Source organism: Macrobrachium rosenbergii, chromosome 42 (assembly GCF_040412425.1).
Source record: "Macrobrachium rosenbergii isolate ZJJX-2024 chromosome 42, ASM4041242v1, whole genome shotgun sequence".
Taxonomy (NCBI): Eukaryota; Metazoa; Arthropoda; class Malacostraca; order Decapoda; family Palaemonidae; genus Macrobrachium; species Macrobrachium rosenbergii.
The window spans coordinates 25,117,896-25,262,074 of record NC_089782.1 but is presented as its reverse complement, the minus strand read 5'-3'; the positions used below and the strand labels follow the sequence as shown (position 1 = coordinate 25,262,074).

At 36.7% G+C, this 144,179-nt stretch overlaps 8 protein-coding genes and 1 pseudogene across 24 annotated transcripts in view; 5 read left to right on the top strand and 4 right to left on the bottom strand.

Moving 5' to 3' along the window:
- Positions 1 to 30,067, top strand: part of Slmap (Sarcolemma associated protein) — a 93,111-nt gene extending 63,044 nt beyond the window's left edge. For 7 of the 13 annotated variants that reach the window (XM_067085814.1, XM_067085813.1, XM_067085817.1 and 4 more), the window contains 8 exons: positions 3,811 to 3,989; positions 4,183 to 4,320; positions 5,488 to 5,578; positions 7,634 to 7,770; positions 8,826 to 9,003; positions 9,342 to 9,850; positions 12,476 to 12,610; positions 24,671 to 30,067. In XM_067085814.1, coding sequence (XP_066941915.1) covers positions 3,811 to 3,989; positions 4,183 to 4,320; positions 5,488 to 5,578; positions 7,634 to 7,770; positions 8,826 to 9,003; positions 9,342 to 9,850; positions 12,476 to 12,610; positions 24,671 to 24,784 — 1,481 coding nt within the window. In that variant the 3' untranslated portion in view covers positions 24,785 to 30,067. Of the gene's footprint in view, positions 1 to 3,810; positions 3,990 to 4,182; positions 4,321 to 5,487; positions 5,579 to 7,633; positions 7,771 to 8,825; positions 9,004 to 9,341; positions 9,851 to 12,475; positions 12,611 to 17,201; positions 17,827 to 24,670 lie in introns of all 13 variants that reach the window. The other 6 variants (XR_010849902.1, XR_010849901.1, XR_010849904.1 and 3 more) reach the window with 1 other exon arrangement.
- A 16,533-nt stretch (positions 30,068 to 46,600) lies between these two features.
- On the top strand, positions 46,601 to 59,860 carry LOC136828082 (DNA-dependent metalloprotease SPRTN-like). Its single transcript, XM_067085806.1, is given in 8 exon segments — positions 46,601 to 46,738; positions 48,565 to 48,727; positions 49,159 to 49,275; positions 49,278 to 49,350; positions 52,238 to 52,346; positions 54,768 to 54,887; positions 57,111 to 57,348; positions 58,682 to 59,860. Coding segments are annotated over 7 exon segments (1,836 nt in total). The 5' UTR covers positions 46,601 to 46,738; positions 48,565 to 48,591; the 3' UTR covers positions 59,725 to 59,860.
- A 7,991-nt stretch (positions 59,861 to 67,851) lies between these two features.
- Positions 67,852 to 99,298, bottom strand: Pex14 (peroxin 14). Of its 5 annotated transcripts, none has more exons than XM_067085811.1 (9): positions 95,175 to 95,266; positions 85,029 to 85,093; positions 83,475 to 83,618; positions 81,315 to 81,482; positions 80,492 to 80,647; positions 78,190 to 78,287; positions 70,699 to 70,816; positions 69,496 to 69,562; positions 67,852 to 68,631 (listed from the first exon to the last, which is right to left on the bottom strand). In XM_067085811.1, exons 2-9 carry the CDS (start codon positions 85,074 to 85,076, stop codon positions 68,480 to 68,482), a joined length of 951 nt encoding a protein of 316 aa, XP_066941912.1. In that variant the 5' UTR covers positions 85,077 to 85,093; positions 95,175 to 95,266; the 3' UTR covers positions 67,852 to 68,479. The 5 variants fall into 5 exon arrangements, with proteins under 5 accessions (XP_066941912.1, XP_066941908.1, XP_066941911.1 ...); XM_067085807.1 differs by having other exon boundaries at positions 69,496 to 69,565; positions 95,175 to 95,256; XM_067085810.1 differs by lacking the exon at positions 95,175 to 95,266 and adding an exon at positions 99,280 to 99,298 and having other exon boundaries at positions 68,322 to 68,631; positions 69,496 to 69,565.
- A 10,262-nt stretch (positions 99,299 to 109,560) lies between these two features.
- LOC136828081 (cuticle protein AMP1B-like) lies at positions 109,561 to 111,911 on the top strand. Its single transcript, XM_067085805.1, has 3 exons — positions 109,561 to 109,714; positions 110,512 to 110,708; positions 111,248 to 111,911. The coding sequence occupies exons 1-3, from the start codon at positions 109,610 to 109,612 to the stop codon at positions 111,372 to 111,374; spliced, it is 429 nt and encodes a 142-aa protein (XP_066941906.1). The 5' UTR covers positions 109,561 to 109,609; the 3' UTR covers positions 111,375 to 111,911.
- A 4,233-nt stretch (positions 111,912 to 116,144) lies between these two features.
- LOC136827632 (cuticle protein AMP1B-like) lies at positions 116,145 to 118,206 on the top strand. Its single transcript, XM_067085106.1, has 3 exons — positions 116,145 to 116,292; positions 117,153 to 117,349; positions 117,637 to 118,206. The coding sequence occupies exons 1-3, from the start codon at positions 116,284 to 116,286 to the stop codon at positions 117,803 to 117,805; spliced, it is 375 nt and encodes a 124-aa protein (XP_066941207.1). The 5' UTR covers positions 116,145 to 116,283; the 3' UTR covers positions 117,806 to 118,206.
- Positions 118,207 to 119,611: 1,405 nt separating this feature from the next.
- LOC136827631 (cuticle protein AMP1A-like) lies at positions 119,612 to 123,690 on the top strand. Its single transcript, XM_067085104.1, has 3 exons — positions 119,612 to 120,518; positions 122,341 to 122,558; positions 122,994 to 123,690. Exons 1-3 carry the CDS (start codon positions 120,420 to 120,422, stop codon positions 123,160 to 123,162), a joined length of 486 nt encoding a protein of 161 aa, XP_066941205.1. The 5' UTR covers positions 119,612 to 120,419; the 3' UTR covers positions 123,163 to 123,690.
- Positions 123,691 to 127,762: 4,072 nt separating this feature from the next.
- Positions 127,763 to 130,021, bottom strand: LOC136828080 (cuticle protein AM1199-like). The gene is made up of 3 exons (XM_067085804.1): positions 129,963 to 130,021; positions 128,857 to 129,062; positions 127,763 to 128,420 (listed from the first exon to the last, which is right to left on the bottom strand). Exons 1-3 carry the CDS (start codon positions 129,969 to 129,971, stop codon positions 128,252 to 128,254), a joined length of 384 nt encoding a protein of 127 aa, XP_066941905.1. The 5' UTR covers positions 129,972 to 130,021; the 3' UTR covers positions 127,763 to 128,251.
- Positions 130,022 to 135,592: 5,571 nt separating this feature from the next.
- On the bottom strand, positions 135,593 to 136,529 carry LOC136828079 (cuticle protein AM1159-like; annotated as a pseudogene).
- A 4,975-nt stretch (positions 136,530 to 141,504) lies between these two features.
- LOC136828077 (cuticle protein AMP4-like) overlaps positions 141,505 to 144,179 on the bottom strand; it is a 36,791-nt gene continuing 34,116 nt past the window's right edge. Inside the window, exon 3 of the mRNA XM_067085803.1 lies at positions 141,505 to 141,763. Coding sequence (XP_066941904.1) covers positions 141,595 to 141,763 — 169 coding nt within the window. The 3' untranslated portion in view covers positions 141,505 to 141,594. The remainder of the gene's footprint in view (positions 141,764 to 144,179) is intronic.

Sequence of the window (144,179 nt, the reverse complement as noted above, 5' to 3'; positions counted from 1 at the left end):
TTGGGCTTTAATTCTTGTTTGGTATCCGTTTTTAAAGTACATGATGCCTTTTGGTTTTTTCTGGTGCAATTTTTTATTTCCAATTATGATTTTTGAAGTTTTTTGTTTTTTTTGCATACTTTGTCAAATAACCGACATATTATCAACATTTTTTCTGTTTCTCATAGAAAAATTTAAGACTTTGATGGTTGAAAAGTATTTTAAATAAATTTTATTGGTCCCTAAACAGTATAGTGTATGTAAACAGTGATAAGAAAGTAAAAAAAACTGTAGTTTTGTGAGGGGGGTAAAATTTCCCAGAATTAGGCTTATCCTGCTACTATAAGAAAATGTCTGTGGAAAAGTTTAGAGAATATATTCTCTTTAATGGGGCCTAAGATGAGGAGAGTTGGTTGCAATTGTTGGTCTGAAGATACAACACATTGCAGCTCAGTTTGTATTTGTTGTTGCTCAGTATTGCAGCATTGTATTAATGCAGGACAAAATTCAGAAGTATTTGATGGTTTAAATTGTTTACTTTCATTTATTCCTACATATTTTCTCGTGATTAATAAAAGGTCTTCTGTCATTATTTATAGACATATATATTAATATGAATAGAGTAACACATATAGTATTTTTCTCATAACTTGTAACAGTATGTTTACACCTTGATGTTGATATAAACATTAACTCAAGGGTCTTAAGTAGGTGTTTCATAACTGATAATTATATAAGAGGTCTCCATTTTCTCATGAATTGTCCTCTTCCTGCTTGTTCCTCCATATTGGCACCTTTTATCTGTTATTAATTTTCCGCTTATTCAAGTTTTCTGTTTTCCCGTTTCTTAGCATGAATATCTGTATACTGTATACAGTAGATATGTGTTTTATTTACAGCAGTTATTCATGGAAGAGTGGTTTATTTCAATTCAGAATATTGTTTCTCTGGCTTGTTTAAGTATTTCTCGCTTTATTTTTATTGGATATATTGGCTTTCATGCGAATTTTCACTTAATTAATCTTAGGATTATGATGTGCATATTCATTGTATATATTGTGGTTTCTATGCTGTTTTATCTGATTTAGTACTCACTATTATTAATGTTTTTATAAAGTATTTAACCAGACCACAAACCTTATTGAGGTGTATTCATGCTATAAATAGAATGTGCATTGGTTTTTTGTGTGGAGGATATGTGCATTTGTATATCACAGTTACTACGCAATATTTCTTCTGTGGCAGGTTAAAAAGGGTAGTTTTTCCATAAAAATCTATAACTTTTTAATTTATCTGGCTAATAGATTTTAAAAGATACAATTTGTTATACTTTTTTTTTTATCACAACCCCATTAATGTATGCCCACATTTGTGATCTTAAATCTCCCCAGACTCGACAATCTTTTGTCAAACAGATAGAAGAAGAATGGTATTTTTATTTGTCTGGTTAAACAAATCATTTATAACTAGCTAACTGTTTGTTTGTTGAGGCTTACATACAATACACATTTTTTTTAGTTATTGGTGTCAGTTTCTCAATGTTCCATGCTTAATGTTTACTAGTTTGCAAGTGGTTAACTAGTTAGTTCTCAGAGGCAGGTCTTCAGTCAAGCAGAGACCACAAGATTCCTTGCCTTACACTAGCAGCAAGATTTATGAGCTCCAGCTCCCCACTGTAACCAAGGACAAGGACATCCTCGCCGGTGTAGTAGAACTTCAGAGGCTATGACTATCCAGTGGCTGCTGCTAACACTTTGTCTTCCAAAATTTAGACTTTGCAAGTTGTATTGTATTCAGGATTGCCCAGTGCAGGCTGGTGACTTGTCTTCTTTTAACCCCTTGGAAACGGCACACATCAATTGATGCACAGTAAATGCATTGGCAATCCTAGGACTTGCATCATATTACAATTACTGGTTCACGCTCTGATATTTGAACAAATTTTGCAGGAAAATGTTCAGAATTCATGAATAGGCCATAAATGACAATATGGGAACTTATGGCAACACTCAGTTCTTCACTGTAAGGGTGGGTAGAGCTCTCGGCTAGCACACTGTTGGCCCAGCGTTCGACCCTCGGACTGGCCAATGAAGAATTAGAGGACTTTATTTCTGGTGATAGAAATTAATTTCTCGCCATAATGTGGTTCGGATTCCACAATAAGCTGTAGGTCCCATTGCTAGGTAACCAGTTGGTTCTGTAGCCTCGTAAAATAAATCTAATCCTTCGGGCCAGCCCTAGGAGAGCTGTTAATCAGCTCAGTGGTCCGGTTAAACTAAGATATACTTAACTTATGGCAGCACTCAGACATCAGCTCAGCAACATGGGGAATAATAGTCACCCATAAGATTTCTTGAGGGAAGGTGTTACATATCCCAGTCCCAGTACCTCTTGTGTAATGTTTGTCCATAAATATACTTAGGGAATGCTGCTATTTTTAGTTATCTTTAATGATATAATATTAGTTGTGATTGTAATTTTGCAAAATCAGGTACAAAAAATATTAGAAAGAACATTTTTAATTTGATACAATAAGCTGGTATTTTTAACTGTCTCAGGAATGAGGCCCCATGCAGCGTTGGAAATATTCACTATCAACTTCTTGTGGTAGGTACTGAAAATTTTTGATAACTATGTTTCCGTCTCATGAGCATTTGCATATTTCATCAGCTGAAATTTTTCTTAAAAATTGACAAACCTTAAGGGTTGCCCAGTCAAAAGGTTTTGTTAATATATATTTAGGCTGGCCTGTGTTGGTTAATAGAGGATGTTGTCAGAAGGACTTCATTTTCATACACTCCATTACCAGTAATGATGTTGCCATGCAAAACTGATACTATGAAGCAGTTCGTGTGTGAATCACTGGCAAGAGTGATTCCTAGGGATCATCAGGTACCTTTTAACAGAGGAGGTCAACTCTTCAGCTGTGGCAACCAGGGCCAGGAGGATGATACACTCACTGGGCAGGTCAGTTAGAGCCAGTTATGTAAATGGCATGGTGAAAGGACCAGTAATCAAGCTGACTCCAAGGGATATAGGTCCACCCTCTTGTAGGCTTTTGAACGTCGTTTACCACATGTAGGCTCTTCAGTGGAGTCGAGGGGGCTTATCAAGCTCTTTAGGGAGAAGGTTCCTTGAGGGCTGCCTAAACTTGCTTGATTTTGATTTCTCCCTGGTCCTGGAGAGCCTTACCAAGCCTCCAAATGAATGGCTTCCAGAGGCTTGTGCCATGAAATCACCATTCTTCATTCTGGTAGACCAAAGACTAAAGTCTGGGAGCACTTTAGACCTTGAATGTGGGCAAATACTGTTTGTGACTGATGAGTTTGTATGGGAAAAACTATTTTTATGGTATTAGCACCTTGTTATTTTTAGAATAAGCCTTGAGTGATAATGTTGTAATAGTTGTGTTGTTTTGCTGGTCTGTGCTTGATAATAATTTTGATATGAATACTTAGCTATCAGTTCTCTTCTTTCTCTCTCTCTCTCTCTCTCTCTCTCTGGTGCTCTTTGGGAAGGCATGGATGGATGGTCTTTGCCACATTCATGCATTTCAAAAGTTTCCATTAATTTTTGTGGATAGTTTACAGCTGTTGATCCTTGTAGGGGCTAAACTTTTTTTTTCAGTCAGCAACCTTTTATGTTTTGGTATCTTCCTGCATAGCCATCCTACTTCTTTAACTGTGTCTTACTCCTTGCTCTAGTTTTGTTGTTATTCAAGAGCAACCCCCTTCTAGCAAGCCTATGAGAATCTTAAGAATGCAACTGGTCTCGTTAAACTTCATTGTAATAAAAAAAAATAATAGTAATCTATTGCTTTTTATTAAACAGAGGAACTGTCAGAAAATAAGGCAAGGACTGCAGTAAGTATGGCTTTGACTGAACACCTTCAAGATCAGATAGCAACACTAGAGAATCGCTTGCAAGAATACCAGATTATGTCTGAAACCCCCAAGATTTATGAAGACCTTGACGATGACAACACACCAACGTTAGTGAGAAGAAAAAAGGTGAGAATCAGCATATGTTTGTGAGAATTATATCGAATGCCTTATGGGTATGAATGATTGACTGAATTTGAGTCCCTTGAGGGAAGGATATTTTGCATAACTTTATTTTTTCCTTTTACATTCAAGGTATGTATTGGATATATTTTTAATTAAGTGCAATTACATGTAGTTTATCAGTTGAATTATATTGCAGGATGTAAAGAAAAATAAAGACAAACTAAATGAAGATGATGATGATGATGCAAAAGACAAAACTTCGAATGAATTATTGGACGAATCCATTGAAGCCGACACGACTCTTACTATCATTCCAACTAAGGGATCTTGCAAGGTCAGTGCAAGTAGAACGACATGACACTGATATTCATCATATCAAAGGGCTCGTGCATTATTTGGTTAGGAGAAGTCAGAATGATATATATGAATGCATTTTTGTTGTTAACTACAATGTAATGTTTATGACAATGGGCTTGACTACTTTCAAGTGGCACCTTTGAGATATATCATGATTTATGATGCATTGAGGTTGAATAACTACATTGTTAAATGTCACAGTATGGTACTTTTGGTAAAAATGATTCTGAAATTAAGGAACACCAGGTAAAAGTATTTATCTATAATTGTCTACAAAATACTGTAAAGTTTACATCTAATCTAGGGATGTTTGGATAGCAAGGTGCACCTATTCACCTGGCTGTAACTGTGAATGAACTAATTTGCCCCATCCATTTTTGACCAGCAAGGTCTAATGTAGTATATGGTTATGGAGGAGATGATCTGATTGTGGGGCTCCTCACTTTGCCTGCTTGACAGTTAAACAGTTCGAACAATAAGCGAAAAGTTATGCTTTACTTTCCACACCATCAAGACTTGGTACTTCTTTATTTTCAGTGGTTGAGTAATGAAAATGTGTCGTTGGAGGCAATGATTTTAAAGGTATTTTAATCTGGTTACACCTTGGAACCTGGAATTCCTTGACAGTATTAAGCTTGGTCTTGTGTACTTCTGAGACATGTTTTGGACCATGGATCTTATTTTGAAAGTGGCTCATTTTGTTTGGATAGTATGTTTGGTAATGTAAATAAAAGAAGCCTAATTTATGACTTTTGGATGCCCCTTTCTTAAATTGCGAGTTTTATTGGATGAAATAACCATGAAGAACCATATTATTAACTGATATGTATCCACTTTTGTATAAGTAGAGGGACCATCAGTTTGTAATTTTTGTGATGGAGTTCATAGAGTAAGATTCTAGAAATGGATAAAATTTGTGAGACTTAGTAGAGTTTCGGGGATCCGAAGTACTTTTAATCATTCAGTTTAGCTCATTTTTTTTAAATACTTGTTTCTTTACACCATGATTGATTTTTTTCATTTGAAGGATTCTGATGGAAGGTTTCACAGGTCAGTGCACTCTCAGTAAAGTTATGTCAACCATGCTGTATGTAATGATCATGTTTAAGCAGAGCTATGTGGTTATAGTCTTTATTTATTCCAGGACTCCAATGTAAATGGTAGTTTGGAAGATAAAGAAGACAAAGATCTTGAACAGGAGTCAACTTTACGGGCAGACATCCTTAGACTTCAAGGTAAGAGAATTATTAATAGGCATTTGTTCAAATATGTTGATGCATTAACAGTACTGTACTCATATGATCTGGATGGGGGGGTTTGATATGCAATTATTGGGGATCAAAAGAGCCCTTCCATCCATTAAGAGTTAATATTGTCCGGTAGATCGCTTCAAAGTTGTAGAATAAAAGGGAATGAACAGCTTCTCCTGTACTGGGAGGTGTGGCACCTCAGCAGAATGTGGATACTGAAGTGTTGTTATTCAGAGCAGATCATGGAGCAGGAGGATGGTGTGAAATCGCCTAGTTGACAAGCTTAGTTTTTGTAAAGTTTAGAAATAAGAAATTAATTTGTCCAGATAGTTGAAGTACCACTAATAGCAATTGGTTAAGGAATAACAGTGAAAAATTATTATTTTACATTTTTGTAGTGAATGGAATAGGAAAGTACCTGAATAACTTGAATGACTTGAAATATCATGGAAAATTGTTTGAAGTGTTACAGTTAAGTGCTTGGTATACTAATAACTTAAGATATGACCCCAAATGTGGGGCTTCCCTGGTAGGCCTAAAGATGACCAGCACTCGGTTAGCTTCTCAGCATACATGCCTGAAACATTACAAAGGGGATCTGCCTCCCTTTTTGGGGGGGGGGACGACCCTAAAGAACAGAGGCAGTTAAATCAAGCATAAGATCTCCCAAACCCCTCCTCGATTCATCTAAAGACGAAGCAATAGATGAATGAGTAGGAGTAAAATCTTCCTGAGAAGAAGATGCAACAAGAGGCAAATCTGGTAAAGGAGAGAAGGAACAAGAAGGAATGGCAGCATTGGCCGCCATTGGAGGCAAGAAGCCTTCCCATGATGGAACATCCGACTTCCTCTTGATTACTTCTTTTTACCAAAATGCTTCCATTGCTCTGGAGACCAATCACAATACTCAGAACAGGTTACTTCCATTGCAGTCGTTAGATCTGCATCTGCTACAAGTTGTATGAGGATCAGTATCAAAAGAGGCTAAATAACGAAAGCAAGGATTTTTACCTACCCCAGGGCATCTTCTCTGAGGCAAAGCTTTCCTAGATGAATCAAGCGTTCGCATCTCTAATGCAAAACACACAGATAAACATAAATATAACATAGAATCATAAAAAAAAAAAAAAAAAAACAGAATGCCAAGGTGTAGATAGGGCAGGAAATACATAATATACCAGCTTCTATGCGAGATAGGGCAGCGCACGTCTTGCCAGGAAGACAGTTAAACGATGACTGGTACTTCATGTCATGCAAGAGGGGGAAGAGAGGTCAGACCCCACCTACTCTTTCCCCATTGACTGTCACCCTACTGCCACCAAACCTTGTTCTATTTTTAACCGGATCCAGCTAGCTCTTAGAGATTTACCCCTACATAAAGACTTTAGGTTTGTAGTTATGAAAAATACAAATTGATTAAAAATTTGTCATTTTTTCACCATAAAATTTTGTATTCTGTGATTGGACCCACATTTTGCTAAATTTGGAAGTTTTTTGCCTTTGGCTATTTTTTCTTATTAAAGTTTCATGGTAGATAAGATACACTTTCAAGGTTTTAAGATATTTTGCATTTCTCATAGATATACAAATGTACTGTAGTTCTTATTACAGTGTAATTGTAATCAGAGCCTTTTCCTTAAGTGTATTTGTAATTTTTTTATTTATTTATTTTTTAATAATTAGGGTAGATCTCTCTCTGCTTTGTCTGCAACTTAAAGGTGCCATTTTAACACTTCTTAGTAGGAGACTATCTGTTGGAACTTATGTTAGGTTAAGTTTGTTTGGGATTGTTTAAAGTGTGGACCTTCACATAAGAAAGTGTCTCAGATATCAAAGTTTTCTTCATTCTGTTTCTAATATTGTTAGTATAAAGTGATAGGTCACTGAATAGAAGAAAAAAAGACTTGAGGTAGATATGAAGTACAGTTTTTATTACTGTCGTTATTTTGTCTTACAGTTATTTTCCCATTGTAAATACCTATTTTTACTTTATTAATGCAAGCGGTTAAGAACTCAAGCCAAAATGTGTTCATTTTGCAGAACTCTTGGAGACAAGTAGGAAAGCACAGGAATCGGCTGATAAAGAAGTGGCACGTATCAGAGAGGAGTTGGCTCAGGCATCAACTGCAGCTATCACAGCTTCCCATGAATCCTCAAATTTACGTCAGCAGCTAGCGGTATGTGCAGCATACAGTTTTCAAGTGTAGTCTTCTGAGTTTAAATAAATTTTAGCGTTACCTTGAATAAATTGCAAACAATTTGAAGTAATGTGATACCAGTGAATTGACTTGAATTAAACCGTAAATAAATGGTATACTATGTCATTATAAACAGCATATGTATAGTAAAATGCATTATCTGAATACCTCAGGACATATGGATGGTTCGATAATGGATAAAGCCTAGTAGCCTATTGAGAAAACTAAAATGCTTTATACCATGCTTTTTTCCATATATTTTTTTCCTTACGCTGTTTGTATTTTATTGTCAGCCTAAATCTTTCCAGTTATTTGATGAAGTGGTAAAGTTTACCCAACATGAAATTTCATAACTGGGCCAACCTAGGATATGATAGGCCAAGTTAACTTAAGTACATTCAACGAAACTGACAGTTTATGCTTTTCAGTGTAATGAACCCATTAAGATATTGTATACAGTACAGGGCAATTGAGGGGAAGGACAGTATATAAGATGTAGGGGCATACAGTAAAAGATGCATCACTATTTCAGCAAGGCATATCCAGGAGAAAAGTTGGTAGTACAATGGTTTACAATCTCTTACCTAAAATTCTATAAAACAAGGTTTTTTTTTTTGTGGAGGGTAGAGCATGTGCTGTCAGGTTTGGCCTACCAGCAACTGACTAACTCACCCCTAGTCACTTGGGTGTGACATGGCAAGACTTGTTGGGTAGGCTGCAAAAATGTTTGTGTCTGAACGGTTAGCCTCGGCTAGGCTGTTACACCAACAGTATCTATTTAGAGAGGTCAGATAGTACAGCTGTAATGACACTGTAAATAAAACTGTTTGCTTAATGTAATCCATTTATTTATGTATTGTAAAATATGTCCTGTGATTATGCACCATTTGTATTTTGGTAAAGAACTGAGTTTGTTCAATTTCATGACCTCAGATTTTGTTGCCCAGTGCTAATTACTGTTTTATTGTAAGGATTTGCATGTTTAATAGATTTTTGCATTTTATTTTCATTACACTTTTTTCCATTTTTCTTAGGCAAGTGAAGCATTGATGAGTGAGAAAGTCAAGATGGTTGGGTCTCTGCAGAGTCAAGTTAGTCGATTGGAAAGTTCTTCCCAGGAGGTTCACACACATCTTTCAGCACTCACTTCCAAACTAAAAGAGGAACAGCTCAAAGCTCAGAGGGCTGAGGAGGATGCTCTGCTATTACAAAGTGAGATTTATTTTCATTTTTGATTACAGAAATGTATCTTTTTTTTTTTTTTTATTGCGTGTGAGAAAGATGCAAATACATGTTTTTCTCATTCCAATTTTCCCGTTAACAGTTGACATACTTCATATTGTGGATGACTATATTCTAGTAATCCCCATGAATAATAATACCTAACTTACCCATTAATTAGTGTGAATCGCAATTTAGGAGGGAAGACAATGGCGAGGAGTCCCTTGAAGAGAAAGTAGGGTCCATATTTGTGGAATTTGTTTGTACTTGTAGTTTGAATTAATTTATTTTGCTGAGGTAGTAATTTCTTTTGTCTCTTCAATTTTCAGAAAAACTTCATGAAGCTGAGGAATTGGCTAAGCTTAGTGTTCAAGAGGCAGAATTGCTCAAGAGTCGGATAGCTAGCCTAGAAGAGAGACTACAGTTTGGGGAAGGTTCACAGAGTACTCCTCTCATTCTTCCACCTGCCCCTCCTCGATACCCTGTCCCCGGCAGTGAAGTCTCAAGAGAAGAGACACTGACTGACAATGAAAACCTCCAGTTAGCCCAGGAGGATACTTCCAGTTCTTCCGAAGCTATTGTAAATTCAAGCACAGTACCTACTAATTCTCAAGGTAGCTCTCCAGATGGTGCAGAATCTCTTCCTCTGAAAGAGGCAGAGTTAGGAGCTCTGAAGAGTCTACTCACAAAATTGAAAGATGAACTTGCTAAAACAAGGGTGGAATACAATGCTCTTAAGGAGAGAGAGCAGACCTTAGAAAAATTGTTGGACTTGGAGAGGAAAAAGATCATTTCAGGACAGGAATCATTAGATGGAGTCATACCTTCCATTTTGAGTGTAAGTTGTAGTCTAGCAAAAATATTAAACCTTTCTGTTTAGTTGCTTAGAATAGTATATCGTTTGATTTTCATGTACAAAATTCAAGTTAGGATATTGTGCAGTGGTTGTATAGTTTTTCAAACCTCTTTGTAAATATACATATTCAGAAATTATTTTTTGAATTAACTGCTGAAGAAATAGAATAAGGGAAAGAAAAATAAAAATTTCAGTAAATGGTCATTTGTCACTGCTGAGACCAGAAAGAGTGCCAGATTGAGAAAATGTATTGAGGTAATTTCATCAAAACAAATAGTAGAACATGTCTTAAGTGACTGTCTAAATTTCAGCCATCAACAAATGTCAGGTTTTGGAAACAAATCAGTTAAGGAAATTTTGTCCGAATCATCTTCACTTTTGTTACGTCCATTATTAAATTTATAAGATTAACTTTATCCAGTAAAATGAAGGAGTTGGATGTTAACCCTTAAACGCCGACTGGACGTATCGTGACGCCGACTAAAATTGTCTGTTGGCCGCAGTGGACGCACACACGTCGACTACAAATAATTTCAACCTTGGTCAACTTTGACTCGACCGAAATGGTCGAAAACGCAATTGTAAGCTAAAACTCTTTACATTCTAGTAATATTCAATCATTTACCTTCATTTTGCAACAAATTGGAAGTCTCTAGCACAATATTTCGATTTATGGTGAATTTTTGAAAAACTTTTTTCTTTCCGTCAACTCTGCTCTAACATCTCAGAAATTCTTTTTCACTTTGTGGTAATGTTTGCACCAGTTTATATTAGTCGTTACATAAAGTTTTATATATGGAAATGTGCGCAGTGTCATGTAGAATACAATAGAAAATAACTCATGGTTGTAGCTTTTATCAGTTTTGAAATATTTCCATATAAATCACGATAAGTGCCAAAATTTCAATCTTCGGTCAACTTTAACTTGGCCGAAATGGTCGAAAAACGCAATTGTAAGCTAAAACTCTTACATTCTAGTAATATTCAAACATGTACCTTCATTTTGCAACAAACTAGAAGTCTCTAGCACAATATTTCGATTTATGGTGAATTTTTGAAAAAAAAAAATTTTTTTTCCTTACGTGCGCGCGGTAACTCGGCTGAACATCTCGGAAATTCTTTCGTCACTTTGTCGTAATGTTTGCACCGTTTTATATTAGTCGTTACATAAAGTTTTATATATGAAAATGTGCGCAATTTCATGTAGAATACAACAGAAAATAACTCATAGTTGTATATTTTATCAGTTTTGAAATATTTTCATATAAATCATGATGTGCCAAAATTTCAACCTTCGGTCAACTTTAACTCTACCAAAATGATAGAAAAACGCAATTATAAGCTAAAACTCTTACATTTTAGTAATATTCAGTCATGTACCTTCATTTTGCAACAAATTTGAAGTCTCTAGCACAATATTTCGATTTATGGTGAATTTTTGAAAAAACTTTTTCCTTACGTCCGTGCGGTAACTCTGCAGAACATCTCAGAAATTCTTTCGTCACTTTGTCGTAATGTTTGCACCGTTTTATTTTAGTCGTTACATAAAGTTTTATATATTGAAATGTGCGCAATTTCATGTAGAATACAACAAAAAATAACTCAAGGTTGTAGCTTTTATCAGTTTTGAAATATTTTCATATAAATCACGATAAATAGAAAAAATTCTACTTTCAGTCAACTTTAACTAAACCGAAATGGTCGAAAACTGCAATTGTAAGCTAAAATTTTTACAGTCTAGTAATATTCAATCAATTACCTTTATTTTGCAACAAACGGGAAGTCTCTAGCACAATATTTCGATTTATGGTGAATTTTTTGAAAAAACTTTTTTATCCATAGCGTACATTAACTCATGCATCATTTTGTGATAATATTTTCTGTGATGCTTGGATCGTTTTACAATTTGTTATATACCAAAATCATTGCAATTTAGTGTACAATACAAAGAAAAAATAACCGTTAGCTTTAACCGCTTTGCTCACAGCGCATTTGTATACAATTATATATGACATTTTTTTTGCGCTGTCATATATTTCAATATTTATATATGATAATTATATTTTTTTTCATTTCTGATGGTTGCATACTAAACTTCGGCAATGACAAAAATGAGCCAAAAATGAATTTTAATCTTAAAAACTAAGCGTGCTGTGATTTTTTGAAAAACTTTTTTCCGCTTCGGGCGCTAATCCTCGAACGCCAGCATACGACAGACACTTTTGTAAATAGAGGCTCGGCGTTAGAGGGTTAATGTCATTGGTATGTAAATATAACTGTCAAGTAGAAACCTTTCTTTTTCAGTAAAATTAAGAGTTTTAACTGGCTTTGTTTGATCAAGTTAAAATATGTTTGTAATTAATTTTCTACATATTACTTTTTATGTGAGGAACATAAAGTAAAACTTCAATTTTATCAATATATTGCTCTGTATATTTATTTTCTTTTTTTTTTTTTTTAATTGTGCCATTCTTTGATACATAATTCATCCCACATTAGTTTACCAGTGCTGATGCAGATAATATGCCTATCTCATGTCATGTAATTTCAATTATTATTAAGATTCCTCTCATGAGGTAGTTTTTTGCTAATTAAATTTTTTTTCAGGATGGCATTGTGTCAGATAAATTAGATGATCTTCAAAAAGAACTGATCTCCCTGAGAGAAGAACGTGATGATTTAAAGAAAAAACTGCATGTTGTAGATGAAGAATACCAGCTTCTTGGAGTCCAAAACAAGATGGTAAGTGTTGCAGCATTTATATCAATTGTGGTAAATCTCTTTTTCACAGTTATCCTAGGTAGCCTAGCAGTGTTCAGAAGCTTCCATCGAGATTTAGTATATTTTATTTTTACACGTTTTTCATGTTAAAAAATTACATTTTAAACTTTAGAGTACCATTCTTTTTAATTTCAGCTGTTTAAAATATGCATTACTTAGCACTCTCTTAGCTCTTATGTGTTGTCCAATAGGGAAACTTATTGTTCACTATCTCGCATTTAGTTTTAAATATTTTACCTTTTAAATATAGAACTTTTGCATGTGTTTAAAGATTAGCTTTGCTCATAAGCTTTCATTCTTTGGATTTCTGCCATTATTTTTTTTTTTTAAATAATTTCCCTCTTGCCTGTAAAGAGAAATGAGATTGAGGGAATACTTTCATTTCTTTTATGTTTTCCCATTTGCCTCAGCCGAGTCGTATTGTCATTAGATGTTGCAATAACCCAAGCAGTAGGTTCTTTGGATTTATTTTCTACAAGAATGACTTATACAGTATATCCTTAGTAAGAGGTCATCCACACAGTCCAAGTTTTAAATTACAGAAATGCTATTTAATCTTAAGATGCAGTTTAGAGGATTACCTGGTTGTCTTGTATTTTTTGGATAACTTTTGCTTTGGTTTATTATCTTATTAGAAAAAATTTTGCTGATAAAATTAATATTTTATTCATGTTTATCAAGAACTAGCATATAAAGGGAGCTCCCACTTACATAAGTTAGGTGTATAGTTCCCTTTCTCATTCAGTATAAAAACCAATTGTTTTTACATAAGCCTTTGATTTTAGTAACTCAGGTCATCCAAAGTTCGGAGATGAGAAACAAATAGGGTACCTCGCAAGCAAAGATTACCTACAGGAAAGTACTGGCCTTTGAAGGTTGCATAGTAAATTTTATCCCACAAATATTATTATTGAGGGAGTTTAATCAAACACTTGAGTCCAAATACCTAGCTCATAGGCTGGTGCTCAAAAGGGTTGATGTTATAACTAGCTAAACTACAACCCTGGTTGAAAAAGCAAAATGATACAAGCACAATGACTCCAGTATGGAAAACAGCCTCATTATGATAGAGGAAATGGATATAAGAAACTGAATTTACTCGTGTAAACCTACTCAACAAACAAGCAGTAGCCTGCTCTGGAGGATACATCAAACCAAGGAGAAATGATTTTGTGGCTAGTGCCATCAAAGCAAATCTGGCCTCTGCTACTTTCATTACATTCTTGCAGGATTATATATTGAGTTTATAATAAACATTATGCAATAGTTTGAGTTTCACATAAAGACTTGAAGGGCTGGCTTAGAAGTATTTGTCCATAAATAACATGAAAATTTGAAGACATGTTTAAGAATTGGATAGTTACTTGAAAAGAGCCCTAAGACAACTGATGAATATTAAAAGGCAGAGAACGAAGCAACTGGAGCCTAAAGGGAAAACTGCTGAAACCTTTAGTACTGTTTACAGTACTATAGGAGCTGCTCATAGCATGCCATCTCAAGCATGTTAAGATGCACCATGGGAGAAGTTGGCATTACTGTATTACCCTTTACTATTAGCAGCCTTTTCATGGGAAATCCCAGGGGGAGTTCTTTTTTCATCTCGATAAATTCTGGGTGGTCTACCCCTCGAGTTGGTGAAGTGAAAGGCTAATGTAAAATCAGTTATTTGTAACTGAAGTATGGAATATTCTGAAGTTTTATTTTTTTAGCTTATTTTCAGAATTAAAATTTGTATAGGCTGTGATCACCAACGTGGCTCACTATGAATTATCCTTATGAGCATTTAGTTTTGAAAAGTTTCTGAAATGGTAGTACTGAAATATTTTCCCTGGGCTCAGCAGAATGTCAGCAATGTCTATTTTTTATTTGGAAGACTTGAATTAGACAAGTAAAGTTTCATTGATAATAAAAACATACAAAGCTTTTGTTTTCAAGAATCCTGAGTGTTGATCAGTTCTGTTTAAAGAAATACAAAATATTTATTATTATAAGAACTAGGAAATTGGTAAGATCTAAACTATGTTAATGCTTCATTGTATTCAGATAAATTTACAGAATTTCTTCTTTGGTTATGCAAACATCAATGACAGACGATCAGATGGGTCGATGAAAGACGTTTAACACCCACTATCCTTGACTGTCTTCCTTTCCTTACATTTCTTGTGTCAAAAATATCAAACTCAAACTGAGATTTGGAGGCACAATTATAGGTTAGCTTTTGGAGACGTTTCACCTAGCTTGGTTAAGTTTTAATTTTCTTTGATGTGCTCTGGCATGCTGCTTCTATATTTACAGTATTATCCTTTTAAGTAATATGTTTACATGCTGTGGAATGGCTGGTCTGTTTAGCTTAAGTGAAGGTGATTGTAATCGCTCAGTAAGTGACTGTTTGGAGAGGTAACATTTTCAGTTTGCTGAAATTTTAAGTTATGGATATTTATTTTTAATTACATATTAATGGAATTACTTAGTGGATATATATACTGTATTTGAGTTTTATAATTTAATTAATTTTATCCTAAAATTATTTTTGATTACCATGTATATATAGCATCCTTTTGCAGTTTTTGTACCTTTGTACCAAACATTTTTTAGATGTTGAAAAGTTTTTGTAGCAATTATAAACCTTATTTGTATCATCTTTTTCCGTTTTAAGTTTTTTATAAGAGTATTTCGTGTTGAAAGTTTTATGGTACAGTTTTTGAGTGATTACAGTTGCTTATAAAAGAATCCTAGTTCAACATACTCTCCTTTGAATATTCCAGTTAACTACCTGTTCCTTTGCAAGATTCACATTATAGTTACATTAAAACAAAGCCTTTATACTGAGATTAAGGAAGCTTTGAAGGTACAATGAAGCTAGCGCCTGACCAAAGAGACTTGGAAAAATGCCCATGCATTTACTATCATGTGATGTTGAAGCACCAGGGCAATGTAATTAAAAGTTACATGACTACAAACATGTTGATCATAAGTCTTGTGGAGTACTAGAACAAGTTTTTATCTCAGAAAGTAAAGGAAAGTTGTTATTTTATAACTTATATATGTTTCAATCCATCAAAGCACACAAGTGTGCATAAGTGTACACATCAGTAGTTAGTTTTTATTTACCGCTAATAACCGAATGATGGATATTTAGCTACCATTAACTTGGAGATCCTGATCTGGTTGTGGTTGCCAGTGTCTAGAAATCTTAATGGGCAGGACCATTTTATGATAGTCTCCTTTGCCTCTTAGTTGTTGTCTCGCACCAGCATTATTGTTAGTCAGTATATTATACAGTATTATCATTTTGGGGAGCTCTTAATGGTGATAGTTAAAAGAAGAAAATCTCCCAAAAGCATTTTTTCTGTTTATGAAGTCGTCAAGTTATAATAATAATAATAATAATAATAATTAAGAAGTGCCCATAGTAGCACGAGTCTTGAAATGGAGAAACAAATACACAGTTGTGTGTATGTATATATACAGATTTATCTGTAAATACGTGTACATATACATAACTGAATTTGTTTCTCCAATAATAATAATAATAATTATAATTACATTCAACTGAAGGATGAAAATTGGAGCAATTTAAAGTTTAGTAAGTTGAACAGCCAGGTAGAAAGAGACCAAAGGAAGTGAATGAAGAGTAAAGGGCAGACTTCAGTACTTCTGGGTGGCTGAAAAGACTCTGCAAAGAGTCTATATTGATGCTCTCCACCGACCCACCTGTCCACCCACAGGGACCTTAACATGTAAACCGTTAAAGTAAAAAAGTAAAAATCTTAAATGTATAAAGATGGAAGAAATACATGCAAAGGAAAATTATAGGAGCAAAATCCAAGGTCAGAGGAAGAAAAGAGAAAGAAATTAGTAAATGAATTAAATATGAAATGGTACAAATAAAGCAAGGGGTTTAAAATTACAGTACAGTACTAGTGAAAAGGATGAAACTGTCAAAAGCTGTTATGAATACATGCAGACGTAGGCTTGAAAATATGTTGAAAGAGGTTCCTCAGTATGGAGTGTAATTAGGAGAAATTAGCCATATTTGTAATTGTATTCACTAATTTTTAGGATACATTGACCGTGAAGGTTTAGTCACTACCGTGACATTTGCAGGCTTCGGATATGTAGTTATTTAAAACTTAGAATAGTAAGTTGTTATTTTTTAAATTCATATTTACAAAAAGATATATGTGTTTCACAAAATTACAAAAATTTGAGGTACTTGAAGCAAATGGTTCAGGTAGTTTTATGTAGGATGACAAAGTGGGAGTGTGTGAAGTATCTTTCAAACCTGAACTTAAATAATTCTGCTCTCTCTCTCTCTTTCTCTCTCTCAGTATTTTATCTTTCCTTACACAATGATATACCCATTCTAATTTTTCTCATGCAACCCCTCCCCTTAGTACATTAAAATCTTACCCTTCCAAATGTGTTCTTTTGCATCCCCCCTTCTCTCGTCCGTTTAGTCAAAGGTCTTTCACCGAAACTGAAGGTTGCACATGCTGGGGCAAAGTGGATCACTCTCTGATATTTTGTTTTTTTATTGATTCTTCCCCAGATGATCCCAACTTGGGTCATGGTAATCATGGTGATGGCTCTGGCTCTCGGATCTGAATTTCTCCCAAGCCTTATCTAGAGAAAAATGCTGTTTTATTTTACTTCACATTTTTTTTTTTTTATTTTTGCCTCCTGTTTTTATTTGTCTTTTGTAATTTTTTTTATATTTGCTTTTGTCTAATCACACTTGGCTTGTTGTTCCTAAAAAAAAAGAAAATATGTTATGGAATGAGCTGAGGCATGTTAATATTTTTTGAGTTATTCTGTTAGATACATGATTAAAGTGCCAATATATTATAGAAATGTATATAATGTCTTTGTATAGTAAGCTTAGAGTGTACAGATTCCTAGATGTTGATTTCAAGTAATTCTATAATAGTATAGGATTCTGCAGGTTATTGTACACACTTCCTTTTATGTATTGTATACTTGTCAGTGTAAATTATCTGTATATATAGTTGATATGTTCTGTAAGAAACGCAAGCCTCTTTAGAGTATATATAAAGTGAAATCCAAGAGCAACTGAGAAGTTTTAACTGAGCCTGGCGATATATAGCCATATTAAGCTGATTTGATGAGCCGCCGAAGCGGCTGCGGCATTAGCTCAACCACAAGCCAAATATCAGGTAATTGTTTTTGCTGGTTTTGTGTATGTTGCCAAAAGCTGACTTTTTTTTGTTTGAAGATGTGGCTATTTGGAAAAGTTATTAATGCACAATTTGTTTCTCAGTCTAGACAGAGCTGGTTAGGGGATTCTCTGACATGCTCAGTAAGTGGGAATGCACTGTAGATTCAGCTTTAGATAATGGACATTTCATTTTTTTAAAAAAGGTACCTTGGTTTATTTGTCATTGTTCAGAATGGCCTCTTTGTCATCTGTTTTGGAGTATTCTCCATTTATTTTATAGCAATATGAGAAGTAGGAAGTTGCTACAAACACTCCGTACATGTGAAATTAACCTTTTTACAGTTTTTCTTTTTACTTCATATGAGTACCAGTTTCTAATGTCAGTAGGTTCTTACGAATGTAGAAATAATTGGAAATTTATAAAGTTAATATGACTTTGTGGTTTTCGTAACTTTTTTTCTTAAGTTTGTGAAGTAATCCAGGTACATTCTTGCCTTTTGGGGGAACTGAGATTATAGGGGGAAATACTGCTAAAGTGGATGGACTGTTTGCAGTGTACAATACGAAAATTAATAATACAGTACCTGTTTAAACTATGTTTTGTGTTTGTATGTTTTATTGCAAATCATTAAAGCATTGTGATGGTGTTGACATTTGTCACAATTTTTTTTTTTTTGTCTAAATTGAGGTACTCCTTTTTTATATTCGTTTCTTCTTCTGATGGTATAATATTAGGGTGCTTTGATGTTACAGTACTGTACACTATTGTGAAACTCGGAGGATGATAGGGAATGGTATATAAGGGGATGAGTGTACTATTTTATGTACATTAATTTAGCTATTGTATGTAAGCTTCAAGAAGTAATTTCAGATAATCAGTGTGTGACCTATTTTGCAATGTTCATTTTCAAATTATGTTCTATAGATGAGAGACCTGGACAATGACAGTTTCATGTAGTATACTCCACACATTGACCTTGTCTTTTTCGTTGTGGTTGATCCTATAGTGCATTCAAACAACTGTTGTAATGTAAATTTAATATTCTGGTCACAGTAGTTATGTTTGTATAACATGTTTCAGGTAAGTGAACTTTTTCATATTAACACCATAATTAAGGTTTGATGGTATTAGCCTAATATCTTGCTTAACATTTTAAAAAGGAGAAATACTTACTGTTATAATTATTTAATATTGTGAGAATTTTAAGATATACTATTCCTAAAAACCAGCTTTGAATTTTCATTTTTATCTGAAGTGTATTATATAAGGACAGTTTTTCATGCTTAATTTAAGTTTTAAAGAACTCCAGTTGTGATTAAGTAAATGATAAGACATCAGCATCCTTAAATCACTTGACATCTCATTGTTGTAAATTATCTCCATACTTAAATATATCAGAGAAATTCAACACCTCTTTAAAAATTCAGAACCCATGGAAGTTTGCTGACATACAAACAGTCCTGTTCCTTATTTGTCTACTGTTTACATCAGCTTCATTAAATCTGGGAAGTGGTACCTTTAAAATATTTATGATTCTTAAGAAAATAGCATTGGTTAGAGAGAGTAGCAGTGATTTTCAGGAGTCAGGTATTAAGTTAAACCTAGGTAGTGTAGTAACTGATTTTCAATACAGTCTGTACAGTTAGGCTTTTAACATTATTATTTAAAAATCATCGTGCTTATATAATAGTTAACAGTTTTCAAGAATGTATATTAATAAAGTAGTAGGGTATTTGTTATGCCCATTGTCCTGTTTAGAGCTATGGTCATCACTCGTCTGATATTTTCTAGTTGTCAGAATATAAATAATACACTTAGGTTACTGATCATTGTGCTTCCTTCAACAACAGTAATTTTTAAACTCCTGTCCTATAAACATATTTAGAAAATATTTATACCCATATTTATTGCAAGTGAAAAGTTAAAAATTTTGATAATTGTGTCCAAGATTTTTCTTTTATGGTTCATTGGGGAAGAAACTATTAACGCATGAGTTTTTAATTTGTGTGAGATTTTCAGTTTTATGTTTCTTTATACTGTATTTTTTCCTATTCTTTAGCACTTTACTTGATGTCCCCATGATTATTTTTAAAGTGTTTGAAATGGGAACTGTCTTCCTTTTGCTTGTTGTTAAACAATTTTGTTAATCAATATATGCCTTTACTCCATGTGAACTGGATCTAGTTTCCCTGACTTGAAGGGTTGAAAGAAGAAAATGTACCACCATGCAAGCCCAGGTTATATTCCACTGGTTGTGAGCCAGTGCCTCCAATTACTCTATGTGGTGCTCCTTTGAAGCTAGAAGTGTGCTTTTTTTTTTTTTATAAAGTTCTCATGCTGTGTCATTCATTCCATTTTCATGTGCTCTTTCACATCCTGCAATATTATGAAATAATTAACATGAATTTTTTTACCTTCTTAAGTGTGTTCTAAGTATTTATGGAGTTCCTTTTCATGCTTTTTTGTGTTTGTTAGCAATCTCATGTTGGCAATGAGTTACTGTGAATATTTGCTATGTCTCTTTCACATTTCATAAGTTCTTTTCCTTGTCAATCAGTTTTTACTTTTTTACATAGATTGTATCTTTTTGCTGGTTTTTCATCTTTTTGCTGGTTTTTCATGACGAGTGTCATCATGTTTGCTCATAGATAGTCCATTTCCGAGATTTTCATTACTGAAAATACCAGTGGTGTTTGTGACCCTTTATAAAGGATATAGCAGTAGCTTCCCTTGTACATAAATTTATGTTTGTTTTGTACTGTAATATGATTACGGCATTTCATCACCGAATCAGGCAACGTGAGACAGTGCAGAGTTTTCTCTTCAGTGGAGTTGTTTCTTCCTAGTCCTGTTGCCTTTCTACATGGAGATCCTCTCCTTGTCCATTCAGCAAAGTTGATTCTTCTTTTTCTGAGTTTGTGTTCAGATTGGTTGCAAGCTTGTGTTTCACTGCTCCTTCATCACCCTGTTTCTTGCCGCCATTGGTGATCTTTGGTGATGTCTGCTGTGCTCTCTTATTTACAACATCTGCTTCTTCTCTGGCTTTGCAGGTCCCTTATACCCAACAGGCCCCACTGATTTTTCTGATTCTCAGCTCCTTGCTAGCATTTCCATCTCTGTTCTTGTCATTTTACGTACATGATTGATGCCATTTGTCAGGGTTTCCAGAGTACTTGTGCTTCTGTGTCCTCAGTTACGCCTGCTTCAGGTTCATTTGAAACCCCAGAATCCCTTTTCCTCTTGCATGATCAGAGTCACAGTATTTTTGGGTTTCACAGGCATTTTTGGTTACCTCATGTTCCCTGTGGCTTTGATGTTCTCCAGTGCATTGACATATTCTGGTGCCTTCTGGCCCGTGTCCTTGCCCAGACATTCTGGGAATTGCATCATAGGGCATTTTCACCATTCCAGTCTGGTCTGGCTCCTTTTGTGCCCAGTCCTTTGATTTTGTTGCATCTATGTTACCTCAAAATTATCTTCATACGATGAAGATCATCACAGGAACGAAGAGAGGGAAAGCGAGCTTTTGACACACACACACACACACACTCTCTCTCTTTCCCAAGATGGGGCAAGAAACTAGACAGGAACTCCCATTGGTCCTGAAGAGCAAGTCAGGACCAAATGCACTGTCAGCGATCCTGCAGCATCAACCTCCATGTTGAGGGAGAGGGGGGAAAACTTGCTAGGTTTAGGCAAGAAGTATCCTCGTACGACTGAATATGAAACCCTTGCCTGGAAACATGAAAAATCTGCCTTGCAATCTACACAACTTCTGAAAGACTAAAACATTACAACATTCCAAGAAATTGTGTAGTCGGAAGTAAAAAAAACATTGTTCATGAAAAAGCAGTTCAGAACAAAGAGAAAAATAACATCGAAGAGGGAAGTTCTTAAAAACGAGGTTGAGAAGTAGTCTAAAAATGGAACAGTTGTCAATCAAGAGTTGGATATCCCTCCAACTCTCCACAATTACGTGATAGTAAAAGAAAACAGAATACACAAAACAAACACCAAGGAGATATGTGTTGGGTTTGTGTAAATATGAAAAGGCAACAAAAAAGTAAGTAAAATGATATATAAAGAGAAAGGCTCCAAAACTTATACAGGCTAAAATGAGTCAGTAAGGCTGCGTAGCAAGAATAAGTGAATATATCAGTAGGGAGACAGAAGAACATGTTGAAATGTTTCAATATATCAATATATGCAAAGTATAAACAAAAAATATAAACAATATATCGGAAAAAAATTATATTCAAACAGAAGAGAAAAGTCGAATGGTAGGTCATAGAAAAGAAACGCACATCTAAATAAGACGGCGGCCAAAAGTAAACTGAGTAGAATTGAATGCGCACCAACTTAGTGGGCGGTGCTTCCGCCCCTACCATCAGTAGGTATTCCATAACCACCTTGCAAAAGTTTATTGGCCAGTTTTCCAGCTCACTGAAAGTTAATCCCGTAAGTAAAGTTTGGGGGTTTGTATGTTAGGAAAAATACAAATTACTTTATAAAATTTGTCATGTTAAGAACTTCCTTTTCATACCTTAAAGCTCTTGGTTTCAGTAGTAGTTTTGTTGACTACAGGTATTGCTTCCCTCTACCCACTCTTTGCTTGGATATGCTCTCATGGATTTGGAGCTGCGGAGCTGCTTTACAAGCTGGTCCTCTCACCTTAAGGTGTTGTTTGATTATCCTCTCCCTGACCCTTCATTTGATTGCTGGACTGCTGCAGGATTGGTTTTGTGCAACATTTTGCAGTGAGAATTTTCCATAGTGGAGCAGGTCTCTTTCTCTCTCTCTGAGCACATTCTTTAGTAGTTATGGCATAAGCAGTAAGATTTTTTCTTTCAGCTTTTTCAAGTCAGTGTGGCTGGGTTCATTTCATAATGAATAAAGACTAACTGGGATGAGTAAGTTGTATTATAAGTAATAATTTTTTTGTCTTACTAATGTCTTGCATAGTTTTCAAGTCCCAGTGTACTTGTATCTTTTTAGTTCATGTTTATTCAACACAACTCCATTGATTAGATATAGTCTGTAGCACAATATGAGTCACTGGTCTTTTTTCTGTCAGACAAGAAAAAGGTAGTCTCACTTCTCCCCCTGGCTCTAAGCTATGTAGCTTTCTATAATTACCTTAAAGAAGCTGAACTTAGTTCTACTGTATACAGAAAAGTTAGTCATACTGCAAATTTTGTCTTTTCACCCAAATCAACACAGTTTTCCCACTTCATAAAAATCATATCATTGCATTTTATCTGGAGCTCCATTGCAAAGCACTAAATAATAATTGGAAATAAAAACATTAAATTACCATAGACAAATGTTTGCGAGACTGTTGTGGAGTGCTGGCCAAGCCATGCAAAATTTTCCAAGTAGAGTATGAAATGTCTCTTGTGTCTCTTTTTCTTTTGTGTTATGTACTGGCATTTTATCTTGAATTTCGATAATTGTATTACCTCTTAATGAGCTGTCTTTATGTTGTACTTAAATAATTAACTTTTCATGAAAAGTTTCCCAATTTATTCATTTATAACACACCCAGTTTTGCTTTAGAGAAATTGTATTTCGTGATCATGTTACGTTATCATTTTATTGCAAATAGTGATAAAGGAAGTCCTTGTTAATTAAATGTCAAAAAAAAAAAGGTTTGTTACAGTGCCAAGCATTAATTTAAAGCAAAGTCACTTGAATAAAGAAATAATGAAAAGGATTGCAGTACTGTAATAACTGAAGAATGCTGCATAGCTTAGCAAGACTGATTGTATTAATGGTGGCTGATTGAGAGGCAGTGTACACAAGGCTAGGCTGTACAACTCATTGCTATTTGACTTTTTATTTATTTTCAGTTTTTGTGAAGAAATTTATCATTGCAAGGTTTGACACAAGAAAAATCAAAAGGTTAACATTCACAACTGTCTGTGGGTGGCCTTGCTAGAGGATTGGCCCAGGACCAGATACAGTTGCTATGCTCTCCCCTAGCCTTACGATTGTTGTACAGTACCTCCATTGGGTCTGGCCTGTTCACCTGTGCCCACTTTGCTGCTGGCTTATGGTTGGTCACACCCACTCAGCTTTCCCCACGTACCCACCATCTTTGTTAAATAATTTCTTGGAACTTCTTAATAAGATAGTTGACAAAGCAAATAGTTTGAGTGAAGATGCCAATTTTGAGTACCTCTTACTGCTGTAATTGGACTATTTTTTGCTCACAAAAGTGTCCCAATGGGCCATGTTCCTGTGGGAGGAGAGATGCAAGTTTTTATTCTTGTTTTCACCTATCATTCATGGCACTAGCAAGCAATGTGGTCTTTTTAGATTTTGACCACTATGTCTCATGTTGACAGTAAATGTTCTTTTCCAGTCATGAAAGACTTACCCAATACATTCCATAGGTTTTGGACTTTACTGGAATATTCTGTATCTTGCTGATGATTCTGGTTATATTTAATGATTGAAATCGTAGTAAAACAATGTTTTTATTAAGCAAAATTTTTTTATGTAGACCAATTAATCTTATAATAAATGCCTTCTTTCTCAGCATATCAAATCTTGCTGCTTTGCATGCAGTTCACACAGAAAGTTTAGTTAATAAATACATGCATTGAGGATACATTTTTCTGCTAGACAAAAGACCAGGAACATAAGTTACTGTGATGCAGGCTATATGTAATAAATGTCTTTTTTTATGAACTGTATTGTCATGAAAATATCATACTAATGATGTATAATTACCAATACAGTTGAGAAATATCCTCATTATTTGTAAGAGGGCCATTGTTATAACTCATATTTCTAACAGATTTGGTAACCCATTATATTTTCTTGTCTCTTCAAACAGGCTGTGGCACTGAGTGTATTGCCATTGTGCATCTTATTCTTGGGCTTCATCACTGCTTTTTACGACACAATATCAGCCATCACTGGAACTACCGAGTACCATCCACCATCATAGATGTTGCTTTGGTGTTTGGGATTTTGGTATGAGAGGAAGAGAGAAAGAGAATGAGAGAGTGACTAATACATTAGTGCAGTTTGGATGCCATAAGTCAGCTCATTTTGCTATCATCATGACCACCATTATCATTTTCATAATGTAAAGCTTCAGAAGTGTCACACTCATCCTTCATTTCACTAATAACTGCCATTTTATATATGTATCTGAGCAAAGAAGGTACATTCATCTCATGAAGTGGAATCACCTTTCATCACTGATGGTGTTGATGATGGCATAGCATTCAAGGATCTGCAACCCTCAGGGAATATACACACGAGAAATCTAAAGAGGTGTGCATTATGCTGCTTGCTATTTGCCAGGTCTTTTTCGTGCAGCAGTGTCAGGCCCTCATCTGTTGGCATTTTCTAGAATTTGTTTGAAAATTTACGAGGTACTGGATCTGTAACAGATAAGAAGAATGGAAATATTTGCATGCCGGTAATGTTAGTTATGATGTAATGTATCTTAGCATTTTGCTTTGGATGTAAGTCACTTGTGGCATTGTTATAGTACAAGTTCACTGAAATGTGATCACCACAGCCATTTGATTTAATTGGTGTCCCTACTTCTTTCCCCTTTTAGTCCTTGAATTGGATATTTCAAAAGTTGAAAGAATTTCTTGACAAAAATATACTTAGGATTGAGAAATGTATGGATATTCATCATTGTACTTCAAGTTTGTGTGGTCCAGGTTTTTCCTCCCATTTTCTATGCACACCATCTTTAGGAGGGACTTCTATGGAAGAGTAGAAAAGAAGGAATACCAAGAGTTTTTATTACTTTTATCAGAGCCTTAATATATAATGTTTGTCAGAGAAAATGGATTTATTTATTGCACAAATTAGTGTAAGATTTATAGTTTCTTTTATAATCAGTTTTATACTGTTTAGTTATTAAATAGTTATGTTGATACTTTAAGGCCATATGTTGCAGTACCACTGCAGCCTCATGAGGTTATGTTTAGGTATTGACTTAGCATGTTTAGCAGGATATTTTGTTTAAAGGTCTTGATGGTGACCATTTATTACAGTTAGCTGCTTTCTCTGAATGATGGCTGCTTGTTTTCCATGTTAATTGTTTGGTTATTTTACTGTAGTGCCGCTATAACAACACAATTTAAAGACGAATCAAAAGGACTCTGGAAAGTTATTCTTTTTTTTTTTTTTCATTACTTTTGGCCTAGGAAGTTTACATTACAGTAGATGCAGGTTCTTGGTATTTTATGAAGATTTTTGTATTTAATGTCACGCTTAGGCAGTCATGGTAGGTTCAGGAGATAAAGGTTTTTTTGCTCTTCATCCATCCTGGAGATGCTTCATGTACCATCTCTGGGGCTATGAATCACACCCTGTGGTAGTTTATGCATTCAAATTGGATCAACAAATTGTTTTCTTGAGGCTGCAGAGTGTTTGTTCTTTGATTTAATTTTTAAAATGTTCACGTCAAATATTTTGGTTACCTTTATCATGAGAAGTTTAAATCATCTTTTACATCTAAAGATGTGTACTGTATTACTTTCGATCTGTATCCCTTTGCTCTGTGTTCCAGAACCTGCCCATGATAGCATCAAAAGCTTATGCTCTTTATTGAATAGTGTCATAATGCTAGCGCTCAGATGTCTCTTTGGTATTACAGTAATTGATGTTATAGTAGTACAGTATTCATTGTTTTATTTCAAAGGTTATCATCTCTATAATTCCATGATTTTTGGTAGTTCTCAAAGAGATTGTGTGAAACTTTATTTCATAAATGAAGTACCATATATAGCAGCAAGAGTTGGGAGAAGTGGGTCATAACAAAATGGTCATAAGATAAAAATCAAAGCAAATATTATTTATGTACAGTAACATTAATTTGCCAGTCGGCATGCAAGGTGAATGTTAGTACAGTATCTTAAAAGTGATGTTTTCTTTTTTGTGAATGTAATATATTCAGCTTTTTCAGGCTTCCAGGACATTGTTCAGAGCTCCTTGTAGATCTTTTTATAACTGGGGTGATGCATGTAAGAAAATGCTAAACGCTTAATAAGGTTTAGACTTGAAGTCAGGAAATTTGTTGCAAGTCTGAGTAATTATCTAGATTTTGCTTTCAGCTTCTGGGTCACAGTGAATAATTATGCCCTACACATTGCTGTTCTACTTTCAGTTTATGCTTGGAAATTTTGAAATCAATAGTAAGAGAATTGTTACAGGAATAATTGACTAGGTCATTATCTGTATGTTATCAGTCATAAAATGGTATCTTTATAGGCTAGTTTCGGCACAGTACTACAATTTATTTGTAACTGTGATTGCCTTGAGTGATACATTATTGTTTTTGGATGATATCTTAATTCCTATTTTAATCTGTTGAATTTTAACTTTTCTTTTTTGTTTTGTTCATGTCAGCTTATTAAAGGCTGATTAAGCTTGCTTTCATAAAAATTGTGATTTCTTTTCACATACATCCTTTACAGAGCCACACTTACTTTGCATGGCAACTTTTTAGTGAAAAGAAAGTCACAACTGGTGAAAGTGTTACTGTATATTGGTAGTATTTAATAAAATTCTTAGCTTTTAAGACTAAAGGTTTAAATACAGTTTAAGGAATAGCATTATTTAGAAAGGGAAGGTAGAGAGAGAAAAAGCTAAAGTATTCACAACACCATTCTTTATAATCAAGTAGCCAAATTGTACTGCTTTGAGTAAGTTTTGCAAAGTGTTTGAAAATGCAAAAAACTGTGTACAGTGTTTCAGTGGATATGCAGTAACCATAGGCATTTCAAATTCATTTTTGGAAATTCGTATTATCACTGGAGTTAAAAAGTAATGATGCAGTGTAGTTATATAAGTCATATAGATACGTTTGTATCTTAGTTACAGAAAATTAACAAAAATTCTTTGAGAAAGTTTAGGTATTTGACAAGATGGAAGATGAATATCTTGAATTCTTCTCTTCATTTTCCAAAGTCTCCATGAAGTAGAGTAGTTATTTTAGTGTGAAATTTCAATAAATACAATTGTAGGAAAAAGGGGTTAAAAGATGTTATGCAAATACTAATATTTAGAATATCAAATGAAGGGATTTTGCGTATCATGTAGGGAGGAATTTTGTGTTGAACAGACTTCAAAGCAAAAATAGGAAGGAGTATGTGGGGTACACTTGTGCAATTTGTTCAGCACCACATTACAGGATCGTCCATAAGTGTCATAGTGCTATTTTAGAAGAAATGATTTAGTACTGAAATGTATACTCGAGGTGTTATGGTTAGAAAACTTGAAAACATTCTGCTCTTTTGGAAGATTTCTAAAGCATAACATTTCTTCTCTTCTTTCTCTAATATTGTGGGTGTTTTCACATGAAATCATGTCTTGGAAAGCATGAACAGTTTAACGCCATATGTAGAAATAAAGTCTCGGAATGAACATTTTATTACATTATGTAAGATGATAACTTTAACAGTAACTTCCATTTCATCGTACTGTATGTTTTAGTAAGATGTTGAGAATGAGTACTGAGCATGAAAGTTCTGACATAGTCCATAAAATAAATAAGGAAAAAATTTTTACAGGATGTAAGTCAAGAACTGCTTGCCAGGGAAGGCTAAATTGAACACTGGATGAAGTTTGACAAAGAATCTTAATTGTTTGACATTGATTCATGTGTGCAGAAAGCATCTTTTGAGTGAGATTAAACTGCTTCCATAGGTGTAGTGGAGATAGAGAGATGCAGTTACAAAGCTTAGTCTTCCACATCTGTAAAGGGGCTCATTTGTTAGAGTGAATAACATCTTTTATCCCGTGGAACTGCCTTGTAAGAACCAGTCATCTGGAACGTAGTTGTCTTGAGGATATGCTGATTTCAGATTTTAGATGTCATGACTTGTTTGGACATGCATGGACAATGTGAGCAGTTTAGATTTTTTATTGAGTAGTTGATTTTATTTAAAGCAATTGAAAGGCTTGTTGCAGTCAAACAAGCTCAACAGTGTTTTGAACAATGACATAACTTCTTGTGAAAGTTGTTGGAATTAAAATCATACCATGATAAATATATGTACCATATGTATAGGCAGCAAGTCCTATGTGCTGGTATGATGAGTATGCTTTGTATCAGCCCATATTACTTTGATTCACCTGTTTTGGCACTATGTGAAATGTTTATAGGTGTAGCCAATATGTTGCCGTACCTGGTTTTTTTATCTGTGATAATGAATGTTTATTAATGCTGTATCCTATTTGTGTTTCTTGTGCCTTTTTTTTTTTCATAATTCTTTTGTTCTTAATAGCATATTGGTTACACCATCTCAATTAATGAATTTTATAGATGAATACCAAGGTAGTCAGTTAACCGTTGAAATTATTTGGCAAAATGGAAGGCCTGTTGCTTTGGCCACTCGCTTCTGTTGTCACCTTTTTTCTTACGTGAAGTGTACAGTACCTGAATTTTGCCGTTTCAGGTTCAGAATGGTGTCTGAAAGGAAATGTGAATTGTATATACAAATATTTGTATATATGCAGTTGCCAAATACCTTTTATGACCCGCCTGAATTACACCTCACGTAGGATTTTAGGACCTAGTCACCTATCTGGTATTGCACTGTCAACATCCCCCTTACCCCCATTACGAATGAAAGTCATGTATAGAAATTATTGTCTTAGTTTTTGTTTTCTTGTACATAAAACAACAGATGGTCTGGTCTGTGTGGCCTGGAGTGTATAAAGACGGAGTTGTATACTGCCATATTTCTGTAGTATATATACATATATATATATAGGACCCTTGTTATTGAATTTTTTGTCATGTATAAACTTACTTGTATTTCTTGTTTACTCCATACGATATATTTTTCATCTTCACATGAAAAAAGTTTCTTTCATATTAAGCTTGGGAAAGGCTTTTTATGCATGACCCTGTTTCCTATGAGTTTGAACTGCCTTTATACATCAGTCTGAGAAGTCAGTTTTCTGTGGTATAGAACATGTCCGTTAACCTCATTATATAAGTCACAAGTACAGTATGTAATATTAGCACTTTTTGTAGGTTCATATAAAGTATGTTGTTCATTTTCAGTAAAGTCACTTGTACAAAGAAAGAAAAAAGCACACAGAGGCTACCATAACTGGCTGGTTTCACTAAGATGTTCAGTGAGTAGTAGTGTTCTGTGTTTGGTTATAAATGATAAGAACAACCCTCAAACCTATAGGTACTTTGTAAATGGATTGGTTATCTACTTCAATAATAAAATATTTTTGCTCCTGCTTTTGGCAAAATCTTTTCATTATCCCTTTGTTGTTGCTACTATTACAATCGTTGTTGTTATTTATTATCCCGAGTCCACGTGTATACTAGAACATTTCGAATAGGCTAAATCTCTGTTCATCTTCCAGTCATTTTATTACAGTTTGCAAGCAGACAAGATGGTAGTGCAAAAAGAACACCACATGGAAATACAGCATCTGTAATATTATAGTTTCTTAGAACTGGTCACACTCACGTGACCCATAGGTATTTGATGAATGACTCCCTTGACCCAATCCCTGACTAGAGAGTGCTGAACAACTGTAAGTCAAATTTATCTGTAATGTCCAATTTTCCACCAACAACATATACAATGATAAGTATCAGGAAGAAATCCTGAAGAGAAATTTTATGAGAATCCTTAACATTTTCAGTGTATCCAATTATTCAATTTTAAGGCTTACAGCTAATAAAATATGTAGCATATTCAGTTAAAACAAAGGCTTCAGGCCAACCACATGAACATTAAGAATGAACTGGGTTATCTGTTTCAACTGTTTATTAATAACAATCACAAATTTTTCTCTCAATATTGATGACCACCAAATTATTACTGTAGCTTCAGTCTGCTTTAATTTGTTATAAACTTGCATCAGTCCACGAATATGCTATTTCATAATATGTAATGGGCTTCAGGAATTTATGTATTTTACCCAGTCATAATGACTGCCAAATTGGGTCCTGTATCCACACAGCTTAAAGAGTGGTCCCATATAGATCAATGTTTATACTAGGTTTATATAATTCACATCGACTATAAGGTTTTGTAAATGTGTATTGTTAATTATCTTCAAGACCAGATAAGGTTACAGACAATTATTCAATGAGGACAGAGGTCATACCAGATAATGAGAATGTTTTTCTAACAAAGATGTTCAGGCAAATCCCTCACCAGTGAGAAATTTCAATTCCAGTGTATATATCCCTGTAGTCAACCTTTCCAGCATCGAGATCTGGAAACTCATAATGCACTAACATCTTCCACAGAAAACTTAATTGACAAAAATAACCATAATAAAAAAAGGAAAGTAATTGACAGAACTCCCCCTAAGGGTAAAAAACCTAACATTCCGTTCACAGATCGATCTAGCAAAACCCCAGTCTCGCCCATTAATCAGAAACAGATTAACTGCTTCACAAGTGGAAATCTATAGTGTTCCACAATCCAAGACAAATAAAAATAATGATTCCCCAAATATGGATAAATCAACTAACTCTTCTGTACTCTCATCACCAAAACACACAAACCTTCAATTAAACATCCCACTGAATAATCAGAAACCCATAAAATTCATCAAATCAACCCTCAACAAGACCAAAGAATAATAATAATAAACCTAAAAATTGAAATCACAATTTTATACCAGCACATCGGAGATCTAATATACCTATACCAGAAATTCCTAACAAAATACTTCAACATCCAGTAATGGAAACATAATTGGGACCCAGAGATCAGAACCATTCCTTCAACACTCAGAACATGATTTTATCTTGCAGATGTCAAGGAAGTGTTTTATCATAACGTACAATCGTTTACCTAACAGAAATGAAAATATAACCCAAAATTTCATAAATAACACTTACTAGAGTTCCAAAATGCCCTAACATTCCATCATGATGGTGAACTATGCCAATCCCTTAAAACCAAAGAAAAACACTATCAAAACTCAAATAGATTTTGCTAATCAGGAAATATGAAGAAGAACAATCAATGCATCAAATAGTCAGTAATCAAAACCTAGCTACAAAAGTAACTAAACTCCTTAAAATGTTGTGGGATATAGCTAAATCAATTAACTTACAAAATCTAACAAATCCACCAAACAATGGCCAATAAAATAATGCAATGGAACATGAATCGATTTTTTCTACTTGGCTTTGACTGGGTGAAATCCAGAAGGAATACTAAAGGAACATAAACCTGTTTGCATATGTCTACAGCATATTAGGTACAACCCCTAAGACTTTAGAAATATAAATTAACTTGCCACTCACCAATAGCGGATGTGAGCTAGGAACAACTAATATATGTTCATAACCTATGAGCCTTAAATATTACGTCATTGTCATTTCAAATAACTGCAATCAAATTGCATATGCCCAGACAATCAAATTATCTCTATACTAAATCTATATAATCAGCAAATTTTAACTCAAACTTTAGTGATTTACCACAAATACTAAATAATGTAAGTGGCACCCTACTAATAATGGTATTTGACTTTAATGCCTATAATCCATTGTGGGACAACACACATGCTAGTAACTTAGCCACTAACACTGAGAATTGCATAAAAATTTTTCAGAATTTACATTGCCTGGAATGAAAGTGATTCACCAGCGTACTTCTCAAAAACTCATTTTACCCTTCTCCTCAACAGATATCTCATATATACACTGGAATTAATTGAAAAACTGGAATGGAATGTCCTAGATGATTCATATACAAGTGATCACTTTCCAATTGTTTTGACTTATTTGAACAACAAAAAACAATCATTTCCCATAAAATATAACTTAATGAAGTTAAAGCTGAGTGGGATAAATAAAATTTACAAACTAGAGATATCCCTCCCTTCCCACTAAATCAAAACAATAATGTCACAAATTATTTCTTTTCCAGTTTTGTAATCAGTGCTGCAGATAAATGCATCCCCAAAACTTCTTCAACCCTTAATATATCTCCTGTTCCATGGTGGTCTAACAATTTATCTCTCCTAAATCAAACCAAGCTTACTCTAGCACATAATTTTGTGTAGACTAAGTCTAGATTAAACACCTTCATAAAGGCCGCTGTATACAGTATAAACAAACTAAACAAGATAACAGTTATAAAATATAACTACAATCCATAAAACCACTTTACAATAAATACAGGTAAATTTCGAAAAAACAATAATATTCGAAAAAGCTCAGTCGTGGAAAAATTATGTTTCAAGTTGTCACCAAATACTTCGAAGATTAAAGGGAAATATGGCACAAAATTCATAAAATCATTGGTAAACATATAAGACTACCTAGAAAGCCCAATACTATATAATGGCAAAACTAAATCATAACCTACAAAGATATTTCAAATATATTAGCCAAACATATAGAAGATATGTGGTGCTTATTCTAATTTAGATTAAAGACACTTCAAAGAGAATTAGAACACAAAAAATGAATTATACACTTAATTTTGAAACCGATGAGGACCTTGATTATATATAATCAAATTCAATATAATTAACAATTTTGCACTAAAATCATGTCGATCATCAGCTCGGGTCATGACATGATTTCTTTTGAAATGATCAGGGTAGCTACACTAGCTAAAATTCTTATTAAAATTATATAATAACATATGGCTAATGCATGTCTTCCCAAGTAGTGGAGACATGCAATAATCACCATCAGTAAAACCAGGAAAAGACCTAGCAACCCACTAATTATAGGCCAATATCTCTAACAAGTTGCTTGTGCAAACTGTTGGAAAAAAATGAATTGGTTGAGACTGACAAGTGTCATAACAAAATACTCAATTTTATCACCTACCCAATCGGGATCAATGGCTGGTAGATCTACACTAGACCCATTAACTCAATTAGAAGGTCATATTAAAAAAGGATTTGAAAAGAAAAAAAGCTGACAGAGGCTATTTTCTTTGATATAGAAAAAGCATATGATACCACATGGAGATACAATAATATGCACAAACTCTACAAATCTGATATCTGAGTCACCTTCAATATTTATCAACAATTTTTAACAAACCATACATTTCAAGTACACATAGAAAATATATTCAAATTGCTACATACAAAGGAAGGTATCCCCCAAGGCAGTGTTTTGAGCTGCATCTTAATGCCCTGACAGCAGATGCTATTACTATGAACCTGCCTGAGGGGTGTACAAAAATAGTTTGTATGTGGATGATTTTGTAATATATTAGTTCAAGTTATTCTCTGAGACATGGTCAAAGAATACTTAATATAGCAACAAATAATATAACCACTTGGACCAACTCCATAGGCTTCAAGTTGTTGGTAAATAAAACAAATGGCATTGTCTTCTACTAAGACAAAAAGATGGTTGAAACAACAAACCATTAAGACAAAAGATGGTTCACGAAGCGGTTCCGAAACAACAAACCATTCAAGTTATTTCCTTATAATGAAGAGATAAAGCGGCAGAATAATGCAATAGTCAGCTGTAATAATGTTGAATATTTACAATTTTTGACGATTTTCAACATTTTCCAAATTGGAAAGAAGAGATAAACATGTGCAATCAAATATGTCAACCAAAGGATCTAAAGCCCTTATATTATTAAAGAAAATCTCACACACCAAATGGGGTGCCAGGACGAGTTTACAATGTTAATGTTGTACAATGCAACAGTACTATCAATTATAAATTATAGCTGTCAATTTATTCAACTGGTGCAGAAAGCAACTCTAAAATCTCTAGATGTTTACATCTCATGAAGAATGCGTATATGTGCAAGGAGCCTTCTGCTCATCTCCAACATCTCTATCCTAACAAAAGCAGGCCAACTGCCTCTAAAATATTACAGATCTAATTACTTTAAGAAAGGCTTATCCCTTCAAGCAGGCACATCTGTACAAATAAATTTCTCAATCAAAATACAAATAATAATAACCCAAATCAAAACTCATTTACTAAAAAAAACTAATCATCTATTAATTTACATAACATGATACCCAAATTTACCAAGAAATAAATGGATCACACCATGGACACTAAAAGGGCAAAAAATATGCATATTTATCATATCTTTCAAGAAATATATGTTCAGCAACACAGAAATGTCCATCAACATGCCATGGAACACATAAGACAGATAATCCCTTCATAATCTATACAGATGGATCAAAAAATGAAGCTGGAGTGGGCTCATCAGCCTATTCAAGTGATGAAACTATCCAAATGGGCTTTCTTCTAATATCATCAGTATTTACAGCTGAATTAACAGCCATACAATTGGCTCTCCATATATATATATAAAAAAAAAAAAAGGAATTCCTTCAGCACTCATATTGAGTGACTCAAGAAGTGCAATTGAAGCAATAGGATCATTTAAATCAAATAATCACCTTGTCCAAAATATACAATGGAAATTCATCAGTTAATTACAAACGGCCTTCAAGTTCAAATTTGTTGGATCCCAGCCCATGTAGGTATTGAGGGTAATGAAAAGCAGATAAAGCTGCTAAATTGGCTTTTACAATTCCCCCAACTACACAAGCTCCCATATCAGACTGGCTAGCATCAGTTAAACCTTTAATTTATAGGGACTGGCAAAATGATTGGACAAATATACCCCCCTCAAAACAAACTAAAACATATTAGAACAAGAAGTTAAAAGTGGCATTCTTCTACACAAAAGCAAAGAAATAATGAAGAAATTTTAACAAGACTCAGAATAAGACATTCAGACACACATGGTCACCTGATGTCAACTCCACACACAAATCCAATAACATGGCAAGATGTAACAGCCCAATAACAATCAAACATGTCTTGATTGACTGTCCAGATGGCAACATGGAAAGAAATACTTATTTACAAAATAAATCAATAAAGGATATTCTAGCTGAAGGCAATAACCTTTCAATTAATAATATCATTCTCTTCTTAAACAAAATTAAATTGATAAATGAAATATAATCTCCCCCCTTTTTTCCCTCCCTTTTCTTTTTTTTTCTTTCCCTCTCGATTTTTATTTTATTTTGATTTTTTCCCCTTTTTTATTATTTATTTTTATACTTAATTTTTAATGTATTCTTCCCCCCTTCTTTTTCCAGCCCGAGAAGAACCCTAAAAGAGTTCAGAGGTCTGGTTAAACAGATCATTTATAACTAACTCCAGCATCTTATGCCTTGAAAATTATGTACTGTCAAGGTGCCTGTCAAAGAAATGTAATTTAGACAAGTAAGAGAAATCAAATGAATGGATAAAACCACAAGGAATTCCAAACAGGCATAGCCATATGAACACCTGCAAGGTTTATTTTTAACTTTAATCTCGAACTCTAACCTGAAAAACAAGCTCTTCATCCACATCAGCTGGTGGAAGGACTGAAGCAGACATAATAGGAATTAAATTCATTGTAAATCAAATAAATTTTACATTAACTCCCTGAGTTAATGAAGGAAGTGATGTCCTGATATCTAAAAGGGTTTAAGTAATCTGAATTTATCACAACAGTCAATGTAAAGAGCACAAGTGTTTCATGAAAATAAACTTCAGTTCATCACCATCTCACGTTAATAGCTACACCGTAGCGTCCATTTGCTCCCATCACAAATGGGAAATTTGCAACTGGAGTTTAATTTAATTTTAAAAAACAAGATGAAGAAACAATATGTATGTGGAAATGAATCTAGGCTTTGCCAACTAGCAAGAAAGCAGTTAAGAATTATCCCTACATTTTCAAGATGTACACTTCTTCAGAAATCCTTAAAGCAAATTAGAAATGACAGGGAGTTTTCAGGGGTAATGGCACATTATACAATTGCATCGTCTTGTTCCTCACACACTTATCTTATTCTTAATGTTGGTACCTGTAGGATTTGTAGCTACGCTGGCCAAAGACTAAGTATATCTTTTGGAAATACAAAGATGGTAAACTGACTGGGCAAGTGTTTAAATTTGCGCCTGATTTTTATTCACATTTCACTACAAAACCATTATGAAAACGCCAGTGAAGCATCTAAGATACCGTTAGATAGGCAACACTGTAACCTGAACCAAACATCCATAGCAGGCTATATTCATACTGGCGTCACATTGGTGATTCAAGACCGCGACAGTCATAATTTGCTTATGCAATGAGGTTACTTTTTAGTTCTGACCAAATCGGCATGATTCGTAACCATGTCACCGAGTTTGGCGACATCCGCCAAGTGATGGCATAAGTGCAAGGATGCACAGCACCTATGCGGTCAAGCCATGATGGCTGTCTAAAGTCGCCATGTTATGCGGATGATGCAACTGTGTCGTAATGTCACCATGACTGGCAGGACAGCGTTGGCATTTGGTTACGTCAGACGTAACTAGCAATGTCAACATCCGCCATCCAGTACGACGTACACCATGTACTTGGCAACCCCCACAGCCTGTGCAATGGGGATGCACAGCAGTGTATTTTGGCTCCTCCTTTGGTGGGGATGTGCACTTAGTGTATTTTGGCTCCCTTTTTTCCTTTTTGTTATTGTTCTCACAATAATAAAAAGAAAAAAGTTCTTCCTGGAACTGTTCTCTAATAATGCTACTGTAAATATACCGTTGTCGAAAGTGGCCATGAGGATAACAAACCTAAAACTATATGCGAAACAAATCGTGCACTAAATCGAATAACCAATATGTTAGATTTTAAATATGAAATTGTATTATGATACTGCTGACATGGAATATAATATAGATATAATTCTAATCCATCCTTTAGGTAATGATTTCCTTTTGTATTCTTGTCAGGCTCGTCTGTTTCTGCTAAATAAAAAAGAAAAAGTCTGCATTTTTATACATTATAACACGCTGTTTTTAAGGATTCTTGAGAAGTTTAGCACCAAAAGCATACTAAAATCTATTGCAAATTCACTGTTACAGTACTTTGGTATTTACCGATGAATACTGTCACCGATTCAGATTTCACTTTGTTTCAGCGTGCATGCGAATAAGGGACCCCATGGTTTTTTTTTTTTTTTTTTTTGTATTGTAAATGTCTTTTGTTAATTTCTTATGAAAATATGGGTATGTCTACTCTGAAACCCTATTGGTTCTTTTGCTATAAGTTTAACAAATCAAAAGTGGGATTTTTGAATTCAGGCGTCACTTCAAGGAAGTTGGAGCGAGCTGGATTACAGTATGTACTATATACCCTAGTTGGCAACGGGTCTCCTTTGTTGTGACTGTGTACTTCTCGTTCATTGGATTATTTCGGCTGTATTGCAAGGATTTACGCGAATTTTTGTTTGATGTCGGCTTTGAACGAATCTGACATTCATTAAGGAAGCAAATTACAAGTCTGTAAGCTAAAGAACCTACTTATATCTTACAATTATGGGAGTAGACACAGGAAGCTAGATGTTTTGGTTTGAGGAAATACAAAAGCAGTGAAACACAGCTGCTGTGTATTCTCAACATCCCCATCATACTTGTGCAAGTTTTGAGTCCGAGGTCAAGTTTATTGGATGTTTTTTTCAAAGTGACTTCATGCCCCATGAGAATAAGGACCTGTCACCCATTAGGCTAGGTTAGCCTTCGTTAAGGGGGTTGGAGGAACTTGGGGATCCCAGGTAGGCCAGTGGGTTAATGGTGCTGAAGAGGTGTCCACGTTTTCTTCCGCGGGTCGCGGCCAGTTTAAATGTGATTAAAATAAAATGTCATCTGGGATGAAACCTAAATACCCATGGGTAGTTTTACAGTGGGTCTAAGGCAACCAGCCCATTAGTGATGAACATAAGAACACACCCTAGCTAAAGACAGTAAATTTCTCTTAGCTAAATTTTCAAATTATCTGGAAATGTCTCAATTATGTCACCTGTACTGTATATTGTAGGCTATAATCCTACATGTATCCTGGTTTTATTGAAAAAAAAAATGTTATCAGCCTAATAGCCAAACAATATCTGGTAGATCTAAGTAGTAGCTCTGAGGCGGCGATTTCCTTCTAACTTGACTTTTTCTACAGTTTTTTGGTTACTAATTATCGATTTATCATCAGTTTTTGTCACATGAATGTAATTAACCTGTAATTAACCCCAGAAGTCCATCCAACAAGGGGTTTCCATATGCGATCTTCACAAGACAGAGCACGGGCACGTCTGTTTGGAACAGTTCATATCCTGTCCGGCAAGTGCAATAACTTGTTAACATACGGGTACTGACCCCCCCCGGCTAACACTAAACACAGCGAGGGGACAATCCATTTGGCTAAAAACAAACATACGCACCGCCAGTATCAGAAGCCCTAAAAGTGTAGAAAAAACCAGTTCCCAAGGTAAAAACAGGCGCGGAGCTAATACTTAGAATTACCCAATATCTCTATGCAGAGCTCTTCTACAGAATTACCCCCAATCGAATCATCCCATAGCTCCCTATCCTAGTGTGGTGTGTCCTGACCTAGAACAGCCCCCCTCCTCAATCTATCTAGGAAATGTCGCCAATGCTGGCAATATCAAACTGGCCATAGCCTAGCTATTCTCTTAGGTTATGAGGTATCATGTTCTACACCTCGTATCCATTTATTTGAACAGTTTCATGGCGTTTTAAACCTCTTAGTTACTGAGATTATCCTCGGCATAGGCCTAAGTAGCTTCAGGCTAGTCTAATTGCGTTAGGTTAAATTCAAGATTAACCTAAGGTGTCTAGTCTGTGGCTTGTAGATATGAGTCTTTTATTCCTAATTTAGGGTATCCTGCTGTTGGTAGTTCGTGAATTGTGAAGGAAGATCAGTGTTACTTTGGTTAAACTGAAGGCTGCTTTATACCCCTCTGGTTTGGTAACTACCAGTTTATGTGCAAAATGGGTGCTGTGTTTAATACCAGCTCCTTGGGGATGAATGTAATAACAAAAAAAATGGTAAATATAAACATAAACAAAAGGCCGAAAATATTACGGTCAGCGACTGGCAGGAGCAAGGTTACAGTAGTAGTCTTCAGTTTTACTGATACTTTTTCTGTGGGACTAGAGAGTCAAAATTTCTCCAAAGTGGAATCCTGTGTAATTTTGACTTGTATGTTTTGAAGGAACCTTACAACCTAAGAGTAATCAACACAATTTTACAGTTTCGAGTAACTTTTTACTTTAATGCCACAACCACTCTCATGACAGCTGTGTTTAGTGCCGGCCCAAGGGAATGATGTTAAAATATTAAAAAATAAATGCAAATATCTAGGTAACAGTAGATTAAATGGTAGATCTAACCCGGCTGTCCGGGGTGAGCTAGACTATGGCAGTTGACGTTTTTCTATAGAACTTTACCTGCTGAACAAGAATTTGAAGTAATATTTTGGCGGCCAAATGTAATTAAGCCGTAATTAACCTCAGAACTGTAGCTGACCGCAAAGGGGACCTGTTGGGAATCAGGGTTTTGGGTGGGGTGAAACACTTTCAAGAATAGCTAATGGTAAGGGGGACCCATTGGGAATTCGGGGTTTTTGATGGGGTTGATGGGGTAAATAACTTGGGAAAAGGTTTGGGTACCTTATTGTTGTATTTCCTGTTATATATGTCATTTGGAACACGAAAAACAAGTGTAAAAAGAAGGGCAAATAAATGGATAGTGGGAGCCGTTCCAAAGAGCACTTTTCTTTCATTACTAGTACTGCTGATTCTAAGCCTTAACACGCATGCTCTAGCTTTTCGGTTCACCAATCAGCAGCTGCGGTTTTCTGCTTTGCGAGCGAGAGCGGTCCCTGGTCGTTTAGGCCGTAGAAGTCACTTTAGGCCGTAACATCAAAAAACAATGTAAAATCACGTTATGTTTATGTTTGTGTTATGTTTATGGTATTTACCATTATTATTTCATGTTTTATGTATCCCAAAGGGCTGGTACTAAACCGGCGCCCGTTTTGCGTAAACATGCTTACGGCGAAACTGACCGAATGCAACAGCTGAGAGACTAGCAGTGAGGTTTCAAGTTATTTTACTTGCTGAACAAAGACTTTAAAGTAATTATCTCTTGCCAGAACATATGAGCTTACTTAAATCTTTAAAAATGCAGATAAGGCGTGCAGTGCCGTTCTGCCACGACGACCTATAGAGGCCACCCAGGTTGAAAGCGGAAATGGTGATGTTTTGTTTCCTGTTTACGAAAGCTTTGAATAATGTGCAGTGGAGCTAGACTATGGCAACTGACATTTTTCTACGTTATTTTACTTGCTTTACAAGAGTCTAAGATATTTTGCTGGCTGGCTGTTGCTAAACTGTAATTTACCCTTGAGGTGTGTGCGACCCACTGGTATAGACGTGCAGTTTTCAAGGGTCATTTATATTTTAGTTACAACCGACCGACAGAAAAAATATTGTTTATGTTCTTGTTCAGCAGGTAAAAATAACAAGAGAAAATGTCAGTATTGCCTGACTAAATGGTGTTAACAGGCTTAGAAGTACCCTAAAAACTTCAAATACCAGCCTTTTCCCTCTCTGTCTAGCCTGGCCTGGCTATACTTTTCATTAGGCCTATGATAAATTCAAACTAGGCCTGGCCTACAACTAATGCATATCAAAACTGGATACGACTTCACCAAATAATCTAACACTCACTTCTTATTCAGGCCAGTGAAATTTGGAGTCTGCTGTCCCAAAGTAATCGACACTGGACTTCTTGTCACAATTCAAGTGGACTACTTAGCCTAATCTCATTATAACACTTGAAATAATATTTTCGCTTTCATCTTGACACTTGAGTGAACGTACCCTGGAGGGTTATAATGAAGGTGAACTGTCAACATTGTTGATGTCAGGGGACTTTCCTCTAATCATGTCTGGGGACCTCTTATGAACAGCTGATAATCAAAACGTCGCCACATACACAATGCAATGTCTTGGACTGAATGAAACCAAGCATTACACATAGTCACGAAAATAATTAGATTTTACTGACAACTTACGAAATTCTTCTCGATGTGCTTTGTTGTAATTCTTTGGACAACCAGATGATCTTTAAAAGAAAAGCATAAAAATAAAATCATATCAATAATATGTCAAATTTCAGCTGTGTTATATTACAGGCTCACATTTAAAGCATGAATATATTAATTAGGCAAACTAATTAACTGCTTCATAACATTTTACTTATTTAATTTTAGACATTCTTTTGGGAACTCTATGCAATTTTCGCCGTTGATGACATCTATTGACAGTTAAAGTAACAATGTATGACCTAAAGACTTTAATAATAACTGACAACTGTATTTGTTTACATCGAAATTTAATCTTTGATTTTACGGAAGATATGGGTAATTTTAAGGATTAGTATTTTAAATCGATTATAGATAAATTATAATTTTCTTTTATGCTAATTATTACCCATTTTCATCGCATAAAGTTGTTAAAATAAATCTAATTTAAAACAATAAATAGCAACTATCCTTATTCCGACTTTTTTTAAAGTGTATAACTATTGTCTAAGCTTTAAAAATTTTGTATATAAAAATACTATTGTCAATAAAATTAACAAAATATTAATTAAAATTTTTAAAAATTCTATCATTCATAAGCATTATATGTAATAAATGTATATTACAACTAGAAATGAGAGGTCTTAAAGATAGTTTACTGTTAGAAAACTGGTAATACAGCCAGTCAGACGAACTTTATAAGTTGACGCAAGAGTAAAAGCAAAACACCATGTAAATAAACAGTGGTTAAATATGCAATTTATAGGCATTAATATAATAAAACACCTATTCATAAATATCATGCACTTAATAAACTTGATACTAAAGGAAAATTATACAACTCTGTGAGCTTTTGCTAAGTCGTCTTGTAAATATACAGTCATCATTCCAAGTGGAAACAGGACTAAAAAATAAATAGTAATAATAATAAAATCACCCCATATGTAATAGTTGATTCAAAGCTATCATTCATAGATAATTGTTAAATTATATCTAAAATCACACGAAAAAGGTCAGAATTGGATCATTTAAAAGCCTACTGAACAATAACGCTATATATCTTGCAAAAATATAAGATGCATTATATGATTCAAGGAATGCTGGTTGAAAATTTCCCTGCTCAATACACAATATTAATCATGAAATAAATAAATACTAATTAGCCAATAAGGTTGTTAGTAATGCCACGAAAATTAATAAATAATTATTATGCAAAATAATGACTGGTAACCTCAAGGAATGAGTAACTTGAACGCTTTTTATTTAAGAATATTAAAACTAAAAGCATTAGTTCTACGATAGATTAGAGCTCAAGTATGGCAAACTTGCGATATTACTGTAAAACACGGTTCAGTTAATTTTTTTAAAAAAACGATTTCACCGTTTTGTCAGGGCTTTTATTTTAGGCCTGTTTCCCCCCTAAAATATCGTCTACTTTGTCCCGACAGCAGGTCATATTCAATAAAATAGCTATTGTATTTTTATTTAAAATTCAATTAAACAAAATATAATTAAATTATATTTAATTTTAAAACTATTATTAGTATTTTTTTATAAATAATATTCTTTTTTATTGTAAAATAAGTAAGCTTTAAGGTTTCCTGCTTTAGGAGTTTTGGTATAACAAATCTAGCAGACGAAATACTGAAAAAAGGAAAACTCGAACGTTTAACTTTTTAGAATATACAAAATTCAGTAAGGAATGCATGAATTTAGAATGTGAAATTGAAGAATTAGCGTTTTAATTAATAAATAAATACATACATACCATTACATGAGATCAGCAACATCCAGCAAAATTGCGTCTGGTCAGCATCATAATATACTATAACATCTCTTGGGGGAGGGAAGGGGGATGTTGACGTTGGATTAACACTTTCACCCCCAGAACACTGATATAAGGTTGATACCTTCTGGACCCACTACCTCTAATGGAAAAAGGTGTAGCAATGAGAGTTACAAACTGGACATTGCTGCCTGTGCCTCAAAGTACCCCCAGTAACAAATGAACCTATCCTCATGAGGCAAATGACAGTCATTTTCCACGATTGTGTGGATCTAGAAATAGGAAAATGTGGCATTCTCACTGCTCTATGTGGTGTGAGAGTCACCAAATGTCTGGGGCGTGACATTTGCAGCCACATTTCTCATAATGAGAAAGAACAAAATCCCACGTCTTGGGGTTTGAATGCGCATGAATATAGTGCAACTCTGTTTATTAAGGAGAAACAGCTGGATGCTTTGAGACTTACAACAAATGACTTTGGAAACGAACACTAATCAGACATGTTTCTAAATGTCATAATCTCCAGGCTTTACCGTTTATCTGCGGTTTGCTTCTAGGACAGGCAGACAAGAAAAAGTAGTATCGCGATTCCAGAAAATTACTAAGGAATGATACAGTGGAGACAGATGTATCATTCTCTCTCTCTCTCTCTCTCTCTCTCTCTTCATACATACCATTAAGTATAAGTCTGAGTGATAACAAATTGAATAGTCTCATTGGCGCTTTGTGGTACACCTCTCTAAATCTTTGCAAATTTTTCATATAAAAAAAAAAAAAAATTATAAAACTCGGATCTCGGTAAACATTTCTCTGTCAACCTAGGTCCCTGTACATTAAAAAGAATCAAATTCCTTCTCTCTTCGTAATCGTGCACAACCAGATAACATTATTACAGTTAATTAGTATTCTAAATACTCTGTCCTGCCGTCTTCGTCTTTGCCAACCACGGGTCACGGAAGATCCGGCCGCTGCACACGCCAAAATCAGACTGAAAACTGTTACAAGAGTTCAGCGTGTCAGCAGTCGAGAGGGAGTAGGCTACCTGGCTGGCGAGTCGTAGTGAGTGGTGACATGTTTCATCTCAGTGGAGTGAATTTGACATCGATAAAGTTGTCCTTACTTCAGCTATAAAATGACTGTATACATTTGGATAGTAAAGTGTTGAATATATTAGTGGTCTAAATGCTGTGTGCTGTATACTTTGACCAATTTGGAACCGACGAGAACGACCCAGCAATCAGAGCTCTCGAAAACCCACCGAATTTCCTATGGTAGATGCAGGAAATAGTTTAGAGTCGACAATTCAGCCGTGATACCCAAGATCCAGGTGTTGGGCGGCAATCATGCTAGCCCTGTGTTACAGCAAATCTACAGCTGGGCAAAGACGAGACGCTCGTCGCCCAAGAGAGCAAGGCAAGCCTTAACTCGTGTGGATTTGATGTCCTCTGTTGTATACATGGCATCGAACACCTTTTGTAGAATAATAGTAGTAACAAGGTCAGCAGGACACTTCCAAAGGAAAACCTTTCAACTTCTCGTTTAGGAAGTGCGACAGAACTTGCCAAGCTTTTCAAGTGCTCTCAGGTTTGAAGCCAGTTATCTGTGAAAAAGCCCTCCAGTATCTAAAGTGCTTCCGTGCTTTTTAAGCTTTTCACAGTCAGCAGCTAAAAGGCAAGTTTTTATTGGCTTTCGTATTGGCTCTCACGAGTCTGTAGACAATTTTTTTCTAGAAAAAAGTCTCTGGCGAAGGTATATCAACATAAGCAACCTAATCTAAAAAATATATGAATAAATAAAAAAAAAATGAATGACAGGGAAAACAATTGGAAATGTACTGCAGTTACGTCCATTCTGTATGGTAGTAATGTAATATGACAGAATTACAAATTGAGCAGCTGCAAAGAATTGAAAAGGGGTATAATAGGAAAATACTAGGTGTAATAAAAAGTACAGCTATTCACTGTTATCTCTGTTTCTAAGTCACAAGCAAAGGGGGAGGAGCCTGTCACGGATGTACGTGCAAGATATGTAACACCGCAGTGCAAGATACCTTATGCAGCTAGCACGGGAAATTCTCTTACAATGAACGTGTTCAGTGCATATGTATTGTACAATATTGCAATGTATACGTATTGCAATGTTATCTCGTGTTTAGTATTGAATCTTATATGAACTACCTCACAGACTACGATTCTGTAAGCTCTACTTCATGTAGTAGGATATGATTCCTTATTGTATGCTTTACTTCGATGCTTATATATTTTGTAATGTACATATATACGCTCGTATATTTTATATCACTCATCGTGTCTCTCGGTACAATGTACTCCGCCCACTAAACAGCAGCAGAAGATTGCGTCTATATCATCCTAAATCCAGGATATTCGGTGACGAGAGTGGAATAGATCCTGACAACCAATCATCTTGCCCCCACAGGTAATAACAATAACAAATGGAAGGCAGTGACATATAGGCTAACTACCATAAACAGTCTCACTAAAGGGAGAGATAGAAGCATCTTCTAAAAAAAGACAAGGGTAGCAAATGGGGAGCTGCAGCTTATAAATAGTAGCCTACCCTAAATAAAAAAAAATAATGTATATGGAAGAGAATTACCTGAATTAAAGACAAAATATAAAGGGAATGAAAGAAATATAAATAAAATCCGAAACTAGACAGTGAGATAATGATAAGCGGAAATAAAGATAAAAAACGAGTCTAGAAATATACAAGAAATTGAAAGGAAATTAAAGAAGAGCAAAAATATACAAACATGTTCGCATCAGTAAATTTTTCTGGGCAAGCAGAAGCAGACATATATGTGAAGATGTTGATCTAATTAATTTTTTTTTTTATTTTGCCAGTAATACAGAAAAAAGTTGAGTATTTGAAGTACAACCACATAAACACAGATGAAATACTTGGCAAGTTTTCATTCAATAGACGTAGTAGTGAGAAGGAAAAATCTCATAGCATACTTGGAGAAAGCGACAAAAACAAAATACAAGAAACAAATATACAAAACTAGGAAAATACAAATGGCCAAATTGGGGTGCCGTTGCAGAGGTAAGGCTCAGCCCTGAAGCTGGGTCCCCTGAACCAGTCTTGAATAAGTTACGTCAGGGAATTGTTTACAAGTTAGTTAAGCCACAGTTTCGCTAACTGTGTAAGTTTCATGACATTAACTTGATCCGGTTTCATGTTTTTACCGTGGTGAGTGTATCGTAGAAATAAGCCAAATGGGGTCTACATCGGGCTAGGCAGGTGACAAATCCAGATAGCTAAGTCCGCTAGAGCAACCTTTGACACCAGTAATTTGTAACTGTTACTAGGCGACATTTTGCTATGTATCATACACGATTGGCACCAATGTGATGGTACATTGTATCGCGCAGTTCCGCCACGTCATCCTTTTAGAGGGTAGACCAAGGTGAGAATAAGACGAGACCAACTTGGCAAACTTTCTTCCAGAAAATTGTAAGTCTGCATGTAGTCTGGTGGAAGTGACGTCGATCATCCGTGCAGTGGCTGTTGTTTATGTAATTTAAAAAAAAAATAGGCGAGTTGAGCACATTAGGCTAGACTGATTACAGCCTGGAAAATACCCCACATTAGGCTAAATAGCCTAGGCTATGACCCAGTGACATGTAAACAAACTGAAGTCTTGATAATAATTCTGTAACCAGTCATTGTTGTGTAAAGTATATCAATTTATGCAAGTTATTCGGTCCACGGATGTCAAAATACCTTTATTGTATGGGGCACTGTCTGTGATGTGAGGTTAGGTTGGAATTTGGACCCTCGTAAGCAAAGTATATACTTTGCCCAGATTAACATTTCGACAATTCTGCTTCTTTACATGGATAACTAAGCTTAAAACATCATTTTTACTGACTACTTAGGCAATGTAGTGGTATTTTTGTTTTTGGTAAAACTAAGCGTTACCTCTGCGTCGGTTATTTCCTTTAAAATTGACTTTCTATGGTATTTTGGTTGCTTATCAAGAATTTACTGTTATCTTTTGTCAGTCGACTGTAATTAACCTCAGAACTAATTATTTTTTTTGTGTTGTGGCCATCCTGGAAACCTATTGTGCATGTGCATTGTTATAGGGGAACTTTGGGTAAAAAAGTGGTTTCATGTATTGGGAGTCCAGGGTCCTCTGCCCCCTGGCTAAGTAACACAGCCGGTTAGGTTAGGGTATGTTAGGTTAGTATGGTTCCTTTTATAATAGATTTCCTTAGCCGGTCCCTTCTTGAACATATGGCTTCCTAATGACTTTCATATTTGCTGAATCGTTCCATACAGCCCATGCGGAGCTATTTAGAAATACTATGATTTTTAACATCATTATTAAGGGAAGTGGTAGATTGAAGTAGCAGTTCCACTGTGGCTAATACTTAGAAATACCAGGGAAGCTTTATATAATAAAAAGTGTGTAGTTGTGTTGGTGAAGTAATGAAGAAACTTAGAGTTTATAGTGCCAGCGGTAGTGGAAGTAGGTTAGCATATTTTTAAAGAATGGAAGTTGAGAGAATGTTTGTTCCTTTAGAAATATAAACCATTGATTTTGCTTAGAAGTATTCTTCAACATATAGTGGAAACAGTTGTATAATTTGGTAATGAGGTACTTAATTGTTTCTAGGCGAGTGTGTGTCATGTAGTCCCTTGCTAACCTTCAGTGAAACCAGCAGTGTGTCTGTGTGCGCGTGCGCGCGCCTGATCTGGAGTTTGTGTTTTGTTGGTTATTATGATGAAAACGAAAAGTACGAACAATGAAAGGCAAAACTGTTTGTATGTACTACATTTGTTTTAATAAAAAAATGTTTGGTCTTAACTTGACTAGGCTTTCTTAACAGTTCCAGCATTCTGGCATGAGGAATATTTTATCAGCTTTATCCGATGTAGGTGGTTTTACAATTACAGTACGTGTAAAATTTTCTGTTTGGGGTGTCCTGACATTTCTGTATTAGAAATTAAGTGGATAAAGAAGTCTTAGCCCTGGCATTTTCCAGACTAATCCTTTCAACTTGTTTCAGTGAAGAAGATACTGAAAATAAGCAGGCATGATGGAAAACCTTGAGATAGATTTGTCTTTGGCGCTGCAGATGCAGGCACAGTTTGATGAGGAATTAAGGGTCAGTTTACTGAAGGAGCAGGAAGGACAAAGTCCAGTTCTGGTGCTCAGCCAGAAAAATCTAGGTGAGATGTAATTTGTTTTCATGACTGTCGTATAACTAATGATTTGCAATTTTCGTTTTATTATCGGTATATGATATGTAATTCTTGATGGACCCCCTGTATATTTGCATTTTTAGTTGAGTTATGAAGTGTGGTTCTGATTAATTCACACCAGCAGGCCAACTATAGTACTATTTCTAGGTATCTTTATGAACCATACATTTTCGTATGTTCTAGTGTCAGTATTATTGATAATGAAGTTTTCGTCAACAAATGTTGAAATTCATCTCTTCCCAGGAAGCTGGTTGATTGTGTAGTTGCCCGAGTGAGAGGTCTTTTTTAGATACTCCGCAAAAGTATTTGCTCACATAATTATATGACAGCTTTTTTATTATTATCAATACTAAAAAACTGTGCAATAACTAATCATAGATTTTATGTTTTGCCTTCAGGAAACAAGAAAAAATTCAATGGGGAACTAGAAGAACCACCTCAAGAAAAATTGTCTGTCTCTCTTGTAGATCCATCATGGGAGTTGATCGATCCTAATCCAGATATTCACACACTGTTTTAACCTTCAATAATCAGTTCTTTTGGGGTCGATTATCTGGTATTGAAGTGAGGTGGAGCCCCCGTATGACACTGTAAGTTTTGTTGAATTCCAAATTTTCGAGTATAATGGTGTCTGTCAGAGTTTGAACTTCTATCTTGAACTGTTATCTTTTTCACTATATGTATGAAAGCCAAACTGGAAAAGGGTCAGTTTTGTACCATATGAGTCTCTTCAAGTCTTGCAAGGCAGTCACAACAGTACCATGAGCTCTAAGACCTGCAAAATTGTTGTTTTGTACTCCTTGGTCACAACAGCTGATAAACTCTGCTGGTGATGTATGTACTGGAGGTAGCCAGAAATTACAGGAATACAGTACTGGGTTAGGATTGGAGCTCCATTCACTGCACAAAACACACACTAAGACAGAGCATGCAGGGATAATTGTGGAACTTCCTGCAGTGTGGCTTCTTGAGGAGGTTCTTCCTGGGTGGCAGTTCCCCTGTGCTGTCTGTGAGTGACTGGTGAAGACTCATTTACAACTCTTACCAAGGCCATGGAGGGGCAATTAACATCATCCTTGTACAGTTTGGTCAAGATTTGTCTCAAGAGGTGAAATGGTGGAAGGAATGAAGCATTCAAAATCAGTTTTGATTTTTGTCTCATAAGTAGTAACAGCTCTACTTGCACTGTCGTCAGTGCACCTCGCATAGTGCACTGAATGATGTTTGCAGCATCCTATGACCCCTAGTTGCACTTAGTTTTTTAATAATTTTCTTTAATTTCATTCCTACTTCATTTTTTCACTCTTGCAGTCCAATTTCGCCAACTATTATTTAGTGCAACTGTCGGGTGTTATCTTACATCCACCTTTAGATCCTTGTACCTCATCTCCTTTATTTTCTGGATGTCGTTATCTTGCTGTCCAACCACTCCAGTACCATTTTTTGTGCTAACCTGGCACTAAATGGCAAAATTCTTGGCTCGACAGCCTAACTTACACTAACTAATGAGCCTGCTGCCAATGACTATACCAAATGGCATTAGCAAAGCAGAATTTTGTATCTGAGACATGAAAATATTTCTAGAATAATTTAAATGTTCAGTTTATCGTAAAAACAAAAAACTGCAGCAACTTGCTGTTAGTTTCAAGATACTAAATGATTAAAATGGTAACGTCCTTGAGTGTATGCATATGATAAAGGTACAATCACTCAAAAAGTTTTGCAACATACTAAAACTTTCGGACAACAACTATAATATGCTTTGACATCTGGCGCTATTGGCAACTCAGTTGTAAGCATATGAAAGCGACTGACACTAGTGGTTGGTCCGAGAAATTCCTGCAGTTTCCTTAAACAGGGCTTTTTTCTGATACTGCTTACTGTTGTCATACTAATTAAAGGATGTTACTATAATACTTCAGGTCATCGCTGTTCTTATGTTTTAATATTTTCATCTCTTCTGTCACTATCGTTGTTTTATCTCCTTCTGTATGTGTGTGAACTTTGAGACATAGGCCTACGACTGTTTTAAGTTGAACTATTGGTCTTATTGTTAACATCTAGCAAATACGACTTTTGTAGATTTGCTTCACATTATTATTAATCAAATTTTGAATGACTAATCCCTATGTATATTGTGAAGACTTGTGCAACTTAATATAAAATATACTGAATTAGACTAACAGATTTCACGTCCTATTTTGTAATACATAGGAATATAATGCCTTGGCCTTGTACTTTTACACACACACACACACACACACACACACACACACACACACACACACACACACACACACACACATATATTAGTTATAAGTGTGTAATTTCTCATTTCTTTGTTGCTACTTAGGCCCTATCATTTTGATGCCTTTTATGAAAGTTAACTGAATATATATATATAACACCCTATTTTTGTATTTCTTATTATCTAAGTTTCTAAAGAATTAAAAATTAGAAAGATGTTCAACATTAATTTAGTTAATGCTAAATGCCAGCAGTGAAGAAGACTACCATGCTCATCAGTGGAGAATGTCTCCCCTCATCATGATGACTCTTGCAGAAATCATCGGCAACTGGATTCTATTATAACGCCAAACCCTACTAGCCTCTATTCTTTGTGTTTCGCTGATATGAAGTGTTTTTTGGCAGGAGTATGATGAAATAATATATTGGTCTCATGTAGCCTGTTACGGATGGTTTGAGCCGCAACTTGAAGGGAAAGCGTAATGTTCTCTCTTTATAGCAACACTGGTTGTCAGGGGAGTTAGGCAGAGCTCCTTCAGTGATCATCCTATGATGATCTTTAACAGTAGTGCAACAATGGGGCCGTCCTCCACTTTTTACAATGAATTTATCATATTTCCTCGTTCTCTCTGTTGTTTTATCCCTCTATACATGGTTGTTTTATTTACACTAAGCTGCCGAGCAATATCTACAATAGAGACATTAGTCTTATGCAAGCTAATGATTGTGGTGCAGTTGAGCCTGTTGCCCATCTTATCGGTGCAAGTGATGAGACAGTTTAGTTTAACTTTCCTGCCGGAATGTGGAGTCTGCGATAACATACAGCGTTATGAGATTTTTGTTTTTGTTTTTGACAACAACAGTGGTTGAATTCTTTCTTTCTTTATTTAAATATAATTTCGTTGATGATTATTCAACATTATTTTATTAGTCAATAAGCTTTTATCTGAATTCGAAATATAGTTTCCTCTTTGACTCTTTTGCCCAATCATCTGAAGTGAAATTTTTCAAAATGTTTCGTCATTTTTCGTAATATGAATTTTTCACTCGCCATTCTTTTTTATTCACTCGCCATTCTTTTTTATATTGTTAACTGTATGATTAATAACCAAAGTCGAATAAGAAAATTACATTTCCTCGTAAATATCAAAAGAACAAATTACTGTTAGGTGAACGAAAACTTCTGGAACATGTTGCAAAACATTTTTGAGTGACTGTACATTCTTACAGATGTGCAGGAGTGTGTTGTTACGAAGGTCGAGGAGGCCTTTGCTCAGTACGATTGTCCTTGCCCTTGCTGAAACTTCGTCCTCGAAAAGATTTAGTTGAAACTTTGTTGGTGAGTGTGATCAAAATCTGTTTGTCAAATTGTTAATTGTACCAGCTTACAAGATTATTTGTATTTTTTGACAAAATTTTTTTTATTTAAACCAATCAGTCATATAATCCACATTCATAGGCTTTGAAGGCCACTGACAATGCAGTGTTTTGCCTAACATACAAGAGGTTTGTAGCCATTTACATTGAGTCGTAGTTCCCTAACAGTCAGTTGCTTCACTTTTCATGTAGTGTGGACTGTAAGTGTCAAGAATCAGTGGGGTCGGGAGGAGGGCACTTGTTACATGAATGTTGGGTTAATACGAAAAACCCTTAAGCTCTTGAAAATATAATTTTTTACAAAAAATTAATTTGATAAATTTATGCCCAAAAACAGTATTCTTAAAAGTTTTGTTGCATATGCCTACAGTTCTCCAGATACTCCACTGAAGAAGGAGATGCAAATAAGGCTAAAGTAAAGTACCCTGTAATGGATTTTGATGATACATCTCAACTGCTAGGGAACAAAGGATTTCCTACCTTGAAATCCCCATTCCAATTCTCCAAGTAAGCCGCTGTCTTTGAGTTGTCACTGTGAACGGTAAGGCCTCTGGTGAAAGAGACCAGTGGTATCCCTACTACGAGGTGTCATGAATTCAGCCACTGTTGGAGATCTATATGGACATTATTTAAAACTACAATTGGGGGACTGTCCGCTGGCAGTCCACTGGCAGAAGAGAAGTTAATGGGAAGCACTGGTCTCATTTTCTCCTACCTCTATTGGCAGGTGACTTGGCCAGAAACATCCATCTTTACCTCGCTGAAAAAGGACTGGTGTCTCCTTGGTGTAGCAGTTGATCTAGTCAGTGGTTTCTTGTAGGAGGCTTCCTGTTGAAAAAGAAACCTCAAGAGAAGAGTTCTAGTAGGCTTCTTGTTGAAGAAGAAATCTCAAGGGAAGAGGGAGAAAAAGAACAAAGGTGGAAGATCTTTTTGCAAGAGCCCAAGACTTATTTGCCAATAAACTGTTGGCCAAAGGCCCACTAGCATGTCCAGGTGTATTGCTTGGCCCATTTGATTGGTCTGTGAAGAGTCCATAGATAAGTCACTGCCTTGCAACCCAGGCTTCTATATGCTCAGCTGGTTTGTCTGGTTGCTGCTGCTCCAGTCCTGTATCTGGGTATCTACATGGTCATGATCCTAAAATTCAGTGGTTAACTAGCCTGTTCAGTCTATGCTAATGTTGCTATCTGGGGTCAGGGCATCAGGAACTGATAGACCTAATTATGAGGTAAAGTAAAAGTATGGAAATATGCATCAAAAAGACAAAGCCACATTTGGTGCTAACTAGTTGTGGGACATACATTATCTATTAGCATTTTATTTTACTGGCAGTTGAAATGTGAGTGAAAAAGTTTTGTATTTATGGAATATAAAATGTATTTTGAAATCCGTTTTGACCTACAGTACCTGAGTGTTTTCATATGATGTACCACATAACATGACCCAATTACCATGCGTTCACTTACATTGTCTTTTTCGTATGATTAAGAACTGGATAGACCCTCTTGATTTAAATATTGCTTCTGTCTAGCCAGTCTATAACCATAAAGCAAGGAAGAACAATTATGAATGAATGCATCATTTTGCCCCTACTTTTATCCATCATTGTCCCTACTATTACTATAATCCACTTCTCAACCTCCACTCCCACCCCTTGATCGTAAGAAAATGACAATCTGTTTTAAACTTTTGGGGCAGCAAAGGTGAGCTTGCCAAAGGTCTTAAGCTGTTACTTGGTCGTAAGCCCTGGTACACATATACTCAAAGCACATTTTTCTGCCTCGTCCTTTTCCCTTTGTATCTGTACTCTACTAATCATAATTGTTCACGCTGTTCTGTTGCTCAGTTCTGCTCTACAGATCTCATCCTTATAATTCTGCTTTATAATTTGATTTGCCTTTCAGTATTCCTTGGTATTCATTAAAATATAATTATTCGCAGATCATAAATATAAAATTAAAGCAAAAACCAACTTGTGAGACACTACTTTTTCTTTTAGTAAATGGTAAATGTTTAGAAATAACAGTAATTCAAAACTAATTTTCCTAATTTGTAAGTGCTCCTAATTTGTAAGTGCACATTTTTATTAAAAGTAAAGGAAATAAATCTAGGTGAGTTAGAAAGAAACAAGAGATAAAAAATAACACAGTAATTGAATGCAATTGAGAAAACTTATTAAAAAACATAAAAATAGGGTAGTAACTCATGATTAAAAAAAAAATAAAAATATTGTAGTAACTCATGAATACAAGGCCTTAGGACCAGGTATTAGAAAATTGTGCATATTGTAAATTTTGTAGAGGAGTAATCATATTATTTGTATTTGTTCATAACAAATTTGTGTCAGAATTTGTTTCTGCTAATCAGAAATTTTTTGTTTCAGCACGAAATGATCCATGCATATTTGTTTGTCACTGCCAACAACAGAGATCGTGATGGTCATGGCCCTGAGTTTCACAAGCACATGTATAGAATAAATGGAGTAGCTGGAACTAAAATATCGGTTAGTAATGGAATTATTTCTTTTGTGCACTGACTTAATTTCCTTTAGATTGTAAGGTTAATATGTTCATGAATGTAACAATTACTGTATATTTCTCTAAAAGATGTATCACTGTTAGTTTAAGTTTAGAGACCAAGAGCTCATCATTCTAGTTAAAGAGAAAAGGGTAGGTAAGACTTTCTATGCAAAGCCCCTTGTCTCATCTCCTTTACTATGTCTTGCGAACAAATCCAAGTTTTTGCTAAATTCTTGTCATCTCTAATTTTACTTTTATTTTCATTTGTTACCAGTGTTGTAATTTGGTATTTCCGAAGGGAGAATGGAAAGGACAAATAAGGAAAGAGACAGTGAAACTCATTAAGAAAGGATGAAGATTGTAAAATAAAAAGAAAAATAATAGGGAAATAAAAATTGAGAGGACCTAGGACTGTCATCCTCATCAGTCACAGCATCATCATGCCCTCAGCCCTCAGGTTTTTGATGCACTGGAGGCATGTGTTTCTTGGTGTACTCACCTTCATGGTTGTGGTTGAGGTGTGTGCTACTTTAAGATGGTATCATTTATTTCAAATCCATTTCTTCAAAAGCTACCTTCACCAGAAGGATTGGTATTGCACCTTGCCAAATTCTTCCCTTCAGTGGTTTTTCATCAATGTCCTCCCTCCCAAATTGTGATGCACACTAATTGTAATGACTGGGTCTGTAAGCACAAATGATGTTACAATAAAACAGGTTTTTACGAACCCATAATCATATCAGACAGCCTTCCTTCCTTCCCAAATTCTTCAAGATGGAGTTCAGCATGGCAGAATGTTTACCAGCCTCCCAGGCCAGTCAAGTGAGAGGTGAGAAGCCCAGTAAGATTTTTCTTTTATGAACTATCAATAGGGGTGACTTAGAACTGTTTGCAAAGAGTGTGGTTAATTATGAATTGGCCAGTTGTTTCTGTCTTGAATTGCTAGAATTAAACTCTCTCATGACTTCTCTGTCATGGTGGTTTCCATGGTATCTGGGTGTCTCATAGTTAGAAGGTTTTTCAAGAGGCTGTCACCCAACTCAAGTTAGAGGTTTTTGAGCGGCTGACACCCAACTCAAGTTAGGAGGTTTTTCAAGAGGTGGTCACTCAACTCAAGTTGAGGATTTTCAAGAGGCAGTCACCCAGCTCAAGAGCATTGCCCTCAGTATTCAAGTGTCCACCACCTCTTCTCTGCTTTTTACCAAATTTGTTGACTTGAATACCAACTTTATGCCTCGAGTGCTTGGTGCATGTACCATCTGGGGAGTAAATCTCCTATTGCATCCATCCTTTACGTATAGAAGGTACTAGGTTTCTAAAATTGTTGGCTCCACTGTCTATGGGAATTGGATGTTTAGCAATTCAGGCTAATAATGATTAGATTACCTTTAATGGGTTTTTATGTAACCTTTTTCAAACAATACATTTTTATATCAACCTATCAAGTATAATCTTCAGTGGACTCCCCCTCCCCCCCATTCCCTTCAGATAAGGGTTAGCACAGAAGAATGAAAGTTGTTTCAGGTGGACAGTGGACTATGGGCTGGATATGGAAGGTGTCATGTCAACTCTTCAAGTCAGTATAACTAGGTCTATTTTACATGGAATTGGGTAATTATGACTAATGGGTTTGTTTAAAAACTAAGTCTGTTTTGTAAACAGTTTTGTACTATGAGGAGACTGTAATAAGTGCTGTGAATTAGGTATAAAAAGGTCAAGGAACTATTCTAATGATTGTGTACCCAAAAGATATATTCTTGAAAATTCAGTCCTGCAATGGAGATTCATTAGAAATGCTTGGCTTCTTATATGCTATCAAATGTCTAATGTAGCATATTCTGGTGATATGTTGGTTATTATTATTATTATTGTTCATAAATGAGAAATGGAAATGGATCAAGGTCTATTACAGGACTTGGATGGCCAAGTGTGAAGATGCCAGAGATTTTGAAATAAAAGTAAAATTCAGAAATCAATGAAGCTTTGGTTGAAGGACTTGGCAGAACCTTTACCACTGTCTACAGTGTGCTGCACAAGAATCAGACATATAAAATTACTTTAGTTAATTTGCAAGAATGCCAAAAACTCTTATAAATGTCTCAGGTTCTTTACTTTTAAATCTGTGAAAACAGCTACATTGGCAATTTAGGTCATGATAGTCATTTTTAACATTTTGGATATTTAAATGCAATGCATTATTGCTCCAGGTTTATCACTCATTCCACGATGAAGTGGATGTGTATCGCCAGCACATTTGGCAGTGTAATGGACCATGTCGACAAAGAAGACCATACTTTGGGCTGGTGAAACGGGCTATGAACCGACCTCCAGGACCTAGAGATCCATGGTGGCAGCAGCATCAACAGTCGTGTGGTGGAACATATACCAAGATTCAAGAGCCTGAGGGATATGGAATTAAGAAAAAAAGGAATGGGGTAATTGCTGGTAAGTACATTACTCTTGTGTAGTTTACATTTTAGCAGAAGTGAATATTCCTTTGGCAGTTTCTGAAAGATTTAAACTTTCCGTGTTGAATTGCAAATAAAACGAGTTAAACGCTATTACATTACCCTTTAATGGTGAAGGTTTAGAGGCTGGTTTTAGATTTCTAGTTTCTTATTTGAAATCTGCATTTTGCCACCCCAATGAAGGAGCGAAATAGCAAATAGCTCTCATGCCAAGAAATTTACAGGCCTTTGTAATTGTTACTACATAGTGCAGTTGTAATTCCTCTGCTTTGTGGCCTTTTTTTGTCTTTATATTACCTTGTTCATTTATTGTGATCATTGCCATTTATTTCAGTAAAACAATTCAGTTCTCATTGCCTAATAATCCCCTTTTTTTATTGCAAAACTGTCAAGGATGTGGTAAAAAAAGTAATATAAAATTTGCTGCAAAAATTTTTTAATTTTCAGTGATTTTAGAATTCCTCCAAGCCCTAAAGATACAGCGTCCAGAAAAGTTTCTTGTACGTTTCGTAAGTTATACGAATGAAGGCCTCCATCAAGCATTACTAGTTGTTTGCCTGCAGTATTGGGGGATAACAGCACAAGTGCAACAGCCATTATAATTATTTCCCAGATAACTCATTATTATTCTTAAGTTAAAACACTAATTTCATAGGGCTGGCCCTAAGACCAAAGTTTTTGGGCAAGCCTTAGGAATTTCAATAGCAATTACCTTTGTGGATTATGCTATGTATGAAGGTTAGTATTCAAGCCTTGATTTGTATAGGCAGAAGTAGACAAAGGGCAGACATGTCCATGACGAATTATTTTAGACATAGTACTTTAGGTACTGTAAAGATAAACTGGTGCTAAATGCCAGCATAAGGATCCATGTTGAGTAGTTTGGCTAATTAAATTTTATTATGTCCAACATAAGCAGTTAAAAATTTTATAACATCTGTTTCAGCTTTGACCTGTGAGTAGAAGTGTATCAGTATGTTTTGGTGAATGACAGAGGGTTTCATTTCTTCAGTAATGACATCCCCACTAATTTATTTACATTTGGATTAAAGGTTTTATTTACTGTCTTGGCAAGCAATGTCACTCATTGTCCTAGATGCAAGTCAGTTTATCCCTAGCCTTGCTAATTAAAAAAATTTTTTCATTCCATTTATTAACTTTACACAATAATTTAAAATCTAGCATTTTGTAATTTCTCATCTATTTTCACATATGTTTCTCAGATATATGTAGAATTTAAACATGGTATCATTTGTAAATGTAATTCATTTTTTATGTAAATGCAGCATGTTTTTTTTTACATCTTGCAGATAAAGAAACAGCTAATAATAGCGACATCCGAAAGTACTTTGGAAGCTTTCAAGGAAATGGAAAGTCTTTAACAGATGGCTTAGGCTCTTCCACAATAAATAAAAGGTCGACAGATGAATTTAGCCCTCCAATGAAGGAAAATATTCCAGGTTATAGTGGAAAGCCATCAAATCTAGGTAATTTGGCAGTTAATAAGACTGGAGGAAATGCTGGGACCGATAAAATGAGCAATGTACATGGCTATGGAAGAACTGGTACAGGAGCTGTAAAACAAGTCAATGTAAATAATGCCAGCCACTCCAGGGTTCACGGATTTAGTGGTAAAAATTCTCCAATGAAGAAGAAACCTCGTGTTGGTTCTGGGGTGTCCAATAACAGCACAGGAAGTGGTAGTAATGTAAACAGGGGTTCATCTCACCCAGGGTCAGGTTTGGCTGTACGGACTGGTGGAGGTTCTAAAACTGTTACAGTGAAAGGAAAAACAGTAAGTAAAACACAGAGTGAGACAGAAAATGCAAACCCACCCACACAGACAACAGTTTTTCAAGGGCAAGGCTATGCCTTGGGAGGAGGAAGCGGAGTGTCTCGCCTGCTCTCACTATCCAGTTCATCATCAGCGTCTGGTAGTAGAAAAGACAATGCAACTATTTCAAAAAAATCAAACGACAGTCTTAGATCACAAGTTAAAAACCCAATTGGAAAATGTCCAGTCTGCAGTAAAGAAATTCCAGAAGCTGTACTTGATAAACACATAAGTGATTGTATTGGAGATTTTGACGATGATGACGACATTGATGAGTGGAATACAAGTTGTCCTAAGGGAAATGTTGCTAATGATGACAGCAGAAGGGAATTAGATACGATATCAGTTTCAAGTGATGACAGTGGTGATCTCTTTACTAGTAGTAAGAATGACCAAGCAGCCTCATCTGCAACAGTGCAAATTCAGAGTAATGGGGGAGAAGAAACTTTCCCTTGCCCCGTGTGTGGCAATCCTTTTACACAAGCGCAAATCAATGAACATTTAGATTCGCATTTTTAACTAATGGCTTTTAGTAAACGACGACAAATTATAAAAATTTTGGTTTAATGACTGATGTTAGGATGAACATGCAAGATCTGGGTATGTTACGTATCTATTAAGTTTTTTTATATTGTAAAAATAAAGTTGAATACTATTTAAACATTTTTTGACCTAAGTACAAGACATCTGTCTTCAATTTCTCATCACTACAGTACATATGAACAGCGAAGAATTCACCAAAAAGGTCTTGTTCTACTTGGCAAGTTGCATCTCCTTAGGTTAGGGATGTATCCCAATACTCCATCTCCCTCTTTAGTCAGTATAGTACAGTCTGGTTACCATATGCAACTGATCACCCACTCAAAGAATTAGGGTTCAAGGTTTCTTTGAATGATTCATCTTGCCCTTCTATATGACAACCTCATGAGTCGTGTTCAGTGGATATTTGCATTATATGACAACCTGGGAATTCACATCAACAGAGGAATAATTTCCTCATTCTTAGCATATGCCGTAATTGTTTGCCTTGTCCAAAGGAGGATAAACAAGATCAGATCCATGTCAATTAAATTTCTGTCGGTTAAGAAATTGTAGGCCACAAGGCAACCTATGTCCTCTCTAGAAACTAGTCACTCAAGTTTGGTACCAAATGCTGTCTCTCCTTGTCTACTTTAATAGATGCTGGTTTCAAAATACCCAGCAGATATTTGGCCCCTTAAGTAAGATAAAACATACTCGAGTGGACATGGCCACAATCTATATTCTTCAGTGTGCCACTTCTAGTCTGTATAACTTGAATGTTTTACCATCACCTTATGTACCTTGCCCTTCAGCCAAATACGGACTAAGGATACTCCTGAGTTAAATTCTTCCCATATCTCCCTCTGGTCTTTCTGTGTCTCTGGGCCTCCCTCTTCTCCCCGTAGTCTTCTGCCAGTGCTTGATGGCTCTCTTCTGTTTTTCAATGAACCTCTGAATGTCTCCATTCAGCTCCACTCCACCACCATGTCTCTTTCTCATTTCGTAGGTGATGTGTTTTTCTTCTCCTGACTGTCTTTGTTGGGTTAGTCGGTAGAGCTGCGGACTGTCACTTGATGGGCCGGAGTTCAATTCCCCGGCCGGCTGATGAAGAGTTAGAGGAATTTATTTCTGGTGATAAATTCATTCCTCGCTATAATGGTTCAGTTACAATAAGCTGTGATCCCGTTGCTAAATAACCAGTGGTTCTTAGCCATGTAAAATAAGTCTAGTCGCTTCGGAGCCCCAGCCCTAGGAGCTGTAATCAGCTCAGTGGTCTGGTTCAAACTAAGGTATACTTAACTGACTGCCTCTCAATCTATTATTTCCCTCATTATCAACTGTGCAAGAATCTAGGGTGTTATGATGCCCAACATAGTAAAATAATAAATTGCCGAGTTTCGGCTTTGGTTTCAAGTGATCTAAACTGCTCTCTGGGCTCCATAATACTATTCATATCATTAACCTTTGGCTCTGGCAGACTTCCAATCTTGTTTCTCCCTGATGATCTTCCTCCCAAACCATTTTCTCAGATCCACTGTCTGTTCCATCATGCCCAGTCATATTTTCTCTATAAAATTATATTTTTATTATTTCCTATGCAAGGGATAATATCTATGAAATTTTTTCTATAAAATTTAATGATTAAATGTTTAACTTTCAACATTTTCCATAAGTTTACTCAACGTAAACAAGTGTATAGGACAAAGCTGTACTTTTCTGTCACACCTCTTACTGGGAAAAGGGTAATAAACCTTAAAATAAAATTGTGCAGATAATTAACTATGCAAAATGCTACAATATTACCCTTGGCTGCAGGATGCAATTTTGTTATGAGCAAAAACGATTCTGGGTACTAATCTAATACTTCAACAAATAAAGTTTGTCAAAACTGAAGTATTATTTCACAAAAATAACTTTCAAGGTTACTATAACTTTAGAAATGTCTAAAGTAGTAAATTTACAAATAAAATTCAAAAGACCTTGGTACACAAATAAAAGACCAGGCTGCAAAACGACACTTAGGGTACCATGGTTACAGTGACATCCTAAAGTGAGCCCACTCATAAATTGGGCCATCTGCAGATAAGTCTATTCTACTATATTTTACATAACAGAGCTAAAGTTCGAAAGGGTTGCACCTATCCTATTCAAAGCAGAAGATTAATTACATAAAAGTATAAACAATACCTAATTCTTTTTATAATGGAAAAATAAGGATTAAAACTAAATTTGAAATATGTACACAATTTTAAAAATCTGCAAGAACATCACATGACAACCATATAAATTTTTAATCCTAATGCATATTGCAATTAAATTTTAGTGGAGAATCTGTGTACATATAACATTTAGAATATATAATAACATTAAAATTTCTTTACCTCAGCATCCATGTACTTCATATTACAAGGCTCTCCAATGGCCTGAACACGCAATCCAAGCCATTTATAATCCATGATTTCATAGATCACTATATTCAACTGCTATAAAAAAGGAACTTCAGTGCAATAAAAATAACATATATACCCTCTTAAAACATTTACATATATTTATATCATCAAGTTCTGAAATGATCATGACAGTATGTGGTACATTCTGCGTGTCTTGATTCTTCAATTACACCTTGATGAAATAAAAGGCAAACCTTCCCAAAAAGATTTGAAATTGTATGTCTAAAACTATAAGCATTTGCATTGAAAATTCTATTTAACTTCCACTGACACCTATCACTACATTCATTGCCGCCATGCAAATTTCACTTTAACCAACATATTTTGTGAATGGATGACAAGTTAACTAGGCTCAACATGTTGAAATGTTAAAAACTGTGTGTGCAGTTCTTCATTCTGTGTTCCTTGCTAGGTGCACTGTAGATATTTGCAGTGTACCTTCAGCCCAAGCTAAATCATTTTCATACGATCTTACATAGGTCACACCAGTTTAACCTTGAAGTTTTACGGTGGAATGGGACGAAGGGATGAAAGTAAAGAAAGGATGAGGAAGTAATGCAAACTGGGGACGGTGCGCCCATAAACTTAGTACCACCTAAAGTACTAGAGAGAGCTACTTAAGGCCTGTACATAGCTCACACTGGGATATTTCTGTACTAGTCCATGATCTCCAATTCCAACAATCTAAGAAAATTATGACAAAAGCATGCCCCAAATTGGATGATTTTCAGCCTCCCTAAAAATGCTCTGAGTCTTCATTTCATTTCATTACTCCTTTGGGACACATTTTTCAAAATCACTGATACTGTACAAAGTGTTTATACATCTTAAAGCCCTGTGGGAGTTAGTACCGTTAGTGCACCTCAGTATTGTAAGGTTCTTTAAGCATCCCCTTCGGCTAACTATTAAACCCTTTGTTTCCTTCACTGTACCTACGTTCATATTCTCTTTCTTTCATCATACTTTCCAACCTCTCCTAACAACTGATTCATAGTGTAATTGCGAGGTTTTCCTCCTGCTACACCTTTTAAACCTTTTGCTGTCAATTTCCGTTTCAGCACTGAATGACCTCATAGGTCCCAGTGCTTGGCCTTTGGCCTAAATTCTATATTCATTCATTCAATCATTCATGCATCTTAAATTAGTAGGAAAAAAATCAATAACCAATGGGATATATGAGGAGAAGCTGAGACTGGTTAAAATATTCACAAGTATAATTTCTGTATGGTAATCTCCCATGAAATGCTATAGATGAGTACAGAACACAACACTATGTTTTTCAGACCCAGGGAGATGTCAGTATAACAACAGTATTAAGAAGGTTTTAGGTGGAGCCAGAGCTAAAATGATAAGGCATTACCAGATTTTTATGAATAACGGACAGTATCAAGAAAGTTTGGGCATGGTAAGACACTTGCCTAAAGTGATTGGGATGAGGTGGCCATGATTCGATGCTTATTCAGCCATGGTTTGAATTAGTCTTGTCCTTTGCAATAGGTACTGGTTTAAAAAATCTTCAAAGTGTAATTTGATGTATTTCAAGAGCTAGTATTCTACAGCTTTACCATTCAACTGTTCATCCCTTGTTTTAAAAGTCATAAAGGTGGAGTTTGACAATCACAAAAGGAATAACTAGGCTAGGCCTGAATATTTTTTCTAAGAAAATATTTGCCATCAATGAACCCCAGCAGCCACCTGTGTCCATTACCAAGATATTCTACTAGAGGAATAAAATCAAGTTAACCACAGATATACTACAGTATATGGCACTAGAAGCTTTCATTTCATAGTTTAAGATACATAGCACAGTTTAAACTACAGGCACTTCTAAAAATATATCTATTTCAATAGGCTTTATAAATTTGATGACTAGTTAACAAAATGATAACCTGTACAAATTATATTAATGCACAGCAGTTTTCATGAGAAGCATACTTCATGTCTTTTATAATTTGAGAAGATATATACATTATGTCCTAACCTTTCCATAATACAACTGTTTCTCTAAAGGTAAGGGTTAACAAAATGACTGACAATCCAATAAAGGGGAGGTAGATAACACAATGAATCCAGGTTATACTGAAAGGAAGAAAGCTCTTGGTATAATTACTGAAATAGTTCCTGAACACAAATAATATAAATGATGCGTAAATTTTAGTGTCAACAGTTTTACAAAGAGACAACTCGCCAGTAATAACGTAACATATCCATAAGCAGTGAATTTTCAATAATGATGAATTTAGCTATAAAATCCTTATATAAAAGTTACTTTGCACAGAAAGTAACATGTTTAAATTACTTGAAAAAATTTTAAAATATGCAGATATACTAACATAAGTCTTGGATATCTATTCAACCAGTAACTTCTGCAATAATGAATCAAGTATGCTGTCTTACTTACACATACGTACTAGCTACATAATTCTACTATCACTGAACAGATGTCCAAGTATCATACCACTGTCAATACTGTACTGTACTTCTGATGGAAATCTCACTGTTTGTGAAATAAACAGACAAAAACAGGGTGCAAGGAATCACTGTACTAAAGCATTCAGGGGAAGAGTCATAGGGCAAGTTCGCTTCAAATACAGTATTTAGCTATCCTCAACCACAAATACAGTATCTGTAATATTTAAAAACTGACATAAATGCCCAAACTTCTCAAACAAGGAACCCTAAAAAAAAATAAGACAGGCAAGCAATAATTTGTTGAAATTATAGTAAATAAAAAATTAAAAGTAAGCTAAAGGTATATCTATGAAAGTGAAACAAAATCCACTGAAAATACATTCTTTACAGAACTTAGTTTTCCAAATTAATTTTTCGATTTACAGGACAGTAGCTACATAACTGAAAATATTCTTACTTAACTTGTTCATTATGCACAGAAGTAGTGTTCCTTATGGTTCCTTATATAAAACTAAATATTTTTCTTTGTCAAAAGCATCATCTGATTAACTGCAGTTGCAGTAAATAAAAAATAAAAAAAATATGGACTGTATGGATTTCACCCAAAACATACTAAAACACCATAATAAGAGGGTGTAATCAAACCTTATCTGTAGAGATGACAACCCTCCTCTGTAACATGCAGCACTGTAGCGCCTCCACTATATCCAAATAAAATTCCAAGAAAATTACCTTAAAATTCAGTTTGGAGAGAGCCCAAGCCAGAGGTATCAAATGGGGTTAAAATGGAGAAACCTCATGAACAGATTATACTCAAAACATTGAAAGGAGGACTTCCCCTTTCCCCAGGTACAGGAACAACACACCATGCAAGGACGGACAAGTCCCACACATAATTGGAGAAGTTACTTGCATGACAGTAATAAAGAATATATCAAAAGAACACACTCAGCTGCTTGCCATAATAGCCTATACTACCATGGAATGTTGCATATTTTTCAATAACCAACCTTACGATATCAAGGAAACCCTTTGCACATACACCACAAACAATAAATCTAAATGGAGCCCTTTTTTTCTCTCCAACATTATGCAAAGTATGAAACAGCAAAACAAAGGCAAAAAAGTAAATGTCATTAAGCCCAGCTGAAACCATAATCCATCTTTACATACAAAAGATCTAAAACAAAATTGAGAAAGCAGGAAGACAACCTCTGAAATTTTACATTTTCTAAGTATAAAGTTCTGACTAATGACAAAAACTAGGAAAAACTTAAAGATGAAAGCTCCCAGCAAAATGGCAGCTGATATAACGAAGGATAACGCAGAGCACTTCTACCTTAAGCAAAGACAAATCCATATGGAGGGAAGTCAGCAAGGAGAGGCTATATCCCTGAGGAGCCCAAGCCCTATGAGAGGTCTTTGAAGGCTGACAACCACTTTGAGCCAACTGCAGGACTCTAATATTTATTAAGATCTCTAGCAGCAGTAGCCTAAGATATGTAATTCAGTCTTGCGTACATAAACTAAAAGTGTGGTGAGCGACAAATTGGTATATGGTTGGTGTTGGAGTGACAGTAGAGGTGGATAAGTTATGAACTGTAAAACTGAATACTGTACTTAAATGGGAAAACACAGTGGTAGTAAAGATGGTATGGATATTTAATAATACAGTATATAAGGTCTACAGCTGAATGCAAAGTATGAAAGGTACTGGAAATTAAAAATTTTTCAGCAATGCTTACTCCTAATTAAACAAATTTTTTATATTTCTTTCAATGCTAAACAATTTCAAAGTGGTTTTAAGTTGAAACAAACTCTATTAATGAAGTAAACAAATTACAAAAGTACCTTATTTCTGGAAGAGATTGCCATATTGTTCTCATAAACCGATAACCATCACTTTACTAAAAATATAAAATGAACACTGTTAAAAACAGAGGGATATTTCAGGGTCATCAATCTCCCATCCCTTCAAGGATTTTATTTACTGACTAGAGTACTGTTCTGTTATTAGTAATCCTGAGCCATCTACAGCAAACTCATTCGTTTACCTTACACCAGATGACGACTATCTCCAATGTAGTTATATCTTATGAAGTACCACAGTATCAGGAACGTAACCTTTTACGGCCTAGAGTTTTGAATTCCCTTGCCTGAACAGAATCAATAAAATCCTACTTTCTCCTAATTTTTCAAGTTTTAAATTACTGTTGTTACTCTTATTAATAAAATATACTGCAATCAGTTTTACTCCTCCTTTGCCCATTTTTTCCTGTTTGTTCATATATAGGCACTATCCTTTGGAAACTCAACATAAATTAAACTGCGCACAGCTAGTTCCATGAAATCATCTGTCCTGGGGGCAGCTGCTGCTAATACTACTACAGTAATAATTTTTGAGAAGAGGAAACTGCATTACTCCCTGTCTGCTGTCTCCACTGCCCAGAGAGCTCAGGGCCTCTGCGAAATTCCACCACTAATATCTTCCTAGTGCTTTAACTTTCACACGACTCCACTAATTTCCATCCTTCTGTCTCATAGTTCTTGGTCAAGTGAGTCTGGATCTTCCAACTCTTACCACTGACATAGTTACATACAATTCTCTAAGGTGGTGCAAGAGACATGTCGAAATGATCTCCATCTCTCTTCGGCATTACCTTGTCTATATAAGGAACATCCATAAATTTCCTCATAGTATGATTCCTACTCAATCCTGCCGTGTGACTCCTGATATTCTTTTGTATGGAATTTCAATCTCTCTGATTTTCTAAAGCTTATTCAGCTTTCCATTGTTTACGCGCACATTATATGATATAATCATGCCCCTACTCTTTAAAACTAAACAATGTGGTCCTCACGCTTTTGCAACTCACAGTTATAAACAAAAAGTAAAGTAGTTCATCTTCATGGACTTATCTTGTGTAAAAATCTACCAAATGAGCTAAGTGAATTAAAGTCATGCAATAAAATAAACCTCGGTGAAAATGTTGAAGCCTTTCCCTCATGATATATTAGCAGATTACAGTAAAGCAATTAATTTAAAAGACCCAGAAAACACTATTATATATATATGTATATATATATATATACATATCAACCACACCAGTGGGAAAATTGGATAAATTTTTTTAGAATGGAATAACAAATTGGTTAGCAGTGCTCGTCAAAAACATATATATATATATATATATAAAAATTTGCACTGACAGCACCAGCTAAAAATGTAATGTTTCTGCCAAACTTTCATTGAAAAGACAACTATTTCTGTTACATATATTGAGAGACCCATTGAAAGTATAATAAGTGTACAACTGCAACAAATGTGTGTGCATGTGTGAGTGTGTGTGTTTTTATGCATACAGTAGGAGAGCCTGAAAAATTAAAATATACCCCACAACTGAAATCTCTAGAGGATAATTCTTCTTCAAACAGTACACAACTACTGTAATCTTAAACATATTAATAAACTTACGACAATATTCATTGTAACTGAGCAATTCTTTCTGTTTTTATAAAATTATGTACCAGTAGATGTGCTCTACTCATAACACTAAAGGTCAAACTGAAAACATGAGGTGGGGATGAAATGGTTCTACAGTATACTTAATACCTGAATCAATTTTAGAATACAGTACACAGATTTTCATGATCACCTTTTCATAACTCATTCTGTACACTAAAAAAATAATCATACATTACAACGTCAGGCTCAACGAAGTGAAAGAAATATACATATATTGAAGTATAATGCATATGCCATATATATAAAATTCTAGACCTAACGAAATAAACATCTGAAATCTAATAAAGAGTATTGAGCATCTAAACTATGATCACAAGAAACTGGATCCAAGCAGCAAAGCCATTTTAGATATCATGACCAATGATCACGGAGACAACTCATCTGAGGAATCACCCAGTGATTCTGCCAGGGAAAAGCTCTCACCAACGCTCAGCATATTTTCTCTTGCAGAAGATGGAGGACTGTCCTCTTCGTTAGCATCGATTACATCAACACCTGACTCGCCACTTCCACCATCTTTGAATGGGAAAATTGGACTGTTCATACACACTGGGCTTTAAAATTGCTTTTTTTTTTTTTATTTAATTCACTACAGAGAATCCAAACCATTAACTAACTGGACCCTAATATTTCAGTTTTTCATTGAACATGAGCCTGTGATTCAAGGTTGGTGTGAGCCAACCCTCAAAAGGGGTGTATCCCAATTCTCTCACATACTAACTACTGAGGATGCTTTGTTCTCAAGCAAACACGAATCTAAATAAGACTGGAGATTAAGATTCCATGATCAAGGTGATTTTATATATGTATTTGCATGAAAAGCCACACAAGGCAGGAATGCATGGCAACAGGAAGCACTCACAAAAACACCTTTCAAACTTAAACATTTCCTGTTAATGAGCACCTTAAAACTCAGAGAATCTGTTACTGAAAGGATGTACTTGAATGGTATCTAACTAGCAATTACTTTAGGTTTATATATATATATCATGGTTGCACTGATCATGTGTGGTCTATTAGAAACAAAATAACAAATCACCAAAGACATTCTATTAAAATTGAAGAAATGAAAACTCCATGCAACCAAAACAGAACTACTGTGTTCTGGGATACATCATCATCCTAGATGGACAAAACACAACCACCAAAACTAACCCAGAATGATAATGACATGATAATGCTGATGAAATGGGAGTATACCCCTTGTTAAGGGCAATCTCTACCAGCCTAAAATCCTAAGTTCTTTCTACTCACATTTACTCCTAATGGGTCTACCTTTAAAATACCAAGCTAATATGTTATAGTAATGTGCTGGCTTTGAAATTTATTAAAGACGGAAGAAAATGCAATCCAGCAGCAAAACCTTCAATATACACTTACCTGAAACCAGTTCACTGTCTACTTTCTCTGCTGAAGTCTCCACTTCTTCCAGCTTTACGGTTTCATCCTGCTGGTAAAAACAAAAGCAGCTATTACTGTGCATAGTGTGTTGGGAAAAAATATAACCGTTTAGGCTCTTCAATAAACTGTTGCTAAATCTTTGTCATACTCTCTCCCCTGTGAAAAACGTACAATTTTCCCTTAAACTTATAGTTTCTAGCTACCAAGTTCTTTTTTCGATTACGTTTCTTACTATTACTTCTTATTACAGAATATAGTAACTCTCAATTAACCAGGTGCTTATCACATTTAATGCCCCTTTATGCATAATAAGTTTATAAGGTTTCAATTTTATGCTATTGGATATTAAATATCAAAAATACAAAAATAAAGTATTAGAAATTCCTAAATTTGATTTTAAAAATAGTGATGCTGGCAACCCTGCCAAAGCAAAGAAAAGTCTATAGTACAGTGCTCCTTGGTAAGAAAACTATAATTCTGAATCTCATAGAAAAACTAAATATGATGTCTCAAGGGGCCAAATGCCAAAAGCATGAAAAATTTAATAATTCCGCTAGTAATCTAAAGACAGAAAAAAATTGCACTCGTTTTTCTTCTGCTCTCATGACAGTGAGTAGTAAATGCTAAAAAAAGATGGAGCATAACACATTAAATTTGCTGACAGCAGAACATATCCTCTGAGAAAACCCTAAAAGAATATCTGAGCATGAATTATAATTTCTATATGTAAGATAATCTTATACATTTCAGCACAGCCTACTTTTATAATCAGTCACTGTTCTACTGAGAAAACATGTTTTAACCCTCTTATGCAGCTAACAGATAACATTCATCTTTATCTTAGATATAACAAGTTATGATTAGCACAGCCCTGCAAATTTAGTCAATGACTGCTTCTTCCCTTCTACAGTATCTCTAATCCTTAGTAATCTATACATTATCTGTCCTCAATGATCTGGTTAAACTAATGATTAATAATAATCCTTACTGTAAGTTTCTGTAATTTTTGTTACCCTTTCCTTTGGAAAGGAGACCACCAATAATTCCTTTGGCACTTAACCACACATCCATATTTTTCAGCTACTCTAAGATCCAATTTGGGTAACCTGATACTCGACTGATGTTCTTATACTGTAGAGAAATTAGTAATGTATGGCAAGACATCTAAACATGGTCTCATACCTGGGTGGGCAAAGTGGAAGAAGTGATAGCAGTGTTTTCCACGGCCTTCTCCGCTGTCTTGGTGAGTTGCCATGATGGGATGGATGGTGACATGCTTGGGGTGGATGGAAATGTACGCCTGATTAAAGAAAAAAAAAATAAGAGGCAAACTTTAAATGACTGTAATGAAACACTTCTCAAAGCATTTTTAAAGTGCACACAACTATAACTAAATCAGAAAGAAAACTTTCAATAGGCATTGTTCCATCAAACACCAAAACTTAGGCCACGCTTGTGAAAGCTAAATGAATTACTTCAGAGGTTGGGTCAAACTACTTAATAATAATAATAATAATAATAATAATAATAATAATAATAATAATAATACCAAGATGGCAAAGCCAAGCTACATTAATCACTACTGAAGATGTCTGGATCATAAAACTCAAAATCTAACACTAAAATCTTCACCTATTTTGAGAGCAAAATGAACATAGAACTTCTGAGGCAATTTACCATGAATTTTATTCAAATTACTTAAACCATTTCAATGACTGTTTGTGACATGATAAAACTTGAAACAATTTTGTATACAACATATATTTCCATTTATCATCATCATTACCTAGTTGTTCCTGAAATACATAACAGGACACCTCTGCGTCTCGACTTGTCGGCCTACCAGTTCTCCTCGTGCTGCTGGGAGAAAAGGGAGCGGGGATTCGATATACATGTACGATGTCGTTACGGGTCTAAGCGATAAGGCAGGGCAGCCGATCGAGATTCTGACCTACCCCACCGTAAATCAAAGTCCCCTTCAAAGGCACATGCTTACCCCATATAAAAATGGGGAATAAAAAGCACGTTAAACCGAAAGAGAAAAGAAGAAGAAAGAAGAGAAGAAAGAAAAGATTACCTAGTTGTTCTTGTAATTTTGGGTTATTTTTGTCACTAAGGAAATGAGGAGGAAAAAAAAATTATAGAAAGGAAGGAAGGAGACAAAAGAATGGAAGTAGTATTTACATACACACAGATACAACTTGTCCTTAAGCCAATAGTGGAATTAAGTCATGGAATTCCTTAATAGTTTTCGCTCATCTTCAACGAAAAACCAAAGCACTGAGTCTTGGAATGGCAACAGAGGCTTCAATCACTACAGAGCATTTTCATCTCAATTTTTCCCTTTAGGGGGTTCTATGTTGAATGAGTTCTCTCTACTCTCCCCCATCCTGTGCACCAACTGCAGGGATCCAGGTCTTCACTTATCCGCTTACTCCAAGATTTCCTAAGCCTTTCTATACGTCTTTGTCATGCTACTTCCATTCTTTTCTAACACTTTTAAGACTAACAGTGTCACATTCCTCCACATAATATATCCCAACCGTCTCTATCTTTTATAAGATCTCAGTATATTTTTTTAGCAGCAGGGCACCCATCTCTCCATTCAGATGTTTTTGCTCCAGACTAATTGTATATTTTTATTTGCTTGTAGTCTAGCTGCCTTTTTCATTTCATCTGGGCTATCACTAATCTTTTTCTTACTGTTCTCTAAATCCCACTTCCAGTCCAGTACGTCTCTCCAAGGTAAAAAGAAATGTTCTACCTCTTTTAAGACCTGCCAATCTACTACAACGTGGATCTCCATTTCCCTCTCATTTGGTCTTCTTGTGGGACTCCATGTATATTGCATAATTCTGAGCATCTCCCAAGACACATTTAGTGCACAATACTGAGTTCATCTTCCCACATCCTTCCCACAGCAACCACATGGAAACTTTCTTGACTATAATTTTTCCTTTATAACCCTTAAAGACACCAAAAGCTTTGCACTGCTGATGGTAATTTTCATTAATCTGCTCACCATTTTGCTTTTCTACCTTCTCAACATTTTTGCCTCTTCCTCAGATTCTAGTGTTAACATTAGACCATCTACATAAACAGCAGCTCCTAAGAGCCTCCTCTTCCATGCTCCTTTACAGCATGAAGAATCAAGATTCAGTTCATATAAAAGACATCCTAATTCTGCTGTATGTTAATGGGAAATGAAACAAAAACCACATGAGTGTGTATAAAAGGAGCAGTAAGGAAAATTTACTGAACACTGAAGTGAAAATAAAATAACAAGCAATATACAAAGGTGAATACAAAGGGCTGTTTGTTGAGAGAAAAGATGCCCCCATATAGGCCAAGAATCAGAAAAGAGCTTAAAACAATAAAAAGTTGGGCAATATGAGCTCTTCCATCTGTTTAGAAGGTTGGTAATCAATAGTGGAAACCTAAAGAATTGTCAAAAAATCTAGGGGGGGAGAGGAAGAGGAAAAGAAGGAATAGGGAAAGAGATAAAATGATGGCGAGGGATATCTTTCAGCTTACTAGTACAACTCAGGTTCTTATTGAAGCTTTTAATAATTATAAATTCCACAGGTTCACAACATTACTATTTATAATAAACTACAACTCAGGAGAAAATTGAATCAACTTAATGCAAACAGAACATCCTAAGCTAGTGTTATAACTTAAAATTAACTTGTATCAAAGCCTGATTTACCTGGCAATTCAAGGTTACAATACAAAATAATCAGTAAAAATTACTAAAATTACTAAATTATTAAAAATTATAAAAATATGAAAGAGATAGGATACAGATGCAGAATTAACGTGAAAACATGGAACATGAAAAAGGTTGGCAAAAAGACAGTATCCATCACAAGAGCAATGGGGTAAAGCAATGAATTGTGAATGTTTTGGAGTTACACTTGCACTACTGAATGAAGGATGATGAATGTCAGAGGAATGTTCTTTTCTAGATAAAACAGATTGGTGTAAATGGGGTATTTCTATAAGGAAACAGGCTTTATGAAGTAGGGGCTATGGCAACAGCATGATCAAAATGGCAAATGGTACTTATGGAGATGTTGAACTCACATCTATCAAACCAAAAAAGGCTCTTGATTGAGGCCCCTGGAAATATAAAGATGACACAATGCTGATGTCCTCTAATATGGACAATCCTCTCTGCCTTCTTAATACCCTTCTATGACAATGAACAAGGATCATTAAGCCTAAAAAACCTAAACATACAACAGGAGTGTTCAAGCCCAACAAACATTTTTATTTATTTTAATCACTTCATGTTAACAAGAACCAACAGCTATTACTAGAAAGGAGATCTGTCCTGTTAATATACAAAGAAAATAAAACTTAATGGAACCTGAATAGGATGCTTGAGGGTTTCTTAGACCTATTAGTATGTAACCTTAAGGTACAGGCAGTCCCCGACTTATGGTGGGGGGTTCCGTTCCAGCAGCACACCATAAGTGGACTTCTGCTGTAAGTCGGTGCTTATTAATTAATAGACTCTGTAACTTGATTACGGTGCCGTAACCAGATACCTATTCTTGATAAATATATTTGAAAAAGTGCTGTAAGATCAGAACGCCGTAAGCCAGTGCCGCCGTAACTCAGGGACACCCTGTGCCTGTAACCTGCCTCTGACTATAATCTTATAAGAGGCAATAAGTGGTTTGTTGGAAACCACACTCAATTACTCTACATTGGATGGATGAGCTAAAGAAGAATAATTACTACCCATTTTATACTCTGTATCCATTCTTGAACTTAATGAAGTTTTAACATGTAATCACAGGTTCTCATGAGAGACTGACTGGCTAAGTAGATACTCCTTTGATCTTGAGTGTATTCTGAAAGCTCCTTTGTAGTAACCAAAGACCATTCCATCTAGCACTTTTATATAATGTAAATAGATTTCTCTTCCTTGATCATGGTAAAAGATACGTTCTGACTGGTGGTCTCGTCGATATGCACTGGAGTGTCTTAATTTTCTTCTCGAGAATCTGAAATCTGATCCTTTGTAATATCATGCTGATCTTCCCCATCGGATGTCTTATATCTACTTCTAGGATTAAAATAATGAATTCAGGGAAATTTTGGGACAGGTGCCACTGTAGTAATGAGGACACAATAAAATATCATAATAGTCTAAAAAGTGCCTACATTACAACCTCTTGCTTCTCAGCCAAGTGAAGAGGGGGCGAGAAAAGGAATTTGAAAGAAACATCTAAAGGAAGTAATATTAAAAAAATGTTCCTTATACAGTATTTCCTTCCAAGTAATCTGTGATGACAATGATTTTCCTTGTGGTTCCTTGTGTGGGTGGAAAATCTCAGTTCTCCATTGATGAGAGGAGGGGAGGAGGAGGAAAGTGACAAAAGAAGTAGCTGAAACTGTACTGTAGCTGACAAAGTGAGATTGAGCAGCACAATGAAAAAGTGAATTAGAACTGTGGAAGCCAGTAGTGAAGCAGACATGGACTCGGCAGCAACAATTGCAGTCTGAAAAAGTAGTAATGTATACAATGATCACTTAAGGAAAAGGAAAAAGGGGTGAGGAGAAAAATGTTATCTTTTCTTCATCAACCGAATTATGAGGTTCCATAACTTGAGACATATCCACTGCACAAAGAGTCCAAAGAAATAGGGCAAACAAGAAAATGAAGGGCTTGAGAGCCTCAGGAGGTTATTAAATCAAGGAGTGGAGGGACAAAACTATCATTTGAAGGCAGATGAAAACTTACTGTTTCTCTATCCAGCCATCTCTTTCCTAGTATAAAGAACTAGGGTAAGTCTTTCTGCATTTGTACTCTAACTTCCATCTCTCTTTACTACACTTGGAGCAGACTTCATGAAGATTTGCATTATGAATGGATGTAATAGTATAACTAGCCTAGGGCAATACCAGCCAAGAATGACATACATTACATAAACTAGCCAAGAATGACAAAAAATTACATAAACTTACAAACTTATTTGCCTAATAACAAAATTATGACAATGCAGGATGGTACAAAAATATGTGAACTTAGGATCATGCAGCGAGCATCCAAAAATGCTACCAATGTTGCAGCCATATAGCAAAAAAAACAAAAAAAAAAAAACTACATAATAAATAGCACTATTAACAAAACAAACTGGTTTCCCATAAACAATGAAATGAAAAAACTACAAATTTAAGATGATGACTTGTTATATGTCTCCAAGAAGGATGTAAAGGACACACTCTGAAGATGACCTGCAAATAATGGGTGTGGAATGTGAGATGCTCATTAACCATCACTAATGAATGTTTGTATTTTCCTTCTCAATAAAAATTACAAATTGCCTACACATACCCTATGATTGTAGTGCCTATGGTGTGCCATCCAACACAGCATTCCTTTGGCCCCAAATCTAAACTGCTTACCGTTCTTCACTTTCCATTTACTGCAATCCCTTTACTCTCTTTCCACTTAGCTGCTCAATTCTTCAACTTTTCTTGCTCTCAGTTTAGCTTTTCTGTAGGACAATCATGAAATCTGCCTCTGTGGTCAAGTTAACTTTTTATATTAGTTTGATTGAAAGCTAAAGTAAAAGCACTGGTTTGTACCTAACATGATCTAGAGGTGCATTAAAAAGTGCTCAGAAAAGGTGGTACACTGGGAATGTAAAATGACATCACTTTACTTCTTTCAGAAAACTGACAAGTTTGAAGGTGTGTGTGATTCTGTAACGGTGTGTGTACCTCAAGGGATTTCTAAATATTTAGTCAGTTCAAGATTAATCATTTCATCCTATTTTCCCATACTTTTGACCAAGGCATCACACCATTGTCACTTAAGTTCCACATCAAGTCTTTCAATTAGAATTACTGTATGCAGCATGATCAGTTTTGAATAAAGTAATATATTTTGAATAAAGTAATATACAGTATCCAAAAATCATTCATATTTCCAAAATTCTACCATAACAAGATCCAATGCTTTGAAAATGTTCTTAAAAGTTGCCAAGAATACATAATCATTTCAAAATTCATTCATTTTTAATTATGGCATTTTATTGCTGATCTATGCAATGAGGGTTTGTTTTGTGTAATTTCTATTTTTACCCTAACCCTGAAATGCCAGATCTTGTGCTGGCTTGTATAAAGTATTTGGTTAATGATGACATGTCTAAAAGTAATTGTTTACTCAAGCTCCGCCCCAACGAGAGAAGTTGTAAAACCAAGGATCAAAACGATAGGAACTTGTTAATGATTATTGTGGACATTGTTTTATCCAAGAGAACAACATAAGAGTAAATTGAAAACAACTTTCTGGTTAAAATACTCAAGGATCCAACCACCTACAAACAAAACTTGTAGAAATTGTCAAAAGAAACAATTGGCTAGTTCTCTTGCCAATTATCAATATTAATAAGACCACTGACAAGATGTTCTTAAATGAAAGAGTTAAGATTATTGAGTTATACATGAGACCACCAAGCCACACCTCTTGATTCTCACAGGTGTTGGCCCAAAGTTAAGAGCAATGTATAATCAAAGAAGTTGGCCAGTTAAGTGAGAGGAGACATAAGGTGGGATGAATAAAAGGACAAAGGATTACCTTATTACTTCTAAGGAATACCTGCTAAACCTGTAACCCCTTTAATAAACCCACAGGATTGGTCAACAATTGTTAAAATCATTTCCAAGAATAGTTTTAAACTAACTAAAGACCTCAACATGATGTGAGCAATAGTTCTAAACTACAGTACTATGGACAGCAAAGCTTGGGTGAATTGCAGTAATCATCATCTACTCATTACAAACCCATTAATAAAACAAAAATAATAAACTACCTGGTACTGTCTACATAGTGAAATCTTAAGTATCTTAAAATGCACAATAACTAACCTTGGCCTTTTTAAGCAAAAAAGTCTGAACATAATTTTCTATCCCCTCAGTGTTATGCAACCAAAGGGAAAGTAGTAGTCTCATCTAAATTTATGCATAAAAACAAAAGGTGGCTAAGCAAGAAGTTTTAGACACGATACGAGAATGGCAAATGAAACAAAGGACAAGCAAAGGCTTAATCATATAACACAATAAAAATAAATATTTATTACCAAATAATAATTAAGTGACACAGAGACAAAGAGCTAATTTTATCAGAATGATATGACAGTGCCTGTAATGATATTACTATTGCAAAAATTACAGTCCACCTTATGTAAATGAACCACAATTTTAATATCATTAACACTAAATAACATTCAACAACAATAACTGCACCCTTTGTTCCCAATTCAGGCAACAGAGTATTCATATCCATGCATTCATGTATATTATGATCACAATACAGTATAAAACTAATCAAAACTAGCGATGTATTTCTACACTGTTAATACATATTCAGTGATTACATGTACACCCTTAAAACAAATTTCAGTAAAGTGCTCATCCGTGGTCACTGGCAAGTCCACATATGAAGGCTCTTTACCTAAAAGACAGAATAACATCCACAAATCACAAGTAGAAATTTGTACTACATATTAGTAATATACAGTAACAGATTAACAACATCATAACATGCATGTGCAAACAAAGTGTTAACTACAACAGGAAAGTTTACCTTACTTGTGACTTACCTGTTGATACATTAGCAAAAACTATTCCGAAAATTACCTGTTCTATTCTCACCTGTTAATAAGAAGTCCTTTTAGTGATGTAATTTCAGTTTTAAGTTCCTCCAACTGGTGAAGGGAAGGATGATTTTTTTCTTCTTTATCACTAAGTGCCTGGAATGAAACAAGTCATCTACTGTCACCTCAAAACTTGACATATCCAGCAAGTTATCTAGTTATATTCAAATTCTTCTTTCAATAGCAAAAGGGTATCACATAAAAAGTCTCCAGTTTTTTTATAGAAAGCAAGTCTTGGAAAAATTGTGTACTATCTACATCAGAGCATTTGTTATATTTATTTTGCTGAAATTTACAGCTATACAATCAAAATAAGCAGATAAAAAGTCCCAGCAGTACATGAAAGGTTCCTTGAGATCTTAACTTAAAGATAAAGAGCTTCCTACCACCACGAGGAGGTTCCAATTAAGTTGACATCCACAGCCCATTCAATGCTTAGATCAAAAGCAAAGAACAAGATCTTAAGAATGTTTAAAAGATGAAAGTGTAGAATAGATACTGCAAGATTTAAAATCAAAGCAAACAAAGGAAAGACCATGGCAACTAGATAAGGGGAAAGGAGAAAGTCTGTTCTGGAAAGTATAACAAGACTAAGGTATTATGTAATGTGATCTGATAACAGAAGAGGCTTGGATAAGTGCACTGACAGTAAAGTACAACATTTTATATTAATGAAACTTTAAAGTTATTTAAAATTTTGCTTCCAAACAAAGGTCAAACCTACTAATTTAAACTGAATTACTACTTGCTTGAGTCAATTTTGTTCTTCAGCTTTTACACTCCTAATTTCATGAAGACTGGTAATGAGTACCCATGAACTTTAAAATATTCAATGACATGAAAAATGCCCTTTTGCAAGAGGACTTAAGTTTTTCTTACCAACAATTAAGTGGCTCTACTGGTGTTTGTGCTCAGTGAGATTTTGACAATGTGTAGGAGAGATAATAGTGGAACTGCCTGATTGATCATCTGCCTGCCTACAACTCATGACCCTATAGAAAACATGTCCAGCGGTGATTTGTGACACCCTCTGAATAAAACCATAAAAAGTTGACTAATCTCACCAACCAGAAATTCACATCTTGATCAATGTTAGAGTAAACATCAAAGACCTATAATAAGAAGAAAAATAAATTAATCTTGAACACCAGTGAAGGTATTATTACATATTACTACTATTTCTATACAGTAGCTTAATGAGACCATGCTGCAACAGGAACAGCCAAAGATCAAGGAGCTGTCAAATTAGCATATGCCAAAGCATATGAACATACAGGAGCCGATAAAAAAGTCCGGTCAATAGGACACAGAGGGATACGAAAAAGGCTCTATAAACTTAGACACTGAAGTAGCAGCCCTGGCAACATCATGAGGCAATTCTGCAGCAGAAGCAGGAAAAGGCTCTCATTATCAAAAGCAGGGGGTTATCAGTATATGAGGCTGCAACTAACACCTGCACAAGAGTCACTAATGGCAAGAAACTGATCCTAAAGTGTAGACATATTGTTCCCCCTAAACCTGACAATTAAATCATCATCTGAGCAAAAAACTGGCACCATGGATAACAACACAGCCTGAGCAGGACGCTGTTGGGAGTTGAAGAGTTGGCAGAACGAAAGGCGAAGCAGCAGACAGCAAGATAGGCTGATCCCTACCATTAGGTAGAAGACCCTTTGGAGGGGATAAAAAACCACTCCAGCAAAAACACAGTTTGATTCGGCTGGAGGAGGCCTACTTCATGAGCATACACTCATCACAGCATTAGGAGGAGACATGGAGGAGGTAGAAGTTTCATCACAAGAAACTGTCAAATTGGAGTCACGGCACATCAGAACAAATCCGACAACTCACAAGCAGACCAAGCAGAACACTGACTGCTAGTTATGTTGCTAAACGTACCACTGAATAAAGAGCCAATCCTTCAAAAAATTACAAGTTAAGCAAACAATGCTGGCCCTTACATAAAGGATACCGTAAATAAGGATGACAAAAGTATTGCAGAACTTGCTGTCCCTACTCCCACAAGTGTGCAATGAATGCTAACAATAAATCACTTTACTGTAAAGTGCACACAACTCAAAAATCATGAATACAGTACAATAACATGTATTTGCTGAGACAGAACAGAGAACCTAAGGCAACCGACACCATGGCAGGAGCAAACCTGAAGTCTACATTACTATGCAAACATTAAACCCCTATTAGATCATGGCAAGAGTTTACTTATGCTAACAGCCCACTACACTCAGAAAAATAAAAATACTTACACTCAAAAGGACAATAATAGTATATTAACTCACCTGAATGCGAGCACTCTGAATGCTCAGAGTTTTTTCAAGAGAAGAAAGTGTTGTCTGTACTTCTTTCAAAACACAAACCACAGACTGTTGTAGCTCAATCATGCTTTCTTCAACAGACTTCTGCTTCCTGCCCGTCAAAAGTGGACCTATGTAATTCTGACGAAAGAAAAAAGTTACTACGAAATCCTGACAAATCCTATGCTTTCTAAATAATTCTCTGATTTATGGTATGCTAAGCTACTAAGAAAAGCGTAGATGTGACCAAAATATTTGAAATTGCTTTCTTACGGCTTTTTGTTCATCACCATGAGGTCTAAAGCAGCTTTGATAATCCTAGCAAGTTGGTACATTACCTGAGAAAGCATTTCACTTAATATTCATTCATGTGCAATGAACTTTAAAATCCTAAAATATTTTAAAACTGTTTTGAAGGAAATTTAAAGTATATCATTAGAATAAATATTCATGGAAACAAACCACTGCCTTACTTGAATCCTATTCAATTTGGTTTCATGTTTTATCGTAGTCAAGTTTGATTCATATGAAAAAGTTTCCATTACCTAATGAAAGCAGGTAATGAGGAGCTGCTACTGCATGATTCTACTTAAATTTACTACATGATTCTACTTAAATTACAGTTATTCAAACAAAATGACTTCTCATTATCACCATAGTATGACCCAGGTAGGATTTCCAAGCTACTATAACGTAAAATCTGGTAATAACTTGTATTGGCACTTCTTTAAAGTACTAAATCTACAACATTCTACAAAAGGGAGCTAGGAAAACCATAATTACAGGAACAAATATGAAAAATGCTTACCTTATATATATGATACGCACCATATGATGCACCTGTAATAATGAGCACAAAATTACATATATCTCTAATTCTGATCCACATAGTTGGAGGTGGCACCAAAGGATAAGATGGAACAGGTGGTCCTACTGGAGAAACATACTGGGCAACTGGTCCAGCTGTTGAAGCAACCTAAAATCAAAGAGAGAGAGACACTAGTTTTGAAATTTGTCATGATTAAAATAGTTTTTATCATTCTGTCCATGCAAATTACAAATGCACAGTACAATAAATTTTTACACAAAATGTATAAGTAAAAACACTAACTACAACATACATTTTAAAAGTGTGTAAAGTCCTTCATTACACATGAAAATTGAATGTATTAAGGAAAGTTCCCTTCCTTTGATGTCCAGGTTGTACAGACCCACACCAGAATAACTGAAGTTACACCAACTCTCTGACTTAATGGGTACAATTTGTACCCTGAACAGTACAAGTGAGGTGTACCTAGGTTTTGAGGGCTATTACCCAATGCTTCCCTTGGTAATGCCACCCATAAGGAGCTTGACTGTTTAGACCAAGTTCTGGTAAGCAATGGGTATGCTAACAAGGACAATGACTATAAAATCAGGCCCTTGACAGATGGTACACTCCACTGGCACCAACCAAGAAAGGTCTTTTAACAAGTATACATGAGCTCTGGACACTGTGGGGATGAACATGCCCTACACAATACTGTATCATAACACAGGCTTCACCCACGTGTGAAGGATGCCCCGATGAAGAGGAACATGGTCTACCAATTTCAATGCCCTCCTAGAATGACCAACCCCGACATCAATATGACCACGACAGGTGCCATCTATGCATCCTAAAGAGATGCAGAAAAGAAAGCTCCAATCCTCTTCTAACATTATCCAGAAGAATTCATATCACAACTTCAACGGTAAAATCTTGACCACTGTGTCAGCTGACCTGACCACAGAAACAAGCTGCCAGCCTTTTCAATGTGAGAGTTCTTTTGTGCTAATACTTTCTGGCTTAGGACAAAATGTTAAGGACCTTATTCCATAAATTTATTCTATAACTGAAGAAATACCGAACTGTGTCCATAAACCCCAGAAGAACTACTTACTAATGCTATGAATACTGATGCTCAAATGTTAGATCCCTGCTCATGCAGGCATTAAAGGAAATAAAGTAGCCAAAGCTGCAACTACAATGACCAATCAAATGTAGCCATTCCCAGATTTGATTATCTAACATCTCTAAAACCCATTACTCTACCTTTGGTATAATGAATCTGATAATATATTGTACCAGATCAAACCCAATGTTGGACTGTGACATTCATTATGCTAAAAAGAATGTCAAGTGTATATCAAATTTTAAGTCCACTAAGGAAACTTTGTAAAAATCTTGTCTTTTATCTACAGAATTCTTAAATCTATATGATGGTGCACCACTAAAAATCTGAATTTTAATATTATAAAAGCAGACCCTTCATGGCCCTTTGAGAGTAAGTAATTTTACTCTGTGCTCTAATTAAATCAACAATAATACACAAGATCATAAACTCATCCTTAACTTCTGACAAATACAAAATTAATGCCATAACCATTTTTATGAAATGTGTGTGAGAGAAGACTTCCTTCTTAAGAAATGACTGTGTGTGAGGAGACAATGATCCAACATCATTAATAACGTCAACAGCGTCAACCCTTCGTAGAAACATCTTTCAAAAAAATAAAATGAGAAGATTTTTAATACATACCATAAAATCGTCTATAAATAAAAAAAATAAAACTAAGAACTTTTTCAAACTTCAGATAAACTGCCATCAAATTCATTTTTCTTTTCACTTTCTGCTCTAAACTAACCAAGTAAGAACTTTTAGAGCAGAAGATGCAAATCAATTTCAAAAATACCACATCAGAATCAATGAAATGCTATACCATACTTTACTTATACCATCAGAGCAGAATTAAGAAAAAATAAGCAGATTAAAGAAATATTATGCCTTGAAAATGGTCAAGATGCTACTTGATAATAAAGCTGTCTGATGCCAGTGCACAATATTGTAGCACTGCATCAAACTCATACTAAAATCTCAAATCTATTGCATGAAAATACTTTTGGCAAAGGTCATAACACAAATACGTAGTATGTTTTTATACTTACAGCAGGCATGTTGGCTTTTGCTTTGGCAAATGCGACCTGAATTTCATCTTCGGTGAGGCCCTTTTTCCGAAGGAATGCTGACTTTTGCTCATCTGCATGCTGAGCAACTTTTGGGTTCATGAGAAATTTGGCTGCCTCTTCAATCTAGAATATCATTAAAATAAATTACACATCATGCTACACAAAAATGAACGAATAATGTATTAGCAAAAATATTTTTGTACCACAATTTAATGACTTCCACACATGTACCTGTACCATACTTTTAGTAGTACTGTACTAAATTTAGTATAATGATCAAATTACACCCTTAAAAAATACTATTGAAGTTTTAAATACAGTAACATGCTGAAGAATGAGGATTTGTTTTTTAATTGCTGCCTTACCTGAAAGTGCAAACCATCTACGAATTAAATGAATGTATTTTTTTTTCATTACATTTCTGTGACTGCTTGTGAATGAAGATCACTCATAAAAAGGCATACACCACTTCCTCATCAATGTTAATCTGTAACTTTTCTCTCTAATTAACACAGGCAGGCATTCCATCAGAGGGGGAGAGAGGGACTTCAGCATATGGGACTGACTCCTACAACTTTGATAGTGATACACTGAGGTGTAGTACACTCCAAGAGAGCTAGGGAGATCTAATGTAAGTTCAGCGAGAGCACGACGAGTAGTTACAATACTTAAGTTGCCACTGGCCAACGATGTTCCAAATGATGTCAATTTAAAGCTACAAATTTTGAAGATATCTGCAGCTTTCTCGCCAGAAAAGGGCAATGTGGTGAGGAGATCAAAACTTCATTCAATTACACAAAATGTAAGAACTTCATGAAGCTTTCCCTAAAATTCAGTAACTAAATATTCCTATATGAAAAACTTCCGAACTGTAAAGAAATATAAAAAAAAATACTTCATCGATAATGCATGCAAATACCAGTAATGTATAAAAGGTAAGAACTTCATGAAGCTTTCCCTAAAATTCAATAACTAAATACTCCAACATGAAAAAAATTCCTGACTGTAATGAAAGATAAAAAAAAATATACTTTACTGACAATGCATGGAAATACCAATAATGAATCTGTACTATAGTTAACCCCAATAGCAATAAAATAGACAAGTACAGTTGGCTTTATGAAATTTGGTACACATCAGGGCAAGATAAGGAGATATCTGGCAACTCTGCAATGTTGTCATTCATTATGCAATTAATATTACTTTGTCATTGGTTAACATGCTTTTTGCTTGTGTTTACATGCTTAGTGACATTGTTACACAGGTAATGTTGCCAACAGCTGCTCATTCTCATTGTGGAATTGCCTGATGTCGCCTTAGCTTGCTATAAGGTGATATCGGGTAACTCTACGATGTTTAGTGACTTAAACATATTACACAGGTAATGTTGCCAACAGCTGTTCATTCTCATTATGAACTTGCCTTATGTCTCCTCAGCTTATGGTGACTACTGAAACTCACGAAGCCAACTGTACAATGTTTCCTATTAAAAATCTGTTACTTAAAATGACACCAAACCAAGACTGAACATACCAAGTTTTCACGAGAGATCTGTGGTTCTTCTGTTGTTTCTGTACTCATGATGACCTATTTACATTCTGAAAAAGTGGAAAAATATAATTAAAACAATCCCTGTACAATCAACATACATATTTTGTAAATAAAACCTTGATCCTTGTCACGACAAATGTGAAAAATGAGACATATACCTCCTTACTGTGATCCATATGATTCAAATATATGTTCATACTCTAAAACTTGTAAAGAACAAATAACATGGAATATTTATCAAATCTTATTTGTTTTTCCTGACAACCACTACAACTTGTACTGGACATGTCTTCGCTGCTTAAGATGCCCTGAAATCAAGCCAGAAAAGAAACTCGGCCCCAAAAACTCAACTTGTAAATCCATGGTTTGCATGTTAATGTACTGAACTGGGTGGCAAAGCCACGAAGTAGACACAAACATGATAACTTGATAAATAAATATACACAAACAAGAAAGATTCTATAATCAGAAATAGCTATTCACTAAAACAAACATGCAGTGGTTTCTCTATGACAAGTGACAGGTACCAGGGTGCAGGCAACCTTCACACCTAAGAAAACCCTAAAGCCTTCCTTCTTGGATGTAAGGCCTCTAAATTCACAATCTTTATTCTATCTTGCATTTGAGCAAGCAACTTTGGAATAACTTCTGTACACAGTGGGTACATCTTGATTCCACATAAAAATCAAAATATGAATGTGGCAAAGGTTAGTGGTGATAACTTGTGGGAACATTCTAATCTCAGCATTAAAGAATCTTCAGTTAATGAGTGGAGAAGGAATGTGTTCACAAGACATAATTAATATGGTTCATTTGGTGGTACTATTTTTTTTGTATTTAATGCATGCACAGATCAGTTCTCCTTATGCTGCCCTGAAGGGGTTGCTTTTTTATGTTATGGATTTATAATTACATGTAATGTAAAACTTTCTGAATAATATTTTTTACTTAAGAATCAATTTCTTATACATATAAAGCATACTTATACATGAACAAATTTTTAAAAGCAAACATACCTAGGAAAACAATTATACTGTCAAAGGCGACATGCTACTTTTTATGGCAATATTTTTTTATAGCACTTGTGAAGTTTTCCATTAGGAAATTTCACTCTAGAAGGGATAATGGATTCATTTATTGTTGTTCGGCTCCAAGATTTATCACTTGCCACTGAGCAGGTTAGGATGGTTTAATGGAACCTAAGCCCAGAAGCCAGATAGGTATTCTACACCCTAGGTTAGGTTCCATTTACAGCATACCCCGTTTACTGCTCAACAGCATGGGGACACATCAGCTACTTCTTTGTTTAGGTTACACCTACGTTAGCCTAGTCCCATGTCATCTCCTAGAAGAACACCATCAATAAAACAACCTGTCTAAGACAGCACACTGCAATTGAGAGGCTCACAAAATGATGAAAGTAGGCTAGACAGACAACCTTATTTTACCAGCTCAAAATAAAATATTAAGCTACTCAACATTTTTTTTCCTTATCCCTACCAAAGGCCCTCAGTACCCCACTTTGGTCCTAAGCTGTACGCAATAAATTAGGCTAATTGTTAGTCTGGGTATGGGACACAAAAATGATATTTTAATGATAAAATAAAGTTTGTTCATACTTACCTGGCAGATATATATATAGCTGTATTCTCTGTTAGTCCGACAGAATTTCAAAACTTACGACACACGCAGTGGGAGATCAGGTGGTTAGTACCCATTCCCGCCGCTGGGAGGCGGGTATCAGGAACCATTCCCATTTTCTATTCAGATTTTCTAGTGCCACTGTCTCCTGAGGGGAGGTGGGCGGGCACTATGAATATATATATCTGCCAGGTAAGTATGAACAAACTTTATTTTATCATTAAAATATCATTTTGCTCATGAAACTTACCTGTCAGATATATATATAGCTGAATACCACCATTGGAGGTGGGTACAGACAGAATAGGATTTGGAAAAAACACACTACAAGTAGGTGAAAAATATTTTGGTTCCTTACCTGTTAGCATAGCTGACTTCGTGATTACTGTCACCCAAGTCCGCTTCTGCTTAACTAGAGTCTCCAGCAAGGGTGTGACCTGTATAGCTGGTGAGTTCTAGATGATCTGTCAACGGGGCGTGACCACAATGTGACAAGACCATATTGACCATACAATGAGGGCAAAAAACGAAGCAAACACCAACCACCTGACCAAGCCTAACTAAGTTAGGATAACGCAACTAAAGCTAACGATTGGGAAGTCCGCCACAGGCAGTCGACCCAACAACCATAAAAACACAATCCAACCATTTTCTATAGGATAGGATGAGTGTCATCCCCTGCCCCCAGGAAAGTATCTGCGGAAGCGTATGGTCCTAGCGAGAAGCAGTTCTCATATGTCGTCTTACATCTCTCAGGTAGTGTGAAGAACACAGAGTTGCTCCGCCAAAATGTGGCACCCAGAATGTTACTGAGTGACATATTTTTTCTGAAAAGCCACTGAAGTCGCAACCGCCTCACCTCGTGAGCATTGACTTTCAGAAGTTTAAAATCAGAGTCTTGACAGCACGAATGGGCCTTTAATCGTATCTCTCAGAAAGAAAGCCAGAGCATTCTTTGACATAGGTAAGTCCGTCTCTTTACGGAACACCATAAACTTCTCTGAGGACCTCGACTTTCCTTCGTCTTGTCTAAGTAGCTTGCGAGAGCTAACAGGGCAAAGACTCTCTCTAGCTCTTGAATTAGGATCTCAGCCATACCCTTGATTTCCAAGAAGCTCTCTTGGGCAAGGTTAGCAGACTTTCATTTTTAGCTAAAAGAAAAGATTAAAGAACAAGTAGCGTTATGCCCTTTAAAGCCTATATGCTAAAGGGCACAGTTCACCTAACCCTCTTTGCCGTTTGCTAGGCGGTTGAAAAATAGTCTTTCTGATAATGTTTCTCAATGACGCGAGAGCAGAGGGGTCAAAAGAACTGGACATTAGGAACCGTAACACAACATCCAAATTCCAGAAGGAGTCACTTGAGCACCTTGAGGGTTCAGAGGATCTGAAGAGATAAGTGAAGGGTCTCTGTTGTTAGACATATCAAGTTTCTATGCCTAAAATGGATGATAACATACTCTCCTGCCCCTTGATGGTCAGGACTGCAAGTTTCACATCACTCCTCAGAAATAAGAGAAGTCTGCTATCTGACTCACAGGGGTCGTGGTGGAGAAATGCCCTTCTTTCTACACCATCTCAAAAACGGTCCCTTGATTGGTACAAATTGCTGGAAGAATCTTCGTCGCTCTGGCAATAACTTTCATACTGGTCTAGAAAACCTCGCTCCTGGCCAGCTTCTCGATGGTCTGGATACAGTCAGACACAAGGGCGGGGAGGTTTTTATTGGTACTCTATCTCAGTGGGTGTCTGGTAGATCGACTCTCATGGGCGAGATCGGAAAGTCTACTAAGAAGGACAGCGACCTCTGTGAACCATTCTCGAAGGCCAAAACGAGGGGCGATCAACGTCATCCTCGCCCCTTCCGACGACGTGAAACTTTCTGATGACTTCTCCGATGATTTTGCACGGAGAAAGGCATACATCGCCCATCCCCAGGCAATCCCAAAGAAGAGCGTCCCACTGAGAGAGCTCGGGTCGAGAACAGGGGAGCAGTAAAGAGGAAGTTCTTCGGTCTTGGGGTTGAGATCTACCAGGACGCCTCAAAGCTTCCACAGTCGCCACCCTCTTGGTGTAGATCCCATTCGTCGGCAGTTGTCGCTGCCGACTTAGAAGATCACGGGCGTTCTCACGCCTGCAACAAACCTCGCGGAGGATCGTAATATTTCAGCCTGTGCCCACAGAAGAATGTCTTGCTAAGGCGAACAGGGACTGAGGTGAGGACCCCCTGTTTCTTGGTATGAAAGGGCAGTGGTGTTGTCCGAGTTGATCTGGACAACTCGGTTGAGACTCGCTCCTCGAGAAAAGAAGGGGCCAACTGAATTTGCCCCAATTCTTTGAGGTTTATGTGCCAGGACACCTGTTCCTCTCAGGTGCCCACACTTCCCTTCCTCAGTGTTGCTCCCACTAAAATGGACGTCGCTGAAAACAACATCAGGTCGGGTTCTGAAGCTGAAGACAGACCTTCTGCCAACCGATGGATCGAGCCACCACAGAAGGTGATTCTTTACCTTTGCAGATACTTCAGAGAAGCCCAGATTCTCCTTGTCGTGCCAGTTCTCTGCAAGGAAGAATTGAAGCGGTCTGAGGTGCAGTCTCCCTAGGGAAACAACTTCTCCCAGTGATAAATGTCCCCAGCAGACTCATCCATTCCCTCACCGAGCATGTTTCTTTCCTCAGGGAAGGCTGAAACTTTTCTAAACACTGAAGTTGTCTTTCTTGAGAATGAAATGCAGTTACTTGAATCCATCTGAATCCCCAGATAAAGCGATGGACTGAGTCGAGGTCAGATGGGACTTTTCGAAATTCACCAGAAGTCCCAGGGACTTGCCAAGGTCAGGAGTCGTGGTGGAGATCCTCCAGACACCTTGTCGTGACGAGGCCCGAATGAGCCAATCAGTCCAAATAAAGGGAGATTCTTATTCCTCCAAGCGAAGTTTCATCTCGCAACATTCTCATCCAAGATCGTGAAAAACCATAGGAGCTGTGCTGGAGCGAGAGCAAGGGCCTGAACTGGAAATACCTGTCCCCACGCAGGACAAATCTCAGGTATTTCCTCGATAGAGGATGGCCTGGGGACATTGAAAATAGGCGCCCTGGAGATCAGATGAAACCATCCAGTCGCCTGGTCTTAGGGCTCCCATGACCGACTGGGACGTTTCCATTACAGAACTTTCCTTCTCAGAAACGAAAAGAGTTCAACTTGTTGACGCTCCAGAATCAAGCCTCCAACCCTGACTGTTTCGAACCAGAAAAACAGCCTGTTGTAAAAGCCGGGATTGTAAATCCGAGACTTTGCTCCACAGCTCTCTTCTCGAGCATTTGATCGAGCAGGTTGAAGAGAAAATTTGCTGTTTCTCCTGATGATAGGATGGCGACAGTCTGGGAATCGTACTCAATGGAGGCAATCGAGGAATGGGATCTTGTATCCCTTTTCGATGACTTGGAGGGACAGCTGTCCGTCCTCTCTCTCTCCAGGCTTTTGCAAAGAAAGGAGCCTGGCTCCCTACCGGTGTCTGAAGGTTCACGGAGTCATTTCTTGCCCCTGGTCTTAGAAGGCTCACTCTTGAGGACCTCTGCCTCGAAAGGACGATCTAGAGGAAGATCTCCACGAAAGGGTTGAATCTTGAAGTCTGCCCAAGGGAAGAAGTCGGAAGGGGCTGCAGGACGTCTAGAAGACTGGGCCAGAGGTCCTGGAGCAGCCTCCTCTTGCAATGTGAGGCCATATCCTTGACTAAGGGTTGGGAAAAGATGGCTAGAAAGCTGAGCTAACAACAATTCTGCCTTCTGAGTAGGGAGAGAGACGACTGGCGCTGAAGTTGCAGTAAATGGCTCTCTTCTTTAAAGCCCCGCACAGAAATGGCAGCCAGTTCTTGAGCCATCCCTAACCGCCTTGGTCCATACAGGATAGGGACACCAAACAAGTCTCCCAGCTAATGGAGTCAGGCTACGAGCCTGCCGTCCAAGACTCCCAGGCACCAGTCCAAAAAGTTAAAAACTTCTAAAGACCTGAAAAGGCCTTTCAGATGGTGATCAATCTCAGATAAAGACAGGACACCTTTGCTGAAGAAAGGAGACCTTCTGGGAGCGTCCACAAGGCTGGCAAAATCCCCCTTGGAAGAGGGGAAGAACTCTCCAACCAACCTCCTCTCCTGTCTCTGCACCAAATTCCTGCTTTCCACTCAATCTTGATGGAGGGTAGGGCGAAAGAAAGTCTTGCCTGAGCCTTCCTGGAGTCCATCCACTCTTGAACCTTGCAAAGGCCCTCTTAGAGAGAGACGTAGTCTTCACAAAACCAGAAGACTTTTGTGACTTAGACGAGGTTAGCTGCTAGGGGAGGGCGAGGGAGCAGAGGGTTGAAACTTGTCCCAAACAAGTCTTTCAGCAGCCTGGGGTTAAGATTTGGTAGTCTGCAGAAGCAGAAGAAGAAGAGGACTGATCCTCAACTGCAGGATCCGGCGCAAGAAAGCTTCTCCTTCTTCCACAGGAGCAACGGAAGGGGCAGGAGAAGAACTGAAGGGACCAGTCCTTGCAGACCAACATGTCACAAGTGGGACTGCTTGGAAGAAGTCCGAGAGGAGTGAAAGTCACGAGCAGAAGAATCAAAATGAGAGTCTCGACGCAGCCCTGGCGAAGAATCCCGGCGAGTAACCTTGACGAGCGATCCAGCGAGAGTCCTGGTGAAGCGAGCAGCGAGGAGGCGTCATGCCGCAGCAAGAAAGGCGTCGTGCCGAGCAGCAAGGAGGCGTCTTGACGAACTACGTGAGGCGTCTTGACGAGCAGCCGAGGCGTCATGACGAGCAGCAAGGGAGGCGTATGTCGAGCAACAAGGAAGCGTCCCTGTCGGAGAAGATGAGAAGCGTTAGCAGCATGAGAAGCGCCACGCAGCAGCGCATGAGAAGCGTCACGCTGGCGGCATGAGAAGCGTCATGACGGAAACAAGAGGGTCAGTCGCACGAGGGGCGTCGGCCTGGCGGCGTGACGATCAGAAAGCGAAAGTGCGGTCCTGCCAAGACCAGTAAACGCTGAGCAACAGGACTTCCTAGCGGGCGCGGCTATGAGACGACGATCAGCGAGGAGAAAGTGGGAGAAGGGAAGGTTTCGACCTCTTTGGATCGGCAGCCGAATCCTTCCGCGACGTTGAGGACCTCTGCCTCGAAGCGATCGGTCCTTCTGGGCCATTAAAGAAGCCAATTGCTCCTGCATGCCAGGAGCAGCTTACGAGTAGGAGAAGATTCTACCTCAGAGAAGGACTGATCCATGAGAGAGAAAGAAGAGAAGCGAGGGGACGCGCTTCTCACAGGAAGCAACAGCCTTCTTTCTGGAGCGAGCGGAGCGCCTGTGCGTCATCGTCCGATGACGCCCTGGTCCTCTTCTGCGGTGGATGGCGTCCAAAATTCCGAAGAGCTGATCGAAAAGGGCGTGGCGCCCTTCTTTGGAAGCTTCTCTTCAAAGGGCGAGAATCCCGAGATTTCCATTCCCGACGCGGGGAGGGGAGGAATCGGGAAGAGAAGTCTTAAGGGATTAGTTAACCCGTGCCGCGATCTCTGGGCAGCCTGGGAAGCGTCTATCAGGATGCGAAGGGACGCCAGATGGTGGGGGTCCGCAGTAACCTCTTGCGGCTGACTCTGCCTCCCTGAGTCCTGGGAGTCCGGCCAGGGTCCAGACCCAGAGGGCGGGCCGATCTGACGCCCCTCCACAACACTCAGGGGGGACGGACACTATCACTGCACTTCACAGCACTTTGAAGAGCGGAGCATATTAGGCTTCCACAGGCCGAATGAAGACATAATAATAAGCCAGGGCATCACCATCCAGTAGACACAACCCCAGGGTTAGGGGGGCAACACACAGTTAGGGAAGAGCCACGTCACAGGAGGTTAACAGGTGAAAGCACACTACCTGACTCCTACCACTTCTGGAGGAAGACCCTGAGCTATCTCGCTCTAGCTTTCTCATAAGAATCATAAGTCCTCCAACCAGCATCAGACAAAGATCTACACTCCTGCACGGTCATTCAACAAACAAATACAACTCTCTACAACCCGAAAGATACAGTGTGAGGATCTACCGAAATTTTTGGCAGCTCTACCTTACAGTCTTAAAATACGGTAAACTCGGGAGACCAGAAGAACTAGATTCAGACATCTTACTCCCAGGAAAAAAACAAAGCAAATCCAAAACAATCCTACAATAGCTGCATGCCTAGCCACAAGTCCAAGTCAAAACCAAAAATCAAACCATTACTCAAGTGACAATCAAGTTTTATCCGAAATCCAAGACGGAGGCAATTGGAAAACAAGTGTTGACAGTACCGCGATAGAGAAAATCTTGAATAGAAAATGGGAATATTTTGATACCGCCCCAGCGCGGAATGTACTAATTCACCTGATCTCCCACCGCGCGGTGTCGGGTTTGAAATTTGTTTGGACTAATAGAGAATAAGAGCTATATATATATCTGACAGGTAAGTTTCATGAACAAAATACAATATTGTAGTCTACACATATTTCGCTATAAAATATACTAAATAAAGCAGCAAAACTAGTAGTTTCGCACCTCGGGATAGGATTAAACCTATATTGGTTGAACTGCACTATCTACCCAACAAAACTACAAGCATGTTCAAAAGAAGTCCAAAATATTTTTAAAGATTAGCTGTACAGTACATATGCCTAACCCCAAAACAGCCAACAAATGGTACCAACACACAACTAGCTGCAGAAATGGTCAAAAACGCAATTATAAGACAAGTTACACTTCATACTGTCTTTCATGTACCCTTCAAATTGAAGGCCAAACTATACAAGTCTGCAGCCCACGACTGAAGAGGCAATATAATGTGAGACATCCTTCAGGTAAAATTGAAACTTTTAATATTACGCATCACTGGTGACGCTAGTCTCTACTAACAATTAATATAGTGTATCAGTAGGCATATATTGTATCATTTTACATAAATAAGTTTTGGTAAAATATCAGAATATTACCATGGCATGATTTCTGCTAGTTGTCGACCAGATTATTAACTGCCATTTATTTATGTTCAGCCTATGCTCCTGTCTTTTGATTATGTTTAAGATATTTACTGTCTTCTGTTTAAATTTACATATTCATCCCAAGGGGGGGTGGTACTAAACACAGTGCCCATTTGGCAAGTAAACTGGTAGTTACCAAACTAGAGGTGCTCAGTAATAGTCTGCAGTTTTACCAAGTTGTTTATTAAAATTTTGTGTAAAAAAGAAAAAAAAAATAAACCTAGTTCCCAGATGCCCCACCAACACATTTGCCTTCTTTCGTTTAAGTTTTCATTTAAGTTTATGGCCTTTGTTTATTCATAAAATATTTCCTGTCTTTTGCTCATATATTGGCATTCATCCCCAAGGGCTGGTACTAAACACAGCACCCATTTTGCTCATAAACCAGTAGTTACCAAATTAGAGGTACATAGGGGTAGTCTGCAGTTTTGCCAAGTTGTTCGCTATAAATTGGTGGTAGATCTAAGCAGTAGCTCCGCAGCAGCAATTTCCTTCTAACGCTTTTTGTAACAGTTTTTGGTTGCTAATTATGGATTAACCTTCAGCAATTTATAGGACAAATGTAATTAACCTGTAATTAACCCCCTGAAGTCCATCCAACAAAAAGAGGTTTCTCGCAATCTTCACAATTAAACACGATATTGTGTCTGTTTGGAACAGTTCAGAAATCCCGTCGGCCAGTGCAATAACTTGTTAACACTGTACGGTACTAGCCCCCGCCCCAGGCAATACTAAATATATAATAGGGACATTCCATTTTGGCCAACAACAAACAAATGCACCGCCAGTATCAGAAGCCCTAAAAGTGTAGAAAACCCCAGTTTCAAAGGTAAAAACAGGCATGGAGCTAATACTCAGAATTACCAAGTTGGCAAAAAAACCTAAAACAACGTAACCTAACCTTATCCGGACACGATGGGTGGGGGTGAGGTGAGATTCCACCCAACTGTTCTGTAAAGTTTGTTGCCTATTATTTTTGTCAATTTCTATGTTAGTTTATAACTCCCGACCTTAAGTCAGCCCGTCAATGCTTAAGGTAGCCCAAAATTAACATAATGGTTTACGTACCGAATACTGAACTGAGCCAGTAGCCTACCATAGCCTAAGGTATTTACCTTAACCTAGCCTAGACTATCCAGCAAGTGTGAAAAATGAAAATATGTCATAATTATAACGCTGCCTTCTACTGGAATGTATATATGTTAAATTACAGCGAATTTTGAGTTACGCACTCATCACGAGTAGCTTAAAGCAGGCCGTAACCAAGGACGTACCCATAGCCTTTACTGTGCTTCGATCCTGCGGGAACTAAAACCCTTAATATTTCTCATACAAAGCAAAAACGCTACGCTAACATGTTTTAATGCGATAAGTGATGTCCTCTCTGATATTGGTGAATTCTTTATATATAATGACAATAAGATCATAGATAAGAAACTGATAAAACTTACAATGGAAGGTTAAGACAAATAAACACGAGTATCTTCCACCTCTCTAGATAAGACGTCAGTGTTCCACCTCAGGGTATTATATAATCATTAACACATATTTATTTTATTTTATTGTTGACTTTATTTTCTAATAATAATTTGATACCATGAAATCGAAATATTTATGAAATATTAACCTATCAATATAATAATGACAGCAGTTGTCATTAGAGTGTCCGAGAGTAATAATGTCTAAAGCTTTTTCAAGAATTATTCGGTCATCTTGTGCTTTAAAATCTATATTAATTTTTAAGTTTAACTAAGTCTTTATATTCACACATTTTTAAAATCCATAAAAGTACATAATTATCTCAGGAATAAAGTAAAATTACTAAAGAGTTTCCTTATGACGTCATACTACTGAAGTACTGGATGCCATTTCGCACGAACATCAAAGTCTAAGAGCACTGTTGGTGGCTCAGGGTACAAAGGTCTACATCATGTCTCTCAATCCATTTTCACACCTCGCCACATGGGAAGGACCTGTGCTGGCTTAAGGTTAGCTTACTCAAAACAACGTAATATCTGCTTAAAATGCGCACTGTTTTTCTCAAATGATAAACGTCTATGAGACTTAAAAGCGAGCGAAAAGCACGTTGCATATTTTCATCACTTGTAACCTTCATGGACATATTTTTATGGGCAGAAAATTGTTTAACCTCGAGCTCTAAACTAAATGCTGCAGGCTAGGAGGAGACAACTTCCAGTTACACAGTTTCATAGGTAATTATTAGCTCTGAATTTCTTTATGGGTAATAAATAATCAGATTTGTTTACCAGAATCTAAGATAAGAACTATGTCTATCCTAACCACGCGCCATCAAGTCTGCAGTTGCTAGTTTAAGCTCATTTTTGACATTTCTTTAACGACACCTTTCAAAGAACCCGCAAAAGTTGAAACTCTTTTGGACTATCAATATCTTGACCGTTCGTAGCATTCATCGTGTGACTCTCTGTATTCGTCAGAGTATTCAAGCTAAACCTAAATGAGATGAAAAAACAAGCATCTGGAATATTACAGACTCCAGAGGCAGTACGACATTTTTCTGTCTGATCTTAACCAGCATTTAACGTACCTAATAGTTAGCTGATTGTGTCGGGACACAATCAATAGTTTATAAGTTTTTTTTTTTCTCTCTGATTTTTCTGAATTAAATGTCAAACAACTCACCCGAACAGGTAATACTTTGGCGTAGGAATATTAGCAACTGAGATTCTTTGGAAATTCAGATAGAGGAAGTGTACAGTCACTCTGATATAGGTAAGGATATTTTCAAAATGTTTTAATCTTTCTGAAATGTACTTTGATTTTACTGTTCCGAATCAGAATATTTTTATCTTTTATGAAATAAATGAAATATATATTGGTTTTACTGTTTTGCTTCAGTGCATTTGTAATTCTTAAAAATGACTGAAAATAAGGGTACACACGCACAGTCACAAACTTCTGATTTTCTATTCTTGACCTGTGAAGAGTTTCAGTAACTCCCAGTCCCCTGTAAGTTGCCATGTGCACCTCATGGGGAAATGTAGCATTATAGGTTCTTTGCAGCAACCCTTCGGCCCAAGCTGCAGCCCCTTTCATTCAAAATTTACTATACCTTTGTTTATATCCTCTTTCTTCCATCTTACATTCCACCCTCTCTTAACAATTGATTCATAGTGCAGCTGCGAGGTTTTCCTACTGTTACGCCTTTAAAGCATTTTTACTGTCAATTTCTGTGCCAGCACTGAATGACCTCGTAGGTCCCAGCGCTTGGCCTTTGGCCCAAATTCTATATCCTATTCTATTCCAAACTCCCCAGTCTCACGTCAAAAGGTGTACTGAGAGCCAGACAGCTTACACCTTAGATCAGTAGGATTCGATTTTGTGACCTCGTTCTTGTGGGGTTAGGCCTAGTGCCATAGCCACTTGCATAACAAGTGGGAGGGTGCAGCTTCGACGAGGAAGAGAGCAGATGGATGGGCTCGCTCTGTTAAAACCTGTTGTCCTCTGTTGGCCTATGCAGTGAATTCGGTACCTGGTAGTGAGGTATCTGTGGCATGGAATGGAATGGAATGTAGAGTTTAGGCAAAGGCCAAGCGCTGGGACCTATGAGGTCATTCAGCGCTGAAAGGTAGATTGAGAGGAAAAGGTTACAAAGGTGTAACAGGAGGAAAACCTCAAAGCAGTTGCGCTGTGAAATAATCGTTAGGAGAGGATGGATAGCAAGGTGGAAGAAAGATAATATGAATGAAGGTACAGTAAATGGAATGAAAGGGGTTGCACAGCCAGGGCCGAAGGACGCTGCAAAGACACAGTTTATTAATGTGTACAGTGCACCGTGAGCCACTTGTTGTCGACATTTGCCTCCTACACTAAAGACATCTGTGGTAGTTGCAAGAATCTAAAATTTACATGTATTCATAAATTTTGTATATATATAACAGAATATTGTATACGCTGTATATATATATATATATATAATTATAATATTGCAAGTCCATATAATATATTTATGTATATATAAAAGCATATATACATATATATTAAACATACATATACATATATATTTTACATATATATACAAAAACACATATATATGTACTGTACATATATATAATATATATGTATGTATGTATGTATGTATGTATATATGTAAGTGTGTCTGTGTGTGTGTGTGTGTGAAGGCCGGAAGAGGGAATAAAAGTAATAAAGTGGTAGAATGATAGAGAAATTTGAGGCCAGTGATGGAACAAAGAAGATCGTCAGAGATGCATTTGTAGGATAGAACAAGAGATATGATCATGAAGCAGTGTATAAGACCAGTGACAAAATGTGTTAAAAGAAAGTGTAAATCTTCAATATTCCCGGTAAATCTGAACAAACACTTTAAAGAGAAAAAGACTACATTCTAGGGAAGCAAATGCTATGAGGAAAGTATGCCTATCGGAATTCACAGGCTGGAAAGTGACTGGTTTGGTTGTAAAGTCGGCATTGGACATAGTGTGGTATTTCTCCATAGCGATTAACTAGTTGATCAATATCTTTATGAGGAGAAGAAAGTTGAAAATGAATGTCATTTAGTATACGGCTGTACGGAGAGATTTATAATGCGCGAAAGAATTTATGAGCCAACTCTCCTTGGTGGTAGTGAAGTGCGGATGCTAAATGAGAATGACAGATAAGGTTGGAGCTGTTGGAACAGAAGGTTTACATAGAGTATGTGGAGCAAGAAAGCCAAGAGGCGAGAAATATGGAGATACGAAGAGGAAGTAGTAAGTGTGTTGGCGGAGATGAAAAATTGACCAGGACATTAAATTTTGAAGTATCTGGTCATGTGGAAAGAATGGGAGACAAGAGATTGGCGAGTGCACTGGAGAGAGGAGAGACCAACCACAAACTACATAGACCGAGTGATGGAGGTACAGGAAAGGAAAAGCCTTCATATCTGGAGGCAACAAGAAAGTATACACTGTACAAGATAAAGGTGATTATGCTGTTTTTATAAGGGGGTTTGATGCATTACTGATGAGCCCCAGGGAAGATTTCTTTACAATGAGTTCATTGCTGAGTTAACACCTGAAGGATAAATATTGACAGTGAATACTATACTATCTCACTCCTAAATACTATCAGGGGACAAACTTTTTTATATTTATAAATATAAATAAATATATATAATATAAATATAATATATATATATATATATATATATATGTGTGTGTGTGTGTGTGTGTGTATTTATAGATGGGTGTGTTATCAATACATATTTACTGACTGCTGTATCAATTATTCCAAGTATTTTATTATTATTTCTATTTTCACAATTTCCAAAATAGGCTTCAGATGATACAAAACGAACAACAGTGGGTAAGATAAATATAAAAACTAAGACTTATTCCATTAGTGAGTTGACGAGAAAAACTAGAAACTGAATAAAAAAAAAAACTTTTTCCTCTTCGAGCTTACACAATTCACTTCTTCACGAGAACGTGTCTTCCTGAGAATTTAGGAGGCCATTAAAATTCTAATCAATGATAAACAGGAGGAGGAGAAAGAGAGAATCTCCTTCGCAACGCTTACCTCCCGGTTTTTCGTGTCTAGAGATGCGACAGGTCAAAAGATGCAGCGAGCCTTCTTCTTACTTATTTGTGCTTAGAAGTTACGTCTTATTTGGTTTTTGCATTTCTCAGCGATGACGAAATTCCTGTTACTTGTCTGCAGAATCTAGGCTTAACCTTGATTTGTTTTCACCTCAGGTACGTCTATAGTTACCTAGAGAGAGAAAGTGTCATTTAGGAAATGCCTGGCATAAATATTAAGATTCTAAGAGAGCAGTTCCATTGACTATTTAGAAAGCAAAGACAACTGGCTTGCGCCATAGAACCCTTTATTGATATCGTAATTCTGAGAAGATAAAAAAAAAAACACTAAAAATGTAAAGTGATCTCGTGTTAAAATGCTAATAGACCTGAAAAAGGGAAACCTAAAAACCATTTCGGCACTTCGAGGTTCAGCTAGTAACTAAAAAAACGAACGATTTTCGTTGTTAAAAAACTAACTTCTTCCACAAATGGCCGCAAATCTTTCGCGCAACAGCAAATAGAGTAGCAATATAAAAGTCTCATAAATAAGTTAAAAAATAAAAATAAAGAAACGTAGGTTTAAGTCCGAGAAGAAGAGGTCCATCCCTTCCATGTGCAAGCCCATTTAAAGAAAAGACCCACCAACTTGGCAGGAGGCAAAGGTGGGATATCAGTCAGGGTTTGTTTTGGGCTACGGGTATTATGCGGGAAGGGTCAGATTTCAAGGCAGACTGGGGAGATGAACGATAGATGGTCTGGGGTTATAGAGGAAAGGGGGTGTGGGTCTAATAGTAGTGGTAGTAGTAGTAGTAGTACTAGGCCTTGCTTTGAAGCCCGAGGGCTGAAGATTCACCTCGCGTGCTACCTCACGTCTCGCCGGCCAAGGATAACAGCTCCTTCCTTCTTCTTCTTCTCCCCGCCGTCTTTCTCGACGCTGTTTATCTTGGATCTGTCCTTCGCCTTTAATGGAGAGGATGACACTCAATTTTGCTGACTTTGTCCCAATCCAAACGTTTGCCTCCCCTGTTTAAACATTGCCACCGTCCTGTTGATTATGCTGTCTTTAAGCTAATAACTGTCTGCATGCCTGTTTCTGTCAGACTTTGATTTTCCTCCTAATCATATAGGCCTATGTCTCAAAGAAACACGTGTTTGGAAACTATTACTAAACTGTTATTATATTTTGTTTTTTCTTCATGATGAACTGCGGTCCAACAGGTGGGAAATTATAGCTTAAAAACAAAACCACCAATAACTTATTTGCTAAAATTATCTTTAAATTAATATATATATATACTGTATATACTATATATATATATATATATATATATAAGTATGCTGCTTGTATATATAACTATAGTTTAACATATACAATATACATATACTGTATATACCATGATTTCCTCTTGTCTATACGTCGAAACTTGGACTCATTCCAAACAGCCTACAAGGCAGCTGCATTTACGAACTCGAAGTGCGGAGTAATAAAAATCCCGTTTATTGTTCTCATGGGCAGCTCGCCAAGAGGGAAAGAGAGAACAATCCTTACCACATCATTTGAGCGATGTTTCCTTTTTGGCGTTGCGCCTGAGACAGAATTTTACGATCTTCTTCAGTTCTTAACATCTCTGGCGTTTTTTTTTAACACTAGCTTCGTCAGTTATTTTTCAGAAGACCCAGTCCTGTAAGTTTTGGGTGACGTATGTTAAAACTGTTTCTTCTTCTTGCTACATTTGTCTTGGAATTGGGAGCGTTTCCTCTCGGCATCTCCGAAGGGCAATAGATTTCAGATTCGAGGTGGAAAACGAATAGATTTACCTATGAGAGAGACCTTGTATATTACTCAAGCTAAGTTCGTTGGTAAGTGATTGGTAAATGAAGCACAATCTGCAAATATGATAAAGATTAATGATAATACAATATCATAAACTTGCCCATGCATAAATGATGCTAGTGTTTTATATATATACACATATATATACCTATATATATATTATATATATATTATATATATATATATAATTATATATATATATATATATATATATATATATATATCCTCCTTTCTAAAGGATGAAAATGGGCTATTTTCTGTTAAAAAAGAGTTCAATCAAATCCCAAGCCAATAAAACTCCAAAATGTAGAAAATAAAGGCTATATTTCAGAGACCAAGCTGTCTCTCTCCTAAGGAGAGAAACTGCACAGTTTTAGTCTCTCAAATATAGACTTTCTCCATTATCTACATTTTGTTAACCCTGAAAGAAGTATATATATAATATAATAAATATATAAATATATATAATTATATATATATTATATATATTATATAGGAGAAAGATGAATATATATATATATATAATATATGACAAGCATGAAATATTTTCTGTTAAAAGTCCAATAAAAACTCCAAAATGTAGAAAATAAAGGCTATGTCCATTGAGCCATCAACTGTCTCTCTCTTGAGTTTTAGTCTCTGAAAAGTAGTAGGGAAGTGGTTTGTTTGAATGCTGACATTTTGAACCTCTGAGCCACATATATATATATATTATACCTGCTATATATAGCACTACACACAACCATATAACCACTGCATTCTGAATAACTGCTGTGCCCCTGAGTGTACCCTAAAGAAAGCTACCATTAACAAAGGTTAACAAAGAGGCCGCAAATGCTTCCAGGTATACTTAAGGCGTAAAAGTAGCACGAATAGCTCCTGCATCAATACTGTGAGTATTGGACTCCAACAAAGACTGTGCATTTAGCCCTTGATATTCCATTTACAAAATAAAACTCGAAGGAAACCGCTTTGGACTCTTGGAAATTCTTGAAACCAGAGAGGCCCCCCTAAAACAAAGCTCTTAACAATCATGATTTCGTGAAGAAAAATGATGGCCGTTTCGTAAATTAAAAATCAAAGCGGTTGCACAGAAAATAATACCAATTCAAACCTGAAATGTCAGACATCGTGACAGTGGGACCAATTTTTGTCTTTCCAAAGAAATCCGTGACTTTATGTGAATGTTACCTTCAGCGTGATTCCCTAAAAACTTCTATTTTTAATACTAAGGGAAAACTCTTAGGACCAACTGATTGATTAAACTTGGGAGGGCTAGTTAAAGACAATTTTGCCAACAGTAGCCTATTAAGTTCAACAAAACAGTATATATCTATAAGAAGATATATAAAAACCATATTTTTATGTTATTTTTGTATTTTTGTAACAAACATATTTTCCCCAGTGTATTCTAAAGCCAAGAAAATAATAAGATTGGCAAAATAAATGGATGACAGAAAAAAACGAAAGTTTGGGACCTTGTATGTGTTTGTGACTGTGGGAGGATGTCAATATATCAATTCTTAATTTCTTACACACATACATACAGTATGTGCATACATATATACACACACACACACACACTATACAGGTGTGTATTTACTGTCCATTTTTGACCAACTCAAAATCAATATTGAGGGGGTAACACCCGCCCCAAACAAGTCGGGCCATCTCTGCTTCAGACTCACTTTGAAATCTTAATTATTTATTCCAAGAGGTCTGAAGGAAATGTCAAAACCTTTTCAAAAAGCACAGAAATTGAATATTAATCTAGGTTATTTGTTTACAGACTGAATAAAAACTGTTCTTATACCCAAAATCCATTTGATTAATCATTATCCCTTTTAGCTGCCAGCCAGGGTACAAAGTTTAAAAATTTAAGTCATCAGATTTAGGACATTTCAAATTTGAGAAATTTTTTACTTAAGGTTGAAGGTTGACAAATTAATATTAATGTTTTTAAAGAAGAATCAGTTACATCCCTAATTCACATATTGATGGATTAACTGATTTTCAGAACTTATGAAGAAAGGGTCACTGTCAACAATATGAAACATTATAGAGAAAGTTTCCGTATTTGATACAGTATCAAGTCTCGCTTTGAAAATTTTTGTTACATTGTAATGAAGGAGAACTGGAATCATTTGAAATCTACTCTTTAAATGCGTACGTGGTTATAATCACGCACTTGAACGAAGAGAAAAATGATAAAATTGCAGAACCCGTTGATAAAATTGCAGAACCCGTTACTGGTAATTCTTTAAAGACGGACAAACATCCCCTGATGAGGAAAAACTCAAGTAGTTTGGTTTTCGTTGCTTAGACAATTCCTTCTAGCTATTGCACTTCTACTACTTCCTACTACTTTTCCAGTTTCAAGAAGCAGCGACAACTCCAACCCTACAAGACAGATCTATATCGCGCTGGTACTAAGTCCCGTAGGGGCTGGTTTTGTCAGTGCACCTCGCGCGGTGCACTGTAAGATGCCAAGTTCTTTGCAGCATGCATTTATTTAAGCTGCAGCACCTTTCATTTCCTTTTACTGTACCTCCTTTCATATTCTCTTTCTTCCACCTTACTTTCCACCCTCTCCTACCAGTTGATTCATAGTGCAACTGCTTTGAGGTTTTCCTCCTGCTACACCTTTCAGAACTTTTACTGTCAGTTCCCGTTTCAGCGCTCAATGACTTCATAGGTCCCAGTTCTTGGCCTTTGGCCCAAATTCTATATTCAGTTCAGTTCAATTCAATAGAACTCCTAGTACCATAAAAACATTATTGCTCACTCCCACTTCCCCAGGCACCCACAAACTTACACTTCATTTCCGGGTCCTCAGTACATGACTTCCGCAAGGGGACATATAACTACTGCAAAGCTTTCCACTTGTCCTGTTAGTGGTTTGTATTCTCAGGATTTTATGTCACCTTTTTTATTGCCCCTCAGGTATGCAGGTCTCTATGTGATTACGTTAGTTACATGTCCCGCTATCCTTCCTCCTCTTGGGAACTTCAAGCGTACCTTGTGTTTATCAGTGATCCCTTTCAACCTACGTCTGTTGCTGTTCATGCTGCGGAATTCATCGTCCAATCTGTCGTTCTTTCTTCTTCTGTCTACTACCTTCTATATTTCCATTCAGTTTCATCTGGTGTTGTTCTTCCTTCATCTGTTAACTATGACCATTACTGACAGAGAGGGTATTCATCATATGGCCACGTTCTATTCTCCATGGAATAACTTTATAACCAAGTCTTGTCTCTGATTTAACTGTTCTGTCACTATTCTGTCACTTATGATGATTCAATATGACTTTCCTTTTTCGCTCAGAATTTGCTGTAACAGTTAGAATGATCCACTCAGTGATCTACTGCGTCTTAAACCATCCAGTTAGTTAATCTTTCTAATTTATCTATTCATTTATTTATGTGTGATTTATTTACGCAAAACCGACCAAAGGGGGCCTAATGGCTGACAACAAAAGGTTCGTTTTCGGGATAAAGACCTTTTTCATGTGTGGGGAAAAGAGGGAGGGGTGATGTGTACTACCCAGCCTTGGCGGATGTTTGCGGTCTCCGGACGCACTATTTTGTCCGAGAACTCTTTAGAGAAAGGAGGAAAAAAGATCGGTCATTTGAAGCAAAGAAAACGAGGTTGTTTGTTCTCCAAGGAACAAATACGGGAGAAGGAGGCCTGTCGGGTGTTACACGTCCAGCTGCTGAGGGAAGCTCTGTTAGCTCGATGGAACGGTGCCGAAACAGTACACACGAAAGAGAGAGAGAGAGAGAGAGAGAGAGAGAGAGAGAGTTCAAAACTCGAAAACGAATTTAAGCAATGAACTCAGATATTGCAGTGGGTTAGACAATGGCCCTTTAGGTAGCAGGGTTATCGAAAACAATTGCTAGAACCCTATTGTACTGAATGATCGAGGAAAGCAACATTCAAGATGTTAAAAGTAAAGTGTAATCCCCGTGGACTTTTCACAACCTTGCCAAAAGTTGGTGGAAATAGTACAAGAGAATAGATTATAGAACTTAGGCCAAAGGCCAAACGCTGGAAACTATAAGGCCATTCAGCGCTGAAAGGGAAACTGAGAGTAGAAAGGCTTAGAGGTGTAACAGGAGGAAAACCTCGCATTGCACTATGAATCAACCGTTAGGAGAGGGAGTATAGCAAGAATGGAAGAGAGGGGAGGGCGAACAAGTACAGTAAAAAAGAATAGAGGGTTGCAGCTGGGGAAGAAGAGATGTGCAAAGAGCCTGCTAAGTAGTGACTGCAGTGCACCGTGTGAGGAGCACTGACGGCACTACCCCACCCCTCCCGCAGGGGGTGGTAAATAGTAACCATAAAACAAACGTCCAACGAATCTCGAAGATTTTCAGGAGTGATAATACAGTAGTTTCTGTAGGGTTATAGCTAAAGAACTTAATAAACATGCAAATAACAGAAAATACCATTGTTTAAGGTTTCTGTATTTGTATTCTACAGTTTTGTCAGTTTTGGCCATATTAAATAGTGAACTGCGTTTAAATATTCAGCGATATATATCTCGTTCACGCTAAAGTGGAAACTGTGAAGGAAAGCAAAGCAAGAGATACATTTTCATACATTTACAGCGGAGATATCAGGCCATTTTGAACTTCGGTCAAGTAGGAGCTTTGTTGCTTTTTTATAAGAACCCCTTCACCAATATATGCTGAACTTGTTCATTTTACCTTACTATCTATAACAAATACCAAACTTTTTTTTAACAGGCAGAACAAGTGATTATTTCGTAGAATGATAAACATAAGAATTAAGAATATAAAAGAAAAAGTCACAGTTACGTTATGATTTAGGAGGTTATCATTTTGCAAACTAACAGAAGATATTGAAAATAACCCACGAGCCAGAGAAGGACAGAACGGTTTGGTAAGGAACCGATGAAATAATGAGAGAAACTACTAAGAAGAATTAGGCGAGTGCTGCTTGTTGATTTAGACAACAACCTACAGACCTGGTGGGGCATCACAGAGGCAGAAAGTAGGAATTAGAAAAGTGATCAAGATTTGATCAGCAAACAACCGGAAACGATAAGGTTTTCCATTGAAGTATGACATAAATCTATCTAATTATTTAATTGCATAAAAAAGTACAACGATCTGAAATAGACTTGTAAGAGGTATGAGTAGCAGTAAATGATTTCATGTCCTCTTCAAACATAGTAGAAACCATTTCGATAAATTTCCATACTTATTTTCAACAGGATTTTAATGTTTTCCAACCACTGGCACTGCATTTCTATTTAAGAGAAGGTTGTATGATGATCCTCATTGCTTGAAACTATTTCGATAAATTTTCACTTGTTACCAACAAGTTTCAATGTTTTTCCAACCACTGGCATTGCATTTCTATTTGAGAGAGAGAAGGGATTTATGATGGAATCCTCTTGCTCAGCAGAAACTATTTTGTTAAATTTTCAGACTTATTTTTATCAGGATTTTAAAGTTTTCCAACCACTGACACTACATTTCTATTTGAGAGAGAGAGAGAGAGAGAAGAAAGAAGAGAAGAGAAAGAAAGAAAGGGAGAGAGAGAGAGAGAGAGGGGAAGGATTTATGATGGAAAAAATTCTCAGCTGTGGAGTCTTGTTTTGAACCAAGTGCCATCCACAAGGACCAGTTCTGACAGCAAACTCATACAGTTTTTGTCCCCTCAGGATAGAGACTGAACCCTCGCTATATTATTGTATTTATTATCGTGTTGCGGACGTATGAGAAAAAAAAAACATGTTATGCAAAAGACGAAGACCGCTTTACGTGTATGTGGCGTGAGTTTGTGTGCTTGTAAATACACATATACACATATAAACAAACATACACACGTATTTACATGCTGTCACCTTTACCACGATCTTATTTGTCAATGGATTAAGAAGACCTCTCTCCCTTATACAAAGAATCAGGAGTTTAACGTATTTAGACAGTGCATAAACTAATTTACGCTTGCCTCCCTATTTTTCTACTCTTCATTCTGTTTATAAATCTCTCTCTCTCTCTCTCTCTCTCTCTCTCTCTCTCTCTCTCTCTTTTTCCATACAGTTCTGTTCTTCTCTGGGTTATTTCTAATGTCTTCTACTCATAATATTTACCATGTGGCATGGTAATAATATCGTAACCAAGACATTTTTTGAAATTTCTTCAATATTATTTCTATCCTACGAAACGGTCTGCGCTATAAATACAAAAAAAGTTCAACATTTATTAGTGTTACTACACTAATATATGTTGAACTTGCTCTGATGAAGAACAACTGCCATATTCAAATAACACCCTGTACTTGACAGAAGGTTCAAAATGGCCTGATATTCCTATAGGCTATACTCTTAAAATTTTCTACTTAAAACGTGTGAATGTTAACGAATCTATTTTTTTTATTCGTTGTACTTATTTTAAAGTTTATGAGATACATGGCACTGAATACAAGAGGTTAGTTCACTGTATATGCTTAAAAACTGACTTAACTGTAGAATTAAAAATGAAAGTTCTGAAAAAATTGTTGAGATTAATACGTACTTTGAGTGTTTGTAGCCTAAAACTATCAAAACTACAAAATTCAAAGAAAAATAAAAAAACGTTAAGTTCTGAGGTCCTCTTACTGCTGTATTAGTTATTTAGCTATAAAACGCCACGGAAGCCATTGCAATATTGCAAGAGAAAATATAGGCGCTTCGTGGGACGTATGTTTTTGGGTTACAATTTACAAAGCGTGTTAGAATACTGAAAAACTCTACGGGAATAGCATTGCACTTTTCACATCTTTGGCGCCAAACGGAACCTCTCTACTGCCTTGCAAACTACACTGATCTTTGCCTGAATTTCTTTTCGATTTTTAAGTGTTCTATTGAATTAATTGCAGTTTTATTATACAGGTGATAGCACTGAACAGATTGTTATATCTGGAAAAATACCGGTCGTTAATTTGGTCTCCCCCCCCGCCTCTATCTTTTGTATCGTTTGTCTATTGCTTCGTTAAAAATTAACCTTTTTTCTAGTTCACAAACGGCCAGGGCGCAAATTCCCGAGATGTATACTAGTATTGCACCAGCCCCGGTTTTTTTGCCATGCCCCTATGGTTAAGTTAGGTTAGGTTGGGTTGGGTTAAGTTAGGTTAGTTTAGTGCTCCTCAACTAACTGGAAACATAATGAGATTTTTTTAAAGAAAATTTGTGGTTAGTTTTTAAGATGTGGGGTTCCGCTTTTTTCAGGGAAAGGTCCCGTTACTCGATTACATCTCGGGAAAATGCGGCCCGGGCTAGGTAAGGGCACCGAGTCATCTGGCAATGGGGTTTTGAATAAAAAAAAAACCTGACAAGGAATTTATCGACTTATACAACTGAAGTTAAAATTACCATTACCTGAGCAGTCTACAGAAATTCTCTGAATCTACTGAAAAAAAAGAATATCACCCATTACAAAAAAAAAATCGAAAACTAAATTGCAAATATAGTTTCATAATTGTTTAATTTGATTTTTTAATTATCCTTGACTGCAAGGGGTCACCAAAGCACTAAGATATATAAAAGCAACTTTAGGTTAATCACAAAGCATACCGGCAAACAAGAAATAAATGATTAATGTCCTTGGCAGGACTAAGAGGTTATACAAATATGACGGCCTTTCTTTAAAATAAATGTTGAAACATTTCATGAGCATTCAGTTGACTTTGTTTTCAATTGTCCCGTCCTAGTTCTATAGCGACCAGTCTTTGGGAAATCTAAGATGTTATATCAGCGTCCGGGTGTCGTGAATTTTTCCCGTGATATAAGTGGTGTTTGAAAAACTTTTCTTAAAGCGCTAATGAAGAAAAGTTTTCCACATGACGATTTAATTTGCTTTAATGAAGAGGTAAAGATAAATAATAAGCAATAAGTTCGGTCGTTATAATAAATAGCACACAATAAATTCGGTCTATTAGTTTATGACCAAGGAGATATCGTTATTGACATAGCCTTTGCACGCTATTCACAACAATTTAGAACCAGCTCTCTCTCTCTCTCTCTCTCTCTCTCTCTCTCTCTCTCTCTCTCTCTCTCTCTGTGACAAACCTAGGAAATAAAACACTTAAATATCGAAGCTTCATCGCCCTGCATTTTCATGCATGCGAAACAAGGAGTAACATTGCCACCAACTCAGAAGATAAGTAGACGCCTCCTCTGAAACTCATAAAACCAAAAATACGAAAGATCCGATGTCTTTCGGGATTCCACCCGCGAGCGCAGAGATCACGTGACCCTCCTAGAGGTCAATATGGAAAAGAGCGGATAAGAGCATATATCTGAACTCGCGTCCCATTGAGCAGCCGAAGCGAACGACAAAATTTTTAGGCCGAATGAAAGGAGGTCGGGCCGGTGGCGACTCGGGGGAAGGGGGATGTTGTTGTTCTGCCTTACCTGCGAGGTTCCTGAAGGGGTTCTTGGGGGTGGGGGGTTGGACGAGGAGGGACAGGTTCATTTGGGTTAATGTGCTTGCGTGTTCTGTATATAAAGGGGCTTCTGGTGCTTGCAAGGTACGCCACTGTCCTGCAAGCGCTTCCACGTGCCACATCCACCGCCAACATGAAGCTGGTGAGTTTATCGGTTCCGTTCGCTGAAGACAGTTCTTCGCTCGCGCAGTTTAGTCTAAGCCTAACGGCTCCGAGCAATGACAGAAAGACCAAACAACTGTTTATCCATAAATTCTCAGTTATTTCTCTATAATTGGACTTTTCATAATTGTATAAAACGTACCCGTGAAAGCGCGAACATCTCATGGTTCTTTTCTGAACTATCTACAAACACATTTTTTTAAAACTATGTCTCGAATGCAAGAGAGCACGAAGTTTGATTTTAAAAATGTAAAAGTGTTCGCAGATGTTTATTTTTAAAGAATACTTCAAAGTGACTTTAGGCCGTGATAACTCATTCCAGTTTTATCTGAGATAAAACCTAGTCGAGTATCTTTCTAAGTTACTTCACAGTTTATCTTACCGATGATTATCAGTTTTGGATTATACAAGAAAAGTGGACCTCTTGTCTTTATAAAGATGTTACAAAGTGTTCTTGGAAGTCAGGAAACTACATAAAATGCATTTAGAGATATTCTCTCTACCAGTGGTTTAATATTCTACAGTCAGCACAGCAATGAAATTAACATATTCAAACACACTTAAACACACACACAATGACATACACACACTCAATACAGGGAACCAGGAGTCCATTCCCTGGCATGAAACAAATTTCGTAAACAAGACAAAGAAAAACAGCGATTGGCGGTTATCATGGCGAGTGGGATAGATGCAAATAGTACTAGTTTGATCTGGCTGACTGCAGAAGAGAATTCCCCAGTCCATCATTTTAACAGAAAATATTTGCAACTGCAGATTGTCGTCGCCTGCCTGGTCGCCATGGCCTTGGCTGCCCCCAGACCCCAAGACGACGTCTCCATCGTGAAAGACGAACGCGTCGACCAGGGCGACGGAAACTTCAATTACAACTTCGAATTGAGCGACGGCACCGCCATAGACGCTGCCGGAACCCCCGGCGAAGAGGGCGCCGTCAACATCCAGGGATCATACAGGTACGATTAGGCACCAGGTGCTTCAGTTGAGATTCGACGGCACACAGGCGAGTCGGTTAATCTGTACTGTTTTGAGATGATTCCACAATATTCTCTGGGATACTTAAGACCTTGTCTAACGTGTTTGTTTGCCTAATTTTCAAGTTTACACATAATCAAATTAACAACCACATTTAAGTATATATGAATTAGTGAGGCCGTTACAAGCGTTATTCTAAAAAAGAAGGTAAAAGTTTCTCTTCAGGAAACTGACATTTTCCCTAAAAGAGGTTAATCTTAGTTGGGAATGATTGTTTTTTGTTTGTTTTATATGCTGAGACCCTCAGTGCATATTCAAATCTACCATCGCTAATTCTCTAAGCATCGCAGTGCAACAGGAACTGTGGCTTTTCTTAAATAGCTAATGGTTGTTAATCAACTCTCCAGATATCGAATATGTTTACTGTAATTTATTCTAAATATCTTGACCATTTAGACATCAATCTGAATTATCTTTTTGTCTTACTAGTTAAATAATTTTCAATCGGATTTCTTGACAGGTTCACTCTTCCTGACGGAGTGGTCGTCCATATCACCTACGTGGCCGATGAAGCCGGTTTCAGGCCTGAAGGGGACATCATCCCCACCCCACCCACTCGCTGCCATCGAGCAGATCAAATTCGCTGAGGGAACAGAGAGCTGCAGTGAGTCGTTTTCGAATAAGGATTCTATAGCCTTCGTCTGCGTCCTTCGGGAGTTGGGATTAATGAAGCGTTTTCTTCGCGATCCTGAAAGTCAATCTTGTCATAGGCCTAATCTGTTTCATTCTTTGGTCCATCTCTATTTAGTCTCATTTGTATCCTGATTAGCGATAAGTCACAAAAATCTCTGTCTCCCCCACCCCCACTCTCTCTCTCTCTGCCAGCTTGCCCATCAAGCCATCCACAAACCATTCCTCTTCGTCTCGCCTCCTTTTCACAGACAAACAGAAACCGACCGACCTTCCCTCGTTCCTCTCGCGAATATTCTCCGGACAAACTCACTTTTCACCAACGATGAATTCGAGAATTTTTTTTTTTATTTGTGTGAATGTGTTGTACATTATTTGTATACGAAGCTGTTCTGATGTCAAAAAATGTATAAAAAAAAAAGCTCTGTAGCTATTTAAAAAATCTCCTAAGATCAGTTCTGCAGATGAGAAGTAATAGAATTATTTTGCATAAAGTTTGGTTTTAGTTATCCTTCGGAGTGACACCAAAAATAAAGGTAAAACTGTTTGATGAGGAATCAAAACATTTACAGGGCATGGGGAGAAAGCTAAAGCAATGATCATTGTTGACAGATCGTGTTCCTTTGCCTAAGTTATCCGGCTAAAGGCTGAGAGATAACACTTAGGATGAAGTAAAAAAAATCAGCTGTTTGAAGACAAGTAACATATATTTCATTAAGATCAAACATATTTTGTGCAACCATTAATGACTGGGTGAATTATTATTTCTCTCTCAATGAAAGCTTCAGTTTCATTTTGCATCTGACCTTAATGCAAAGGAAAAAAAAGTCCATTTTGGACTGCATTCTTCAAGAACTATAGAAAATGCAATTGCAATAAGTTGGTAGTATATGATATTCCTTTGTTTCAGTGGTTTTGACTTTAAATTCTTCTTCACAGCTTAATCCCTAGTGGGGGTCACTGTTTTTAATTGTACCTTTTCCAAGGAAAATGATCCTGTCTTTTCATATGTTTAAATATTTGTTGATGAAAAATATTTGGAGAGACAGACAGTAACATAGAGACGGGGAAAAATCAAGGAAAACACTTGACTTTTTAATAAAACTCTTGATATAATACTTAGGATTCTATCAAGAGTTTTATAAAAAATCGAAGTATTTCCATGATTTTCCCTGTTACTGTGCAATATTGCACAACCAATATTCATCAACAAATATTTAAATATGAACAGGATCATTTTCGCGGAAAGAGGTACAGCTATTGTGACGGGATTAAGCTGAAAGAATTTAAAGTCCAAAACAAAGCTGAAGGAATATCATATACTAAACTGTGCGATTGCGGCCACTATAGTTAACGAAGAAATACGAGTCAAAAGACTGTTTCATTGCATTAAGTTGAATGCAAATGAAACTAAAGCTTTTATTGTTCAGAAAAATAATAATTCACTCCGGTCATTAATCAATTTGCACAAAATATTTGATCTCATGAAAGCTCTATGTTACTTGGCTTCAAACAACTGATTTTTTGACTGACTGGTCTCTGTAGACTTAGCCTGCCAACAATTATGATTATTGGCGCATAAATGAAAATCTTCAGTCAAATATATCTTATATAGATATATCATAACGTATCAAGAAAATTGTACATAAAAATCTGGTAACAACTGAAAATGAATTCTGTTCATTAAAGGAAATCTAAAACTGTTACATGATTTATTCAGTAATCTTAAGTTTGGAAGAATTCATCTTTTATTTACCAATTTATTTTACTTACTCATTTTTATTACTTTATTTATTTGCTTTTATTCATTTATATTTGACTAGTGCCGTATAGCAAGGGGGACCAAACATTCATTGCAAAATGGCTGCAGTTCCCCAGCTATCAACAACGAAATGTCTGTCTACATTATTTTCCCATGTGTATATGACCAATTCTGAGTTGGTAATTGTCAGATTTCCCTATCCTTGGCAAATCACTGTACTCGTATGGAATACCTGATTTTGGCTTTATTCTTTATTTTCTACACCCCGCAAAAATTGACTTTGCTACCATAACGATAAAAATACCCAGTCTAAGATTACCATTACCAACAGATGTTTTGCACTGAATCCCTTAGACACTACAGGCACCTTTCTACTAAGACGGTTTAACGCTTCGCCCAGCACTAGCATGGGAGCATATCTCTGCAGTGAAGTTTGGCCATGCTCTATGAAGAGCTAAAGTTTCCAGCGTAAGGGGAAAAGCTTCATTCTGTATCGCAGCACCATACCTGCGGCTAAAAGGGAAGAGAGAGCACTCCCGAGCACATTGGGGTTACAGTCATTCAATCAGGGTCGCTTTTCAGTGAAGTTACACCAGGTGCGCGGTTCAGAAAAAAATTCTTCATCAAGCAGCATGCGGAGTTCCTACCTGCGCATGCACTTAATCATCGCGTGATAACTTCCACTCGTACATGTACACTAATCATCATACAGTGAAAGGCAACGTACGGACATTTTTGAGGTTGGAATTTAATGGAAAACTGTCTTAGAAACTGCTGAAAAAAAATTCTTTTCGTCAGTATGCTTTTATTGAATATAACGTACCAGAAAATTTCCTTATTTACCTATGTGAAATTAAAAAAAGTATAGTATTTTAATTCCTTAGGGATTATCCCTGAAATATCAAATTTTCACAAGCGTCCGAAACATACTTATCATCTGGATCAGAAACACGATTGTCGTCAGCCTAATAATTACGCATGCGCATTTTGAGTCGAATGTTGCCTTGCGCGATGTTTTTCCTTTCTTATCTTTTTTCCATAACTAACTGATCTTTCAGTACCAACGAATTAAACAACTGATAAGGAACGAGAATCGACCTGTGGACGGACACGCGTAGTATTCATTGCATTCGTAAAAGAAATATATAAAAAAAGAAAATGGACAAAGTTCCAATGAAAGCAATGGGTAGAATATCCCTTCTTATAATCTCGGAGTCACTAAATAAAGACAAACAATTGGACGTCAATAATAACCGTACATTTAAAACTGATTGTTTAATTAACAAAACTTGTCTTTTTTTCTATATTTACGTTGGGTATACCTTTAATTTCTCCAATATTTTTTTAATCCTTTGATGTAGGATTGTTTTGCCAAATAAGCACAAAGTCGTTGAACATAATAACTACACCCTGTTTACGCTTTATGTGCACGATTTTTGTAAAAGTTCTTTTTAAAGGACTGAATCATTTGAGAGGAATATTTTCCCTTTCATTTCGCATGTTAGAATTCTTGGAAAAGGTTTCCTCATCTCTTCCTCAGGGCGATAACATGCAAAAATGAAGTCAAGGGTTGCTGTACTCATATAAATTCTCTCTTGTCCTTAATGAATATTTAATATGAGTACAGCAACCCTTGACTTCATTTTTGTATGTAATCGCCATAGAAAAGACTGCTGAGCCTTTTCCAAGAATTCTAACATGCGAAAGGAAAAATATTCCTCTCAAATGTTTAAGTCTTTTAAAGAGAACTTAAAAAAAATCGTGCACATAAACCGTAAACAAGTTGTAGTTATTATGTTCAATGACTTTAACTTACTAACAAACAATCCCACATCAAATTAAAAAATATTGGAGAAAGTAAATGTATGCACAACGTAAACAGAAAAAAAGAGTTTTGTTAAACAATCAATTTTCTCATAAATGTACGGCTTTCTTTAATTTCTAAACGGACATATATTATTATTGTCTTTATTTAGTGATTTCGAGATTATTAGAAGTGATATTCTACCCACTGGGAACTTTGTCAATTTTCTTTTTTTATACATTTCTTTTACGGATGCAATGAATACTACGTGTGTCCGTCCACAGGTCGATTCTTACCGGTACTTACTTTTCCTAAACAACCTTGGATAGCAAGCAGACATTTAGCCAGTGCATATATTAAAAGGGTAATTTTACATATCCTGTAACGGTTTGGTTTACACTTATGATTTTCATCTTAGGTCTTTTAAATACTCGGTATACCTTCTAGGACGGAACGCCATCAGATTTTGGAAAATAAAAAATAAAAGCTGTGTTGTGCCAATTTTAGGGAAACTGAACAATTCTCTGATAGTGTTGGAAACGTGCGAGGTTATTGTTTATATGGTACAGAATGGCATAAATGTTTTGAGCTCAGATGTCTGTGGTCTTATATTAACAGCCACTTTACAAAAGCAAATATGCCCCAGTATTTAGGTTTATTTGCTATGGAAATATTAAATCGAATTATCAAAAGGAAATCTGCTTGCCGCACCTTACCAATCACACAAACACTGAAGGAAAATTAGCTCTGAAAGAAGGATAAATAATTGTACATTCCTTCCTCGTAAAGGTTGACCATCTAGACATCTCTTCAGAAGTAACGGTAAACACATCCTCTAAAAAAGTAAACAAACATCAAAGTCCTAAATTTATATATCTTTGACCTCCACGACGACGGTGAAAGTGCTGTCATGACCCGTGAGATCTCATTGACCAATGGAGCCAATTCGGCCCGACTGGCTGATTGATTTGTATCACAAACTGTCGTCACCAGAATGATTTGCGACTCCGCCTGGAATGCGATAGTTCTCGCAACCTTTCGCCAGAGCGGATGACGACTTTTTTCGAGGACGCTCCTTGGCTGAAGGGTTGTTGCAGGTTGGTTGGAGAGCGTTCCAAGGGGAGGGGGAATGTTGTTTACCCTTGACGATCTCGAAGTTAGGAGGAGGGGAGAGTGAGGGGGGAGACATCTGGCGGAGAGTTCATTTAGGCTTACAGTCTCACAAGTATATAAGGGACATCTGGCTCCTGCTTTCTGCATCACTGTCCTGGAAGCACCGCCAAGCACCACATCCTCCAACATGAAGCTGGTGAGATTCTTCTTGGGCCTTTCCAGTGCTTTTTAGGAGTTCTTTAAAGCGTGAACTTTAGCCTTGGTTTGTGTTTTGAGGTCTTCTAATACATCAAGCATTTCATGATAAGAGAAGCGTCCCTTTTAGTTTCAAGACGCATAGTGCCACATAATGAGACAGTTGTTCGACAATAATTTCGGCTTAAACCCAAGGGGCCATATGCCCATTTTGGAAATGTCTTATCAACACTTTCACCGGCAGCGTTCTTAACATTTAGATTTATTTATTATTCAGATTACACCTATAAGGAAAATACTTGTAAAATCTTCATATATAAAACTTGTGTATGGAAATATCAGTCCAAGAATAAGTTGGTCTGTGATTACAAGTCATTAACAATTTCGATTGTAAAACCAGTTGGGATTTCTGCATCACTATCCATGGAGCTAATTTACCGAAGGGAAGGTATGAATTTTAAACATTTGTTCAGGTGAATGTAAAAGGACAGATCGAAAGCTTAGTAACAAAAGTTTCAGTCACTGAACATGCCATTCGAAATGCGGAGAAGTTATGTACACACAAAAGAAAAATAATACGGTAGAGGAGACAATATAATCATAAATGCTCTTTTATTATTTGAATATTCTGTTCAGCAAAGCAATGTAACTAAAATATGTTTTCGTTGTAGATAATTGCTGTTGTGGGTGTCGGTCCTGGTTCTGGACCATTTCTTCATTATTCTTTTCTTAAGAGATGAATTAAATGAAATTATTAGGCACTCTTAAAAAACTTCTCTCTTCATCTACAAATGCTGCTTCAGATTATCATTAAGTAAATATGGTTGACAATTCCATTGATGCTTAATTCCCTTGAAACAGATTATCGTCGCCTGCCTGGTCGCCATGGCCTTGGCTGCCCCCAGACCCCAAGACGACGTCTCCATCTTGACAGACGAACGCGTCGACCAGGGCGACGGAAACTTCAATTACAACTTCGAACTGAGCGACGGCACCGCCATAGACGCTGCCGGAACCCCCGGCGAAGAGGGCGCCGTCAACATCCAGGGATCATACAGGTATGATTAAGCTTACCAGGCGCTTCGGTTCAGACTCGGCAATGTAAAGACAAGTCAGACATGCTATGATCTCACGGGGTTCTTTGAAATCATGAAGACCTTGTCTAACGTGTTTATTTGTCTAATTTTGAAGTTTTTATACAGAGATCATACAGGTATTAATACGAGGCGCCAAATCCCGTTTTCTTTACAAGTGATTAATCACCGGCTATCGAATCCCACGAATTGATTATGAACTAAAGTTACATGAGTAGTTACTGATGAAAATATTCCTTCTTTCTTGACAGATTCACTCTTCCTGACGGTGCAGTAGTCCAAATCACCTACGTGGCCGATGAAGCCGGTTTCAGGCCTGAAGGGGACACCATCCCCACCCCACACCCACTCCCCGCCCACGCCATCGAGCAGATCAAATTCGCTGAGGAACAGAGAGCTGCAGGAGTCGTTTTCGAATAAGGATTCTATAGCCTTCGTCGGCGTCCTATCGGGAATTGGGATTAATGAAGCGTTTTCTTCGCGATCCTGAACGTCCTTTTCACGTTATAGGCCTAATCTGTTTCATTCTTTGGACCACCTTCATTTAGTCTCATTAAATCTTTGTCTCCCATTTCTATTACGTACTGAGAACCCCTAAATCATCTGATTACGATAGTATATATCTCTCTCCTTCTATTTCTCTGACACACACATACACATACACACACGCACACATACACGCACAGGCGCGCATGTTCCATCTGTTATCGTGCTGAATATAAAACGTTGACTCAATCGATTAAAAGGCTATATATATATATATATATATATATATATATATATATATATATATATATATATATATATATATATATATATATCTACTATATGCTCAAATATCAACCATCCATAGTCATTCCTCTCTATCTCGTCTCCTTTTTCACAGACAAACAGAAACCGACCGACCCTTCCCTGTACCTCCCGCCAATGCTCTCTGGACAAAACTCACTTTTCACCAACGATGAAATCAGTTCTACTGATGTGCAGAAAATAAAATTATTTTGCATAGATGTTTCGTCTTAGTATCCCCTTCACAATGTTTTCATATGATCTGAGGTATGAAAGTATACGCATATTAGTCTCGATACAGAAGCAACTTACACAAAGTACCCACAAACTAATTTACATAATGTTTATCTGCATATAGAATTTAGGCCATTCAGCGCTGAGAGGGAAATTGACAGGAAGGAGGTTTGAAAGGTGTGACAGGGGGAAAACCTCGCAGTTGCACTATGAATATCAACTGTTAGGAGATGGTGGAAAGTAAGATGGAAGAAAGAAAATATGAAAGGAGGTACAGTAAAAGGAACGAAATGGGTTGCAGCTAGGGGTCGAATGCACACTGCAAGGAACTTTACGTAATGCCTACATTGCACCGCGTGAGGTGCACTGATGGTACTACCACCCTACGGGGCATATTGATTATCGACACTGTATGCAATATACCGCAACTATACAACTCAACATTCTTATAACAAACAGAAATGTTTTAATAAGCCTTTTTACCAAGCTTATTTACATAGTTGATAAAAGATGCCGAGTGCATTCAGAGTTTAATTGGAAAATTAAGACATCCTCGATATTCTGTCTTTTTCTCTTTAGTCAACGCTAATATTTCCTTTCATCTTGTGTTAGTTCCTTTTACTAATGGGCTTCTCTTACTGAGTGATGCTAATGCTGGAGTGAAACAGGGAACACGTAGGAAGTAACGGAATTCCCTATTCTAGTTGACTCTCGACTGTTTAGGCAAACCGGTTGTTTACAGGCCCCATTTCGTCTCCCTTTACTGCATAGCTCATTCTTTCTCTGCCTCCGTTATCCCTTGTTCAAAATATTCTTCCTCCCTCCGTCTTCTTTATCTTTGAGGTGACTATTCCTTTGGCCTTAAAAAATAAATAAATTTTAAAATCAAGTCGGATTCTTATTCGTATATTGCAAATCATTTGAGTACTGTTTTTTTTTTTTTTTCGTTTAGAAGCTCTGTTAATCATTATGGGCTGTGAAGCAGAAAAGCTTTACGTCTTAGCAAGTCGATTTCCGTTCAGAAAGAGCAAACAGAGGTATGTACAGTAGGTGCGCTCAAGTCAGTCACCTGTTTTAGATGTTATAAACTGAGGAGACAGATCTTGGCTATATTTAAGATTGCAGAGTATTATTATGTTCAAATTTCAACCTTTAATGTCGCCGTTAAAGGCACTCGATACCACAACGAGGCAGTGTCAAGATAATGTATGACTAGAATATGCATGAAATCAACACCCATGACGACGGGTCAGTCACTAATTCCCAAACGGAAATACCGGAGAAAAGACAATTCTTATAACTACATTAAATAAAATAGGCATTTCTTACTTTCTCTCCATCTCTCAGTCAAAATAATCACGAGAGCTTCTTCAACCGCATCAAACGAAGCGTAAACGCGCCTTCTCAAAATCTAACTAACAATAAACATCTTCACAAAATAAGTGTCAGCGTCGTGGGTTCGCAGTTGAGTGAATGGGGATTCCACGGGGCACGGGATCACTGGGTTCTGGCGAGCCCACGTGGGGAATAGCTCATTTTGCATGCCACTGGAATCCTTACCTAAAACTCGTACTGTGGGATGTCATTCTCTTAAATGAGAGACAAAGATTCAGAGCTGGAAAGAATTCGTACTAGGGAATGTTAATCTCTAAAGTGAGAGACAATATCTAAGAATTGTAAAGAACTCGTACTAAGGAGTGCTATTCTCTAAAACAAGAGACAGTTTCAGAACCGGGAAGAATTCGTACCAAGGAATATTCTCTAAAACGAGAGACAAAGTTTCAGAACTGGGAAAGAATTCGTACTGGGGAATATTATTCTCTAAAATGAGAAACAAAATTTCAGAACCGGGAAAGAAATCGTACTAGGGAATATTATTCTCTAAAACGAGAGACAAAGTTTCAGAACCGGAAAGAACTCGTACTAGGGAATCCTATGATTGGGTCTTTTGGTTCCATTTTGCTTTTTTGGGGGTTGGGGGAACCTGTCCGGAAAGAGTTTATTCTGGATAATGAGTTTGCGTGTCTATAAAAGGTTTCTGGGGCTTGCTTGCTACATCAGTGTCCTGGAATCCCCGCTACGCTTCGCGTCCTCTTACAACATGAAACTGGTGAGTTCCTTGGTTGTTCTTTGCATATAGCCGTTTGGTCGTCTCGGATCCGTCATCTTACCACTCCCAGTATTTACAAATTTAAGTAATGAATTTTTATCCTTCTTGATGTTAATCTCTAATATTCTACTTTACAGCGCAACATTAAGAAATTATTTGTCAATTTCCCTATGGAACTGTTATAGTCCCTAAATGTCTCAAATTGTGATATTATCTAGGCTGTTAATGCGTAGAACAGCTAAAATATAGCAGATGCTCACAAACACACGCATACATATATGAGTAATGCACACACATATGTAAACAAACAAAATACACATACACACACACACACACACACACACATATATATATATATATATATATATATATATATATATATATATATATATATATATATATATATATATATATATATATATATATATATATATAATTCATATTTTGCACACAGTAATTTGGAAAAGTAAAAAAAAAGTGGCGTATTATAAAAGTGCAGACAAAAATACCTGATAAAGAAACAGTTAATCTAACAAATAAGCGCATATACAAATAACCAGTTGCGGAAATACAACTAAAACGGAAAAATGACTGTGCATGCGTCTAGAACAGGTGACTATGTTAGCAGTAGCAGTTATGGAGCCTGTTAAAGTGAGGGCAACATAAATAGACACCTAAGCATTCAAGAACAGAAAGAAAAAGGTTTCCATACAATCTTAAGATCAATTTCGCCAGAAGTAAAATGTTTTAATTAGATGAACTTTATCACTGAGTGACAACCAAAATTTAGTCATGTTATCAACATTATGATGAATGTTATCATTACTACTAAATGAAATATATCAAACTATTAAACAATGGACTGGGCAGCAAGATCTTAAGCAAGTGTGGTGTTTGGATGATTGACTTTAAGACGGGCTTATGCCTGCACAGGCTCTTGCCTAAAGGTGGCTTAAATGTGGCAAGATGTTCACGGAAATGAGACGCTGGGTGAGTATCGCTGGACTTAGCCAACCAGCCGAGACAAAACGTTGAGTAGTACTTCATGGAAACTCATGACTTACGCTTCCATGTAACAAGTACGTTTGGCTCAATGTATTTTTTTTATTCACATACGAACGCACAAAGTTCTTAAACCATTGCAAACACACACGCAAACTCAGCATTAGTCTTAGCGCCCAGTCACATGCGATGGAGATTTGACAAATGAAGCGCCCATTTGTGACGAGGGAGATACCTAATTACGCAGGTGGTATCCGTCATATCATCATGATGTGGCTTACAACACGAAAATGATGAAAATTCAACAATATATCATGAATTGCGTCTCATGCGGATAAATGACAAGAGATGTTTTCCGTATCTGTGACCTTGGGAGTTGTAACGCCAGATAACTTTGAATAAAAAATCAGCCAATCAGATCCAAATACGATATGTTTTTAGTTATTGTGTCTGTTGGGAATTTCTGTTTTTGCATAAGATCTAAGTTTATTTCTGAAAGAAAAAGAAACAAGAAACGATAGGCCTAGACATAAAAAAACGAATTAAATGAGCATTGTCATTCCACTCATACACAGTGCTGTCCATACACTTGTATGCTGACGCTACACATACAGCCAGTGATATGGCTGATTTTGACATCATCTCAGGATGTTGGAAAATTATGTAATAGTCACAGTTGAGGATGTTAGGTTAGGTTAGGTTAGGTCTTGTTAGGTAACTTTAGCACTCGCCATTCACAAGATGTACACCTTCGTTTACAATAATTGTTAGACAGACTGATCATAACTTACCTTTTCCTATGTGATTCATCTTGAAACAGACTGTCGTCGTCTCCCTTGTCGCCCTGGCTATGGCTGCCCCAGGACCCCAAATCTTTAGACCCCAAGGCGGTAGGCCTACCACCATCTTGAGAGACGAACGTGTCGACCAGGGCAACGGAAACTTTAGGTACGCTTACGAACTCAGCGATGGCACCGCGGTGCAGGCTGAAGGGACCCCTGGGCAGGATGGGGCTGTCATCATGCGGGGATCATACAGGTAGAGTGATGGCTTCCTATACGTAGCCTATAGATCTTAAGGTGTTGAAGAAAATTACTAGTCATATGGGCCTAACTCACAGTGTGTGCTTATTTTTCGCATGATACGTGATTTAAATCCATGCATAAATTTTCTGTCCTTATCAAAATCATTAACTGGATATGAAAAATCAAGTAGTTTCGCTGGAAATGCGAGCTGTTTGCTTTTCACTAGCCAGTGCTATTACCGCGGATCTAAGGACTATTTTGAAGCATTCGTACATTACTTTAAAGAGTTCTCTTTCATATGTAATCTTATTTCTCCAAAACTGAGGAGCCTTGCTATCACGTTTGTGAAAGATAACCTACAGCTTTTCATAAAGGCTAAAGATGGATTATTCTTTCTGTTATATCCTCGTCCTTCTGATTGATATATAGGTCCCATTTTGTCCAACAGATATGTTCTCCCCGACGGAAACGTGGCCGAAATCACCTACGTAGCCGACGAGAACGGCTTCCACCCTAGAGGAAATGTCATCCCCACGCCCCCACCGCTTCCTCCCCACGCCATTCAGCAGATCCGCTACGCCGAGGAAGAGAGGGCCCGAGGAGTAGTCTATGAATAAGGGCTCTTTCCTTCCTTCCTTTGCGTCCTCCTGGAATGATAGCAGTAATTCTGAGAAGGCCTTTTTCACTATCAATCGGGTTCCGTTCGTATTGTATCGTCCTGCACTGGTCAGACCTCTCGGACCCTAAAACCTTCTCTCTCTCTCTCTCTCTCTCTCTCTCTCTCTCTCTCTCTCTCTCTCTCTCTCTCTCTCTTTCAAATTAAGTTGTGATGGCCTTGTTTCGGAAAGACTATTATGGTGATCTCGATAATTTTGGATTTTTTTTTTTTTTTTTTTTTTTTTTTAGGACTTTAACATGTTCACAAGAATTCTCTCCCTGTCTCATTTCTTTTTCTGTTAATAATAATAGAGTGACCATTACTGTCTCACTCACTAAACTTATTTGGACAATTTTGATTTCCACCAACAAAGAAAATCAGCAATGTTATATTGTACGAAAGTCTTATACGGTAGACCTTTATGATGAACCGATGTACTAAAAATCTAAATTGCCTCTGTATTTACTGAGAAAGTGTCTAAAAATTCGACAGAAGAAAAAATAAAGTTGTTCTGAACAAACGTTGTTTTAATAATTTTCCATTGAAGCCTCGTATATCAGAGGAAAATAAAACCGAAAGTAAAAATGAATATAACGCAAGATCAAAAAGCAAATAAAAACGCAAGTGTCATCACCGATTAAGATGTGTCAGCGTCAAGCATATACCATTTGGACTTTCTTCCGCTCGCAAGGTCGGCCGCGGTGTACCTGTCGAAGGATTTTGACAGCTGGGAGAGCCCTGTACGTGATCCTCATCGTTAATGGCTTTCTTAGCTGCTCATCGTCCCTTTTTGGAAAGGAAAGGATTCTCGTATTCAAGATGATTCCTAGTGATTAGGTTGCTCTTGTCAACCTGGGATAGCTACGAGTACTTTAGGGCGTTCCCAGGAGATTATGAATTAAAGTAGACCTTGGAGGTATCCAAGGCTTATTGATTTGTACGATGTAGCTTCGTTGATTATGAAAGGTCTTTGGAAGTCCGAAGGGGTTTCTGGGTTTGAGAGGTTCATATCCTAAACTTTATAATGGAAAATTCTCAGGGTTCTTTAGAAAGCTTTAAATCAACTGATAGTTGGATAAAAATAGGAAACAGTCACAGAGGCATAAAACGCTCTCTTTTTTTTAGACTCAACCAAAGATATTATTGCAGTTCCGTTACGACAGGTAGCAACTATATACCCAATATTTTTAATTACAGGTAGCTTCAGGAAAAAAAAACTCCGTGACAGTAAATATCTGGCTTAGTTTTAAACATAACCAACAATGTTATAAAAACCTGGGCTGTGTCATAGTCTCTGGGAATTGCCTTCCATGGTACTGAATCTAAACTTCTTTTTTTTTTCGTAGATTAGGACAATCAGTCTTCTTTCTTTTACTTATTTACTTTTTTTGTGCATTCACTTATATTTTCATAATTTTTAGCTTCTGATTATGCATTGGCAATCAAGTTATTACAAATATACATTCAGTTATCCCTTTACTTTTTCAATCTATTTTTTTAACCGCATATTGATGAAAGCATGAATATAATGCACACTACTACTGTTGCAACTGATGTTAAAAAGTAGTGAAAACCGACAAGACTTTCAGGACAAGCGGCTTTGGGCTATTGATAATTTTATTAGCTGTAAGGCAATGATGAACTGATCCCAAAACGGGTCTCTCATTTCCTTATAAAAGATTATATATTTGAAAAACTCTACGGGAACGACACTCTATTTTTCACCGGGCTTAACGGTCACACAAACGGCACAACGGTGATAGAGATCGTCATAATTCTCAGTTCAAAAAACAAAATTCATCAAACCATCTCTTAAAAGCAAGGTTGGAAGTGACGTCTTGTAGTAAACGCTTCATGTAAGTGCCAGAGGGAAAGACGGGTAGGCGGATCATTAGTCGGAGAAGAATTTAAACAATGAACCTTGGCCCTAATGGCCAGAGAAGAGCGGGAGAGGCGAGGAGAACATGAAGCCATTAATGCGCAGTGTGGTTTCCTATTTCATAAAGGCAGTCGTAAGCGTGGGATAATTTTTTTTTTATGTTGTTGTTTTTCGTCTATTGCGTCTCCTCATGAACTTCAGGTGATTCTGTGCGGAAGAGGGATGGTATAGGTTTATATGCAAAATATCTAAATGGCTGCTTGCATATAATGTTACATAAACTTTTATGTCTAAATTTACATCTTGAATATATATGAATATGCTTGCTGCTATATATACTGTATATATATGCATATGTGTGTGTGGTGTGTGTATATGTATGTAAGTATGTATATATATACACATATATATATTAAGAAATCACAAAAGTAAGCGCGTGATTTTGTTTATTAGCTGAAGCCACTGGGAAAGTTCAAAATGAAACGACAGAGTACCAAGTACTTTCGTGTGTTTTAACGATGTGTTAAAATACACGAAAGTGGATTAACTCTATCGTTTCATTTCTATTTCCCAGTAACTTTCAGCTAATATATATATATATATATATATATATATATATATATATATATATATATATATATAGATAGATAGATAGATATAGATATGTAGGAGGAAAAGGATGGAAAACAGCCATCGAAGCATCACAAGTTTATTGGCCAAATTTTCGAGACTTTAAGTCTCATCATCATGGCTGTAAAATATACAAAATTTACAAATTAAAAACAGACTCGGTGAAATGACAATTACAAAAGTTAAAATTAACAAAACGCTAAAGAATCTATATTAAAAGAAGGTAAAAAAGTTAAATAAAAAATAAAAAGTAAAGAGAATTCTAAGACTAGTACCTATCTCTAGATATATATATATATATATATATATATATATATATATATATATATATATATATATATATATATATATATATATAGATAGATAGATAGATAGATAGATAAGAAGACAGGTGAATTAACCCTGTCATTAACTCAGCAGCACTAACGGTACAATTCAATGTAATTAACATGAGTAATCTTTAAATTTCACTCGCACAGCTATAATTTTTTTAATCTTAATACACAGGTGTACGAAGTCACCTTCCAACGTTGAAATATTCAGGTCACAGCATAATTCAGCTACACTCATTCCTCATTCATCCGAAGCGCTGTGCAATCAATTCTGATGACTTTCAGAATGATCTTTACCCGAAGATTTATTTGTTCCAGAACATCGCGAATAAATGTTGTGTACCGTCGATGTTTATAACCGCTTACGTCAGTTCGGAATAACCGGAATAGATAGATAGACAGATGCCTATATGTATGTGTGTGTGTACAATATTATATATATATATATATATATATATATAATATATATATATATATATATATATATATATATATATATATGTGTGAGTGTGTGTGTGTATGTAGCCTATATGTATATATATATATATATATATATATATATATATATATATATATATATATATATATATATATATATCTATATATATAGAGAGAGAGAGAGAGAGAGAGAGAGAGAGAGAGAGAGACAGATATATTGAGAATTTGATTGATGAATAGACAGACAAATAGATAGATAGGTAATTGGACGGACAGATAACAGATAAATAGATGAGTGAATGGATCAGTGTGTAGAAGGTTCAATATACTGCCAGCGAGCCTTCTGCATAACTGAATGAATTGTTCAATGAAGTGGAAGTGTTCCGTACAGCCGGTCCATCTGCGAGTCAGGAGCTGAAGTATAAATGTGGCAGTAATTTCTGTATGTGTGTTTTTTTTATTTCTCTGGAGCAGCCTCCTGTGTGTGTGTGTGTGTGTGTATGTGTGTGCGTCTGTGTGTACGTGTGTGTGTGTGTGTGTGTGTGTGTATGCTTTATACATTCATCTAACTATATGTTGGCAGGAATGAAATGATCAAGTTATAAAAAAAAAAATAAGACCGTGCGTCACCAAAGCTCCAAACATCACTCACTTGTTTTGCCCTTTTATTTTCCTTCTTCTTGAGGAATCCCATCAACTCTTTTATCCACAAGGCAAATATACCCTTGCGATAAACATCCGCCTTAAAAAACAATATGCTTGCCATTTTTATTTTGATGGACGTTCTTATGCGCCTCCTTATCTTTATCATCTTCTACGTCCCATTGTTGGGATATCAAGGTTTCTCAACTTTCTGTCATCCGTTCAGACTCTGTTTTTATTCCTCGTCCATCTTCTTGCGTCGTCCCATTTTGCATGGGGTTTATATTTATTTATTCGAACATTTTCTACACGCTTTCGACTTCTATTATTTATCAGTAGTTTCGAGCACTGTGACAACCTAGGGTGCGTTCTCTTCGTTGTTCTTTATCTTGAATGAGTTCCTATACCAAAGCTCTGATGTTTAATAAGTTGACTTATTACATGAACATTTTCTTCTACAATAATTCAATCAAGATTCATAAATGTCATATTTTTCACGATACAAAAAAAAAAAGACATATTCATACATGCAGCAAGACGGTGGGGCAGGAAGTTTTAGTTTTATGGTATAACCAAATCATTTATTTATATCATAATCATTGTTTTTATGAACTAAAGAGGGATAATAAAATTATGACTATGCAGAATAATTTTATGATTTTCGTTTGCAGAGCTGTTTTTTTTTCAAAGAAACAATTTTTTTTTACGTTGACAGAGCATCAGAGAGCATCGCATACATACGCTGTACAACTTTTTTCAAATGGAATATACTGAATTATTAATAACTAAAGAAAGGTGAAGCTGTCCAAGGAACGTCGAGGGTGAGACAGAATGGTCGGTAGATCTCGAAATTAGACAGAACTCATATGTATGACGAGAGAGAGAGAGAGAGAGAGAGAGAGAAGAAGAAGTTTTCAGCTGATGAAGGCAAGAAATCGCGGAACACGAATGATACCAGTTACAGCGTCGGAGGATTTTTAGGGATGTAGTGAGAGAGAGAGAGAGAGAAGAAGCACAAAAAGAAATTTATAACTGTCGAAGACGCGAATGATACCGGCCACTGCATCGAAGGATTTTCACTCCAGAAGTCCAAGTCTTCAGAAGGGCGAGAACAAAAACAAGACGCCTCATTCAAAAGTTTCCCCAAGGGCTCTGCGCTCCTCGGCGAAGCGGATCTGCTCGATGGCGTGGGCGGGGAGTGGGTGGGGGGTGGGGATGACGTCCCCTACTGGCCTGAAGCCTCTCTCGTCCGCCACGTACGTGATCTCGACTACATCTCCGTCAGGATGAACGTACCTGTGTTCGGGAGAATCGGGTGGAAATTTTTACTTAACTTTTACCAGTTTCTGCAGCTTTTCAAAACGTACCCAAACAGGTTGTGAAATTTTGTTGAACAAATCCCTGTACTCGTGTTTGAATGACTGTAATGGAAAGAACTTAGAAACGAGAGAGAGAGAGAGAGAGAGAGAGAGAGAGAGAGAGAGAGAGGAAAGTTATAATTACAGAGGCAAAAAGAAACTGAACAGTAATGATACCAGTTAGAACATCGGAGGATTTTGAGAGAGAGAGAGAGAGAGAGAGAGAGAGAGAGAGAGAGAGAAATAAAGTTATAACTGACGGAAGCAAGAAGAAGCTGCACACTAGGATGATACCAGTTAGAACATCGAAGGATTTTTTGACAGAGAGAGAGAGAGAGAGAAGAGAGAGAGAGAGAGAACCACTTAAATCTCACCGGTAAGATCCCTCTATGTTGACACCGCCCTCTTCGCCCGGGGTACCAGAAGCTTCCACCACGGTCCCGTCGCTGAGTTCGAAAGCGTACCTGAAGTTTCCGTCGCCCAAATCGAATCGCTCGTCCTTTTCGATGGAGGCACTCGTGTCTGCTTCCAGGAACTGAGGAGCTGCTAAGGCAACAGCAGCCAGGCAGGCGAAGATGATCTGTCTTTCGAGAGGATAGAGACTGAGACTGAGGAACCTGCCATTAATCTTTGTGGAAAATTCACACTGGGGAGAGTTCAGTCTGGTTCGAGAAGACATTAATGAGGAGGAACCTGTAATCAACCATTCGTGGAAAGTTCACACTTGCGAAAGTTACATTTAGGTTGACAGGTACTACAACCGTGGACACAGGAGACTGAGTTTTGTGTTAAAGAATGGAGACGAATAATCAAGATATTTTGTAACATACAGATGGTCAATTATAACTGCACATGCTCCAGACTCTAAAATAAGACTCTGCCGACAACTTTCAAGTATAAAACAAATGGCTGTTGACCTTCATGAAAAACAACCCACAGTTAAATTATGGCTGCATAACTTCTTCCTGCTTCTATCTTTTTATCATTATTTTATTAATATTCTTAAATTATAGTTAAACCTCCAAAAATATAATTGACAGTTAACGGGACCCCGAAATTGCCAGAGGTCAAAATTTATCATCTCCAGGTATCGTCGGTTGAATTCTTTTTGCAAAGTTTCCTTAATAAGTAACTGAAGGCTAAGAAACTAAAAAGTAAATTTTTACAGTTTTCCTTAAACTTAATCGTTGATTTGTCATAGTCAGCGAGCATTGTCATTAAATATTTTTAACATGTGCCTTTTTGAGAGTTCTTGAATATATATATAGAAAAACCAATTACCCCTTATTGCCGGACCTTGCAGAATTGAAAAAGTGCAAGTGAAGAATATTCGAGAATTATTGTTCAATACAAAGCGTAATATCAAAATTAAACACCTAAAAAGGGTTGTATATTTCTTAAACCTAATTGATTATACTCCTCACAAGGAAATATAAAATAAATATTTTTCTCTGAAAACCTATGAAACGAAACTACTCACCAGTTTCATGTTGGCGTAGATGTAGCTACTGCAGGCGCTTGCTGGGAAGTGCTGTAGCAAGCAAGCACCAGAGGACCTTTATATATACGCAAGCGCATTAGCTCGTGTAAACAATCTTCTTCAGCAACGGCTACTTCGTAAACGCCATTTGTAAACAGCAACGCCATGTCCTGGATTAACTCCAACCGGCTTCTTCCATTCAAGGACTGTCCTGAAACTGTAAAATTTTCCTTGATAATTATCTTAGATGTTAAGGAGTCTGTAGTGTCTTCCACCCGTTGAGATTTTCCAATATCTTTGGTATCCTCTGGTTCTACAATTTCCATTTCATCCGGTAAGCATTGTGCTACATTGTTCGTAGAAGATTGTAAGCTCATAAAAATTAAGTTTGACTCTGCCATTTTATGTATAAAATACGAAATTTTGAGTTTGCTACACCAATTTTTCAAATTCCTTCTAATTCCTCATCGGAGCACCTGAGTTTAGTGAATCATGTATATTGCCGCCCTTTCTATGATCGTTTTTCTTCTTTTCTTTTTGTTGAAAAGTTTCTCAAACTATAATTCAGAGCAAGACTTCCTTCCTCTTTTATTCGATTCCGGGACTGAAAAGTTTTGCGTGATATTCCCTTTACAGAAAGTGACACATTCGCTTCATGTACTACAATATTCACACTTATTTTGAAAGAGAAATTTCTCAGCTTACTTTTAGTTTTTGTAAAGAAAACTATTGTGCCAACTGTCTGTCCGTCCGCACTTTATTCTGTCCGCACTTTTTCTGTCTACACTTTTTCTGTCCGCCCTCAGATGTATGGCTACAGGTCAGGGCTGCAAATTGGTATGTTGATCATCCATCACTCAATCATCAAACATGCAAATTCCAGCCTCTAGCCTCAATGATTTTCTATTTTATTTTTAGGCTAAAGTTACCATAATCGTGCTTCTAGCAACGATATATGATAGGCCACCACCGGGTCGTAAGTTAAAGTTTCATGGGCCGCGTCTCCTTTGTGACATTATATCGAGACCACCGAAAGATAGTTCTATTTTCGGTGGCCTTGATTATACGCTGTACAGACACTCGATTGCGCCGAAGAAACTTCGCCGTATTTTTTACTTTTTCTTTTATTAATTGTGGACCGTGAATCTCTGTTCCTATAGACGGTTTTTGCTGGTACGACAAACTGGTAGCCTATACCAATGGACAGTTCTTCCTTGGGCGAGTCGGTAGAGTTGTGGGCTAGTACTCGCTAGGCCCGAGTTCGAGTCTCCGGCCGGACAATGAAGAATTAGAGAATTTATTTCTGGTGATAGAAATTCATTTCTCGCTATATAATGTGGTTCGGTTCCACAATAATGTCGCAAGTCCCGTTGCTAAGTAACCGATTGGTTCTTAGCTACGTAAATAAGTCTAATCCTTCCGGGTCCAGCCCTAGGAGAGCTGTTAATCAGCTCAGTGGTCTAGGAAAACTGAGGTTATGTAACTTATACCAATGGACTGACCATGATAAATATTTTTTAGTACTGTATTGGGCAGCTTTCCAAAACCAGATGTAACCTAATTTGCCCCACATCGTCATCATCCAACGTGTTTGTGGTATCATTTTCCTTTCATGGGGTTAGACGTGGAAATGAGTTTTTCTCTCTCTCCTCTCTTTCTCTCTCTTCTGTCATTTGGTCTTTTTGCTTGAATTCCTATTCAGTCCAGAGCATCTATACCATACAAACATATATATATATATATATATATATATATATATATATATATATATATATATATATATATATATATATATATGCATGTATGTATGTGTATACAAAAAACAAGTAAAAATGCGCCGAAGTTTCTTCCGCAATCAGATTTCTGTACAGCAGATAAACAAGCCACCGAAAATAGATCTGTCTTTCTGTGGTTTCAGTATAATGCTGTATGAGCCGCGGCCTGGAAACTTTCCAGCCGTGGGCCAGTGTTGGCCTGCCTAAAGCGTTGCCAAACGCACGATCAAGATAACTTTAACCCTATAAATAAAATAAACTACTGAGGCTAGAGGGGCTGCAAATTTGGTATGTAATGAATGGAGGTGGATGATCAACACGATTTGCAGCCCTCCCAGCCTCAGTAGTCTTTAAGATCTGAGGGCGGACAGGAAAGAATGCGGACGGACAGCAGACTCATCTCAACAGTTTCCTTTACAGAAAACTAAAATTACCATTATCCAAGACCCACATGCGTCTTCGTGACCTTCACGAATATGTAAGAATAAACAATTGATACCGCGGAAAGGAAAATGAGAGACAATACTAAGTATTGTCTCTCGTAATCTGAGAATCTTTACTCTCCAGCAAGCAAACACCACACACGTCAGTTGCCTTGAAGTTCTTCGCCAATCCTTGGTGGAAACGATAATCTTATCCTTGAAAACTGTTAAAATAATAGGATGTAGCCTATAAGAATCCCATCTTAGACAAAGAGTCCAGAAGGTAAAAAAAGGACGGTTAAAATAATTAGGGAAACAAAGAGGTAAGGCAGAATAGGTAATTCAAGAGTAACACTCTAGATTTTAAATCTAAGACTACAAAGAGTTGTTCCTCGGTGACTTCTGTACTGGCTGAAAAACTCTGTGGTCTGAAAAAGTCTGAAATAGTCTGCTACAAATCTAAATTTTGCCCAGTGCAGGCTGAGAAGTCTGCCCCTCAAGCTGAGTCCTGCCGAAAAATTAAAACATATTCGGGATACAAGGAAAATGAATCATTTTTAAGAATATTAAACAAAGTCCCACTTTAGAATTTTAGGCCTTTTCAAGACATTCAAAACATTATATTAAAAGCATTTCTAACTAAGTAGGCGTTATTTGTTAGAATAAAAATCAAATTTCACATAGTTTTAAGTAAGTCTGCGTTAGCATTTATTTCCTATTTTTTTCATCTACAGACCTCTCGTACGATATTAAACAACATTTTGATCTGTCTCCACAGGAATCCTCAAAAGCATCGGACACCACCAAATAAATAAATGTAAATAAATAGATTGAAATGTGAATGTCTGACCCTGGAGAATAAAACGAAAGGCGTCGCTGCTTGCACTCGCTCTTTAATGAAATACCGAACATTATTAACCTTTACCCTTCCAAAGCCTTTACCCACTTTAAACTCCTCTCTCTTTCATTAGGAATATTATTATCTCCCCTTCATCACTTTCTCTGTCCCTGCCCGCCCTTCATTCGCGAGTGTATATCCCTCCATATCTTCTGCAGAATTCCCCTCGAAGAGCTTTGGTAATTATCCTGATTACTTGAGTTGAGTATCTATATATTTGCATCATTCTTCATTAAATTATTATATATATATATATATATATATATATATATATATATAATGTATGTATATATATATATATACACATATACATTCATAAATATATATATATATATATATATATATATATATATATAATAATATATATATATATATATATATATATATATATATATATATATATATATTTCTATCTTTATATATATTTGTTAATCTATATTTACTTTTCGTAAGGCACTCTTGTGTCTTTTCCAAACAATAGTTTTGCGTTTTTATAGTTACAAACAAGTTTTTTTAGTAAAGGTAATTTCAAACAGCGAATAAACGAGTCATAATTGCTATGGTCAGTGATCAAAGCATCTGTATAACATCCTAGTCAGTCCAGGTAGTAAGGAAAGGTGACACAGTTGCAAAGGTGTCTACAAAATCAACCATTTCATTTCGACGCACTGAGTGAAATCTAGTTTCTATGGCACTGATCATAAAAAAAAGGCCGTTTCAAGGGCAACTCCCGACTACTACTACTGCTACTACTACTACTACTACTACTACTACTAAAATGAACGAGATATCTGATTATTCGTCGCAGTGACGATGAGAAATTAAGTTCACCGCTTGCCACATTGGATCTTTCCTAGAGAGTGACCCCCACTAGTTTTAACCCGGTATGTATCCAACTTTACCGCGTGTTTAGTACAAGCCCGTGGAGGATGACCGTCAAAACATAAACAAAAGACTGCAAATATCATAAAGATAATGACCCCAAAGAAATATTAGTCCTATATAGTGACCCCCGAAAAACATCGGGGGTCACTATCTAGGAAAGATCCGCCACATTTGCTCAGTTATGTGGAAATCCGTAAATCAGAGACTGTTTCTTTCATGACTTTCATAATCTTTCTTCCTCTAAGGTTGTTACGATTTTCAAAAATCCAGGGGTCAAAATTTTAAGTGGTCGGAATTAAAAAAACAAAAAAGGAAAGTTCAAAGGAAGAGTTTTTGAAGAATATGAAACTTCCGAAAGAATTTCAGCTCGGATGACGTTCCAGCATTGCAACTCCACCATTCAGACGTCCTTTTACCTCGTTTTACTGTACCTACAAGCAAGAATCTGTCTTGACGGTGTGGTCGCGTTCTTCAGAAAGATGACAAGTGACGTTAACTGTTGCTTTGCTTAATAGCCTGATTAAGGTCGGGAGCTGTCACAAATTAATGCTTATATTTTATTTTGATACAGCTTTCGATATCAACACTAGCCATCAGCATAGTATGTAGGCGGTTCCTAAGTTTAAAGTATGCTGGAAACATTGATTTGCCGTTATGTCATCCTTTCACAGAACGATAAATCCGAGTTCATTGCAAGTTTGAGCGAAAGACAATGAAAATAACGGGTTTTTTTGCCTTTTTAATTTATCATTGTCGTCTTAATTTTCATTTTGATTTTCTTCAGTACGAATAAACAAAATCATGGGAACTAAAATCTGGGCAAACTCAAATTGATGAATACTTTAGGAGAGTCAAACGTTGAGGAGTCAGTGATTTAGACAAAATGTATCAGAGTATCTTTACTGTTTGAAATCGTGGAAGATGCTTGTAAAATGCTATACATATATGCAGGCCTAATATAAACAGAAAAAATTCTTTCTTGCGCAATCCAGTTTTCTGTACAGCGTATAATCAGGGCCACCGAAAATATCTATCTTTCAGTGGTGTGATATAATGCTGTATGAACCGCAGCCATACAACTCTCAGCCGGCCTTGATGGCCTGTATTGTTGCGTTGCCAGAAGCACGATCATGGCTAACAACAGCAAATAAAATAAAAACTACTGAGGCTATAGGGCTGCAATTTGGTATGTTTGATGATTGGAGATGGATGGTCAACATACCAATTTTGGCCTCAATCAGTAATCATTAAGATCTGAGGTGGACAAGAAAAAGTGCGGACTGGCGGACCATGGCCAGCACAATAGTTTTCTTTTCGAAAACTAAGACTCATAAAATTATACTGCCAATTTTATTGCCGAGTTATTCCTGCTAGCCTGCATATGAGTGCCATAAGAATGTTTTTTTTTTTTTAATTGCATTCTATTTCTTTTCTTAGCTGTTCCCTTCATTGGTGGGGGCACAAAGGCTGTAGCCTCAGTAGCTACTAAGACAAACTTATGTTTGTTTAAAGGTAGGAATTCCTCATTAGCTATTTAGCCTTATCTTATCGTTGAAAATTCTCTTACAAATAATTGTAACCGAAAAATTCTGTAAAGCTCCGTTAGCGATTGCAGGTGTAAGTCTTAGAAGTAATTCTTTGGGGTATTAATGTTAAACTTATATCTTTGATTCTTCATTTATTATTTAATGTTTTTCCCTATTTTGCATTTTTGGCGTAACAATTTACAGAAGTTTTATATATACAGATTAACATCGTCAACGAGGAGTCAAAACAAAGATACGGCGAATTCATCTACTCGAAGGTGATGCCTTCAGCCCTCTGCTGCTCGGCGATGCGGATCTGCTCGATGGCGTGGGCGGGAAGTGGGTGGGGTGGGCAGGATGTCTCCTGAGGCTGAAGCCGTTCTCGTTGGCGATGAAGCGAATCTCGGCGAAGCCTCCGTCAGCCAGAGGAAGGCTGCAAGGCGCAACACGATTACCACAAAGGTTCCACCACTCACACCAAGAGAACCAATTAATCACAATATTTCATAGAGGAGTGAAAACAAAAGACTAATGAATTAGAGTGACCTGAGACTGACTGACACTTACAGGTAGACTCCTTCCATGTTGACCTGTCCCTCTGAACCCGGTGTTCCGGAGACCTGCATGGAGATGCCGTTGTCGGCCTCGAAGGCGTAGTTGAAGTTTCCGTCGCCGTTGTCGACGCGTTCGTCCCTCAAGATGGCGACGACAGGGCCGTCTCCCTGAGGCTTGGGGGCGGCATAGGCCAGGGCGGCGAGGCAGAGGACGAAGACCTTGGGAGGAAAGATGGAAGTAAACAATCTTGAGATAAGAAGAAAGTATATACCAAATGAAAACAGAATAAATGTTTCTCCGAACCGCTAAGGTAAATCCTTATTTTTTTTTTTAGCACGTTCCATCTAGTTATTCCACTTATAAAGTTATGAAAACTTATCAGTAGTTCTTACGGCTTTCATGGTGGATCGACGTTGTGGAACTGATGTCTGGCAGAGGAACCGTCGCCCCTTAAATACTTCTACGGGAGACTGAAAGGGTGAAGGGCCCATAGGGACTATGGAGGCTATGCAAGGGGCAGGGGAAGGGGAGAGAGAGAGAGAGAGAGAGAGAGAGAGAGAGAGAGAGAGGAGAGGCTGGAGGGAGGTGAGTGCTTGTTGGAGAGTCTTCGAAGGACGGGTGAAAAAGAAAGGATAAAGTTAAAATCTTTGATAAAGCAAGGCTCTTGAAATAGGCTCCGAATTCCTGACGTCCTGTTGATAAGAAATAGGAATAAAACATTAAAATTTTGTTAAGGCACCATGGGACGTCTGGTCTCTTGACCTTGGCCAGTTGTCTGGGCATTCAGACCCATCAGGTGGCGATGGATGACACGACACTAATTTCCTGGCCCTGAGTTTTGGCCCGAGGGTGAGGATGGGGTTGGGGGCTGGTGGTGTGAGTTGGGGTTTAGGCAGTTGTTGCTATGAAGCAAAATGATGAGCACATACAGGAACGTAACGGGACGGTTACTGTCTTTAGGGAAAAAAACCATTGGTACTTTTTCACTGCATAGCTTAGAGCTGCAATTAATGTTACCTCTCTCTCTCTCTCTCTCTCTCTCTCTCTCTCTCTCTCTCTCTCTCAAACATATACATACATCTCAAACGTATATATACATCCATATATATATATATATATATATATATATATATATATATATATATATATATATATATATAAACTATATATATATACATACATACATAAATATACATTTTATATGTATATATATTTGTATATTTACTTATTCATTTATTTATTTATTTATTTATAAGTATATATGTGCACATTAACTGAAGAGTATTCTGTCAGAATCTCTTTAAGACAACTGACAGAGTATTTACTCAATTTGATAACAGTAATGTTTAATCAAAATCGTGCAATTTACGAATTAAAGAAGCCTGTCTCACTGTAAAAATATAAGGTTTTCACGAAAGATATTAAAAAGACAATAAAGATACCTCTGTTGAAAGACAGCTATGAATGAAAAAAAAGTCAGTAAAATTACAACTGACAAATAAGAGGGGCTCGCTTGATGGACCTTCTGAGGTAGGAGGGTAAAAAGGTCTAGACAATGAACATGGAAGAGTGAGAGGAAAATAACAGTTTTCGAGAGGGTTTTCCGCAAGAAATATTAGCTTATTAGCTTAATTGCTTTTAGAGGTCATCTCTCTCATTGCATTTACATTTTTCTATGACAGTAATTACAGTTAAATGACCTTCCTTAGCAGCGTTACAGCTGGATATTGAAGAATTCTAGTCGGCAGAAGGTCACAAAGCAGGTCGGACGACTTAGCAACCCCAGAGAAAGGTCGAATGCTTCTGTAACTCGACAGAGTATTTATTATTATTATTATTATTATTGTTATTAATATTGTTTATTATTATTATTATTATTATTATTATTATTATTATTATTATTCAGGAGATAAACCCTATTCGTATGGAACAAGCCACAGGAGCCACTGACTTGAAATTCAAGCTTCCAAAGAATATGGTGTTCATTAGGAAACTAAGAGAAGGTAAAGGAAAATGCAGACAGAAGAGATCTCACTCATTAAGAAAAAATTATAAATAGATAAAAATGTATTAAAATGCAATGAGAATGGCATTAGGGTAGTAATGCGTAAGAGTTTGGTCATTTGACAGATGGGAGGCAGTGCTTCAACTCATTCAAGAAGAATTCAAATGAACTTCCCTTCGTACGGAATAAAACGCCATATTTTTTTTTTTTTATCTATTTGAATTCAGGTCCTTCTGTTGGGTATTTCTAACCAAAAATTACTAATAAATTTTTGGGGTTCTTTTTACACATTTTAAACCAGTATTCTCAAGAGAAGAAAATAAGATATAGAGAAACAAAAAGGCAAATATGGTCTTGGAAACATTCGAGAGAACCAAGCTATGTGTATTTGTTCAGGGCTCCCATCAAGTCCTTGTATACAGCTTCTTTCTTCTTCTTCTTCTTCTTCTTCTTCTTCTTCTTCTTCTTCTTCTTCTTCTTCTCATTATTATTATTATTATTATTATTATTATTATTATTATTATTATTATATACAACCATATAGAATGTTAGGTTAAAATAACAACCACCTTTCGTAAGAGGTCCTCGATGGAAAATCAGATAACTTATAAATAATAAATCAATCTGTATAAGACAGGGAAAGTGAAATGGAGATTTGAATATAACTGATGTACGAGCATTTACAGTTTATGCATCTAGACAGGATAGAGCTTAACATCTTCAGCGCATGATGATATTACTATTGTCTCTAATAAGAATCTCCACGATTAATGTGAAGTTAGCTGGCATGAGCGATATATCGGCTGCTTCCAGACAGCCTTCTTGTGAAGAACTGTATTTCAGGGCCCCGTAGGGAGGTAGTGCCGCCAGTGCACCTCACAGGGTGCACTGTACGCATTACTAAAGGTTCTTTGCAGCGTCCCTTCGGCCCCTAGCTGCAACCCCTTTCGTTCCTTTTACTCTACCTCCATTCATATCTTTCTTCCATCTTACTATCCACCCTCTCCTAACAATTGTTTTAAGGTGCAAGTGCGAGGTTTTCCTCCTGTTACACCTTTCAAACGTATCCACGCTCAGATTCCTTTCCAGCGCTGAATAACCTCATAGGCCCCAGTGCTTGGCCTTTGTCCTAAACTCCATATTCCATTCCATTCCTGTAATTCAGGGTAAATATTCTCGGCAAATCCAATTCAGTAACAAGTAAACTAACTGAAAAATTAACTTAGATTCTAGTCTTTTTTTTTAAGCCGATTCTTTTCAGATATAAGATTTCACGACTGACTGTCATGATTACCCTGAGGAACCTCGCAACGGTAACTCCTCAACATATGACAAAGGTACTGACAAAGTCTCTTCATATATTTCAAAGGTGAATCTAAATCGGGAATGAGTCAGAGATTACGTTTGGCATCCTTAAATCACTTATAATTTCCCACCCTTCAAATCCACATAATTCGAATCCAGGTAAAAAGTCAGAAATAAGGTCTGGAAAAAATCCTGAGCAAAAGGTCACATTAAATTTTCTTAGATAGTGACCCCAAAAGGTTTTAACCCGGTATGTATCCACCACCTTTGCGACGCGTTCAGTACAAGCCCGTTGGGGATTTTTTTTTAGTACAAGCCTATTGGGGATTTTTTTTAGTGCAAGCCAGTTGGGGATTTTTCTTAGTACAAGCCCGTTGGGGATTTTTTTTAGTGCAAGCCAGTTGGGGATTTTTTTTAGTGTAAGCCTATTGGGGATTTTTTTAGTACAAGCCCGTTGGGGATTTTTTTAGTACAAGCCCGTTGGGGATTTTTTTTAGTACAAGCCCGCTGTGGATTACCGTAAAAACATAAGCAAAAGACTGTAAAATATCATAAAGTTATTGACCCCAAAAATACTGTGAATTCTTCCCTGTGACTATAACCGGCCACTATAAATTAATGTGACTTTTTTCCCTGTTTGACTTTTCCTAGCAAAATTGTGCCTTTTTTCCTGTAAGCTTTTTGCCGGCACCTATAATTCAGATGTGTGATTATTAACAGACGCAAGAGCAAACAAGACACATGCAAAAAAATCATAGACCTTGTTCAGAAATCAGAATTGTCTTCTTTTCTATTTGTCAAAATTAATTCTCTTAAGGGAGATGATATCCTCTTTAAAGCACTTCCCATTCATATATCATATATGCAGGTTATTACTAAAAGAAATTCATTTCTTATTATATTTAACAGATTGGACAGAACATTCTTCAAAACAGCTTAAAATAAGTCACAAAATTTGGACTGCTTTTTCTATTTAAATAGTGTAATGAAACTGCAGTTGTTCTAACGATTTATTTATCAATTAACGCCTTTCCAAAATGGCTAAAAGATCTTTATTAACAATGAACCTCGTTCCCAGATATTATTCAGTCATTTATATTTAGTAGAACCAAGTCATGCTAATTTCATTGTAAAGAACTATTGTAAATATTGTATGTAGATTATAATAATTCAATGAAAAAAAAAATTCAGTTATACATGCTTGCAGGCCTGTCTATCGGCTTGAATTGTTTACTTTTTGAAGCAGAGAGACTGTGTCTTTCTTTGATTCATGTTCCTGTTTGACTCGGTCTTGAAATCTTCAGACAAATGACCATCAATAAACCAGTGTCATCTTCATAAAGCTTCGCTTGGAGATCATTCATTCTCAAGGACCTGTCAGGGCGTCATTTAAGATTTTTGTTGGAGGGGCAAAGACGGTTTGTGTGAAGCGAGCCTAATCAGCTGAGTTATTTTTTTTTATTTTGAGCTATTTTATGTGTTTTTGAAACCACTTGAGCAAAGTATTTCAGCAAAAATTATATACTCCCACTACTATATGTTTTACCTCATCATCACTGATAGCTAGTAGACAGACAAAGATCAGGAAAAATAATATTTCTGAGAAATTTTATATATTTATGATTGCACATTTACAAAGAAAACATGCTGTTACTTTTTGGGGCTTGGGGTGAGGGCCAGAAGTTGAGGCTTGTTGGGGGGGTGCAACTTGGGTCATGGGGAGCAAGTTGAGTCTTGAGGGGCAGCCTTTACCACCCAGCGCCCCCCCAAATAACGCCCTGGGACCTGTCCACTTAAAATTTTGGTAGTGAAGCTCGAGGTCAGCGTGGTCACGTTCTGTTCGGCACAAATGAATAGATTGATTTCCAAAATATTTTTTGAAATCATCGTGCACTGGACAAACGACAGTTCCTGAGTATCGTGCGGGTAAATACCAGTTTTTCAGCTTTGTATTGACAAAGACCATTATTATTTTTAGTTTGTTTGGTCTAGTTTAGGAAGAGTCCATCCGTAGGAAACTGCTCAATAATGCATTGGTATGATTTTGTTGGCCCAGTATTTTAAATTTGACTCATTTTCCTTTCTCGCTTGTCTTCAGAAGATAATATCTATTTATGAACATTTGACGTATTCTTTAATCAATATGTTGGGAATAAAGTAAAAGAATGTCAATTACTCAAAAGACTTTATTACACTAAGATTATATCACATTGAGAATAGCATAGACGGTAATTAACACATATCTAATCGTGTCGGGTCGATTACTCGAAGGTGATGCCTTCAGCCCTCTGCTGCTCGGCGATGCGGATCTGCTCGATGGCGTGGGCGGGAAGTGGGTGGGGGGTGGGCAGGATGTCTCCTGAGGGCTGGAAGCCGTTCTCGTTGGCGATGAAGCGAATCTCGGCGAAGCCTCCGTCAGCCAGAGGAAGGCTGCAAAGCGCAACACACGATTACCACAAAGGTTCCACCACTCACACCAAGAGAACCAATTAATCACAATATTTCGCCAGAGAGTGAAAAAAGACTAATGAATTGAGTGACCTGAACTGACGATACCCCAGGTAGACTCCTCCATGTTGACCTGTCCCTCTGAACCGGGTGTTCCGGAGACCTGCATGGAGATGCCGTTGTCGGCCTCGAAGGCGTAGTTGAAGTTTCCGTCGCCGTTGTCGACGCGTTCGTCCCTCAAGATGGCGACGACAGGGCCGTCTCCCTGAGGCTTGGGGGCGGCATAGGCCAGGGCGGCGAGGCAGAGGACGAAGACCTGAAAAATTAATACAAGATGTAAATACACTTTGAGTTTTATCTAGCGAATTATAAATCCTTGATTTTATACAACAGATTAGGGACATCAAATTCTTGCATTCACTGATCAAGTGAAACTTGATGTAAAGGGACACATCTTCAGTATCACATCATTCAAGAAATAGGATCTACAGACGTACGGCTTTCATGGCTGCGGATCGAACACCTTCTGATGCTAGAAGATACTCCGCGGCTCCTTATATACCCACGAAAAATGGCAATGCAAGTGGTACATTCCCCTGAAAGGGAGGGAGAGAGAGAGAGAGATAGGGGGGCCAGACTGAGAGGGGACCATGAGACCAGGAGGTGAAAGGGAACGGTCGAAATGGGATGGAAAGGGTATAATGCACATCCTCCCATCTCGCACGCGCCCACGGAGCATAGAAAAGGACATGAATCCCACCCAGGGGGAGAAAGGAGATTCGAGAACCGCTCAGCGCATCGCGAGGGTAAGGGCAAACCGAAGAGGAAGGAGAGGAAGGAGAAGAAGAGGAAGAAGGAGAAATAAGAAGAAGAGGAATCACTTGACCTCGTCCGAAGTTGTTCTTCAAAGTCATTCAACTAATTTGGGATCGGCAGGTAAAAGGACCAGTGGAGGAGAAGGAGGAAGAGGTAGAGGAAGAGTGAGAGGAAAGAGCGATCATCGGATTATTTAGCATAACCTTCATCTTTTGACAGAGTGAATTGACTGATGAGTGAAAACAAAGATGCCTCGGGGGAGATATTGAAATGCTTACAAATGGAATGTCTACTTTTATTTTTATTTTTCGTTGGTGAAAGGCGCCAGTTAGGAATACTCGTATATTTATGATACCCCGATAGCAGCATTTCATTGCATACATTTCCCTCTCTGTATATACTGTATATATATATATACACACATATATATATATATATATATATATGTAAGTATATATATATATATATATATATATATATATATATATATATATATATATATATATATATATATATATATATATATATATATATACGATATTCGTCTCTAAAATCACTAGAGGAAAAACAAGGATGGGAGACGTCTTTGCTTGAATTACCATAATGCTTTCAAAGACACAGATGAGAAATGTGAGATATTTTGGACAGATCTGCGTGCTTATACTTTTTCCCCTCTTGACAAAGTGACCCAAGTGATGTGAAGTGATTGATTAGGCTAAGTACCTGCTCCAAAAGAAAATTCTTTGTTTAAATACGTACCTGAGATTATTCAGTACAGGTGAGTAATATCATCATTCACCTCTAATTAAGAAAAATCAATGAAAGAAGCGCTTTTTTATTACGAGTTTGATTTCACCATCCAAATTGAAATCAAGAGCTACAGTAAGTCATTAAATCGAAACTGAGGAAGATGAAGAAATCACTTTTGTAGAGAGGTAATAAAGCCGTTCGCTAAAACAAGGTCCCGGTAGGGGTAGTGCCGTCAGGTGCACTGTAGGCATTACTTAAGGTTCTTTGCAGCGTGCCTTCGGCCCCTAGCTGCAACCCCTTTCATTCCTTTTACTGTACCTCCGTTCATATTCTCTTTATTCCATCTTACTTTCCATCCTCTCCCAACAATTGATTCATAGTGCAACTGCTTTGAGGTTTTCCTCCTGTTACACCTTTCAAACCTTTTACTGTCAATTTCCGTTTCAGCGCTGAATGACTTCATCGGTCCCAGTGCTTGGCCTTTGGCCTAAATTCTATATTCAATTCAATTCAACTTAAAAATAAGTTAAATTTGTATAAAACCGACGAATGTTCGTCAGAGAAATAACAGTGACTACATGTTTAAAGCATTGCTCAATCCAAATATCTTTGTGGGTTGGGAAAATAGTAGATATTTAAAGAGGCAACTTCTGCAAAGCCTTGGCCATATTAGGGTTAAGCTTCTTTTAGCAAACAGACGGGTTAAAGGAACCAGAGAGAAACATGATTCGACTCGGCATCAGATGAACGGGGTTCGCCTGTAGTTCGTTACTTTTTTTTGGGGAGTGGGAAGATGAGAGACGTGGCCAGTAGTTAAAAAGAGGAAAAGAAA

Excerpts from the sequence above, each read along its gene's own strand:
- LOC136828081 (XM_067085805.1), top strand. The coding sequence starts at position 109,610 with ATGTGCTTGCGTGTTCTGTATATAAAGGGGCTTCTGGTGCTTGCAAGG. Across the intron at positions 109,715-110,511 it reads CCACCGCCAACATGAAGCTG|ATTGTCGTCGCCTGCCTGGT; the intron begins GTGAGTTTATCG and ends TTGCAACTGCAG. Across the intron at positions 110,709-111,247 it reads AACATCCAGGGATCATACAG|GTTCACTCTTCCTGACGGAG; the intron begins GTACGATTAGGC and ends ATTTCTTGACAG.
- Pex14 (XM_067085810.1), bottom strand. The coding sequence starts at position 85,076 with ATGAGTACAGAAACAACAGAAGAACCACAGATCTCTCGTGAAAACTTG. Across the intron at positions 69,566-70,698 it reads CTTCCACTTTGCCCACCCAG|CAGGATGAAACCGTAAAGCT; the intron begins GTATGAGACCAT and ends TGTTTTTACCAG. Across the intron at positions 68,632-69,495 it reads AGACAGTGAACTGGTTTCAG|ATGGTGGAAGTGGCGAGTCA; the intron begins GTAAGTGTATAT and ends TCCCATTCAAAG.
- LOC136828080 (XM_067085804.1), bottom strand. Across the intron at positions 128,421-128,856 it reads AACATAGAGGGATCTTACCG|GTACGTTCATCCTGACGGAG; the intron begins GTGAGATTTAAG and ends TCCCGAACACAG.
- LOC136827632 (XM_067085106.1), top strand. Across the intron at positions 117,350-117,636 it reads AACATCCAGGGATCATACAG|ATTCACTCTTCCTGACGGTG; the intron begins GTATGATTAAGC and ends CTTTCTTGACAG.
- LOC136827631 (XM_067085104.1), top strand. The coding sequence starts at position 120,420 with ATGAGTTTGCGTGTCTATAAAAGGTTTCTGGGGCTTGCTTGCTACATC. Across the intron at positions 120,519-122,340 it reads CCTCTTACAACATGAAACTG|ACTGTCGTCGTCTCCCTTGT; the intron begins GTGAGTTCCTTG and ends ATCTTGAAACAG. Across the intron at positions 122,559-122,993 it reads ATCATGCGGGGATCATACAG|ATATGTTCTCCCCGACGGAA; the intron begins GTAGAGTGATGG and ends TTTGTCCAACAG.